The sequence below is a fragment of the Pinus tabuliformis genome, chromosome 3_2 (genome assembly GCF_031772625.1).
Source record: "Pinus tabuliformis cultivar Carrire ecotype Pingquan chromosome 3_2, CPIR1, whole genome shotgun sequence".
Classification (NCBI taxonomy): Eukaryota; Viridiplantae; Streptophyta; class Pinopsida; order Pinales; family Pinaceae; genus Pinus; species Pinus tabuliformis.
This window is the reverse complement of record NC_142302.1, coordinates 138,096,521-138,240,699: the sequence shown is the minus strand read 5'-3', so window position 1 is coordinate 138,240,699 and position 144,179 is coordinate 138,096,521. Positions and strand designations below refer to the sequence as shown.

General features: G+C 38.2%; 1 protein-coding gene and 3 pseudogenes across 7 annotated transcripts; 2 read left to right on the top strand and 2 right to left on the bottom strand.

The window, feature by feature from the left end:
- Positions 1 to 34,221: 34,221 nt before the first annotated feature.
- LOC149180208 (derlin-2.1-like) lies at positions 34,222 to 36,105 on the bottom strand (annotated as a pseudogene).
- LOC149180207 (small ubiquitin-related modifier 1 pseudogene) lies at positions 36,104 to 36,427 on the top strand (annotated as a pseudogene).
- A 29,717-nt stretch (positions 36,428 to 66,144) lies between these two features.
- On the bottom strand, positions 66,145 to 131,565 carry LOC149180205 (uncharacterized). 7 transcript variants are annotated; one of them, XM_089415953.1, is made up of 6 exons: positions 131,334 to 131,561; positions 130,417 to 130,475; positions 123,606 to 123,741; positions 122,972 to 123,341; positions 122,396 to 122,551; positions 66,145 to 66,618 (listed from the first exon to the last, which is right to left on the bottom strand). In XM_089415953.1, the coding sequence occupies exons 4-6, from the start codon at positions 123,321 to 123,323 to the stop codon at positions 66,383 to 66,385; spliced, it is 744 nt and encodes a 247-aa protein (XP_089272079.1). In that variant the 5' UTR covers positions 123,324 to 123,341; positions 123,606 to 123,741; positions 130,417 to 130,475; positions 131,334 to 131,561; the 3' UTR covers positions 66,145 to 66,382. The 7 variants fall into 7 exon arrangements, with proteins under 7 accessions (XP_089272079.1, XP_089272077.1, XP_089272078.1 ...); XM_089415951.1 differs by lacking the exon at positions 130,417 to 130,475; XM_089415952.1 differs by lacking the exon at positions 130,417 to 130,475 and having other exon boundaries at positions 123,606 to 123,737.
- Positions 101,448 to 103,759, top strand: LOC149180206 (histone-lysine N-methyltransferase CLF-like; annotated as a pseudogene).
- Positions 131,566 to 144,179: the final 12,614 nt, after the last annotated feature.

The following is a 144,179-nucleotide window of genomic DNA, read 5'->3' as shown; positions in this document are numbered from 1 at the left end:
GAAGGCTTTGTGTTGAAGGGTAAGAAAGAACTAGTATGTAAGTTAAAGAAGTCTTTGTATGGGTTAAAACAGTCACCAAGGATGTGGTATCAGAAATTTGATACATTTATACGGGGACTTGGCTTCACGAGAAGCAAAGTAGATCACTGTGTGTATTTTAAATTAATTGGTGACTATGTTATTTATTTGCTCTTGTATGTGCATGATATGTTGTTGGTTGGAAATGACAAAGAAGTTATCCAAGATTTGAAGACCCAATTGTCCTCCAAATTTGACATGAAAGATCGTGGTGCTACAAACTATATTTTGGGCATGGAAATCAAAAGAGATCGGGAAAAGAGGAAGCTCTGGTTAAATCAGAGGAAGTATGTCGAGACAATATTGCAGAGGTTTAATATGAAGGATAGTAAACTGGTGAAGGTTCCTATTCCTGTAGGTGTGAGGTTATCTGCTGAACAGTGTCCCAAGACATAAGAAGAGGAAGAGGACATGTTCCATGTTCCATATGCAAGTGCAGTCGGTAGCCTGATGTATGCAATCGTTTGTACTAGAACAGACATTGCACATGTAGTGGGAGTATTGAGCAGGTTTATGTCAAAACCAGGGAAGGAGCACTGGACAAGAGTGAAGCGGGTTTTCAGGTATTTTCATGGCACTAGTGATTATGGTTTGTGCTACCAAGGAAGACCAGGATTGGACAGAGTGTTGGATATTCATGGCTTTGTTAATGCAGACTGGGCTGGAGATCTGGATCAGAGAAGATCCACAAGTGGGTATGTGTTTAACTTATTTGGAGGTGTAGTCAATTGGATGAGTAAGAAACAATTTGTAGTGGCACTATCAACTACAGAGGCAGAATACATGGCAGCCACTCATGCAAGTAAGGAAGCAGTTTGGTTGCAGAGATTGTGTTCAAGTATGGGGTTAGTATAGGAAGCTATAAGGATAGACTGTGATAGCCAAAGTGAAATTTTCTTGGAAAAGAACCTCGCATATCATTCAAAGACAAAGCACATTGATGTTCAGTATCACTTTGTGAGGGATATGATAGAAGACAAAAAGGTGTTGCTGGTAAAGGTGGTCACTTTGAAGAATATTGCGGATGCATTGACAAAATCTGTGAGCTCTGAGAAGTTCCCTTGGTGTATATAGACAATGGGCATTTTAGGGCTAGAAAAATGACTAAGCTCTCTTATGGCCCCCTGTGGAAAGAAAACAACAAGTGGGAGAATGTTGGGTTGTGTTATATTCTTTCCACGACTAGCCCACGTAGTTAACCGGGGAGTTAGAGTCCGCCCCCCTTTGTTGCGCCGATTGTGTAGCGGGCGGGGGGGGGTCACAGGGGGTTTGAGGTGTTCCCGTAACCCCACTTTATGGGGTCTGGGGCAGCGCCCCGGAAAATTTTGGTTTTGGACCCTATGTTAGGTTGGGCGGACCCTCCTATGGTTTTGTGCATGATTTTCGCACATGTTTTTGGACGCGATGGTTTTCGGTCCATGGTATTGGACGCGATGGTTTTCGGTCCATGGTATTGGATGCTTCGGCATGTATAAATATGTATTATAACATTGAAAGGAACATAATGAAAAATCAAGCTGGTAGCCCCAGTTTTGGGATCCAGGGGAAAATCTTTGTGTATATGTGTTTTATGTGTTATGCTCTCGCATTGTTTATTTTCTGTGTTTTAGAATTCGTATGCAGGTAATTTCTGTATGGGGTTAAAACCTACATGCCTTATATTTTTTTAATTGAATGTAGAAGTGGTCATCAATCATGATGACATGGGGCCCTTCATGCCAACATGTTAGTCTCCTCCATTTTCCATAGCCTCAAACATTGCAAGTGTTGATCATCGTATAACATATGCCACAACCAATTGTATAAATTACAAATCAATTTTTTTTTGTTGAATATTAAAGGTTATATATTCCTTTTATTTTTTTGAAAAATACTTCTCTATAAAAATATATATATTTACATAAAAAATTAGAAAAAGGGAAAGGAATGGTACATATAGAGGATATTAAATATAGAGGTACATATAAATAATAGTTAATTTTGTTAATAGGGTTGAGATGTGTTTAATTTGATTTGAATTATTAATGGAAATAAATTGTTAATTGAAGGATTCCATGAAGGAAGATTAGGATAAGAGAGTTAACACTATTCTTGTTGTTAAATCTCATCATAAACGCTAGTCTTTAATTCCACTTCAATCTTGTGTTGGTGTTTTTTATTATGAAAATGGAGAAATTTAGGATTCGAGGCAACCATGTGATGATGATTGGTATGTTGTTTCTAGTAGTTGTTAGGATTTTTGCTTCTATGATCTCATCTTGCTACCTACATAATGTCATATCCTTGACATTTATGTTATAATTTTGTCAAATTCTTTGTGTGAGTCATATTTGAGTCTTGAAACCCTCCCATATTGTCAACACATGCATCTATTATAACCATGTCAAATTTCAATGCATACAAGAACAAACTGAAATAATTTCAACTTTTGCCTCATTCACAACGCCCTCTATGCAAGGTCAAATAATTAAAGCATAATTTCAAATAATTGTTAAATATTAAGTGAATTGAACATTTACCTGACCTCGAGAGCATTGAGAGAGTTGAATCCATGACCTCTCAATAGAAATTTAAGGTGCTTTGATGATGGGTACTCGACTAATTGAGCTAACCCTCGATAGGGCTAGTAAATACATACCAGGACAAAAACAGTAAAAAATAATAAATAATTTCATCTCCTCGACATTTATGTTATAATTTTTTTGAATTATTTGTGTGAGTCATATTTGAGTCTTAAAACCCTCTCATACCATCAACGCATAAATGTACTATAACCATGTCAAATTTTAGTGCATACAAACTAAAAATAAAATAAAGTTGGCCCCATTCACAACCCCCTTTGTGTGAGGTCAATTAATTAAAGCATAATTTTGACTAATTGCTAAATGTTAAGTGAATTAAATATTTACCTGACCCTAAGAGCATTGAGAGAATTGAACCTATGACCTATCAATACAAATTAAGGTGCTTCGATGATGGGTACTCGACTAATTGAGCTAACCCTCAATGGGGCTAGTAAATATATACCATGATAAGGATAGTAAAAAATAATAAATAATTCCATCCCTTTGACATTTATGCTATAATTTTGTCGAATTCTTTGTGTCAGTCATATTTGAGTCTCAGAACCTTCCCATACCATTAATGCATGCATGTGTTATAACCATGTCAAATTTTAGTGCATACAAGCACAAAATAAAATAATTTCAACGTTGGCCCCATTGTGACAACCCCCTCTGTGCGGGGTCAATTAATTAAAGCATAGTTTTGACTTATTTCTAAATGTGAAGTGAATTGAACATTTACCTCATCCCGAGAGCGTTGAAAGAATTGAACTCGTGACCTCTCCATAACAAATTAAGGTGCTTTAGTGATGGGTACTCGACCAATTGAGCTAACCCTCGATAGGGATAGTAAATACATACCATAATAGGGATAGTAAAAAATAATAAATAATTTCATCACCTTGACATTTATGTTATAATTTTGCTAAATTCTTTGTGTGAATCACATTTGAGTCTCAGAACCCTCCCATACCGTAAACACATGAATGTACAATAACCATGCCAAATTTTAGTGCATATAAGCACAAATTGAAAAATTTCAACATTGGCCCCATTCACAACCCCCTCTGTGCAGGGTCAATTAATTAAACCATAATTTCCATTGATTGCTAAATGTTAAGTGAATTGAATATTTATTGACCCCGAAAGTGTTGAGAGAATTGAACCCATGACCTCTTAATAGAAAATTAAGGTGCTTTGACGATGGGTACTCAACCAATTGAGCTAACCCTCAACGGGGCTAGTAAATGCATATCATGATAAGGATGAAAAAAAAAAAAAAATTCATATCCTCAAAATTTATTTATAATTTTTCCGAGTTATTTGTGTGAGTCATATTTGAGTCCCACAACCCTCCCATACCATCAATGCATGCATGTACTATAATCATGTCAAATTTCAGCGCGTACAAGCACAAACTAAAAAAAATTCAACGTTGGCCCTATTCACAACCCCCTCTATGCGGGGTCAATTAATTAAAGCACAATTTGGTTTGATTTCTAAATGTTAAGTGAATTGAACATTTAACTAACCTCGAGAGCATAAAGAGAATTGAAAAAGTGACCTCTCAATAGAAAATTAAGGTGCTTTGGAAATGGATACTCAATCGATTAAGCTAACCCTCAATGTGACTAGTAAATACATATCATGATTAGGATAGTAAAAAATAATAAATAATTTCATCTCCTCAACATTTATGTTATAATTTTGTCAAATTATTTGTGTGATTCATATTTTAGTCTTGGAACCCTCTCATACTGTCAATGCATGCATGTACTATAACCATGTCAAATTTTAGTGCATACAAACAAAAAATGAAAAAATTTCAATCTTGGCCCCATTCAAAACCCCCTATGTGCGGAGTCAATTAATTAAAGCATAATTTCGACTAATTACTAAATGTTAAGTGAATTGAACATTTACCTAACCATGAAAGCCTCGAGAGAATTGAGTCTGCGACCTCTCAACAATAAATTAAGGTGCTTTGACAATTGGTACTCGACCAATTGAGCACCTAACCCTCGATAGGGCTAAATACATACCTTAATGAGATTCTCTTGGTTTGAAGAATAATATATTCTCTACTGAACAAGGCCAACCACGTGAACGTGGAAGACCATATGCACCCCCTCCCTCCCCAGCACATCACTCTCAATTCCCCAATACCCAAATTATCTACTATAAAATATTTGAAAGCAACATAGCAAGAATCAAGCATAACTACAAATTACTAAGAAAACGCAAATTTAAGGAAAATGAAAGAGGAAAAATCAACTGAAAACATATAAACACATACCTCATACATTTCAACATTTTGGTATCATTAATCTTATTCTTCATCCAAGTCAAGATCAGTATCATCTGATTCAAGAATTGATATTGATCAAATGATTGGCCATATCAACATCATCATCAATGTCATTTCTAATCATATAATCATCATTATCATCATCAGGAACATTGTCTCCTATGTTTAATTCGACTTCTTCGACGTCTTCATCTAACACATTAAGTAAATGCACCTCTACATATTCTTCTTCTACCATATCATCTTACTCTGCTAAATTATACTCTACCGTCCTTCCTCTTAGATCATATATAGCATATGACCAACCCCCTCTACCTAGAACATTTGAGTAAAAGACTTATTTGCATTTGCTTGGAAGAACATAGTGATTTGGTCCTAGCTCAAATGACCTTGTATTAACCATGGTAAATATGTTATCATGTTGAATAACATTTCTATCAAGACCAAGTTCATTCATTTGTAGCATGTACCATTTGATGCCGAACAAAACCAATTTGAAGGAATTAAAGTCACACTTAAGTATGTCATCCAAATACGCATAATATCGATTTTCAGAGACTTGTGTATGTGTGTCACTTCTAGAGGAAAAATTAGTGACCTGGAAGACTATAGTTATCCCACCATCACATTTTTTCCTCTTTTCATCCAACTTTTTGATGCGAAATATATGGCCATTATACCACATAGCCTTATGGTGTTGCAACTGTAATATGATAAACACATAACAAAAGGAATTTAAATTAACAAACATATTTATATAAGTTGGAAAATATCTGGAAAAAAAAAAAAAAAAAAAACACACCTGCATTCACATAAAATAACTTAATAAACTGTTGCAGGCTGAAAATGCATGTTTCCCTGTTTATCTTTCAAACCATTTACTAAATCATTTTCCCTCTACTTGAGATTAGTATCCCCTTTACGATGAGCTTCTATAAACAATGTAGACATCCCTTCCCATGATAACCTACCATCACGTTGTATACATCTTTCAATCCATACCTTCATCCAGTCAAGATTGTTTGCAAGTACATATGTAATGCATGTTGTCCATATAATATAATATAATCATTAGGACATGCATCTATAACTTGATATTCCATTCCAATTTATTTCATAATCACATATAAATATTGGTATGTGCGAGGTAAAATATTTGACGATGGTAAAAAAATTTCACCTAACAATCTATAACATAAAAAATCACTAGTTAGTGTAAATAATATTAATCATAAATATTCCATTCTTATTTTACACATTAATTAACACAAAAAAGGGAAAAATAAACAACCTTTATGTATAATATGTAATGAAACATAATACATTAGGATATGTGTCATACAAGTGTTTGACAAACCATTCAAAACCTTTACGTTCACCAACAATAATATAGTAGAGAGAAGATTTGCTTTTGAGCCTTCATAAAGTGGCACTGTTTCCTTTTCTAACAAAGGTTCATCTCAAGAATATTATAATCATTGTCTTCATCCTTATCATTGACTGGTTGAGCGAACAAGTCTTGGATCAATTCATTTGTCCCATCATCTTGAACTATGTTATTATTGTCATCTTCTTCCATAGGATCATTAACTTGATCTTCAATATTTTCTCCATGTTCCTCAGCTTGTACAACATTTATACTACTACTTGGGACATTCAAACACCGACTAGGGGGTCAACTTGACTTTATAATTAGAAACAATCATGCAAATTAAAATTAGTCTGCATAAAAAATATTATAACAATATAAAATTTTACAAATACAATTAATATAAACACAATAGATAATGAATATATAGCTTACCAAGGGATGATATTCCTTCGGTCCCCCTTCAATGTGCCCATGTTTCCTACAATGTCTTTTAGTTGTTTCTCTTAAAACTCTTACAATATGTAAGCCCCCACATTCAGCGCAAGGGAAATAACATCTCCCATCATCCCCTTGATTTTTTCCCTACTAATGTTTGTTGACATTCTTCCCCCAAAAAAAATTATGCAATGATTATGTTATAAAATTAAGTAGCATAGTAGATCTATTATATTTTGTAATGCAATTGATATATATATATTTGTTTTTCACTTGAGAAGAAGACCTTATAACCTTTTAGAACCATTGTAGTTATAGTGAAAATGTTGCAACATCTCTTAAAAGAAACATATTTATAAATTTACTTACCATCAAAATTCTGACGATAGTTGACCAAGTCAAAGTTGACTAGTCAAAAAGTAACCCACCATTCCATTAATAGCGAAAAAAAATAGAGAAAAAATCTTTTCGTTGGTATTGCGACAGTCATCAAATATCGTCGTTCTTACCACAATATGGAGAATATTGTTGGAATTATGATGATTTCAAAACATGTCATCGAAAGACCATTGAATTCAAGCAGATTAAAAAATATTAAAAAAAATTATTGACATTAATTCTTATAATTTTCGACAATAAAACCAATTTTAGTCGTATTGTTATACTTTTTCGTTGAAATTTATTACTATATATAGTAATGAAGCCTTGAAGAAATTACAAAGTTAAAAGTTATTGCAACACACATCTATCAAAACTATGTGAAAGCTAAAGGAAAGATAAAATCAAGACAATCAAAGCAACCAAATCCCTAGTCAATGGCATCACTCAATCTATTACCATCCATGCCCATATATTAACTAGTTAGTGACTACCCCAAGATGAGTAGAAACAAGTGGAATCCAACTAGACCATTGAAAATGGAGAGATTTCCAACATGTTAACATAACTAAGAATAAAAGCATATTAAGAAACCAATTCCTACCACTAATTTCGATTAGGTAAACAAAGAGACTAAACTAAGGGCTTGGATAGGTAATTTCACATTTCTTTTGACTAAATCATAAGGATGATTACGAGAAAATCTAATTTATCTTCCTACACCAAGAAGGACCCGCGTTTGATTGGTGACCAATGAAAGAATGTGAATAGGATGAAGATAATCAATTGGAAATAAATACTTGGCATGAGTTTGTGGTTGCTTTTTATCACAATGTTGAGGCTTATACTCAATAAGATAACATCTTGGCCCTCAAAAACATGAAGTAGCAAGGAGATTTGATCTATTCCAAAAAGATTTTCCAATCAATTATGTGGTTTGCTTCTTATTTGCATCTTGGAAACTTTGTCAACCTTACTCTCCTAATCCCTATTTCCTATCCATTGTCACAATCAATGCACATGGTGCTTGATTCATTTGTTCCATGGTGCCTCTTTTCACCATCCAAGAGATTATTTATGATTTCTTGCATTAATTATGCATTTTCTAATTTCCAATTATCTTCCCCATGAGCCACTAAGAATTAAGCCATTGTGGAGTATGCTCACAAGGCCAAGAAAGTGGATCCATTACCATTGTTATAAGCCTTAATTTGATTTTTTTTTTCTTTTCTTTTCTTTTTTCTAATTCATAGAATCCAATGGAAAACTTAAAACTTGGAAACTATGAAATATAAAATTAATATAATACTAACAATAGCAAAAAAACAAAAAATTCAACAGTAATAGTGGTATATTCAAGATTAACAATAAGTACAATAATTCCTACAATAATTAGAGCTACATATGATAGTACAAATTAGAGTGCAAACAATAGAAAGCTTCAATGGTGATCACAACTCTTGAATCCTTGAAAACTACAAAACATAAGATCAAATATTTTCTTGAAAAGACATGGAGGCCAACTTGAACCGAAATCCTAGTATGAACACTCCATTTTATCAGGAATAGTCTCTCAGAGAGTCCACACAATAAGACATTTCCCAAAATCCATACTCAATACTTTAATAACATATTTATGGCTAAATTTCTCACTTTAACCTCAATCTTTTACATCTGGATAATTAGACTGTACATAAAACTTCATTGAAACTAACAAAAATGTAAAATTAACTAATATAAACTTTATCTTAACATAACATTCATTAACTAATAGAAGTTAAAAATGACTATAATTTTTTTTAACAACACACTAGATACCAATACCTAACATGGAGTGGTTATCTTAAAATATCATAACTCCATAGAAGATCAAAAACTTTCTTGAAAAGTATGGAGAGAAATTTAGGATCAAATTTAAAAGAAATATAAACATTGCAATGACAAAAGAACAACCTCTTAACATAACATTTATTAACTTCCCCAATGGGGGTGATCATTTAGGGGGCCAGTTGGCGGTGCCTTGGATTGTGGAGCTAGAGGGGCCTCCACGCGCCACACATACGCAATGAATAGCCTTTGGAACCCGTACCCCGCTCCCCACGAGCTGTGTTTAATACCGCACAGGGACATGCAGGAGGTCATTCGCAGGCGTTGGGTGATGAGGAGAGAGTGCCAAGAGAGAACGAGGTGTGGTTTGTTTGCGTCCTGGCTCAGGCTGTGGCTTGGGGCAGCAGAATAGGATGAGACCGTTAAATGCGGCTGGGAGGGGAATTGGCACCTGCATCAAGTATGGCCATGGGATCCGGGGGAAGATTTCTTTGTCCGGTGTGACGAGTTATTTGGTTTCAGGCCTGGATTGCGTGGGTCGGGAGCAGACACAGAGTTTTCCTTAGTCCGACTCTATCTTTGGTTCGAGGAAGCTTCACTGGATCGTCAATTTGCTGGGGAGAGCGACTTCAGGTGCCATCTCTGGGGTTGTATGAGCTCTGCGGACTCCGGGACCTGTGGCGTGCCTTCCTACTTCTTTGCTGCCCGTGGTTACGATGCTGGTGCTCGGGACTTCGGGCTCTTTCCTAATTAGATAATATTGTCCAACGACTTTGGTATAGTAAGTGGATTTTTACTTAAGTATTGTCATTTTGATATTTCGTGGTGTGTTTCTCTGGTCAGGTAGTACACATACCGTGGTGGTGCGACCAGTGGTGGTGGTGTTGGTAGCATGCCTCGACAGCGAGGGTGTGCCCACAGGGGGGTGCCCACCCACGTATGGATGAACGCCAACAACATGGAGAGCTTAGCTCAGACTCTGAGTCGACTGAGAGTTGCCACTCTGCTGCAAATATGGTCCTGTCTCCAGCCCGCTCCCCAGGCCACGTAGAAGTTCCAGTCACCTTGGAGTCCATCGCGGCCTAGCTGAATAACATACAACTCAACATTGATACACTAAGGGAGCAGAGGTATGAGGACATGAACGAATTGGTTGCTTATATCAATGACCTCCAACATATGCAGAATGAGACCCTGGACTTTGTGGAAGGTCTCTGGCGTCAGCTCTGATGCACAAATGACCATCTTCGCACCCTGGAGATTCAGGTGGAACACATTGATTACCATATGCATGAATGTGTTGCTCTCTTTGCTGCACCTCCCGCATTTCCTCCCAATCCCCCTCCTTAATGTGTAATTCTGAGACATGTAATTTTGCTCTTTTTGTGTCGGCAATAACCAAAGACACCAACTGTCTTGGCTTCTCTTCAGGTTTCCTACTGTTTAGAGCAAGGCTTGTGCCAACTCTTAAGCCTGTGACGTTATATTTTGTTGCAGTGATGATGTATTTTGTTGACACTTATGCTATGATAATATAATGAGTGTTTTTGACCAAAAAAAAAAAAAACATTTATTAACTAATAACAAGTTAAAATGACTATAAAAAAATTTAGCAACACTGAATAAGTTATCTTAAAACATCATACTCCATATAAAATCAAAAACTTCCTTAAGAAGTATGGAGGGAAATCCAGGACCAAATTTAAAAGCAATATGGACATTACAACGAGCCAAAAAAAACCTCTTACAAACACCTATTTTAACGCCTAGAGTCCAATTATAGTTAATGTTATCACTTTGTCTTTTTTATCCTTTGCATGCTATCTTTAGCCTCGTGGACATCAAAATAATTTCTTTCTTTCTTTCTTTTTATGTTAAGTAACAAGAAGTAGCGTTGATTGACATAAACATTATCCTAACAGAAATTTCAATAACTAATCACATGCATAAAATAATTTATAATATTTAAGTGAATTATCTTAAAGCCTTATAAAACTTTCTCTACGGTTAAGCTCTAGTGACTGGTCCTTGTTTCTCAAGATAATGCGAAACCAATCTAGCTAGGGAAGAATTGGTAGAGAATGTTTCCAAAAAATCCTTGTGTTAATTTTATATGTTTGAATGATCCTTCTCATGCTTCGAAATTCTTATTAGCCTCTAATTATAGGCACAATTATTTCTACAAAGGTATGCCTTGCTCTATTATATTTATCCTATTTACCCAAATATAATACAATGCATTTATATAGCTTTAATTGATGAAGTTGTTCATGCATACCCTTATGGGTCAACACTCTCTTTTGAATAAATAAATTCTATCATTTCTCGGGGACAATGGGACTACTTATTCCTTCGAGTTTTTTTTTGAGGTCATATCAAATCATGATTTTCATGTGTATTTTCAAAAGTGGTGATGCAACATCATTATTTTTTCATTTCAAGGCTAAAATTCCAACAATTTTCAATAATGGTAGTACAAATCAAATATCATGATTCCAAAAAACATGAAAAACTACACTGAAATGCAAAAGTTGTGATGAAGCATCGTCCCTTTTTTTAGGGTGAAAACTCCAACATTTTTCAACCATCTCATTAAAGACCAAATATCATGACTACAAAAAACCCTAAAATTCAACACTTAAAGCTTGTCTACCTTATTTTTAAAAATACTTTTTTTAAGTGCTTATCAAATTTGTTTAACTTTTAGCCCACCAGGCATAGAATAAACAATGATGGGGTGTACTGCTAAGTCACTCTATGTTGTGAAGGTTGTTGGTTTGAAACTTTGTGGGCAAAAATTCAGTCATGTTAAGGGTTGGTGTGGCTAGGACAGGTGCGATCCCTGGGTGATTTTGACAGCCTAGATGCCCCTGCGTTGCGGTTTCTCAAGCCAAAGATTAAACATGTTGTCATTTCTAGAGGACACAGAGAACTTGACAAACAAAAAACAAAAAAAAATATTTAACTTTTAGTTTATTTGTCGGGGCTAAAATTACCAATTCATTGGCATTATGGCCTTGACCATTAGTACCATCAAAAATATGAAAAAATAAAAAATATAATAACGCTGAGTATAAATCTAAAAGTGACAATACAATTTTTTGTTTAATTATTATTTTATTTTATTTTGTAAAACTACATCTTCATCATGTCTAATATATCACCCCGAACAGGGTGGGGAATTGAACCAATGACTTCACATCAAGGAGTGCCTCAACAAAGCCCTCAATCACCGTTTATATAAGACCCCGTGGGATTAATTATTAATTATTTATTTTTTAATAATCTATATTAAAAAAAATTGTAAATATTTTTTTAGGGGAAAAATCAATTTAACAAAAAGTCACATTTTTTTCAAAAAAATATTGAAAAGCACTAATATTTTTTTTTAAATAAGGGGAAAGCATTTTTAAAGTTGAACAAAACATTAAAATATAAGTATAAATATAAGTAAATAAATAAATAACATTTAAAAATTCAAAAAATACCAAAAAAAAATCAAATTAAAAATAATAACAAAAAATTGGGAATAAAAAACTAATAAAACATTTAAAAAATCAGTGATACATTTTAAAGAAAAGTTCCCATGGGAGATCACTTTGCAAGCCCTTGAAAATGTAAAATGTGAGTTCAAAATTCCATGTTCAAATCCCTTAGATGTTAACATGTGGCCTCGTGTTATGGGGACAAGGACCCACCTAGGAATTGGAATCGACCCCATGTCAACGTGAGTACGAGACCTTGACTCAATTGTCGATTCCCCAAAACCTCTACACATACACACATATATTTAGAAAGTTATAAAATAACACTAGAATTTAAATTTTAAAAGGTTATAATAGAATGAAGATTTCCATAGTTATTCATATTCATAAAAAAAAATTGGATGGAACTATGTATAGGATTTTTTAATCTTATTCAAAGTTTTAGGTGGACACTCCACCCATCATCGAGAACCAGAGAGTAAAGAATGATGGCACACGAGTGCTAATGAGCCTTAAATAGATGAGAAAGAAATTCACCATTAAGGAGAAAAATAATAATTTAATCAATTAGTTGTTAAAGGTCAATAAATAATAATTTAATCAAAGTAGTTGTTAAAGATTAAGTCAGAAGGTCAAGAAATAATTAAATAAAAAAATTGATTTAAATAAATAATTAAATAGATAAGGAATAGAACAAAAGGAGTGAGAAAGGGGTAACAAGGAATAAAAATTGTGTTTTTGTTAGAGGCTATCAAGGATCAAGGAGGCAAAAACGAATCAAACAAAAAAAATCAAGTAATGGAAAAATGAATAAGGATAAAAACCCAAATTGGTTGGGAGTAGATTAAATAAATTAAATAAAAAGAAGAAAGTGAGATAGAAATAAATTTGAACAAATAAGGAAATAAAAAAGGAGGAAAATGGGGGGAGAATCAATTAATGAGAAAGATGATGTATAACAGGCTTCTAGGATTGGTTCAATTTAAAATTACCAAAAATTAATATATTTTTAATGACCTTTAACTCGTTGAGATGTAGGGAAATTACCACTATTAGAAACATATGAGTGACTTTGGGTTCTTAGGTCAAATCACAAGCATCCATCTACAAGGGAAGAGGGCTCTATTCCTATATATATATATATATATATATATATATATATATATATATATCGGAAGAGGGGATGACAGAACATGACTTCTACAGATATTATCATCAACCATATGAAGACCATCAGCAGAATGGGGTTGACAAACCCTGATTATATGATTTATCATGACTTATGATTGTACTTATAATTTTGCACTATTATTTATGTTCATATTTATGCTTGAGAGACATATCATATGTAAATTTAATAGTCTCCCAACTTGGGATAATATTTTTTTCCTGATAGCTTAACACAGATAGTGGCATGATCACACTTACAACATATGCTTACAAGCATCTACACCATGCAATTTTCAACTCATTAATGAAAATTATGATTTTTCCTTAGGGAAAAAATATGGGAAGAGGACTCTACTCCTATATCTATATCTATATATATATATATATATATATATATATATATATATATGGAGTTGTCTTTAGTGCGACTTTTTGGACTTTCTGGTGCTGGAATCCGACCGAAAAAATTGAGGTAAAATCTTGATTTGTGTTATTTAAACTGGTTTTTAGACTGCATATATGGATTCAACACCTTGAAAAACTCCTTGGGCACTTTGAATGTGCAGGGGTTATCCATCAAGCTTGTATTTCAATAAATCCCTGCCAGATTTTAGAGAAATTAGACCGGAAAAACCACCGAAAAAGCTTCCAAAAAATCGCACTAAAAACAACTCGTATATATATGAAACATAATTTGCATGTTCAAACTTTAATTAGAAAGTTTAGTGGACCAATACTTCTTATTAAATGTTTATATATATGACATAATTTACATGTTCAAACTTTAGTTAGGAAATTTATCAAATGTTTTATATATATATATATATATATAAACTATTTTTTCACCCATGCCATATCACCTAAATAATCTTGCAAGGATGTCATTTAATAATGTATGGTGTAGACTTATTATTCTTTGCAAATGTCCCAAAGGTGAAGAATTAATGTAACAATAGAAAAAAACGTTGGTTGTACCTTCATCCATCCGAACTCCAATTGTTTTTCACTTTATTTATCTTAAGTTCCCTCGTTATAGATGTCAAATTTGTGCTAATGTTCTTTGGTAGTGTTTTCGCTATTCTAGCTAAGGCTCTAGCAGTCTACTTAATGGCCTTAGCATGCATTAAATTTCTATCAATTTATTCCAACCTATTCAGTCTAGAGACTAATAATTTTAAAGTAATTGTTATATTATATTTGCATATCTTTCTTGTTTTTTCCAAACATTATGATGTTGAATTACATGTTTCTAGTTTCAACCATCCGAAGAAAGACGGAGGTATGCCACATGTCAATCATCTCATGTAAATAAAGAAACAAAAATCAAATACCCATGTATGTTGTAAGCTCCACAAATGAGTGATATTCCATCTCGTACTAAACTTAATGTTTGCCTAGTGTTGCAAACCTCAGCCTAAGGAAAAAATTCACTAAGGAAAAAAATGAGCAACAAAATTAATGTAAATGGGCAATTTTTTGTATTCATTTTTAGATTGCAATCATTTCAATGTCAACCATTTTTCAATTAACATTTATAATATAACAATGAACATTAACATTCTTTCTATATCTGAAAATGACAACAAAAATCTGAAAATTCACAACTTGCTAAAATTAATGTGTGAAGACTTGGAAGTGAAGTATGTCAATAATTAAGAAGAATGCAGATTTTTGTGGGGTTGATTTTATAAATGGCTTGTCAGAGATTGTTCCACAGTAAACATGGTTGAATGTTGACGTTTCAAGTCTACAACAAGACCCATCGTCAAAATAAAGGTCGATAAAAACAGGAGAGAAAAAAAGCTACAAATAGAAAAACATTAAAATAGAGAAAGAAATGGCTAACAAGAAGGAAATTTTATGATGAAAAATATTTTAATTCTAATTTATTACTTATTTTAATATATAAATATATTAAAAGTATAATTTTAAAAATATTAATATATTTAAATTTCTTCTCAATTAATATATTAATAATTTTAAATATGACGAGTTATATTAATATGTTTAAAGTGTGTATATGATATGTTATATAATTAATTAATTTAAATTTGATTAAAATAAACTCTTTATTGTTTAGATAAATTTTTAATTACTATTCTTAGATTACTATCATTAATGGTTAATGATACTAATGGAGGAATGAGAGGGTTAGCTAGAAGCAGTAAAGGCATTGAAAGTAGTTATTTAGGGTTGTATTTTTGTGTAAAAGAGGTATCTAGCTTCTACTAACCTCAATCTCACCATCTCTTTTGAGATTGTTGGGATGCTATATGATCTCGAGTGAACTTTTGAGATTTTTGGGATGCTTTATGATCTCTAGTGCTTCACACATATTCCTCTTATAGTAATGGTTCTCTTTAGAGATTAATTCCACGTCCTCAAGGCATATATGATGACTAGTGTTTTTTGAATGCTCTGCAAGAGTTGAGGATTTAATTCTTCCATTGTTGATGTCAACATTGTCCTCTTTGACTCAAGTTTTGAAGGCTCTTCCAATTTCCCCAATGTAACATTTACCACATGAGCATTTGATCTTGTAAACTCCTTTTTGTTGAAGGTGATCCAAATCATCTTTCACCAATCTCATGTTTTGCTTGATAGTGTCCAAGGGTTTGAACAAGGTTGATATGCCCTTTGTTGGCAACATTGTCATTGATGGAAAATGTACAGCAAGCAAAGGAGCAACTCAAGGAGTAGCAAGGGATGCAGGAGCAACAACAGGCAAGGAGCAACAACAAGCATGCATGGTTGTGATTAATGCTAAATAAGCATAGGTAGACAAATATTGTTATAGCTGCAAATTAGCAAACAAAGGAGTAGCAAGCACAAAGAACAACAACACAAGAAGAAACAAGCAGTAAGAGAAGGCAAAGGAGCAGAAAAAGGAGGAAGAGTTGTGATACATTAAAATGTTTTAATAATGTTGCAGAGGTTACTATATTAAAGAATTTGTTGTGATATAAAATTGTTCATTAAGCTTAATTGTTGTGATGCAAAGGCAAGACTCCAAGGCAAAGGCAAAGATTTTTGTGATGCATTAATGAGAAAGATTGGTATTTGATGTTGGCATGAGGTTGATTCATTTAATGATTACATGTGGCTGAAACAACCATAAATCTATCTTTATAAAATATATGATTTTGGAAGGCATAAGGGAGGTTAGAGAATGGATGAATGCATGGGAGCCAGTTGAACTATTATGCATTAGTTACCTAGCACTTATGAAGCTGATGTGAAGCAGATTTGAAGGGAAGAAGATGCATAAATGAAGATGGAGATATGCAAAGTTTATGACCAGGTAAACCAGTACATTGTTATTTCATGTTTGCATAAGGAGATGGTAGTCTCCTTTCAAGTTGAAGCTTAATGAATATCCAGTTGGAGCTGGTTGAGGTTGGAGCCTCCTGTGGGTTGTAGCCTACAAAAAACATATGGGAGTTGGAGCTTCTTTGCATGTTGCAACTTGCAGAAAATGGAGGTAGTAGCCTCCTGTAGGTTGGGGCCTACAAAAAATCAGATGTAATAAGGAGTAGGAGCTTGCCTTTGCATCACAACAATAATAAAACCATGGCTTTCTCCCTTTACGGGTTTCCACATATATCTGGTGTCAATGTGTGTTGTTATTATGAGTTCATGTATTTGGCTTCGTTGCTTATTACTTGCAAATCACATATTCATATGTTGATTATTATTTGTTAAGTTGCTCATGTTAGGTATCAGATAATGAGATTAATGAAAATAATTTTAATGTCCATGAATATACTAAACTGATTCACCCCCCTCCCCCCCTCTCCGTTTAGTCAAGTTTTCAACAATTGGTATCAAAGCCAGTTCCTTCTGTATAAGCCTAACAACTTGAACGTAGATCTGGTTGAGTCATGGACTGTCAAAGTGTACCTATGTTGAATGCAACAAAATTTCATGAGTGTAGAGATCAGGTGAAAACTGAATTGATAGCTTATGGACCCATTGTATGAAGCTTGTATGTGAAGGTTACTGTAAAAACTCTCTCTCTATGCAAGAAAAACAATGGGATGCTAAGGCAAAATGTGTTATATATAACAATCTTCATAATAAGGATCTTGATATAATAATAGATTTAACTTCTGCAAAAGAAATCTAGGATAGATTGCAGCTCATGTATGAAGAGGCTAACAACAACAATGTAGAGAAAGGAAATAGAGAGAGGAAGGAAGAAAAAAATTGTCAAATGGAAAGTGTCCAGTTAAATCATACCTCTACCTGTGTGAATGTACCTGACTCTCCTGAAGAAAAGGAAAACAAAAATCTAGCTAGGGTTAACTTATCATTGGCTAATATAGAAAGATTGAAGAATGAAAACAACAATTTGAAGAAACTCATGCAGATATGTGATGAGAGAGAGCATGAGTACAAGGAGGAAATTGTCATCCTAAAGACATTGTTATCACCCCAAGAAACTCACCTAGGTTGTATATCAGTGATGTTTGGGAACATTACAAACTCAACAAAGCGTTGGATAAATGGTGGATGAATGAAAGAGATGTTGCATATTCAAGCCAGATAACCACTTCTACTATGATTGACCCCAGACATGGGTAAACACCCCCAGACTACAAGGCTTTTAACCACCAATTACTCACAATTTAAACAAAATGTGATGATGGAGAAGACTGAGTACACCAGCAGATACACAGGACCATGTGATGGCTAGCTGCAACCAGTAAGGAGGTCTGTAACTCTGTTATCTAACACACAGACAGGATGACAGCTCTCTAGTATTTAAAACAATAGAAACTTGCAAGCAATTTCAATGAAACAACTAAATTCTAACACAAAGGTGGGATGACAGCCCCTCTAATGTTAAACATTCACAGCACATGAATTAATGCAAAACAGGGACAACCTGGAACATAGAAGAAGTGAAAAGTGAGCAAAAGACAGCGAAAGAAGCTTGTATTAGTTGGAAATGAAGACCAAATGCTGCAGGTCTCACGGTAGTTACAGTCTCCAGAAATTGAAGCTTACAACAAAGTCACCATCATCTAACATTCATCAACCTATTACATCGTTTTTCTGGCTATATATAGAATATGTTTACAAAATATCTCTGCTAGGTTATGCGTGGAGGTGTCTTAATGGACCACCAACCACATTTACAATTTGATATGGCTCTTCTGACCCATTCTGACTGTTTTAAATTAATAAATTCGACATTCTCTGGTACTTTGGTGTACTTCTTGAACAGGTGGAATGTTTCCTTCATTAATATTCATAACTGCTAAATGAATTCAACTGCTCGAGACAGTATCTTCTTGTCCTTGACCATGTTGTTCTTGAATGCAGGTAGCTGAAGGTTAAATGCACTGAAAACCTGAACATCTCTTACTTCTTCATGCGGGCAAAACAGGGCTCAAAACACAGCAACACACATTAAAAATGGACGAGGAGCTGCGGAAGAACGAGGGTCGTTAGATGTTTGAGATGGATGGCCGAGATCGGGTCGCACAGGCCATCGAAAGACAAATACAGATGAAAAAGTTTGGGCCGTTGGATCAAGAGAATTAACGGTGGAGATTTTATTTGTGAAGGCTATCGGGAAGTATGTGAACAGATTAACGATGGCCGCTGGATCATGGCGGGAATGATCCAATCGCTGACGAGAGGAGGAGTTGACAACTGGTTAATGGGCGGGGGGATGGGTACGATGACAGGCAGTGGTTTTCCCACACCACCTTTGGGCAGAGGGCAATTTACGTACAAGGGCATGCGATCCAACAACTTGAAGACACGTGGCTGGTGGAATACCACTTCCTCCCGAGTTATATAATGTGCAGGTTGACGGAGCGGGGTTTGCGTATAACGTTGGATCAATGGGTGGAGGATCGGATGGTGGAGAAATAAAGCACGGGTTCATCATTGACATGATAGGTAAGGGGAGGGCTATAATATTTATATATGCGCGGTGTTGTAAATATTAAAATTTAAGCGCCCGGGAAAACAGAACATAGGTTAATATAGTTTACAAAGGGTTATTGGGATTTAATAAAGCTATAACACAAAAAGAAGCCCGGGAGCCCTGAAATAAGGATAGAGGGGCTTAAAGGTGAATGAGAAAGATTTCAGGGGAAGGAGGCAATGGAATTGCGGGAGCTATAAAGAGGAAAGGGAGAACGAAGGGAAAACATGAAAAACTGTTGCTAGCCTTGTACAACCCAAACCAGCGCTACTCAACACCTAATTTAATCCATCAAAAATTGTAAACTATAGCAGAGCTAACGCTAGCTCCTTCTGGGGATGAGATCCTCTCTGTGAGGTCTCAAGAACCTGCAAACCAATGCCTTCCTAATGAAAACCAATTAGCAAAATTCCTAGTGTTCCATTGGGCATGGAGTCTACTTTGTCTGCACAAAACTGATAAAAACAAACTATTTACAACCTTTAAGGCTAAAAGACCTTGAACCACATAAATCTTCAAAAACCGCCCATTAATTGGGCCATCAAAAACTGACTCTCTTCCCATACTTTCCAGTATGAAGGTGTTGTTCCCTTGAACTTGTGAAATGATGAAAGGCCCTGTCCAGAAAGCATCGAATTTCCCATGATTGCCTTTCTTTTCCTTCGGTGCATCCCATTTCAAAGCCAAGTCACCAACCTGAAAATTATTTATTTTTGCCTTCTTGTCAAAGGCTTCCTTGACCTTCTGTTGATGCGCTGCAGCTTTTTCAACCATCTGGTCTCTAATCTGATGTAACTCTGTCAAATCAGTGATTCTGTTTGCCATGTATTCTTCTTCATCCTACTCTGTTTGAATGAATTTTGCCACCGGGAGAGTGAGCTGGATTGGAAATACAGCCTCAGTGTCATACACCAGTTTGAATGGAGAACTTCTTGTGGATTTCTTGATGGTCACTCTGTCAGCCCACAATGCATACTTGAGATTTGAATCCTAATTCTTTTTATTGTCCTCTAACAGCTTTTTTTATCCTGATCAGACTTTTATTAGAGAATTTTGCTAGACCATTTCCTTGAGGATAATATGAGGTGGAATGAACAAGTTTAATCCCCATTGAATCACACATTTCCACCAATTCCTTAGCTCTGAAGGTTGCTGCATTATCTGTTACTAGTTTATGTGGACAACCAAATATGCTGAAAATATTTTTTGTTAAAAACTTTATAACCACATTATGATCAGCCTTCCTTGTAAGGACTGCTTCAATCCATTTTGTAAAATAATCAATGGCAACTAGTATCCACCTGTGCTGGCCACTGGAATGCGGATTGATCTCTCCAATAAAATCCAAACCCCATTGCTGAAAAGGTCCTTTTGCCTAAATTGGTTTTATGGGCAGGGATTTCAACTGCTACTTTCCTTCAAATCTTTGGCACCTGTCACAAGATTTAACATAAACAAATACATCAGAAAATAAAGTGGGCCAATAATACTCAGTTTTGAGAATTTTATGGGCTGTAGTTTTCCAATAATGGTGCCCTCCACACATGCTGTTATGAAACTGTTGCATCACTTCTTTTGACTGTTTTTTGTCCAGACACCTTAAAAATATTCTAGATGGATCCCTCCAGTAGAGCAGGTTATTATTGATGCAATATTTTGTTGCCCTGAGTTTTAAAGTTCTCGCTTGACTTTGAGTAAATTCTGAAGGGATCTCTAGCTTCTGCAAGAAATTAATTATTGCAGCATACCAATTACATGAAGCTAGATTCTCGGCCACTGACTGTTCTTTCTGTGTTTTAGCTGCGTTTTCCTCTTCTTTTGTCTGACTGTTTGCTGCAATTGTGTGTAGGAAATCAATGTCTAAAGACCTGCAATTTTCCTCAGCTAATAATTTGGCAAGCCCCTAACCTCTGACCAGCTTGGTGGGTTTTAGCTCTATATTAAACTCTATCATTTTTGCAATCCATTTTGCTCTTCTTCCATCAGCATCAGGTTGCGTTAGAACATATTTTATTGCAGCAGAGGGCACATATGTAATTATTTTTGAATGAAGGATATAAACTCTAAACGCTTTCAAGCACTTAATAAGTGCATATGCCTGTTTTTCTATAATATCATACCTGAGTTCAGCATCCCTCAAATTCTTACTGAAAAAAAGCCACTGGATGCTTTGAACCTTCTTCATCCTGCTGCAATAAAACAGTTGCAATAGTATCGTCAGAGGCAAAAGAAAATATGTGGAACTCCTTGCTATAGTCAGGACTCATTAAAGAGGGAGCCTCCATAATAGCCTTCTTAATGAACTCAAAGAATTTCCTTGTTGTATCGGTCCATCTTAGCTCTGCTCCTTTCTTCAACATGGAGGTCACATGCTTTACCAGCTCTGCAAAATTTGGAATAAGCCTCCTGACAAAATTTATTTTGCCCAGAAAGGACTGAATATCCTTCTTTGATCTGGGGACAGTCAAAGCCTGAATTGCTTTGACTCTTTCTGGGTCAATCTGGACACCTGCAGCAGACACAATATGTCCCAACAGCTTACCTTCATGTAAAGCACATTGTGATTTTTTGGGATTAACTGATATTCCAAACCTCCTGCACTTCAGAAATACTATTTTCAATTGCTGCAAATGATTTTGATGACTGCTGGAATAAACTGTTATATCATCAAGGTAGATAAGCACAAATTTGTCCTTCTCTCCCACAAATGCTATGCCCATAGCTCTTTGAAAGGTGGCCCCGGCATTCATCAATCCAAATGGCATTTTGGCATACATAAACGTGCCCCAAGGAGTGGTAAATGCAGTCTTTTCTCGATCATCTGGGTGAACAGCAATCTGATTGATGTTGAAAAGTGTGCAACAAGAAATGCTTGTTGAGAGTGCAACAAGATGATGGAGCTTAGTGAAAAGAGTCGCCTTCACTAAGTGGGCCCGCAGGCTATTTTTGGCGCAAGTCTATTTTTAGACTATGTCTATTTTTAGACATATGGATCATGTCTATGGATTGCAGGTTGCTGTTTATGGATGATTGGTCAAGTTGGGAAAAATAGATGGACTTCTATTTTTGATCAAAATGTGAATGATCACAGTGTGAGTGATCAAAGTCTATTTTTAGACTGGCTGTCAAAAATAGAAAAGTCAAATATTATTGTCTCATAATAATATTTGGACTATAAACTTGATCTTATTCTCTTGGAGCACTTCAGAATGAGCTACGGATGTGGTACATGCAGATCCCACAAGGAAATACGTGGTTACCTATGGGATGACTAATATTTGCATGCAGGACTTCAGTTAGAACTCAAGTGAGTTGAGTTTAGTGGACTGGAGGTGCAGTTGATGGAGTTGTGTTCAGTTTAGCTTTGTTAAACTGGTTGTATTTAGTCTAACTGATCAATAGACTAGAGATGAGTTGGGTGAATTAGTTATTAATTAATTCACAAGTTATTAACTCATAATACAACTAAAGAATACATCAGTTAACTCAGTTGCATGTCAGTGCATGTTCAGTTCAACAGGGACAAGTGGTAGAGAATCGGATTGCTATCAGTTGTGACTATAGTTATGCATCAGATCTTGCACAATCAAGGGATTGAGTATGCCAATGAGTTTGCTCACGTATTTGGCCCACATTTTAGCCTTTTCTCACGTCCACAAAGAGTGAGTGACTATTTTGCAGGTGAAAAACGAGTTTGGGAAGCTATTCTCATCAGTTCTCGAGCAGGTATTGAGCAGTGGAGGCAGGCAAGCAGTGGAAGAGATTTGAAGATCAGGTCTGAGCTGTATTATGTGTAACAGAGGTGGAGATACTTGTGAGAAGTATTATGCTTTGTAATGTTATATGATTCAATCAATATAATATACAGATAGTGTGGGGTTTTTAGCGAGATGCTTTCCCCGGGATACATACTGTGTTTATGAGTTTGATTGATGCTTCTATGTGCGCCTGTGAATGTTTCTGGTTCTGTAAATTGATGATCAACGTAGAGGAGATTATGTATTATACATGTTCCGCTTATAATTGTATGATCAGGATAATCTCTGTGAATATGTGTTAAATTATTCAAAATTTCTACATGGTATCAGAGCTGCTTGATTTGTAGAAGAGATTTTTACAGGACATCAAGCGAGGATTGATCATCGGGTCTATTATTCAGGAAGTGTTTACATTTTATTTCTTCAGGCAGAGTCTGTAATCGGGCCAGGTAGCCTCTGGATTCATCCTTCTTTTGGAAGGTGAGATATCCGGTGAATGCCCATACAGTCAATCTCTGTACAAGAAATACTTTGTTCTCACGAATTCTAGATCGGAAGCGGTTGAGTTTTGAGCTGGTGGAATTCGAATTTAATTCCAAAGTAAGAGATAAAACTTAGAAACATTCAGTGCGAGAATGGAGATAGTATGCCCTAGTATCTCATGAAGTTCACCCAATGCCGAGATGAGCTGGGAAGTGTGGGGGTGACTGTCGGATGAGGATGGTGAGTCTAGGACTCCTTGACCTTCCTAAGAGTTGGCATAGCTACCAGGACTCGTGAATGGAAGGGAGAAACTGCCAAATTGGGAACGACTATGGTCGGATTTGATGCAGGAGGAGATTAGACGGAGCACCAGAGACGGTTCTTCATCCATGCAGGATGAGGAGAACTGTGCCTTAGCGAGTAAGGCGAAGAAGGGGAAGGAGAAGGTTTCTCTTTTCGAATCTTGTTCTTCCAGTGATGGGAAGAAAGTTGACAAGTCGAAGGTGTGATGCTTTCATTGTCATGAGATTGGTTCACAGGTCAGGAACCTGTATGCTCTTGAGGTTCAAGATGCATGCAAAGCCTTGAGCAGCGAGGCAACTGATGGAGACTTGGTGGTTGAGAGGGAGCGTATATTACCTCTCAACATGCAGAGCCAGAAGAAGTCTCAGACGATTGTGGAGGAGCCACGATTGGTGCAGCAGCTTCAGGAGGTTGTGGAGGAGCCACAACAGGGGAAGCTGAGAGGAGATAGAGTAGATACATCTACTCATCCAGAGACCTCCAGTAGGGGGAAACTTCGAGCCAGATGGGCTGAAGGATCGCATGCAGCCATACCTCCAGGTAGGAGGTGGGGTGATGTGGATTGATTGTCCCAAGGAGGAGGGGCAAGATCCTTGAGGTACCCAACCTCTTGGATGAGACCTTGCTACGGGAGCCCCGATGTGTAGTAGCAGGAACTGACTGATTGGGTAGAGACAGATGCGGATGGAGCGGCAGAGAGAGCGACAGTGCAGGGAATCCCAGGACAGCGCATAGCTAGCAGGCTGTAGCAATGCGAGAGGCACAAGTGTTTTGCACAGTGCTAGGTGGCACAGAGAGGTGTGCAATGGTGCGAGATGCATGGAGATGTTGCAGTAGCGCAGATGTCAGAGAGGGAGCACTTGTCAACAGCAGGTAGAGCTTCAGCATCAGAGGGTGTTTCTATCCCAACAGGGAGGTCAGTTGGGAGGTGCAGTGCGGATGCAATGCTGGGAGATAGAACCAGCAGCAGCACGGATGCAGTCAGAGATCAAAGTGACAGAGGCTAGAGTAGTCAGATACTGAAGAGCACAGAGATGCAGAGTTTCAGTCGACAGAGGCAATAGCAGTCAGAGACTTTGATGACAGAGTAAGTGGACCAGCCAGATGTGTTGCATGGAGAACATTCCAGAGTTACAGGATCGGGTTTGAGAGGAAGCCTTTCTTGTTGAGAGGGAGTGTTGAAAAGTGTGCAACAAGAAATGCTTGTTGAGAGTGCAACAAGATGATGGAGCTTAGTGAAAAGAGTCGCCTTCACTAAGTGGGCCCGCAGGCTATTTTTGGCGCAAGTCTATTTTTAGACTATGTCTATTTTTAGACATATGGATCATGTCTATGGATTGCAGGTTGTTGTTTATGGATGATTGGTCAAGTTGGGAAAAATAGATGGACTTCTATTTTTGATCAAAATGTGAATGATCACAGTGTGAGTGATCAAAGTCTATTTTTAGACTAGCTGTCAAAAATAGAAAAGTCAAATATTATTGTCTCATAATAATATTTGGACTATAAACTTGATCTTATTCTCTTGGAGCACTTCAGAATGAGCTACGGATGTGGTACATGCAGATCCCACAAGGAAATACGTGGTTACCTATGGAATGACTAATATTTGCATGCAGGACTTCAGTTAGAACTCAAGTGAGTTGAGTTTAGTGGACTGAAGGTGCAGTTGATGGAGTTGTGTTCAGTTTAGCTTTGTTAAACTGGTTGTATTTAGTCTAACTGATCAATAAACTAGAGATGAGTTGGGTGAATTAGTTATTAATTAATTCACAAGTTATTAACTCATAATACAACTAAAGAATACATCAGTTAACTCAGTTGCATGTCAGTGCATGTTCAGTTCAACAGGGACAAGTGGTAGAGAATCAGATTGCTATCAGTTGTGACTATAGTTGTGCATCAGATCTTGCACAATCAAGGGATTGAGTATGCCAATGAGTTTGCTCACGTATTTGGCCCACATTTTAGCCTTTTCTCACGTCCACAAAGAGTGAGTGACTATTTTGCAGGTGAAAAACGAGTTTGGGAAGCTATTCTCATCAGTTCTCGAGCAGGTATTGAGCAGTGGAGGCAGGCAAGCAGTGGAAGAGATTTGAAGATCAGGTCTGAGCTGTATTATGTGTAACAGAGGTGGAGATACTTGTGAGAAGTATTATGCTTTGTAATGTTACATGATTCAATCAATATAATATACAGATAGTGTGGGGTTTTTAGCGAGATGCTTTCCCCGGGATACATACTGTGTTTATGAGTTTGATTGATGCTTCTATGTGCGCCTGTGAATGTTTCTGCTTCTGTAAATTGATGATCAACGTAGAGGAGATTATGTATTATACATGTTCCACTTATAATTGTATGATCAGGATAATCTCTGTGAATATGTGTTAAATTATTCAAAATTTCTACAATTGAAGCCTGAACATCCATCTAAAAATGACATGACTTTAGCTCCTGAGATCCTCTGCAACAAATGCTCCATTTTTGGTAGAGGATAGTTGTCTTTCTTCGAGCATTTGTTCAAATTTCTGAAATCTACACAAAGTCTGATTTCTCCACTCTTCTTCCTCACCACCACTAGGTTGGCCACCCATTTTGAATATCTGAGAGGTACTATGATCTTCGCAGCCAACAACTTTTTAATTTCTTTTTCAATCAATGGAAGAAGCATTGGATTTATTGGTCTCAACTTCTGCTTGAAAGGAACCGTGTCTTTTTCCAGAGGGATTTTATGTTGAATTATATTCTTATCATAAGTTTTCAGATCACTATACTCCCAAGCAAACACATCAGCAAATTGCCTCATTAAATTGTAGTATTCAACACTCTGATCAGCAGTCAAATGAGTGGACAAATTTATGAATTTGGGCTAACCTAGACTTCCTATATCATGCTTACAAACCGCAGATTGGTCTTCTTTCTGGGCAGCCTTGTAAGGCACATCATTCTGGTCAAACAGCCTTTCAAGAGGAATCAGGCCCTTAGGAATGTGATTACTAGGAAGCTGGACTATGTTGTCTTTATCAATTTTATTTCTAAGCTGGGACTGGGGGTTTTCTAACAAGGAATCATTTTCTTGGTCAATTTTCATTTCTAAAAATTCATCAATGACTTGCAAGAACCTATTCAACTCATCATCATCATTAAAAACTTTCCAATGGTGGACATTATCAGGCAAGGAAGGTCTGTACTTCATTTGAACTTTATAAACTAATCTGGGAGGCATGGGAGGTATAAATAAACTAGCAGAAACAACAAGGGAATCAGCAAGCTGATTTTGGGCTCTAGGAATATATGAAATACAGAAATAATCAAAGGAATCTTTGATTCTCCATACCTCATCTTTGTATGCTTTCAGCCTTGGGTGCTTTGCTTGAAAAGTTTTATTTACTTGTTGAATTATCAGATCAACATCTTCAAACACTTTCAGATTTTTGATCCCTCTGTCTTTTGTTGCATTAAGCCCCAACAGCAAAGCCTCATACTCTGTTATATTGTTTGTCACATGAAAAGCCAGCTTAAAAGACAATTGAATGCTTTGTTGTTGTGGAGATACTAGCACTACCCCTGCTCCTGCAGTCTCTCTGGAACATGCTCCAACAAAAAACATCTCCCAAACCTGACTTCCTTGCACTTTCTCGGCCAGAGCAATTGGTTTCCTGATCTGCATTTCGGCCTTTTGAGATTCTTCTATTTGGAGAATGCATGCTCCAAAATCAGTGTCCATTGCATAAATGGGATGATTTGTAGGATTCTTCTCATCACTAATGATGTATGCCAATTGTGCCTCTCTGTACAATCTCCTGCTATCTCCTCCAAAAACTGGGACAATGGCATAAGATAGATCATTTTGCAGTGTCCCACCTAGTCTCTTCATCCACCCTCTAGACAACAGCATACCAAACTTGGGAGGTACATCTGCTACCACAATATCCATCATCATGCTCTTCATGGGCAGCTAAGTTAAGGTAATGGCCAGATCTTTAATCAATCCAAGACATTTCACCTTCCTTGAATCTAAAGAAAATAAATCATGATAGGGTCTAGTGATATCAAGGCCTAACTCTTCCATGACAGCTTAGGCGTTAGATTGTGGCTGGCCCCTGTGTCTACCAGGCAATTGTGGAGGATTTTGTCATGAATGTTCAATGAGACATAAAAAGATGGAGAATTATTATCAGCAGGTTCAATCATGGGATTGAGCACAATGGCAGGCTTGTCATCTTGCAAATTAACAGAGTTAGTAGAGGTTTGTTTGGTTTCTAGCTCAAGGGCTTCAAGAATAGGCTTCCTAAATAATTCACTCTTCGCCAACTCAACCAGAGGCATAGATATTTTCAATTTTTGGACCTCTGATTCAAATCTGAAAGAATAGGATGACTTATCAGAACTTTTTACCTCTTGAACTGGAGCTTTGAGGATGACTGGATCAGCTGCTAGTCTTCTCTTCTTAATATTCTATGGTTCTGTTTGGACAGCAGCTCCTTGGGCTGGATTTTCTTTGACATTTTTTGCATTAGACCTCAAATTGTATCTCTACTGGTCACCAGTTTGTAGAATAGCTCCTCTGTCCCACCTTTGACTATTTTGTTCTTGCAGCAATGATTCTTCATATTCAGCCAATGTCAAAAATGCAGCACAGCCTTTATCCTCCATGCAGTGGATTTCATCCTCATCCTCTTCAAATTGTTCCTCCTCCATGACTACATTTTGGAAAGGGGCTCTTACTTTCTGATCTTCTTTTGATTCTTCACCCCTTTGCACTATTTGTAACTGTTCATTTGCTCTTATAAATGGGTTCTGATTTCTTGGAGCAAATGTGTTTTGCTGCCTTGTTTTCCCTGAGTTTTGTTCCACTTTTAGCTTAGAAATTCCAGCAGCCAATGACTCAATCATCCTAGTCATTTTATCTAATTTTGGCTCTAAAGATGATGCAGAAGAAGTAGATGCCTGATTTCTCTGTCTTCTTCTGTCAGCTTGGCTTTTTAGCTTTTCTGCAGCCATTATATTAGACTCTAGTTCTAGGGCTGCATCCTGCATGTCTACTAGTGTAGCACATCTTCTTTCTATCAATAACAGGCAGAAATCAGAGTCAAAAGCATTGGCATAAGTGAGTTTGGTAGAGGTAGGAGTGGGTTTTATCTCAGCTGGTATATTGCTATACATTCTATTGAATCTCTTATTAAAATCAGGTATAGAATCTTGATTTTCCTTCTTCAGATTACCAAACTCAGTATGATAATACAACAAGTCCTTTTTATCTCCCCATTGTTTCAAAAATGCATCATCTAATGCTTCAATATATGTTATTGATCTCTGAGGCAATTCTATAAACCACTTCCTAGCCTCTCCATCAAGACTCTGGACAAAAACTCTCATCCACACATCATTCTCACTTGTATCTAAATTATCAACATAACTATAAAAAGCTTCAAGGTGTTCATCTGCTATTACTCCCTCTGTACCAGTAAATTTAGGCATATATTTTTGATATTCTCCCACAGGCATAGGATTTAAAGGCAAAAGCAACACCAATGGTCCATATCTAGCAACAACAATTCTTTCTATCCTCGTAGGTGCTTGTTGTCCTTCCATGATTGGAATACTTAGAAGAATAGTAGCAGTTGGAAGAATAGTTTCGGAGCATGAGAACTGTAATGGATGGCAAAGATAAAGGGATGTTTTGGATTGAATGGGAAACTTTCTTTAGACTGAGATTCAAAGGGGAACTAACTGCACAAGGGGCTGAACTAATCTCTGAAGGTTTTTCCTTATTAACAGTTCTATGCTCTAAATCTTCAAACTGTGAATCTTCGGCAACAACTTTATGTTTCAGAGATGAATTAGATTTCTTAGGCTTACTTGATCCTGATGCCCCTTTCTGTGAAGATTTCTTCGATTTAACAGTCCTCTCAGGTTCAGGCACTGGTTCAGCTGAATATTTCTGAGGATTTATTCAAGTGTGTCTCATAAACTGAGCCAGAACTTCAATGTGGAGTCGCCAAAGGACAGTCTTCCTCCAATGGAGTCACCAGATAGATTATTACAACCAATTAATGTGTTCAAACCTTGTCTATCATCAAATCTTGAAACTGTGTCGTTCTCCTAGGGAAGTTAAACTTCGATTCTCCTCTACCCGGCAACGGCACCAAATAATGTTATCACCCCAAGAAACTCACCTAAGTTGTATATCAGTGATGCTCGGGAACATTACAAACTCAACAAAGTGTTAGATAAATGGTGGATGAATGAAAGAAATGCTGCATATTCAAGCCAGATAACCACTTCTACTATGATTGACCCTAGACATGGGTGAACACCCCCAGACTACAAGGCTTTTAACCACCAATTACTCACAATTTAAACAAAATGTGATGATGGAGAAGACTAACTACACCAGCAGATACACAGAACCCTGTGATGGCCAGCTGTAACCAGTAAGGAGGTCTGTAACTCTGTTATCTAACACACAGACAGGATGACAACTCTCTGGTATTTAAAACAACAGAAACCTGCAAGCAATTTCAATGAAACATCTAAATTCTAACACAAAGGTGGGATGACAGCCCCTCTAATGTTAAACATTCACAACACATGAATTAATGCAAAACAGGCACAGCCTGGAACATAGAAGAAGTGAAAAGTGAGCAAAAGATAGCGAAAGAAGCTTGTATTAGTTGGAAATGAAGACCAGACGTTGCAGGTCTCACGGTAGTTACAGTCTCCAAAAATTGAATCTTACAACAAAGTCACCCTCATCTAACATTCATCAACCTATTACATCGTTTTTTTGGCTATATATAGAATCTGTTTACAAAATATCTCTGCTAGGTTATGTGTGGAGTTGTCTTAATGGACCACCAACCACATTTACAATTTGATATGGCTCTTCTGACCCATTCTAACTGTTTTAAATTAATAAATTTGGCATTCTTTGGTACTTTGGTGTACTTCTTGAATAGGTGGAATGTTTCCTTCATAAATATTCATAACTGCTGAATGAATTCAACTACTCGAGACAGTACCTTCTTGTCCTTGACCATGTTGTTCTTGAATGCAGGTAGCTGAGGGTTAAATGCACTGAAAACCTGAACATCTCTTACTTCTTCATGCGGGCAAAACAGGGCTTAAAACATAGCAACACACATTAAAAATGGACGAGGAGCCGCGGAAGAACAAGGGCCGTTAGATGTTTCAGATGGACGGCCAAGATCGGGTCGCACAGGCCATCGGAAGACAAATACAGATGAAAAAGTTTGGGCCATCGGATCAAGAGAATTAACGGTGGAGATTTGATTTGCGAAGGCTATCGGGAAGTATGTGAACATATGAATGATGGCTGCTGGATCATGGCGGGAATGATCCAATGGCTGACGGGAGAAGGAGTTGGCAACCGATTAACAGGCGGGGGGACGGGTACAATGACGGGCATTAGTTTTCCCACACCGCCTTTGGGCAGAGGGCGGTTTATGTACAAGGGCATGCGATCCAACAGCTTGAAGACACGTGGCTGGCGGAATACCACTTCCCCGCGGGTTATATAACGTGTAGGTTGACGCAGTGGGGTTTGCGTATAACGTTGGATCAACGGGCGGAGGATCGGATGGTGGAGAAATAAAGCACGGGTTCATCGTTGACATGACAGGTAAGGGGAGGGCTGTAATATTTATATATGCGCGGTGTTGTAAATATTAAAATTTAAGCGCCCCGGAAAACATAACATAGGTTAATATAGTTTACAAAGGGTTATTGGGATTTAATAAAGCTATAACACAAAAAGAAGCCCGAGAGCCCTGAAATAAGGATAGAGGGGCTTAAAGGTGAATGAGAAAGATTTTAGGGTAAGGAGGCAATGGAATTGCGGGAGCTATAAGGAGGAAAGGGAGAACGAAGGGAAAACATGAAAAACTACTGCTAGCCTTGTACAACCCAAACCAGCACTGCTCAACACCTAATTTAATCCATCAAAAACTGTAAACTGTAGCAGAGCTAACAGACACAACTTGAAGAAGCAAGGAAACTAGAAGAGGTGATGTGTAGTAAACTCAAGGAGAGAGACCCACAATGTAAAAGATTAAAAGATAAGGTTGATTCAACTAGAAGAGAGTTAGATGAAAAGAACAAGCTTTGTAAGCAGCTAGGAGAGGAGATAACATTCATGAAGGACTCAGAAGAAAAGAGCAGTAGCTCAAAGACATTCATAGAGGATAATGAAGCAGCGCTGAAAAAACCACTAGAGGAAGGTACAAGCAAAGTAAATAACAAACAAGAAAACAATGAGTCACAACAAGAGCCAAAGAGTGATTCATAGAAAATGATTTTTGCAAAAAGGTCATTTCCTTCTAGAGATGAGTTGAACAAATTCAGAAGATCTCAAAGGAGATTATTTTCACCTGGAAAAGATATGAAGTGTTTTTCTTGCCATGAACCTGGACACATTGCAGCAGAATGTAAGACAAAGAAAATCAAGTTTAATCAGGAAAAGATGCAGAAAATGAGACAACTCTCTCAAGCAAGCAAGCAGAGAAGACAAACATTCATCAGGTACACAAAAAATTTCCACGGTTACTATTATTTGTGGAATGAATTTGGACATAAACTTGTTGAATGTAAACTATATGTAAAAAGGGGCACAAAAAGCCGCACACCAACTCAACCATACCTTAGTCAAATAAGATGTTATTTATGTCATAACCTTGGACACAAAGCCAATAACTGTAGGCTGCCATATATCCTAAAGAATCCTAAACAGATGATGGAGGCAAATCAAACCAGACCAAACTTTGAATCAAAAAGAAATGCAGATATTAGAAAACAACCTGCCAAAGTATGGAAGAGGAAGAAAAATGAACATCCTATGATTTCAATAACATAATGAATCCGTCATGATCTTAGGGGGAGTTTCTCATGAAGCAATGAACAATCTTGTCAAACTCCATGTTAGAGCAGTGGTACCTCATGGTAAGATAATGCCCTTAAAGACATGATTGGCCAATAAATGTGATCCATTGGCTCTATGGGTTATGTGTAGGATGTCATGAGATTGTTATGCAAAGGAAAAGAAAATCTACATAATGAATGAGGTTCAACAGTACTCTCAGCATGCAGAAATTGAGGACATAGTCAAGGTGTCTACACTCAATGGTTGTGAAAGAATATATATATATATATATATATATATATATATATATATATTGCATAATGTGTGGATCATGCAAGTCATTATATGTGAAATGGGCAAACAAAAAGGACCTACAATTCACTGTAAACTTAGTTCATAAATATCTCCTCATCAAATAAGAGAAGTTTGTTGGACCAAACTCTCATCGAGTGTGCCCCCCCTACTATAGTTTGGACTATGACTATATGACAAAGAATAGGATTTGTGTAGACGGTCAGTCATTGTGATGGATTAATAGTGGTGCAACCCATAACTACAGAAAGTATTCGAGAGTATTCAATGATAACAGATTGAGTAGCAATCTGAGATCCATATGCATAAGGGCACCAAAGGGAGATCATGAAGTAAACATATATATATATATATATCCAGAGGCCACCACCTTTGTGTACCAATATTGAAATCTCTCTACATCAATTACTGATGGAATTATGGCCAGTGAGGAAAGCTTAAAGCGAAGGCAAAAGCTCTGTGGTTTTAACAGATACGTGGAGAAGCCACCTCAAAGATTTTGGATGTTTGTGTGGGAAGCAATGTAGGACAAGACTCTCATGATCCTTGCAGTTTGTGCAATTATCTCTCTAGTTGTTGAAATTTATAAAGAAGGGTGGCCCAAAGGTGGTTATGATGGTCTTAGCATTATTTTTAGCATTTTATTAGTTCTCTTTGTAACAACAACTTGTGATTATCATCAAATGTTGTAGCTTAAGGCTTTAGATAGAGAGAAGAAGAGGAAGATATTTATTCAAGTAGTTCGAAATGGTTGTAGACAAAAAAAATTCAATAAATGACCCAGTTGATGAGGATCTTGTGCATTTATCGATTGGGGATCAAGTGCCTGCAGATGGGCTATTTGTATCTGGATTTTCTTTGCTTATAGACGATTCGAGCCTAACAAGTGAGAGTGAACCTATGAATGTGAACAAAGAGAAACCCTCTCACTTGTCAACAACAATAACTAGAAAAGTTGGATTATTCTTTTCCATTATTACATTTGCAGTGTTAACAAGAGGACTGATTGACAGGAAGATAAGCAGTGAAACAATAACATTTTTGTTAGGGAACATTGACTTGATGAACGAAGGAGGTTTTAGAAGCCAACGACCAGTCATAATAGGATAATCATCTTCTAGAAAATAGTACGCATGACCAACAACCATTCCTAATAGATCAACCCAGGGGATGCTCCCAACAAGTACAAAGAATCCAAGAAGCACCCATGGTAAGTACGGTGCAGTAAATGTGAAAAGACCAAGGAAACTCATATGGACAAAAGGATTGCGTTTACTCCAGACATAAACCATCATAAACGTCAAAGAGTTGCTAAGAAATAAGATTTTGGAAAAAGACTCGGAAAGATATGGGATCATGCTGCTCGTTATAACGACTGTAGTTAGCACAGTTCCTCCAAATAACAACATATAGAAGAATTCTACATTCCTTCCCCTGAAGGAGTTTACTTCAAGGAGTTTGCAATATCGAGCCAGGAAAAACATGTGGAACAGAAAGTACAAATCCATTTTCCCGAAGAAGAAATTTGTGATCAAACGCTAGAACTCATACTGCTTGACCACCAGAGTGGGATTCAAATAGAAGTCGTAAGCAGATATTATCTCGAGGGAGCATCCAATAATGGTGAGGATAAAAAACTGTGATAAAGGAAATGAGTCCCCAGTACCCTGCTCAAACGCAAAATTCACAACGCCCAGCTAGGCTTTTCAAAAATCATCAAGTTCTCGTCCTAGAGAGCTCCACCATCGATCCCCGCGGTTACTAGGGATTACGGTGGCTGAGAGAACTGAGAACAAATCAATTCTTCGGACGAAAACTCCACCACAGCCTAATTCTCTATTGGCAAAGATATTTGTGCGTGATCTTCCACCACTAACCAATACATGGCATGCACGACATTCCGAAGATATGGAGAAGATATGGAGGTTGCGTTATTATTCTGGAGCATCCAAATTTGTATTATTTTGGAGCATTCAAAGCGTTATTATCATTGACACATGGACCGTTCTTATTCTGAAGCAGGCAACGTTATATTTATGAGCTATGTTACAGTATGATACCTCTGAGCAGCGTCAAGCAAAGCGATGCCTCTGAGTAATGTCAAGTAGACCGTTACCTTTGAGCTGCATTGATTACACACTTGGCATTGTTGAAAAATGTTGCAAAGAACGCTGAAGCATATTGCAGCGTCAGATCAAAGGTCCGACCTCTAGAACACTGAGAACGTTGCCACTGCATTGCAATCCATGTTGAACGATTCATCAATTCTGAAAAGTTCTCTCTAGAATGCTACAAACGGTCTCTACAGAACGTTGCAAATGAAGACTCTGGTGACGACATCATGAAGATTATTCCAATTTGTTAAGACCAGATTTTATCTCAAAGGATTGTTTCTACTTACATTGCCAGAGGAAACTGTAGACATAATAGACATGCACGTTATGAATGCATTATGCGCTCAACACGTTAATACCAACATAACTGGTTATTGGAGGGTTTGGCACGTTAATCATTTCAAGTTAATACTGGAAAATTTAGCGTGTTCAGAACGGTTACATAGTCAGTGCCACCTACAGAGCTAGTGCGTTATTTCCCAGGGGAATCCATTATAATTACAGGCCAGGGGAATCCGTTGTAATTGCAGGCCAAGGGAATTTGTCACTGTGGTATCCATTATAATTGGTGGCATTATATATCATAGGTAAATGGAGATACGAACCTGAATCTCGGCCGCTGGTTTTAGCAACTCTGAGTGAGTTTTTCAATTCTTTTTTTTTTGCAAAAAATGTTGTAGCAAAAGAACCAACCATGTCTGGCGTTGACAATGGCAGAAACCAGGGTGTTGGTGCGGTGAGCGTGGAGGAAGAGAAGAAGCTCACAGACCAGGGTGCATGCATTATTCTCAAGGTCAAGGGCCAGGATGGAAATGAAGTATTCTGCAAAATCAAATGTAGTACTCAACTGAGGAAGTTAATGAATGTTTACTGTGATAGGCAATCCGTTGATTTTAACTCCATAGTTTTTTTGTTTGATGGGAGGAGTTTACGAGGGGAACAAACTCTTGAAGAACTTGAAATGGAATATGGGGATGAGATTGATGCCATGCTTCATCAAATAGGAGGAAGGCGTTAAAGTGGGTTGTCAACTGGATGAAAACCTCTTGTCACGACGGTTTGAATTTGGAAATATGTCAGAACTTATTTTGAACTTAGTTTCGGCATGTAATATTAATTTTCATAGGCTTAAATAATGTGCTCAGAGATATATATATATATATATATATATGTCTTTGTATGCAAAACCTTGCAGTTTGATGGTCCTCTAGCAATAATATGAATCCTTGGCACAACTATAATGAGAATTATCTCTGTGATTCAGATCTCCTTGACTCTATAGTAACTACAATACAAGCTATAATAATAATGCAAGTAACCGATCTAAAGCTAATAATAATATAATAGAGATTAGAAATACTTTTGCTTCCGAGTACATTCAACAAAAATATGAATTCTCATGTGCAATGTGAGTTACTTTGATCCAAAAGACAACTACACAATTATCCGAAGCTTATCCTTGATGGCTCAATGATGTGAATTATGATTTATCTCCCAAGCTCGCAAGCACTTTAGCAATGCAAGCTGAAATTACGATGACTTGGACCTATGCTTAATTCAAGTTTAAATCAATACATGTTGAGCAATAGAACCCTCGCAACATCCAATATTCATTTATATATACCTGGAAAGAATTCTGGATTTCAAATTTTAGTTCCTTAAATGTAAGGTATCATTGTAGCTATTTTGGATTCCAATGTAATTGAATGGATCTTCTCTGTCTTGAATTTTTGATTAGTTTTTCTGCGCACTGCAACATGCCTTCCTTGCTTATATTCTTTTTCCAGCGACTAGTTCTGGTATATTTTACTCTTGCATATTATTTGTACACCCACGGAACAAATTACAGCAGCATCGACGAAGAACTGTGATTAAATTATGAGGGCATCAAACATCGAGGCACTCATCCCATTACTACTTCTGACAGTTGCCTTGCTTGATTGGAGTTTGATCTCACTATTATTTCTGATTACCTTCTTGATTGTGCAGTATAATGTTTCTCGACAAGGTCAGAATTCAAGGAGAGAGGAAAGACTGTTCTTTGTCATCTTACTGGCAACTTTGGTTCTTCTTGCTAAAAATGGATTTTATGTTGCATTCTATGTCAAAACATAGGAATGGAGCACTTCAAGGCTCTGGTGGGTAAAGCTCATTGGAGTTGAAAGGTTCAACCCATGGAAAGGAACTTACTTCATTTATGTTATTTTAGCCACACAACAAACTATTGTGTTAGTTGTTGCTATTGCAGTACGGGTCCATGATAGAAACCATTTACCACTTCAAGAATCTTCTTGGAGAAATATAATTTTATCAATTTTTATGTTTTGAAAATGTTTCTCAACTCCGGAATATTTCCTTCTTCTTTCCTTCCCTTCAGTGGTTGGTGGGTGCCAGTCGCCCATATTGGGTCTCTTTCTTGCTGTTTATGCGTACTTGCATTGGTCTACTTCATTGGTGTTTGAAAAGCAATATGTTTGATCTATCTCTGTGTTGGAGACTGATCCTGTCATACACTGCATTAAACGTTCTTCTGCTATATGCTTACCAGCTTCCAATTTATTTTCCAGCACCAATTTCAACAAAAGTTGAGTACATTGGTCTCTATAAAGCGTCAAGAGACATGGGATGGCCAGAAATTATATCTGGAGTTTCCCTTCTAACGTTCTATATTTTGCTTTGTAGTTCCCTACATGATTTGGAAGAAATGGATTATGTAAGGTTTTCTATTGTAAGGACTTCAAGAGTAACTTGCAATGTGTACCTGTTGTCACTGTCAGGCAATAATGTGACACAACATCTTATGCCTTCTCAGCAATCAATTTCACCTCCTGAATCAATATCCATTCCTATGTGAAGTGAAGAGGTGGAAAAAGGTGTCATTTTCCAGTATGTTGTCATCAATTTCTTCACATATGGTTTTCCAGTGTCTCTTCTTGCTATTGCATTATGGAGCTTCAATTATTCAAGCTTTTGCGCTTTTTTCTTGATCATCTACATCGGATATGTTCTTTGCACTTTTCTATCTATTTCCTCTTTTCATCGATTGAATGTTATTCTTCTCAGCTTCATTCTTCTTTGGGCTCAATGCACATATGCATTCAATGCAAATTTTAATGTGTTAAGGAAGGAGATTAAAAAGGATACTAAAATTTGGGACGCAATTGGGCTTTTCCATTACTCTATTCCAGGGCTATTCATCTTGGCCCAATTTTTTCTTGGTACTCTTATGGCAGTGGTTATCTATGTGAGTAATTGCATTTGGAGCTTGAAAAATGACAACTTGCGATCATGCAAAGATGAACATAAGATGGAAGGGCAACAAAAAAAAGGTTTTGATTTTTGTTGTAGTTGCATGGTGTTTCCGCAAGAGCTCACGTTCAATTTCTTTGTTTCTTATATTCCTTTTGGGAGTGAAACCTGGGCTACTCCTTCCTTTTATAGTTAATTTAGCAAAATTCGAAGACGTATATTCACATCCCTTGAGAGCTAGCATTGGTGATCAACAATGCCATGCAATGCAAAATTTTTATGCTACAACTAAGAGCACAAAGACCTAAATATTCACTTTGCAAGTTTTGTGAGCTCAATGCAAGAATCAAACATGACCATAACAGATGGCATACCAGCAATGCAATACCAACATTCCTTAATATCAAGCATTATGTCCTTTGCATTATGGAGAGCAATCATGATACCATACTTTAACCTTATGGGTGTTGAATGTGCATTGGGTTTCTGAGCATTGAATGTGTCTTTGGCAGCATTAAATCATTCTGGAGTAGCATTATTATATGAAGCAACATATAATTGGCATGTCTGCAATTAATTGGAAGCAACATTTATTGTCATTTCATACATTGCCTTGGAGCAACATTCATTTGGTCTACACTGCAGTGTTGAAACATTGAAGAATCTTCTGTTATATATGTGCTCAAAACTTAATCTGAAGGAATATTAACAAATATACAGTCATAAATTGGAACCATACCATGTTTTCCTTACAAAGTGTTCTCTCAACAGTATTCTTGCTTTCAAAGTGTTCTCACAACAATATTTTGCACTGCTCTTACAATGTTTCCATGTCATATAGAGCAGGGTTAACTTTAGAACAACATTCATCTGATATGAAGGAGCCCTAATAAGCCATCTGGAGTAGCATTTATTCAATCATGCAAAACAATACATTGAAGGTTATAAAACATGATGACAACTACACTACACTAAGTTTTTTTTCTTTTTTCTTTCCGGCTAGAAGACATTTGTAACCCCTCTGCCATTGATGTCAAAGGGGGATGTAATCAGAGGAAGGAAGACACTTCTGAGAATGAAAGGGGGAGGAAAAATGTGTTGCCATCAATGCCATAGGGGGAGATTGTTGGCAATATTATCATTGATGGAAAATGTGCAACGAGAAAAGGAGCAACACAAAGAGTAGCAAGGGATACAGGGGCAGCAACATGCAAGGAGCAACAACAAGCATGCATGGTTGCGATCAATGCTAAATAAGCATAGGAAGACATATGTTGTTCTAGCTACAAATCAAAAAACAAAGGAGCAACAAGCACAAAGAACAACAACACAAGGAGCAGCAAGCAGTAAGAGAAGGCAAAGGAGCAAAAGGAGGAAGAGTTGTGATACATTAAAATGTTTTGATAATGTTGCAAAGGTTACTATATTAAAGAATTTGTTGTGATGTAAAACTGTTCATTAAGCTTAATTGTTGTGATGCAAAGGCAAGACTCCAAGGAAAAGGCAAAGATTGTTGTGATGCATTAATGAGAAAGACTGGTATTTGATGTTGGCATGAGGTTGATTCATTTAATGGTTACATGTGGCTGAAATTAATATTGGATGAATTATTTATTTTGTTCTAATATTCAAGATCTTATGGTTTTGGAAACGAATGAGTGGAAGGCAAAGAGTCAAGCCTATTCACTTCATATTCCTACATGGGATACAAACAACCATAAATCTATCTCTATAAAAGATGTGATTTTGGAAGGCATAAGGGAGGTTAGAGGATGGATGAATGTGTGGGAGCTAATTGAACTATTATGCATTAGTTACTTGGCACTTATGAAGCTGATGTGAAGCAGATTTGAAGGGAAGAAGATGCAGAAATGAAGATGGAGATATGCAAAGTTTATGACCAGGTAAACCAGTACATTGTTATTTCGTGTTTGCATAAGGGGATGGTAGTCTCCTTTCAAGTTGAAGCTTGATAAATATCCAATTGGAGCTAGTTGAAGTAGGAGCCTCATGTGGGTTGTAGCCTACAGAAAACATATGGGAGTTGGAGCTTCCTTGCATGTTGCAACTTGCAAAAAATGGAGGTAGCAACCTCTTGTAGATTGGGGCCTACAAAAAATCAGATGTAATAAGGAGTAGGAGCTTACCTTTGCATCACAACAATAATAAAACCGTGGTTTTCTCCCTTTATGGGTTTCCACATATATCTGGTGTCAATGTGTGTTGTTATTATGAGTTGATGTATCTGGCTTGGTTTGCTTATTACTTGTTGATCACATATTCATATGTTGGTTACTATTTGTTAAGATGCTCATGTTATGTATCAGTTAATGAGATTAATGAAAAGAATTTTAATGTCCATGAATATACTAAATTGATTCACCCCCCCCCCCCCAGTTTAGTCAAGTTTTCAACACCCTTCTTTCTAATATTTTTGGCTATTTTGTCAGTGACACCCTGGATGTACGGAAGATATGTCCTTCCCATAGTTGGGATTTGAAAGGAGAAAGAGGTGGGATTAGTGGTTGATTTTGATTGGGCTTTTTGATTGCTTTATTGATGTCTCTAAGTTTGTAGCCAGTGTTCAAGAAAACATTCTTTAGATACTCTATTTCTTCATTTATATGTTCCTTGTCAAAAATTCTTAATGCTCTTGTGAAGAGTGTGTTAAGAACCCCATCTTCTGGGCTGGATGGTGATGTGAATTAGCATGGAAGTAGTTATTTGTATGTGCCTTCTTTCTGTATACTTTGTGACCCAATGATCCATCACTTTTTCTTAGAAAAAAGATGTCAAGGAATGGAATGCAATTGTTCTCTTCAGTCTCCGTTGCGAATTTAAGAAGAATGCTTATTTTTGAATAATTGGACACTGATTTCTTGCAATAAAACAACAGGCAATGCCCTACTTCTCTTTTGGCCTCTTTCAAGGTCACATATCTAAACTAAAGATGACAAAATGAGCATAAAATTAGAATTAAAGGTATAAAAAGAAGGAAACACACGATTGTTTTTTGGTTTCCTTGAGGGCTCACCTTTAATGCAACTTTAATAGTGCGTTTTTAATATTATTAGATTTTTTATGTCAAAATCAGCACTGGCATCAGTGAAATCAATATGCATCCCCAAAGTCTCATGGGGCATTGTTGAGTATGTGATCGTGGTAGAAGATACAACATGGTACAAGGTTGCATATATTTCCAGTTTGTGTGTGCATCATACATGGTCGGGTATAAGTATGGGTACGGAAAATCCGATCCCTAAGAACATGTATCCATGCTACTTAGACGTCACATAATTGCATTACCACATAAATATGAAAAAAAAACTGATATATATATATATATATATATAGATAAAGCCACATGATCTTATATACATATATAAAGCCAAATGATCTTGTATGGTTGTCTGCAGGGGATTGTAGGGGAAAACATTCTGTAATGTACATTAATTAGATTCCTAGAATTGTCATCACAAAGAGCATATCATGTCTTCAAATTTCATAACTATATATACTCAATTACTCGTCCCCAGTAGTATACTCAAATATACATATTTTCCATATAATGAAAAAAGTATAATTTTCCCAAGCAAGTTAATCTGGTAGTTTTACACTTTTATCACATACCATGCTTGCTGATATACATAGATCCTTATTTGAAATATGCTCCATTTCTTTCCAAAGATTCTTGAGATCTGAGTTTCCTAAAATGCCATGCAATTAAATCATCCTCATTGATCCTTAGATCAGATATACGATGATCTTTATGGACCTCAACTTTCTTCTCTTCCATTGAACATTTGGCAGTGTACGTACTAGGGGTTTATCGATTGAATTGCAGATAGAGAAGGTTTTGGAATTGAAGGCCTCAGTTTTTAGAAATCCCATGACCTCTCATGAGGGGGAGCCCTCCACCCATCCATTTTATTGTGAAATGTTGGCAGGCTCCTTGCGTTCATGTGAAGTCAGTGGCACTGCAATAAATAAGGAACCAAACGTAACCAATATGAAATTTGTTTCATATCTTTCCAAAGATTCTTGACAACCAAGGATGGCTTGAATTTCAATGACTCTTTAAACTATAAGATTAGACATCAATCCCCTTGCTTCTTTGCTCTCAACCCCTAAATACCACAAATGACAAAGGCCGAAAAACCCAATGTCCATCTTTTAAAGGAAAAAAGATCACAGGGTTGCTGATGTTTATGAGTCATGGTGCCATTTTTCATACACATCACAATGTGGCAATTTTTTAATAGAAAATACAATATTTGTTGGTGATTTATCATTTAGGATTGTTCATCAGAAAAAATCATTACATTGCCAGCATTGGCAAGACTAGTTTATACCAATCGGAAAATGAACAGGTGATTGAAAAAAGATATGAAACATGGTTGAAGGAGAGCTCTCTCTTTACCCTTCTCTAGCATAGGAATCCTTTTAGTCTCCTTATTCCAATGAAAGTTTAAAATCCAACAAAACATGTACAATAAATTAAGGGAAGATAAGGGCTATACATAATTTAGTGTAAGGACTGTACAAAATTTAACAACCATTGTAAAGACAGTGAAGGATTTCTTAAAATCATCATGAACCTGTGATGAAATTACATAAAATTGAACAAATCTAACTGATAGAATTGATAGAGTACCTATTTGTATTCCTACGGTTGAAGATGCCTCAAGTTGCTCCTGCTTTGGTTACCAAAAGACCGAAACCACCCAGCCAAACTGAGCAGAACCTCGCTACTCAGTCCAATAAGCTTCCCAATTGAATCAGATTATTCCCCCGTGCCCAGAAACCTCAGAACAACAAGGCTCTCCTTCTGTTGGTAACTCCCGTTTATCAATTTTGTCTCTCTTCCGTACGTCTCTTCCCTTCGTTCTCTCTTTTTTTTTCTTCCCCCTGAACATTCTGTTTCTTGGCGGTGGTCGCTCCCTCCACCTGCAACCCACCGCTTCTCCTTATGGTGACACCCTTCCCATGTCACGTGATATATTTTTCTTTTAAAGGTATATTGATTTTTGGTTTAATATCCTTTTTGTTTGTTTTTAATATAAAGGTTTAGGTTCATATTAAATACTTTAACTTTAATTTATTTTTATCATTTTATTAATTTATTAATATAATTTATTAATATTCTAAGATATATGATTATATAACCATCTTTTAAGATTAGCTTAATTTTTAACATCTATCTTTTATAACCCTTTTACTTTATACTTTTTAACTTAATATCATTGGTAATTGCTCATTAATCATGATGCATTAAGTAATATATGTGCTGATGGGTGAATGCGACTACAAAATTTGAAGGAGTGTCAGGATATTTAATATTTTTAGTTAATTTAGAATATAGTTACTAGTGCGGTGCATGTGATACATGCATATGTAGCTATCATATACATGTTAATATTTTTGTGCTCTCTATATTAATGATGGGTCATTACATACACCCCTCCTTCAGAAAACTTCGTCCTGAAGTTAGAGTTTTTATCGTATATCAATACTTATAATAGTGATTAGTACATTCTTGTTTGGATTGTGTATCGAGGTTAAATTCTTACTTAATGTGAGGGCACTATAAAATTGGTGTTTTGAATACTTTTAGGTTTATAACTTTGGGCGGACACCAAACTCACGAAGTCCACAGCCTTCCATCCTCAAACTGATGGCCAGACAGAGGTTGTCAACAGGATGATTGTGCACATTCTGCGCATGTATAACTCAAAGCATCCACGCACATGGGACGAGAGCCTCCCCTATGTTCAGCACAGCTACAACCGAGCTCTTCACAACTCCACTGGCCATAGCCCTTTTCAGGTGGGTTTAGGATTCCAGCCACTATGCCCCATTGATGTGGCCATGCCACTTGCAGCTACTCACATGAATTCAGCTCATGTCCAGTCCGAAACAGATAAGGCCACTAGCTTCATTGAGCGCATCCAACATATTCGCCAGCAGGTCCATGACATTCTTGAGAAATCAAATGCCAAGTAAAAGCAGCGACATGATCAACACCGGGTGCCACACAAGTTTCAGGTGGGCGACAAAGTCTGGTTGCATTTGCAAAAGGAACGTCTTACTGGAGCCTATCGGAAATTGAGACCACTTCGATATGGTCCTTACACCATTACTAAGGCAATGGGAGACAATGCATTTGAGCTCAGCATTCCCCCATTCCTTGGCCTGCACCCAGTGTTCAATGTGGATCGCCTTCGGCCATACTTTCCACCATTGCTAGACACATCCGACATTGCAGAACAGCTCAAACCCACAGAATTAAATCCAGATTGCATGGAACAAGCTGCAACTGATCGGATCATGGACACACAGATCAAGAACACTCGCCAACAGCATATCCAACTGTATCGAGTTGTCAAAGCAGGCCAACTCCTTCAGCAGGGCAAGTGGCTCACCAGGGAACAAGTTCAGCAGAGGTTTCCTCATCTCATAGAGGAGCTCAACGCAATGGGGACCATTGCTTCCTAAGGGGGGAGGAATGATCCAGGTGGATATTGGTGGCCACTTGCCAGGTCCACCTGGACCCCCACCATTGTCTTTCTCAGCATTTTCAGTTTCCTTAATTGTAGCACAGTTTACTATTTTTAGCAGTTTTTCGGGTCCTGAACTTCCGGAGCCGTTTTGAGGCCCTAAACGACGTTTTTTTTGGAATTCAGGGGCGACCGAGCCCTATTGTTGCCCCCAAAGTGGTAGTACTCGGATAGATCTTTCTAACGAGCTATCGTACGCGTCAAACGGAGATCGTATGCCAAAGTTACGACCCCGGGAAATTGATGTACCAATTTACCCAAACGGGGCCACAATTTGGCGTTTCATCTTCTAGGGTTAGGTTTCGGTATGTGAAGGGTTTTCCATTGTTTCTCAACAATAAATAGGCCTTCGAGCCTCATTGTAATAGAGTTCAGAACAGTTCAGAGGCATGTAGCCATCACATCTCTTCTCAAAGATAAGCTACCATCGCCCTAGCTAGTTTATTGCCATTTCTGTTTGTAAGCATATGTCAGTATTTTCCATTAATGAAATGAAGTATTATTTCCGCTGCATCTTTGTGTATATGGTTATCTCTGTAATTTGTTGCATTCCTGCTTAAATCCGGATCTTGGGGGTTGGCCCCCAAGATCTAAAATATTGAAATGGATCTTGGGGGGAGAGACCCCCAAGAACTGAAAACTTGAATTGCCAGAAGAAAAATAAGGAGAATGCCCAATAAACAAAACCACAAAAAAACTTTTTATTAAAACCGATAATAACTGTAAAGGCTACATTGTGGCGAACAATCTGTCCTTTTACAAAATGTGACTTGTTACTTATAGTATTTTTCAGTTACAATACCACGGGTCAATTCCATGGGTGAATGAATACCATGGGTGGATTTTACAATACCACAGGCAGATGCCATTTACAATACCATGGGTAAATTCCATGGGTGAATGAATACCATGGGTGGATTTTACAATACCACGGGCGGATGCCATTTACAATACCATGGGTAATGAATAATATGGGTGGATGAGTACCATGGGTTGATGCCATTTTCCATTCGGATCATTCCTCCCTCCTTAAGAAGCAATGGTCCCCATTGCGTAAAGTTCCCTCCTGCAAAGCCTTTGTTGAATATGAAGATCCAGTGAAGATAAGGGTTTTACGTGGTTAACCCAAAACCCTGATAAATGAAGAGCCGAGGATAGAGATACCCTGTAATGCTTGTGACCAACTGTGATTCTGACAGTGTGTAGCCTAGCAAATGGACTTCGATGAACTGTGGGTTTGTGGATGACCCATAACCATGAAGAACGAAGATCCGAGGATAGAGATACCCTGTAATGCTTGTGACCAACTGTGATACTAACAGTGTACGACCTAGCAAATGGACTTCGATGAAGTGTGGGTTTGTGGATGACCCACAACCGTGATGTTGGTTGCTGATGAAGTAGCAGGTGCCTACATAGCCTGGGGTGGGAGGGCACATCTCCAAATAACCCAAGCCGATTGCTGCTATGTTGAAACTGATGAATGTGAAGCAGATGCCTACTAAAGTGGGGTGGGAGGGCACGTCTCCAATGGAAACCCACTCCGAATGCTGCTCCAGAATTAAAATGGACATAACTCGGCCAATATAACTCAGAATATTTATTATAACCTGTTTTTGGAAGCAGAAGGACCATTTTGCATCTGCCCATGTGATAGAAATCCTGATCCAGGCACTAGAATTCCAGATCTGCGCTGCAACTCTCCCGCCGTCACCAAAATTTCTGCAAAAAAGAGCTGATTTTAAATCAGCGATATCTCCCTCATCCGGACTCCGATTCGACTGATTTTTTTTTTGAAGTTGGGTAGTTTTTCCCAAAGAATCCAGATCTGCAATTAGATTTTGCAGATCTTGTACCAGGACGTCTAGATCTGCGCCGCAAAATCGCTGCCCTGAAAATTGTCTGCAACCCCACTGATTTTTAAATCAGCGATATCTTCTTCATCCGGACTCCGATTCAACCGATTTTTTTTTTGAAATCGGCTATTTTTTCACCAGGAATACAGATCTGCAATTAGATTTTGCAGATCTTGCACCAAAATGTACAGATCTGATCTGCAATTTCGCCACCCAAAAATAAATCCTGCAAAAAAATGAAAAAAGAAAAAATTCTTCCTGCTTGACCCAAGAAAGTGCTCTGTGGAGGTTGTAGCACATGCCTGAAGTTTGTTGAATATTGCTGCAAAATTTGAAATTGAAACATGCATCAAACCCTCGTTCCCATGGAATCATAACCTGCTCCGATACCACTGATCCGGATCTTGAGAGGAGGCCCCCAAGATCTAAAAGATTGAATTGGATCTTGGGGGGAAAGGACCCCAAGATCTGAAAACTTGAAATGGATCTTGGGGGAAAGGCCCCAGGATCCAGATTTAAGCAGGAACGCAACAAATTACAGAGATAACCATATACACAAAGATGCAGCGGAAATAATACTTCATTTCATTAATGGAAAATACTGACATATGCTTACAAACAGAAATGGCAATAAACTAGCTAGGGCGATGGTAGCTTATCTCTGAGAAGAGATGTGATGGCTACATGCCTCTGAACTGTTCTGAACTCTATTACAATGAGGCTCGAAGGCCTATTTATTGTTGAGAAACAATGGAAAACCCTTCACATACCGAAACCTAACCCTAGAAGATGAAACGCCAAATTGTGGGCCCCGTTTGGGTAAATTGGTACATCAATTTCCCGGGGTCGTAACTTTGGCATACGATCTCCGTTTGACGCGTACGATAGCTCGTTAGAAAGATCTATCCGAGTACTACCACTTTGGGGGGCAACAACTATGGCTCGGTCGCCCCTGAATTCCAAAAAAACGTCGTTTAGGGCCTCAAAACGGCTCCGGAAGTTCAGGACCCGAAAAACTGCTAAAAATAGTAAACTGTGCTACAATTAAGGAAACTGAAAATGCTGAGAAAGACAATGGTGGGGGTCCAGGTGGACCTGGCAAGTGGCCACCAATATCCACCTGGATCATTCCTCCCCCCTTAGGAAGCAATGGTCCCCATTGCGTTGAGCTCCTCCATGAGATGAGGAAACCTCTGCTGAACTTGTTCCCTGGTGAGCCACTTGCCCTGCTGAAGGAGTTGGCCTGCTTTGACAACTCGATACAGTTGGATATGCTGTTGGCGAGTGTTCTTGATCTGTGTGTCCATGATCCGATCAGTTGCAGCTTGTTCCATGCAATCTGGATTTAATTCTGTGGGTTTGAGCTGTTCTGCAATGTCGGATGTGTCTAGCAATGGTGGAAAGTATGGCCGAAGGCGGTCCACATTGAACACTGGGTGCAGGCCAAGGAATGGGGGAATGCTGAGCTCAAATGCATTGTCTCCCATTGCCTTAGTAATGGTGTAAGGACCATATCGAAGTGGTCTCAATTTCCGATAGGCTCCAGTAAGGCGTTCCTTTTGCAAATGCAACCAGACTTTGTCGCCCACCTGAAACTTGTGTGGCACCCGGTGTTGATCATGTCGCTGCTTGTACTTGGCATTTGATTTCTCAAGAATGTCATGGACCTGCTGGCGAATATGTTGGATGCGCTCAATGAAGCTGGTGGCCTTATCTGTTTCGGACTGGACATGAGCTGAATTCATGTGAGTAGCTGCAAGTGGCATGGCCACATCAATGGGGCATAGTGGCTGGAATCCTAAACCCACCTGAAAAGGGCTATGGCCAGTGGAGCTGTGAAGAGCTCGGTTGTAGCTGTGCTGAACATAGGGGAGGCTCTCGTCCCATGTGCGTGGATGCTTTGAGTTATACATGCGCAGAATGTGCACAATCATCCTGTTGACAACCTCTGTCTGGCCATCAGTTTGAGGATGGAAGGTTGTGGACTTCGTGAGTTTGGTGTCCAGCATTGACCAGAGACTGGACCAAAATGTGCTGAGAAACCGACTGTCCCGATCTGAGATGATAGACTGTGGGATCCCAAAGTGCACCCACACTCGTTCAAAGAAGAGTTTAGCAGTGGCTTCTGCTGTGATATTCTTCTTGCAGGCCATCATAATGGCCATCTTTGAGAACCTGTCGACGACCACAAAAACACAGTCATTTCCATGCTTAGTGGAAGGAAGGCCTGACATGTAATCCATGGAGATGGATTCCCAAGGTCGACTAGGGGTAGGCAACGGGGTATAGAGGCCTTGCTTCTTAATGGTCGGTTTGGCAATGGCACAGGCAGTACATGATCGGATGTACTTCCCAACATCCTGTCGAAGATTCGGCCAATAGAAATAGTTTTGCAGTACTGCCACCGTTTTCTCGACCCCGAAATGCCCAGCAGCCCGACTGTAGTGTGCTTCCCAAATCATCTTGGCACGCTCGCTTGAAGGAACACAAAGGTGACCGAGGTGGCATAATAGGGCATCCTGGAGGTGAAAATCTGCAACCTGCCGACCCTCCAAGAGTGTCTGGTATGTGTGGCCGAATTCTGGGTCGCTTTTGTAGAGAAGTGGCCAATCAGAAGTCTCGTGCCCGCAAGAGTTGAGCACGGTGGTTAGCGCCATGATCGGTGGTCGACTGAGGCAATCTGCAACATTATTGGTGCTGCCCTTTTTATACTTGATATTCAAGTGAAACTGTTGCAGGTATGTAGACCACTTCTGATGGCGATCATTCTGCAATTTCCCTTGGGTCTGTATGAATTGCAGAGGTCGGTGGTCTGTGTGGATGACCGTTTCCTTCCCCAAAATGTAATGCTTCCATTGTCGGCAGGCCTGTACAATGGAATACATCTCTTTATCATAAGTGGGGTACTTCCGGACTGTGTCTGAAAGTGTTTCACTGTGATATGCCACTGGATGTCCATGTTGAGTAAGGACTGCCCCAATAGCATAGTCAGAGGCATCTGTCTCGACCTCAAATGGTTGTTGCAAATCTGGTAACGCGAGCACTGGTGCCGTGCAGAGGCGATCCTTCAACTCCCTGAATGCCTTCTGTTGAGATTCAGACCAAAAGAATTTTGCTTTCGCCCCGCCCTTGGTGACTTGACTCAAGGGCCAAGAAATATGAGAAAATCCCAACACAAACCTGCGGTAGAAGTTGGCAAGACCTAGAAAGCTGCGGAGCTCTGTTAGAGTGGTTGGAGAGGGCCAATCCCGAATGACTTGGACCTTGGCTGGATCGACATGCACCCCCTGTTCATCAATGATGTATCCCAGATACTGGACCTCGGTCATGCCAAAAGTGCATTTCTCCAAATTGGCACATAGCTTGTGTTGCCGCAGTGTTTGGAGAACCTGTCGGATGTGGTGGAGGTGCTCTTCCCAACTCTGGCTGAAGATCAGAATGTCATCCAAGTATACTACTACAAAGGAGTTGGTGAATGGCCGCAAGATGTCATCCATTAGCCTCATAAAGGTTGCAGGAGCATTCGTCAATCCGAAAGGCATGACCAACCATTCGAAGAGGCCCTCCTTGGATTTGAAGGCAGTCTTCCACACATCTGAGGGTTCAATTGGTACCTGGTGATATCCTGACTTCAGATCGATCTTGCTGAAATATTTCGCCCCCTTTAGTTGGTCTAGGAGGTCATCAATCCGCGGGATCGGGTACCTATTACGGACAGTGATCTTGTTCAGCGCCCGATAGTCAATACAGAGTCTCCACGTCCCATCCTTCTTCTGTACCAACACTATCGGGCTCCCACAGGGCGAAGAACTCGGACGGATGTGACCTTTCTGTAGGAGCTCCTGAATCTGCCTCTTGATTTCATTGTTCTCCAGAACGGAGCGCCGATAAATTGGTCCATTGGGTAGCGGTGCACCTGGGGTCAGATCAATGGAGTGCTTGACTTGACAGTGCAGAGGAACCCCTACCGGGGAGGTGAAGATGTCTTTGTACTCCTCCACAATCTTGTCCATTTGTAGCTGCCGTGCAGAGGGACCTCGTTTGGAGGCCGCGGCCACTGTCTTCTTCTTCCCTTGAGGGCGTATCATCAGGAAAACAAATTTCCTGGTTTTGGAAATGATCTTACTGCATTGTTTTGCAGTAATCAAAGAGATGGCGGCAGGTGGTGGTACCTCTGGTATCCTGAACAACTTATTTCCCAATGTAATAATAACAGCACGGGGCCTTGATTCATACACAGCATGTCGCTTCCACAAGTATGGTTGTCCTAGTAATACATCACAAACTTCAAGGGGAGCAATGTCACACAATACCTCATCCGTGAAGGGCTTGATGTTGTATGGAAGGCGACACTGCTGGCTCACGCGAAGATCTCGCCCTTGGTAAAGCCACCCAATGGTGTATGGTTGTGGATGTGCTGTGGTCGGTAAGCCCAACCGCTTCACGACCTCTGCCGAAATGAGGTTCTTTTGACTCCCGCTATCAACAATGAACTGTATCGGGGAGCCCTTGACCCACATCTGGGAGTGGAAGAGACGCTCCTCCTCCTCTGGATCTTCGGGTTCATTTTTCTGGATCTTTGCGGTAGCAACAGTGGCGCTGGGATCCGCATCAATGATCTGCTTCCCTTTTTCATACCCCTTATCGGGTTCTGACTCAGAGTCGGAACATGCATCTGATTCTGAAACCTTTAGCTCAGCCACCAGTGACTGTTTGGCCCGACACTCACTTGTGTTGTGAGTGGAGCTCTTATGGAACTCGCACCATTTTCCAGTGTCCTTTCTCGGCTTCGCGGCGTTGCTCTTTGCTTGCAGCTTCAGCTGGTTGTCTTGGGCTGTCCCGCCTTGGCTTTGTCCTTTGTTCTGTGGTTTAGGGGCACCTTTCCCCTGCTTTGGATTCGCAGATCCAAAGTCTCGCTTCTTTTGTTTAAACTTCTGCTCGACTTTGACGGCATACCGGTATGCTACGCCGAGCGAGGGGATGTTTAGGAACTGTATTTCTTCCTGGATGTACTTGTGCAGGCAGCCACGGTATTTGAGTATCAAATGTTGCTCCGAATCCTTGATACCCAACTTTGTGCGAAGGGTATGGAAAAGATTGGTGAACTCCGGCACATCTTGGCCCCTTCCCTGCCGCAGCGTGGTCCACTTTATGTATTCATCCTCATAGCTTCCGACAGGGTAGTACTGCTCCTTGATGGCATCCCGGAACGAATCCCAGGTGGGTGCGGCTGAAAATAGTGAGCCAGTACTTTCATCCTTCTGCTCGCAGTAGGTTTCCCACCAGTCCTTGACGTGGGGGGCTGCTTTGAGAAGAGCAAAAACAATCTTTTCCCGACTCGAAAATTCATGAACAGAAAAATAACCCTCTAGCAGATTTAACCATTTATCTACGGCATCGGCGTCTATCTGACCCTCGAATATGGGGATTTCAAAATTAACTTGTACCTTAAAGGGTGTGGCGTTTCCAGAGGAGCTGCTGGAAGCCGATGCGCCGCTTCTGGGTAGCCGCTGAAGGATCTGCGCAAAGCTGTCCATCATCGCGTTCCGTTGTCGCTCGAGCGCTTCTTCGAGCAAGATTTTGATGGGATCTCCTGCCCCCTCGTCTTTCTTCTCGTCCGCCATGGGAGGCCGTCGGGATTTGCGAGGCTGGTCTTGCAAAGGTTCAACCAGTTCAAGCCCTAACTCCTTATATCCCGACCTTGTTGGGGACATGCAAAGAAAAACAGAGAAAAAGCAGACCGCTCCGATACCACTGATCCAGATTTAAGCAGGAACGCAACAAATTACAGAGATAACCATATACACAAAGATGCAGCGGAAATAATACTTCATTTCATTAATGGAAAATACTGACATATGCTTACAAACAGAAATGGCAATAAACTAGCTAGGGCGATGGTAGCTTATCTCTGAGAAGAGATGTGATGGCTACATGCCTCTGAACTGTTCTGAACTCTATTACAATGAGGCTCGAAGGCCTATTTATTGTTGAGAAACAATGGAAAACCCTTCACATACCGAAACCTAACCCTAGAAGATGAAACGCCAAATTGTGGGCCCCGTTTGGGTAAATTGGTACATCAATTTCCCGGGGTCGTAACTTTGGCATACGATCTCCGTTTGACGCGTACGATAGCTCGTTAGAAAGATCTATCCGAGTACTACCACTTTGGGGGGCAACAATAGGGCTCGGTCGCCCCTGAATTCCAAAAAAACGTCGTTTAGGGCCTCAAAACGGCTCCGGAAGTTCAGGACCCGAAAAACTGCTAAAAATAGTAAACTGTGCTACAATTAAGGAAACTGAAAATGCTGAGAAAGACAATGGTGGGGGTCCAGGTGGACCTGGCAAGTGGCCACCAATATCCACCTGGATCAGATACATGCATATGTAGCTATCATATACATGTTAATATTTTTGTGCTCTCTATATTAATGATGAGTCATTACATACACCCCTCCTTCAGAAAACTTCGTCCTGAAGTTAGAGTTTTTATCGTATATCAATACTTATAATAGTGATTAGTACATTCTTGTTTGGATTGTGTATCGAGGTTAAATTCTTACTTAATGTGAGGGCACTATAAAATTGGTGTTTTGAATACTTTTAGGTTTATAACTTTAATGATCATGTTTTACTTCATTAGGTTCCCCAGCTATTACAAAATCATCCTATGCTTCCTAATTTTTTCCGCCCCCATCCTATCTATCCTCTACTGGAGTATGCCATGGCGTCAGTTATACTAACCTATCCATTCATAAACTCTAAGGATGACAGCGTCAGCGATACCAACCTGATTCCCAGTAGGCATCCTGCAGTGATCATCACACGTCTAGGGGAGCGTGATTCGCACAATCCTCCCATGACTCCAGGTTTCGGAGGATAAACGGTGAGCAACACCTCCACCCCTCCCAGTAGAATTAGGGTTAATACCCTATCATGGAATCTCTTTGAGCCTTAATTGTTCTGAAGTTTCTGTCATCATCTGGTCATTTTGGTAACGGATATTATCTGCAATCATAAACACTTGTCCATGCATTTATAAAATGTGCATTAACATATTCAAAAAACAAATAGCTTATGTATAATTCATACATGTCAACTACAGTATAACATACTTTGCCATATTCTATCCATGTCATTAGCTTTCATATTAAAATGTAATCATTAGTTGATTTCTATCTCATCAATCATATTGATATGCATAAATAAAACAAAATTATAATAGCTTAATTCCCATCAAAAGTAAAATTACTCAAATATTTAAACTTTATTTTGATAACTATAATTTAGTAAGATCAATAACATATTCCGTCTTGGTATCCATGTACTAGAGGAATTAAACATATATCATGTCATAAAAGTTCATATTTATATATGGTCATTCTACAATGGTTATGAGTCTCTGATTTACAGTAAAGTAAATATATACAAAACATGGTTTAAAGTTCTTCAAAATTGACACAGGTTGGGGTATTTTTGACATATGATCTTCGTATCTTCCCAAGTAGTTGATCCAGGACTATACTTATCCCACTGGACCTTAACTTGGTCTACCAGACGATTCCTGAGTTGTCGAACCCTACGTTCCAGTATACGTAATGGTTCGACCGATATGGTTCCTTCGTCCGATACCTGCAGTTCCTTCCATTGAAGGTTATGAGATTGGTCAGGTATGTAATGCATTAATACATATACATGAAATACATTATGAACTTTATGCAAGTGAGGTGGCAGTGCAAGACGATAGGCGACAGGTCCAACTCTTTCCATGACTTTAAATGGTCCAATAAATCGGGGTGATAACTTTGTCCCTTTTCCGAATCGAATAGTACTTTTATTCGGTTTGATGCGGATGAAAACCTGATCCCTTACTTCATATTTCCTATCAAGTTTTGTGAGCATCAACATAACTCTTTTGTCTATCATGTGCTTCTTTTAACTGTTGTCTAATTTGTTTTACCTGCTCCTCCATTTCTTGGATCAATTCTGGCCCTACTATCACTCGATCTTCTAACTTGTCCCAACTTAACGGTGTTCTACAAGGTCTGTCGTATAATGCTTCAAATGGAGGCATTTCGATTGAACTATGATAACTGTTATTGTATGCAAATTCGAATAAGGATAAATATTTTTCCCAGTGCGATTGTTGATCCATAACATACATCCTCAACATATCTTCAAGTACTTGATTTACCCCTTCTGTTTGCCCATCAGTTTCAAGATGATAAGCTGCACTCAAATTTAGTTGGGTTCCTAAGGCTCACTACATGCAAGTCCAAAATCTTGAAGTGAATCAAGAATCTCTATCTGATATGATTTTCTTAGGTACTCCATGAAATCTGATAATTTCATTTATGAATACTCGAGCTACATCAACAACTTCATAAGTATCTCTTACGAGAATGAAATGGGCGCTTTTTGTTAATTTATCCACTACTACCAAAATGGCATTGTGTCTGTGAGAAGTAAGAGGTAGCCCAGTGATAAAATCCATAGAAATGATCTCCCATTTGGTCATAGGAATGTTGTGAGGTTGTAAGAAACCTGCTGGATGACAATGATCTACTTTTACTTGTTGACATTCCAAACATCTTGCAACAAATTGAACGATATCACGTTTCATGCCCGACGAGAAGAAGAGTTTCTTGGTATCCGTATACATTTTCTTTATTCCAAGATGTGCACAATATACTGCTCTGTGGGCTTCCTTAAGGATGGTGTCTCGAAGATCCCTATTATCAGAGATATACATTCTTCCATGAAATCGTAAGATTCCATCATCTTCTAGTTCATATCCTTCAAACTTAGATTCTTTTGGCTTTTTACTTTCAAGACTAGATCTTACCTTTAAATACTAGCTATCTTTTATGGGATGTTCTAGTACTCGCTGCCTTAAGTCTACTTTTATAGGTATGAGGAAGAATATTCGTGGTCTTCTGCTTAAAGCATCCGCTACTACATTTTCTTTTCCTTTAATATATGATATTCCAAAGTCATATTCACATAGGAATTCACTCCATCATCTTTGTCTAGCATTCAAGCCTCTTTAGGTAAACAAATATTGTAGACTTTGATGGTCACTTTTAAGTGTAAAACTTCGCCCCACTAGATAATGTCTCCAAATCTTTAAAAATAGTACTACAACGGCTAACTCTAAATCGTGAGTAGGATAGAGTTCTTCATGAGGCTTTAACTTTCTGGAGACATATGCTATTACTCCTCTATCCTGCATTAATACTAAACCTAACCCATGTTTGGATGCATCAGTACATACCGTAAAATCTTTGTCCATATCAAGGACTCTTAAGATTGGTGCACTGGTCAGTAGTCTTTTGAGTTCAGAGAATTCTTTATTACATTCCTCAGTCCATTCATACTTAACACCTTTACGTTGAACGGTTGTAATCGACCTTGCAATTTTGGAGAATCCTTCCACAAATCTTCGGTAGTAACCGGCTAAACCCATAAAGCTTCGTACTTGATGTGTGTTTTTCAGTATTGGCCATTCCATGATTGATTTTACCTTCTCAGGGTCTACTGAGATCCCTTCACCTGATATGATATGACTTAAGTAATGAATCTTTTCCTGAAAGAACGAACACTTGGATAATTTTCCATACAACTGGTGTTTTCTGAGGCGGGATAACACTATCCGTAAATGGTCTTCATGCTCTTTCTCATTCTTGGAGTAGATGAAAATATTATCTAAAATGACTTGTATAAATTGATCAAGATATTTGCGGAAAACATTGTTCATAAGATTCATGAATACTGCTGGTGCATTAGTTAATCCAAATGGTACCATAGTAAATTCATAATGTCCAAAGCGTGTTCGGAATGCAGTCTTAGAAATATCGCTTTCAGAAATCCTTAGCTGATGATAGCCTGATCGAAGATCAATTTTTGAAAAGACAACAGCTCCTTTCATTTGATCGAAGAGATCATCAATTCGAGGCATAGGATATCGATTCTTTACTGTAGCTCGATTCAAGTCTCGATAATCTATGCATAATCTTAAGGATCCATCTTTCTTCTTGACAAAAATTACAGGAGCACCCCAAGGTGATATACTGGGTCGAATATGTCCTATATCCAATAGTTCCTTCAATTGAATTTGTAATTCTTGAAGTTCCGGAGCTGTCATTCTATAAGGTGTTTTAGAGATTGGTTGAGTACCAGGTTTCAATTCTATTGTGAGATCTAGCTCTCTTTCAGGGGGTAATCCTGGTAGTTCCTTTGGGAATACGTTCGAAAAATCGGCTAACACCGGATATTGTTCTAAGGATGATCCTTTTTCTTTACTTACTTCTTGAATTACATATGCCTGACAACCTTTTCTTAAGAAACGCTTCATTTTCATTGTTGATATGTAGCGTAAAGATACTTTTTTCTTGATACCTTGAATTTGGATTGCTTCTCCTTCATCATTTATACCTAAAGTTATTTTCCCATAACAGTTTACCCAAGCTTGATGAGCTTCTAGCCAATCCATACCTATGACAACATCACAAGTCCCTAAGGTTGTGACATAAACTTTCAATTTAGTTGAACAGACCTTTAAGTCAATTTTGCATTGATCCACACTTAAGTCTACGGATTGGAGTTCTCTTTAGGCCATTTCTACTTTTCTGAAATCATTTTGTCTGCGAGCTGCCAACCCACATTTTTTTAATGCATAAGACGAAATGAAACTATCTATGGCACCAATATCAAATAAGATTTTGATTTTTATGATTCCACTATAGTGGATTGATGTGCTGCTTGATTGTTGTTGACTAATGCATGAATTCTATGATTGCCTTGCGTATTTGGTATTGGTTCCTTTCTAGTCCTATGCAATATACTTAATGAAGTTTCTAGACAATCACATTGAAAATGTGGTCCTCCACATCCCCAACAGTTAACTGAATTCGATCCTCTTGAATCATATTGCGAATTTCTAGATAAAGAGCTTCGTCCTCTCATGCTGCTTCCTCTCGAGTTTCTTCCGCTATTAGCAGTTCCACGGGATTTCCATGGACTTGTGTTTGATGATTCAGCGGCTATAGTATTAACTACCATGGGAGCTCTTGTTCCTACATTTTTTGGGGTAAATCTATTACCATAAGGTGGTCTTGAGCTACCCCCCTGAAGAAATTTCGGGGAGTCTTTCCTGAAAACCCTTATTGTAAAGGTTCTGCTGGCCCGGCATCCTTTTTTATTCCTAGATGTTCTTCTGCATAACGGCCACATTCTACCGCCTCAGCTACTGATGATGGTTTCCACATTCTCACAAAGGCCCTGATGCGAGGATTTAACCCAAATATGAAGCGTTCAGCCTGACGCTCATCAAAATCTAAGTAGTGAATGTATTTCACAAGCTCCATAAACCTTATCTCATATTCCTCCACTGTTTTATTACCTTGAACTAATGTATGAAAGGCTCCGGCTTGTTGTTCTTGAAAATATGGAGGTAAATAATTTGCACAGAATCTTTCCTCAAACAGTTCCCAAGGGACATTATCCGTTGTGAGGTGTAGTTGTTTTTCTAGATTTCCCCACCAAATCAAGGCACTTTCCTTTAATTGAAATACAACAATTTTTGTTTTTGCAAAAGAAGAATATTCTCTTAATTTAAAACATCTGTTCATTCCTTCTAACCATGCCTCAGCACGTTCTCCAGCTCGACCTCTTGAAAATTCTGGGAGTTTAATTTTCTGAAGCTCCCTAGAAATATCTTCCTTTGATCATTTATACTCAAAATTCTTTGGTTCTGTTGAATTGGTTGCTAAGAGTTGAGGTTCTTCTTTGGTTTTAGCCATTGTTGACCCTTTTAATGTTTCCAATAAGGCTTCTAATGAATGCATTATCACAGTCAACTCTGGTGCTGGAGCGATTGGTGTTGATGCTGGTAATGAGGGAGATGATGATGATGGTGGCGATGGAGATGGTGATGACGACAGTGGTGGTATTATTGACAGTGATGCTTCCCGATCACGTTGTCGTCGCTCATATGTCCTTACCATTGTAATGCTTCCTATATACATAATAAAATTTTGTAAAAAATTCGAGGTATACATTTAGATTTAACATATAGTTTTTTTTTTTTTTTTTGCAATTTCATATTTATAAACGAGTATAAATTTTTTTGCTATTTTTATCTGCTAGACAGATTTTACTGGTACCGAGGTCAAGGAGGGTGGTCTTGCGACCTCCTTGTCCTAATGCAAGGAATTCTATCCTAATGCGTAATAATACTTATTCTAATGCATGGGTCTTGATAAACCTTTTTTTTTTAACAAAGCATAAATAATATAGTCTAAAATATTTATGCCCAAAATAATAAAAATATAATATAAACCTTTAAAATTTTTATTATTATTTTTTTTAAATTTCGATAACACTGATATAAATTTATGGAAAGTTATTATAACCCGGAAGCCTATTCAATACTGCGGCTCTCCATATTTTGATTTAAGAATAAAATAATATCTATTTTATTGACTTTGTGGTAACTAAGATAGTAACCATCGATACTGTTATATTATATATATATATATATAAACATTTATGCAATTTAGTGGTCAATATTGAGTTTGATTGGATATAATTCTGAAAACATCAAAATATATATAAAATGGCTTAGGAGATAGTTTAATATATATTAAATGATATTCATATCAATTATTAATGATTATTAATGATTTAGTTCAAATATAATTGCTTGCTAAATAATATAATTAAGCCTTTTCAGGATTCCACGCGCGTCCCCATAATAACACGCTGGCATACAGAGGTGATTGGCATCTGGTTGTTTTATGATATTTACCAGTGGCTCAACGCTTAGCATGTTAATTGGATACTTGACACCGTACGCAGAACATTTATAAATTTTCGGTGGCACGTGTTGCTGTAGAGACATAACGCATCCACCTTCATTATTAAGCCTCGTTGCTTGGAAAATGGTGCGAGTAATTGAAGCTAACGTGTGATCTTGCAATCTCGCGGTGCAGCGGAACTCTCCGGCACCCAAGACTGTTATATTCCATAAATTGTGTGAGAAAGTTGTAATATCCCAATTTTTCTCCTTGAAGTATTTATAATTAAACTTGGTAAAACTGTGAATGGATGTTTTATTTCTACTACACTAATCACCATGGGGTAGATATACGATTGTGTTGCGAATAATGTGTGTATCTTTACTTCTGCAATTTCCTTCATATCTTTGCAGGTTGGTCTTTAAAATTCCTTATTTCTTTGCAAGTTAGTGTAATGGCTCTTCTTAGTTTTCTTAATTTGTTTTATGATATATTGAGATATGTTTGGCATTTATATTTATATCTAAAAGTTCTCTTCCATGGAACTGTTTTGTTTGTTGAATAGATGCATATGCAGCTGGTTACTATAGCTACCAGGTAGTCCGTTTTCTTAGTTGTTGATATTTATTCTAAAGCTTTATGCATGTTGAGTTGTATTAGTAATAATTTTACATCTATCAATTGGAAAGAGCTAAAGATGCCCTAACAGTTGTATTCTCATTGAATTCCTCTTGAAAAACAAACTCATTGTTGTCATGAGCTTGATCTTTATTCTCAGGGCCTGGCTTCCCAAAAGGGCTTCCTACAGCAAGATTTGGAATTTATCGAATTGCAGTATGAAGCAGCTTGGCGAGCAGGAGATCATATGTCTCTTCCCTTCGTTCTCTCTTCTCTTTTTTTCTTCCCCCTTCAAAATTGTTCCCTGCTCCCTATATTCTGTTTTTTGGCAGTGGTCGCTCCCTCCACCTGCAACCCACCGCTTCTCCTTATGGTGACACCCTTCCCATGTCACGTGATATATTTTTCTTTTAAAGGTATATTGATTTTTGGTTTAATATCCTTTTTGTTTGTTTTTAATATAAAAGTTTAGGTTCATATTAAATAATTTAACTTTAATTTATTTTTATCATTTTATTAATTTATTAATATTCTAAGATATATGATTATATAACCATCTTTTAAGATTAGCTTAATTTTTAACATCTATCTTTTATAACCCTTTTACTTTATACTTTTTAACTTAATATCATTGGTAATGCTCATTAATCATGATGCATTAAGTAATATATGTGTTGATGGGTGAATGCGACTACAAAATTTGAAGGAGTGTCAGGATATTTAATATTTTTAGTTAATTTAGAATATAGTTATTAGTGCGGTGCATGAAATTCGATCATACAATGAGCAGAAATAATCTCATATTTTATGATCTTCGTATGATACCAAATGTAAGGGCTATACATAATTTAGTGTAAGGACTGTACAGAATTTAACAGCCATTGTAAAGACAGTAAAGGATTTCTTAAAATCATCATGAACCTGTGATGAAATTACATAAAATTTTACAAATCTAATTGACAGAATTGATGAGAATACCTACCTGTATTCCTGCGGTTGAAGATGCCTCACGCTGCTCCTGCTTCAGTTACCAAAAGACCGAAACCACCTAGCCAAAATAAGCAGAACCTCGCTACTCAGTCCAGTAAGCTTCCCAATTGAAGCAGACTGTTCCCCCGTGCCCAGAAACCTTAGAACAACAAGGCTCTCCTTCTGTTGGTAACTCCCGTTTATCAATTTCGTCTCTCTTCCGTATGTCTCTTCCCTTCGTTCTCTCCTCTCTTTTTTTCTTCCCCCTTCAAAATTGTTCCCTGCTCCCTATATTCTGTTTCTTGGTGGTGGTTGCTCCCTCCACCTGCAACCCACCGCTTCTCCTGGTGGTGACACCCTTCCCTTGTCACGTGATATATTTTTCTTTTAAAGGTATATTGATTTTTGGTTTAACATCCTTTTTGTTTGTTTTTAATATAAAGATTTAGGTTCATATTAAATACTTCAACTTTAATTTATTTTTATCAATTTATTAATTTATTAATATTCTAAGATATATGATTATATAACCATCTTTTAAGATTAGCTTAATTTTTGACATCTATCATTTATAACCCTTTTAATTTATACCTTTTAACTTAATATCATTGTTAATTGCTCATTAATCATGATACATTAAGTAATATATGTGCTGATGGGTGAATGGGACTACAAAATTTGAAGGTGTCAGGATATTTAATATTTTTAGTTAATTTAGAATATAGTTACTAGTGTGGTGCATGCGATACATGCATATGTAGCTATCATATGCATGCATCGTATGCATGCTAATATTCTTGTGCTCTCTATATTAATGATGGGTCATTACACAACGACTAACTCTAAATCGTGAGTAGCATAGAGTTCTTCATGAGACTTTAACTTTCTGAAGACATATGCTATTACTCCTCTATCCTGCATTAATACTGCACCTAACCCATATTTGGATGCATCACTACATACTGTAAAATCTTTGTCCATATCAGGGACTCTTAAGATTGGTGCACTGGTTAGTAGTCTTTTAAGTTCAGAGAATGCTTTATTACATTCCTCAGTCCATTCATACTTAACACCTTTATGCTGAAGGGTTGTAATCGGCTTTGCAATTTTGGAGAATCCTTCCACAAATCTTCAGCAGTAACCGGCTAAACCCATAAAGCTTCGTACTTCATGTGCGTTTTTCGGTGTTGGCCATTCCATCACTGCTTTTACCTTCTTAGGGTCTACAGAGATCCCTTCACCTGATATGATATGACCTTAGTAATGAATCTTTTCCTGAAAGAATGAACACTTGGATAATTTTCCATACAACTGGTGTTTTCTGTATAGTCTGAAAACTCTTCTAGGAACAAGGGTGTTTAAACTCATGGGTTAACACTGTTATCTGTGATCTTTTGATTAATGGGGCACTCTTTTTTTAGACAGAGTTCATTTTAAGGACTGTATATTTTTCAAGTGACTGATTTTCCTTAATAGATTGTCACAGACTTTTGGCTCTTTATTCTTTGTTTTTAAAGATTTTTAAATCAGGCACCCATATCTTTAACCGACTTAACAGATCCGAGAGTTTGAACGGGCTCTGATACCAAATGTAAGGGCTCTACAGAATTTAGTGTAAGGACTGTATAGAATTTAAAAGCCATTGTAAAGACAGTAAAGGATTTCTTAAAATCATCATGAACCTGTGATGAAATTACATAAAATTTTACAAATCTAACTGATAGAATTGATGAGAGTACCTACCTATATTCCTGCAGTTGAAGATGCCTCAAACTGCTCCTGCTTCGGTTATCAAAAGACCGAAACCACCCAACCAAACTGAGTAGAACCTCGCTACTCAGTCCAGTAAGCTTCCCAATTGAATCAGATTGTTCCCCTGTGCCTAAAAACCTCAGAACAACAAGGCTCTCCTTCTATTGGTAACTCTCGTTTATCAATTTCATCTCTCTTCCGTATGTCTCTTCCCTTCGTTCTCTCCTCTCTTTTTTCTTCCCCCTTCAAAATTGTTCCCTGCTCCCTATATTCTATTTCTTGGCGGTGGTCGCTCCCTCCACCTGCAACCCACTGCTTCTCCTTATGGTGACACCCTTCCCATGTCACATGATATATTTTTCTTTTAAAGGTATATTGATTTTTGGTTTAATATCCTTTTTGTTTGTTTTTAATGTAAAGGTTTAGGTTCATATTAAATACTTTAACTTTAATTTATTTTTATCAATTTATTAATTTATTAATATTCTAAGATATACGATTATATAACCATCTTTTAACATTAGCTTAATTTTTAACATCTATCTTTTATAACCCTTTTACTTCATAGTTTTTAACTTAATATCAATTGGTAATTGCTCATTAATCATGATGCATTAAGTAATATATGTGCTGATGGGTGAATGCGACTACAGAATTTGGAGTGTCAAGATATTTAATAATTTTTAGTTAATTTAGAATATAGTTACTACTGTGGTGCATGTGATACATGCATATGTAGCTATCATATGCATGCATCGTATACATGCTAATATTCTTGTGCTCTCTATATTAATGATGGGTCATTACAAGCTCTCTCTTTACCCTTCTCTAGCATAGGAATCCTTTTAGTCTCCTTATTCCAATGAAAGTTTAAAATCCGACAAAACATGTACAATAAATTCAAAAATCAGGAACCAAGATTCCAAACTACAAGGAGTGACTTTAAATTAACAGTCCATGGCTTCTTGTGAAACAAGAAATAGCAGGAGAGCCTAACAAAGCTTACTGTTCATAGTTTCCTGGAGAATTCCTGCCAAACATGTTTGGCAGTACCATCAAAGGGATAGGCAATGGAGGCAAAGTACCTTGTACTGGGAAGCTTGTATGTGTTTGAAGATGTGCAGCCTCCTTTTGAGTACCACATACATATCTGTCATCAACATCCTCATGGTATCCACACTCTAGAGGTAGTGCCACTGCTGGTTGTCTAGCTTGTTGCTAAAATCGCAAGGATTCCCGGTGATCATCGATCATTGTTTCCATTATGCCTTCTATGCTGCACTTTTTAATTCCTCGTCAATTTGACGGAAATTTTGCTGGTCCTCTGATAATTCTTCCCGAGTCACCTGCAACTGGGATTGGAATAGGATCCTGTACTGCCACAGTCCTAAATTCATCAATGGTGTTGTTTTCTTCACCTGTTCTCACCATTTGCATGTTGTATAACCTTCATAATGGGACTAACATATGCGCTACCTTCCTTAACTATCCCTTTGATTGTGCAATCTCCTTCCTTTTCCCCTTGAGACTCTACTGATTTGAGCCTAGACTCATAAAGGGCAAAGTGGGAAGAGTGTGAGATTACACTTCCTCCTCACTTGACATGTGGTCCCATGTTTTTGTCTCCTTTACAGCTGATAAAAACCAATTTCTGGATCAGTTGGCTTAGACAATGCATTAAAATCAAGTAATGAGAGTAAAGAAATATATCTCAGAGCTACATGTCTTGCTGCAGCAGCATGTTAGTTATGCAGGGTATTAATTGAGCATGGACGAAAGACAACCACAGGACCACAATAAAATGGAAATTGCTTGGGGAGAACTATATTTAAGGAAAATCTTGCCAATAGAATCAAACACCTTAACACCAAAATGTGAGTCAATATGCCTCCCGCTCCCATCTCAAAGTTCATAGCTATTCATTTGAGATCATCCTAGCAAACATCAATCAGTGAACATTTAGCAGCCTGATGAGAAAAGACTAGATTTATAAGGCTACTTGACAATTACACAAACATCATCTAGTAATGGAAGCCCAAGCGTAGCAGCTCCATTCTTCCAATAAGGCTAGCCATGGAAGAATCTCAAATCCAACTGCATAAGGGGTGAAAGATGATAAGACAATTAACTCTGTTGAGCAACAACTTGACAAGATTAGCAAGATAAGATTCACAAGTGCAATTAAAGCACATTATCATTCCTCAATTATATCTCTATTGTGCTATGTTGAGGCTTTTTGGTAAAATGTCTAAAATTTAAGGTATAAATGATTGTAGAACCTTGTTTTTTTGCTTAATTTTTCCATATCTTCATGAACTCAAACCAATATTGGGATCTATCATCAAGGCCTTGAACATAGCAAAGTGTACTTTGGCCTTGAATGAAAAGCATATTTGTAAAGCTATATAAACTTGTTTCATTAGTCCTAGAAGAATGAAACCAAAAAGATTGAGCCTTCACAATTGCCACTTGTGGTGACATCACAGTAAACATCTCTTGCCAACACAAAATGAGAATGAATGACATGAATATGTACAAAGGTGGATTTATTGATCCCATGAAGTGTAACGTATCCTTGTATTATTAAAATCCATGATTGCTCAATTTAACTGTGAAATTAGAATCTATGGGACTAAAAAAGAATATGATAGCTAAACTTTACAACCAAATTATGCATCTCCGGTTGCAAAGTTGGCTGCAAGTAAACACAGAAATGGAAAGATACACAATCACATCTCCATTCTAAACAGAAGCGAAAAAAATTAGTTAACAATATTAACCACAGCACCCACTTTCTAGTGATGCATACATAATCTAATCGATCTACAAAGTCGATGCTAACACCACAGCAAGAATATTATCATAGATCTAAGAACTGTGGCAGCCTGTCTCCAGCATGTCTGTCATCAATACAGGACCATACAAACACTCACATAAAAGAGATAATTTCAATTAACTTTCATTATCCACGAGAAGAGGATTCACAGTAAATTACTGAAAATTGCTATTTCTCACTGCAACACATCAGCATGTCAACTTAACCACTTGAATATCTGCTACAGTAAATATAGGAAAATATTCAATATGAAACAAAGTCAGTTTAATCCATGGAGGTTGAAACAGATATATTCTTTGTAATACAATCCTGTAAGACTGCATCTAATAAGAACAATTACTTCCACTTTTTGAATTTTCCAAACTTCCCAAACTTACCATGCTTCAAAAACTTTCCATGCTTCCCAAACTTCCCATGCTTTCCATGCTTCCCATGTTTTCCATGCCCAAACATACCCTGCATTCCATGTGGTCTGCTGAGACCATGTCCTAATTGGTGAGCACCATAAGCTGCAGCTGCCGCTGCTGCACCCCCAGCAAGAAGTGGCCCAATTCCATGCCCTGAGGACTGCCCTGAAAATTCCAAAATGACTATTTAGAAAGTTCCATTTTTCTAATCCTGAAGTGTTAACAGAAAGAAGAAAGCAAAGGGCATTTTAGCTCTTTAATATATCCGTCTTCCTTTTAAGTGATAGGTAGTAATAGCAGGAGCGCATACAAAACAGAATTAATCTAATTTTATGTAGTTGCATTCTTTCTAAGAACCACTGATATGAAGATCTCAATCCCAAAAATACACATCTAGGCTTCTAGCACAAGCACGGATTCCTTACTGAAACTTGCCATCCCCATAAGAGATCAAAAGAGTAACTGTAATATAGAGATCATCACTTACTCTAGAGTCTAAACCCATCCTATGGAGTAATTTTTCATATGCTATTTAGGGAAAACAAAAGTTCAATCAGATTACAAGATGACTGGCTTACGCTATTCCGTCTTGAACAATCTCACAAGGGCTTCTATGTACATCCACCATAGAAAAAAGCACTTACCCACTTGGGTCATTCAAAGTTAACTCAAAAGCTAAGAAAGACCACAAATTGGGGGTTCAGCTAATTGACCATTATGCCCTTCCCTCTTCTTGAACTCGTAGACAATTGTCATGTCCCTTCCTCAATCATTTTAGGACAAGATTTAATTTTGTATTATGGGGCCAATTTTGGAGTTAGTGGACCCCATTTGATGCTATTAGGAGATTAGACTAGGAGAAGATGTTTTGTTTTGTAGTTAAGTTACACATGCGGGCCACCCTCACTAGGGAATTACGCACTCCCTAGTTCGATAGGCATGAAGGGGAGATAACTTTTGCATGGTGTTGGTTAAGTGGGGCCCACGATGGAGGACGAAATGGAGGGAAAAGTCCCCCACAAAAACTATATAAGGAGGGCAGCTCTCCTCTTCTTATTCATTCATGAGTGTATATCGATTTCTCTTGGTTGCTCAAGTTGCTTAGCCGAGTCACTGGTTGTTTAGCATGAGTTCTTCAAGCAAAGAGCTCACCCTTTCTTCGGGGGACTTCAAGTGCCACCCTAGGAAGATTTCTTTCATTTCTTTAGCAAGAGATTCACATTGTGATTTCCAGCAGTAGCATTTCCTTCCAGGTGGTGCGTATTTCTGGAGGACGCAATGAGAGAGGAGGCCGAGTTGTTTGTGGAGCTGAGCAGTGGAGTTTAGCTGTGAGATTTTCAGAGGAGAGGCTAAGGAGGATTGTCAGCCTTTGGGGGATTTTGGGAGCTGATTGAGCTTCAGACTTGGCAATGTGGCTTTCGCACTACCTGGGCCAGCGCAGAGGTAGTGTTTGGGAGCTCATTTGGTGGGTAGAGTATCAGCCCTTGAGGCTGAGCTTTGCCATGGAGGTTGGAGGAGTTATTTGGGGTGAAGTTTGCTCCCTTTCCAGAGCTTGGAGGAAGACTTTGTGGCCATTTCTTGCAGGTCGTATTGCTGGAGTTGTTTGGAGGGTGTAGGCCATAGAGGAGGTCGAATTTGGGTGGTTGGTTTTAGGCCAAACCCTTTCTGGGTTTTGTGGGTTTTGGCCAAGGAGCTTGTGGCTGAAGTTTCATCATTTTCCTAGCACCAGAGGCGAGGTTTCTTGCAGCTCCTTTCCAGCCAGCAGTTGTCGTAACTAGGAGACAACACAGAGCTTTAGAGGAGCAATTGCTTTCTAGCATTTGGGATTACTGTTGACACCTGGGTTCTGTCTAGCTTGCCCTTGAGGCAAGCCAGGTGCTCTTTCTCATTTTTGTTGTGTATTGAGTATTTGTTGATCGTTTAATTTTTCTGTGCATAAATCGAATTGGCTTTTGCATATCAACATTTCTTTAAGTTTGGAACATTACAGTAGTATCAAAGCTTAGATTCTGGCTTAGCCGTGGGGAAACTTTTCTATGAGTGAAGAAGACTGGCAGAATATTACTTACAGAAGGCAGAGGTACCGGAGCAGGGAAAGGGAGTTGGAGATTACTCCAGACATGGAGGATCGTGGGAAGACTGTAGTAGCAGAAGATATGGGTGAGCCCAAGAGTAGGGAAGAGATGGCCTTCGATAGCCTCTTGAAGGCTTTGAGTGATTTGGCAAAGGGGCAGAAGGAGATGCTGGACGAGATCAAAATGCAGAACCAGGAGTGAAGCACTCACCGAGAGTTCGTAGTTGGAGAGACTTTTGGGGCCTCTCAACAATTCGATCATCTTTCGGCCATCCTCGAGTGAGCCAACTCGAGCTACTTTACCCTCTTTTATACCTTTGGCGCAGGGAGAGACTAGTGGAGGTGAGGATCCATCATTGATGGGGGAGCATTTCTGGGAACGACAATCTATGGGGCAGACTTCAGAAAGGCTCTGACCTTCAAAGACTTTTGCAAGCTCAAGCAAAATGAGAAGGGGAAGGCTATGGTACTTAGAGCTATGAGATACATCGTTCTATATGGAAAATGTATTTCCCTACATATGATGGTACTTCCAAGTGCACAACACGTGCTTGGGTGGAGAAGTTGGATACATCCTTCCAGCTGAATCGAATGACAGAAGTAGAAGCCATCAAGATGGCCACATTGCACTTGGAGGGGGAGGCACACGATTGGTTGTTTCATGGTTTGTCCACTCTAGAGCATGCTTGCGTGACCTCCTATGAGGATTTCACATGGAGAGTAGTGGAGCGCTTTGATCGGAAGGATCCAGAGGCTCACTTCAGAGAGTTGACCCAGCTCTGACAGACAGGGCATTCAGAGCATTATATCTCGGAGTTTTTGAGGGTCTCAGTCATGGTGCCTGATTTGTCAGATGCAAGGAGAGTATACACATTTGTGGAGGGATTGACAGAGCCATTGTGAGGACTGGTGAAGTCTCGCAAACCATCTACTCTTTTGGAGGCAGTATCTTGCACTCGGGATTTGCAGGGGGCCATCCCCAAGGCTCGAGCTCCATTTCCTGCACGTATTCCCTACCCTCAGAAGGGAAGTGACACTCGAGCACTCACAATGCAAAGAGTAGCCAAGGGCGTGGTCAGTTGGATGACGAGACCAAGAGAGACCTCAAGAGGAAGAAGTTATGCTTTACATGCCGTGAGCCTTGGGCACCTGGTCATCAGTGCACAGTAGGCAAGGCCCATTACATCGAGGTCTTCTCAGACAATGATCAAGAGGATGATGAGGAGTTGGAGTTTGGTGGCGAAGACAGCGAGGAGCCAACAAGGAAAGGACCACCACCACCACCTCAAGGAGGAGCATCCTTCGCACCAGCAGGGGGAGTCCTAGCTTCTTTGTGCGGGATTCCCAAATTTTTGACTTTGAGGATCAGAGGTACAGTGCAAGGGCAGTGTGTCTCAGTATTGGTAGATAGTGGGGCCACCCACAATTTTATTGATGCTCAGATGGTCTAGAGGAGGGGCATCACCACTACAGAGTTTGAGGGGTTTTCAGTCCTAATACCAGGGGACAAGACTATGCAGTGCACTCGATATGTTCCCGCTCTGACAGTGACTATGGGGAACTATTCGATGACAGACCACTTTTTTGTGGTGGATGTACCAAACACCAATGTGGTGCTAGGTGTCCAATGGTTGTATTCCCTTGGTCGGGTTATTACTAGGCCAGATGGCAAGCCAGTGGTTCTTAGGGGCATGCATTTGTACCCCCCTCAGACAGTTTTGTCTCATCGGATAGAGGCTGATTTGAGGCATGGAGACATAGCATGGGCAGTAGAGCTGAGGATTTCAGAGGCTGGGGGAAAGACCACACCACCACATCCGGACATACAGGCAATACTAGATAAATATTCGGTAGCTTTTGGAGATATACCACCTGGGCAACCACCTAACAGAGGATTTGAGCACAACTATAGAGTTGGAGCCTGGTGTGCAGGCGGTCATCACCACACCCTATAGGCATCCCAAGGCCTATAAGGATGAGATTGAGAGAGCCATTTGGGAGTTGTTGGCATTGGGTCACATCAGACCGAGTTCTAGTCCGTTTGCTTCTTCGGTTGTGCTGGTGAAGAAGAAGGACAAGACTCTTTGCATGTGTATTGACTACAGGGCCCTCAACAAGAAGACGTTGAAGAACAGGTATCCCATTCCGCACATTGATGAGTTGATGGACGAGCTTAGAGGGGCCAAGTACTTCTCTAAGATAGATCTGCGGTCAGGGTATCATCAAATTTGCGTGAGAGAGCAAGACATTTCGAAGACAGCCTTCGGGTGTCATTATGGGCATTCCGAGTTCCTGGTCATGCCTTTTGGGTTGACCAATGCACCGGCTACTTTTCAGTCATGCATGAACCATTTGTTCCGAGGCTAGCTAAGGAGGTTTGTACTAGTATTCTTTGACGACATCTTCATCTACAGCAGGAGATGGGAGGAGCACCTGTAGCACTTGGAGACAGTCTTGTGTATATTGGAGGAGTATCAGTTCTACGCAAATATGTCTAAGTGCGAGTTTGGATTGACAGCGATGCTTTACTTGGGACACATCATCGGTGCAGATGGGGTCAAGGTGCATAAGGAGAATATTATGGCCATTCGAGATTGGCTAGAGCCCCAAGATGTGTCAACATTGAGAGGATTTTTGTACATCTATACCTATTATCGGAAGTTCGTGAAGGGCTTCTCACAGTTGACAGCACCCCTTACTGATCTGACTAAGAAAGGGCCCTTTGTGTGGACAGAGAGAGCTCAGGCAATGTTTGATCGCCTTAAGGAGGTGGTGAGTTGTTGTCCGGTTTTAGCACTCCCAGATTTTTCTCAACCTTTCACATGTAGGGATGGGGGCAGTCTTGTCCCAAGATGGGCACCCCATTGCTTTTGAGAGTAGGAAGCTTCTACCTCATGAGATGTCGTATTCCATTTACGACAAGGAAATGTTGGCCATAATGCATGCATTGGCCAAATTTAGATAGTATTTGGTGGGGAATCGATTTCGGGTGAAGACGGATCCCAATAGTCTTCACCATTTCATAGGGCAGCAGGGCCTCAATGACAGACAACAGAGATGGGTCAGCAAAGTGCAAGCCTATGATTTTGATATTGAGTATGTGCAGGGAAAGCACAACGTAGTGGCGGATGCACTATCCAGGAGACCAGCCGAGCTTTCACTCATGAGCATTTGTCATGACTGGAAGGCTCAATTATTGGTAGAGTACTCCAAGGATCGTCGGGCGTGCAAGATCTTGGAGGGTAGCTATGCAGATGAGTGCTACAAGGTGATGGATGAGGTCATTTATTATAAGGGGCGCATATTTTTGGTTTTAGGATCACAGTTGAGGGAGCGCGTCCTTCGAGCAACTCATGATTCTCCTTTGTCCGGGCACCAGGGGTTTAGGAAGACATATATGGCAGTGAGAGAGCGCTTCACTTGGAAGGGCCTTAAGGGAGATGTGTTGAGGCATGTATAGGAGTGCGAAGCTTGCCAGAGGAATAAGGGAGAGTTGACCCATCCAGCAAGATTGTTGTAGCCTCTTCCCATCCCTGAGGGGAAATGGGAGAGCATCTCTATGGACTTCATTACTAGACTTCCCTCAGTGCAAGGGAAGGATTGTATTTTTGTAGTGGTCGACTGATTGACCAAGTTTGCACACTTCTTTGCCATACCGACACGATATTCAACTTCACAGGTGGCAGAGTTGTTCTTTAGGGAGGTCTTTTGTCTGCACGGACTCCCTAAGACCATAGTCAGTGATAGGGATAGCCGATTCATGGGAGGATTTTGGCAGGAGCTCTTCAGACTAGTCGACACTGAGCTCACCCAGAGCACCAGCTATCATCTGCGGATCGATGGTCAAACAGAGAGGGTGAACAAATGGTTAGAGGGTTATCTCAGGGATTATGTGAAAAGGTAGCAAAGGGCTTGGATTCGATGGTTGCACTTGGGAGAGCATTGTTACAACACCACCCATCATATGTCCATTGGTATGACTCCTTTCAGTGCTTTATATGGTTATGATGCTTTATCTTTTGTTAATATTGTTTTTGGAGGCAGCAGGGCCCCAAAGGCGAAGGATTGGATCCTAGAGAGCCAAGATATCCTCAAGGCTCTTAAGGATAACTTACAGGTAGCCCAGAACCAACAAAAGATGTATGCTGATCGGCATCGAGTAGAGAGACATTTTGAGGAGGGTGACTTGGTCTAACTTCGATTGTAGCTGTACCGACAATCCACACTCAAGCAGAAGGGGGCCGAAAAGCTGCAGCCGAGATTCTTTGGGCCGTACAGAATGAGTAGGAGAGTTGGAGAGGTGGCTTACGAGTTGGAGCTACCACCAGGAAGCAGGACTCATAACATCTTTCATGTGTCATGCCTTAAGAGGGTGTTGGGGCAGCAAGTTACAACAGTCATGGAGTTGCCTCCGCTTGATGATGAGGGGCATTTGTTCTTAGAGCCAAAATACATCTTGGAAACTAGAGAGAGGAAGCTCAAGAGCAGCATAATCAGAGAATATTTGGTGCGGTGGAAGAATCTACCGGATGAGAATCCCACTTGGGAGGGAGAGCACATTTTGGAGCATCTGGCATTGAAGTTGCTTGGGGACAAGCAACATTTGGGAGGGGAGGACTGTCATGTCCCTTCCTAAATCATTTTGGGACAAGATTTAACTTTGTATTATGGGGCCAATTTTGGAGTTAGTGGACCCCATTCGATGCTATTAGGAGATTAGACTAGGAGAAGATGTTTTGTCTTGTAGTTACACATGGTGGCCACCCTCACTAGGGAATTACGCACTCCCTAGTTCGATATGCATGGAGGGGAGATAACTTTTGCATGGTGTTGGTTAAGTGGGGCCCACGATGGAGGACAAAGTAGAGGGAAAAGTCCCCCACGAAACTATATAAGGAGGGAAGCTCTCCTCTTCTTATTCATTCATGAGTGTATATCGATTTCTCTTGGTTGCTTTAGCTGCTTAGCCGAGTCACTGGTTGTTTAGCGCGAGTTCTTCAGGCGAAGAGCTCACCCTTTCTTTGGGGGACTTTGAGTGCCACCCTAGGAAGGTTTCCTTAATTTCTTCAGAAGGAGATTCACATTGTGATTTCCAACAATAGCATTTCCTTCCAGGTGGTGCGTATTTCTAGAGGACGTAGTGAGAGAGGAGGTTGAGTTGTTTGTGGAGCTGAGCAGTGGAGTTTTGCTGCAACATTTTCCAGAGGAGAGGCTAAGGAGGATTGTCAGCCTTTGGGGGAGTTTGGGAGCTGATTGAGCTTCAGGCTTGGCAGTGTGACTTTCGCACTACCTGGGCCAGCGTAGAGGCAATGTTTGGGAGCTCATTTGGTGGGTAGAGTATCAACCCTTGAGGCTGAGCTTTGTCGTGGAGGTTGGAGGAGTTATTTGGGGTGAAGTTTGCTCCCTTTCCAGAGCTTGGAGGAAGAATTTGTGTCCATTTCTTGCTTTCCATATTGTTGGAGCTGTTTGGAGGGCATAGACCATAGAGGAAGTCGAATTTGGGTGTTTGGTTTATGTTGGAATTTCTAAGTTTAACCCATTAGAAATTCTTCCTGTACTATCTAGTTTATTTCTTCCTACTTATTCAATTACTTAACAAGTAATTTACCATGTAAATACTGAAAATAAACACAAGTACAGTATCAACATCTACAGATCATAAACTGAAAGAAAACAAGCACATAAGTGACACCGTTATTTTTGGACCAATGTCCCCAGAAAAACCCAATGCGGGAAAACCGGTGCAGCTATTAAGAGGGCTTTATTATTATGCAGTTTTCATAATACAACTAGGGTGTTAGAAATGGCTCACCCAACAGAGAATGGCCCTCGACAGTAGTACCTCTCCTCAGAGATAGATATTTCGGTTAATTAATCACCGGGTGAACGATCCCATAGCAACAATTGCAGCTTCCACCGCTTTGCGTCACTCTAATAGGGACTACGTCACCCTACCCAGCTCACCAGCTCCTAGTCTGTCCCATGAAATCCTCCCAGCACTGCCTCTTGGCCCTGTGCAGCTTCTGAAGCCTCTGCGTCAACCCTTAGACCCTCTGCGTCACACAGGCAGGCCTCTCCTGGCTCTACACAGCTCCTAGCTGCCTCTGCGTAGCACCCAGCTACCTCTGCGTTAACCTCTCCGGGCACTACGCTGTCTCTCTGGTACTAACTTTTCCTCTCTGCTATGTATTCACTGCCCTTCACTACTGATCACTGATTCGATTTCTCTTAGCAAACCCTGCTCTAGAAAATCGAATGACTGATCACTCTAGCGCATTCTCCAACTGACCCTCAAGCCTCCTCTTATACTTTTCTTGTTGGTCCATCAACGACCAAGATTAAATCTCTAATCAACGGCTAAGATTAGATTTGGCTTGATCCATGAGTTTTAGAACCTTCTAACCTAGTTTTATATTAATACCCATTAATATTTTTATTTTTCTTAAGTTTAGACTTAGGAACTCCATTAAAAATATTAATTATTTTAATATCTCCCAAACCGGGTATAATCTGTCCAAACCATTTCTAGGTCTTGGATATCTCATGTGCTTTAGCCTCTCCACCAATTTTCATGGCTAGAGCACATCCGATGCTATCCCAAATCAACACTCCCTCTTAGCGAGGATTGTGCTCTAGTAATACTCCACACTGAGCATTACCTTGCACCGGTCCCTGTGTTGATGCTAGGCCTCCCCGCCCAACATCCTCTGCACTACTGCATCTTATACTGTTGCCCATGGCCCTGCCACTGCCACTGCTGCATTTGTACGGCAACTCCCTCTGCATCCGTGTTGTTGTTGGTCCATCCTCCCAGCACTGCATCTGCACTGCATCCCCTTCTCCTCATGCTGCATCGTGCTACTGCAGTGCAACTCAGTTACTGAGAAGTAAGTAACTGATCCACCCAACATCCGACATCCCTTTCAGGCTAGATACACTCCTGATGTTGAAGCTCCCTCTACCGCTAACAAGTGCTCCCTCTACAAACCTCTGTGCTGCTGCAACAACTCCCTGCATCTCGCACCGTTGCACACCTCTCTATGTCATCCTGCACTGGTGCAACACTCTTGTGCCTCTCGCACTATTGCAGCCTGCTAGCCTCGCGCTGCCCCGGGACTCCTGCACTGTAGGACTCTCTGCTGCTTCATCCGCATCTGTCTCTAACAACATCAGCCAATCCTACTACTCCTCTTCGGGGCTCCCGTAGCAAGGTATAACCCAAGAGGTTGGGTACCTCATTGATCCTGCCCCTCATCGCCTGTAGTCCTCCTAACTACAACTCGATGCCTCCCCACTTCTTCTCAAGTGGCACATGAGCACTCATGGCACAATCATCATCCTCCTCAACTTCTTTCTCCGCCCTCGCTGGCGCTGCCTTGGTCTTAGAAGCCTCTCCCTTGTTTTTCTTCCTCAGAGACTGGTTCACAAAATGATCCAGTTCCCCACAATGGAAGCACTTGACCTTGGAGAGGTCCTTCTTCTTCCTCTTCTCCTGCTTTCCCGCAGATGCTAGAGCTGCATCCTCTTCTTCCTCCTTCTTGATCGTGACCCCTTTGGCGCTACTCCCCGCCTTAGTCAGCCGTCTGATCTCTTCTTGATAAAGAGCTGCCCACAGTTCTTCCCAATCTGGAAGCTTCGTCCTACCCAGTATGCTCTGGACAAATACCTCCCAATCCTCGGAAACTGTGTTCAGTGCAATCCTCACCATCAATTCCTCATCCGGCGTGGCCCCTATGGAAGTTAGCTGGTCACAGATCTCCTTCAACCGACCGAGGAAGACATCTATCTGCTCTCCCTTCAGCATTTGGTATGCCCTTAGCTGATTCTCCAAGAGCATCTTCCTCTACACGAAAGTATGCGGGTACAATGTCTTTAAAGTGTCCCACATCTCCTTTGTCGTTTCCTTCTCGGCAATATGTGGTACCACATGATCGTTGACCCCATCAAGGATGATGCACTTTGCCTTAGCCATTGCCTCCTCGTACCTGTCATTAGCTACCGTGTGAACTAGGATAGCCATTGTTCTCAAAGCGAAGCCCTTGATGCGATGTCTATCTAGAATGGACAAGATCCTGGCCTTTCAGACCACAGAGTTGGATGCTCCGTCCAGCCTGTCCTGATCTCTCAGTCCATTCACGACCATCTTGCTGCTCTTCTGTCGACTCCTCCGAGTCTCTCTACTTCCCTCCTAGAAGTTCTCTATTCGACTCCTGCTGAGTCTCTCAACTTCCCGTCTGGAATTTCTCGGTTCAACTCCCTCTGAGTCTCGATTTCCCTTCTGGAAATCCCTCTGCCAACGTCGAGTTGCCCCACTCTGATCCTCTGTGCAACTGCACCAATGATCCAGATTCCTTGGCTAGAAATCTACCACGACAGCAACTCCCTCCTCCTTGGTCTTGCCGTGTTAGGTATTGTTCTAACCACAGTACCCCACCAGCTTCGCTCCGCAAATTACCCGCAGCCTCCTATGCCCTAGCAACTGAAGGATTGAGCCACCTGGCTCTGCGCAATCCCGACACCGGCAAATCAGCTCCCTTAGCCAACTGCATCAGCCCTCCTGGCCTCTACATGGCTCTGCGTGAGCCCGATTCTGCATCCCTTAACCTTTGCGCTGCCTCTCATTGGCCCAGAATGATGACGCAGTCCTTCTAGGTCACTCCTTCCTCTATCGCCTTCTGCAATGATCAGCTCTGTCACTCGGGACAACTGAATCTGCTGCAAATGCTCTACTTGGTTGATGCCTTAAGTTACCTGTGATCTGCAACCACGCTCTGATACCATGTTGGAATTTCTAAGTTTAACCCATTAGAAATTCTTCCTGTATTATCTAGTTTATTTCTTCCTACTTGTTCAATTACTTAACAAGTTATTTACCATGTAAATACTGAAAATAAACACAAGTACAGTATCAACATCTACAGATCATCAATTGAAAGAAAACAAGCACACAAGTGACACCGTTATTTTTGGACCAATGTCCCGGGAAAAACCCCATGCGGGAAAACCATTGTAGTTATTCAAAGGCTTTTATTATTATGCAGTTTTCATAATACAACTAGGGTGCCAGAAATGGCTCACCTAACAGAGAATGCCCTCGACAGTAGTACCTCTCCTCGGAGACACATATTCTGGTTGATTAATCACCGGGTGAACGATCCCACAGCAACAATTGCAACTTCCACTGCTCTGCGTCACTCTAATAGGGAGTGCGTCACCCTACCCGGCTCATCAGCTCCTAGTCTGTCCCACAAAATACTCCCAGCACTGCCTCTTGGCCCTGTGTTAGCTTTGCTAGCCTCTAAGCAGCTTTTGAAGCCTTTGTGTCAGCCCTTAGACCCTCTATGTCACACATGCTGGCCTCTCCTGGCTCTGTGCAACTCCTAGCTACCTCTGCGTAGCACCCAGCTGCCTCTACGTCAACCTCTCCAGTCTCTACGTTGTCTCTCTGGTACTAACTCTACCTCTCTACTATGTATTCACTGCCCCTCGCTACTGATCACTGATTCGATTTCTCTTAGCAAACCCCGGTCTAGAAAATCAAATGACTGATCACTCTGGTGTATTCTCCAATTGACCCTCAAGCCTCCTCTTATACTTTTCTCGTTGGTCCATCAACGGCGAGATTAAATCTCTAATCAACAACTAAAATTAGATTTGGCTTGATCCATGCCTTTTGGAACCTTCTAAGTTCTAACCTAGTTTTATATTAATCCCCATTAATATTTTTATTTTTCCTAAGTTTAGACTTAGGAACTCATTAAAAATATTAATTATTTTAATATCTCCCAAACAGGGTACAATCTGTCCAAACCATTTCTAGGTCTTGGAGATCTCATGTGCTTTAGCCTCTCCACCAATTTTCATGGCTAGAGAAAATCCGATGCTGCCCCAAATCAACAGTTTCAGGCCAAACCCTTTTTGGGTTTTTGTGGGTTTAGGCCAAGGAGCTTGTGGCTGAAGTTTCATCATTTTCTGAGCACCAAAGGCGAGGTTTCTTAAACCTCCTTTCCAGCCAGTGGTTGTCGTAACTGGGAGATTGCGCAGAGCTTTAGAGGAGCAGTGGCTTTCTAGCATTTGGGATTAGTCACTAGTGTTGACACCTAGGTCCTATCTAGGTTGCCCTTGAGGCAAGCCAAGTGCACTTTCCACACTATTGTACATTGCTCCATTAATAAATAAAATGGCTCAGCTGGTTCTCATTTCTGTTGTGTATTGAGTATTTGCTGATCGTTTAATTTTTCTGTGCAAAAATCGAATTGTCTTTTTCATATCACTGTTTATTTAAGTTTGGAACATTACAACAATCCTCCCAACTGTGAAAATTCTTGAATTCAGTGAATATTTTTTAATGAAACATAAGAGATTCAATTTCCAATTTGGATGGGATCCTAATAGTTTTGCTACCCAGAATTCAGTTATCTCTCTAAGATCCATTTGGTATGCAGCAGTGGCTTTTCACTTGATGAAAGGAAAGAATCCAGTTTGCAATTGGTATGGCATCCTCTGTCTGATTGCACACTGCATGCATGTCCCATCACGTTTATCAACAAGGGACGGGCCATGCTTCAGACTCGCAGTGCAATAGTTGTAGTTAGCATGGAGCCTAGAGGCTATAAATTCTCATCAGTGACTGATTATTTCAGCTCATTTATAGCCTCATTTCACATTATCTATTAGTATTAAAATTATACTTTAGCCATGTACTTTTCATCACTGAGATGTTCAATCACCAAATCGAACTACTAAAAACTTGATTTTTACAATCAAAATTTGATCTAATTCCATTAAATTCAAGTTGAACTTCGTATTCTAAGAAAAGAGGTCCTACAGCCCAGGCAGGTCTCAAAGGACATTATAACAAAAACAAACAAAGAATGACCTGTTGGTAATGTAATCAAGATGCCAGGGTGTGCAGGTGCATCAAGGGTACACTATATATATATATATATATATGAAAAAAGTAAAAACAAATAAAAAATATAAAAGAAATTATGTAATGAGCAATGAATTAGATTTTTTTCAGATGACATTCAAATCGTTCATGCACTCATCAATTTACAATGGACATTCAACGTTGAACAATGATTAGAATAGTCTGATCACTCATTGGGAAGCTCTCAAGTCTTAAACCAAGAACATTTAAAATTTGTCTAATAGCTTTTCCAAACATAAAGCAGAAAAAACCAATAGCTGATTCCTCAAGGCAACTTGCATCCGTGTCAATGAAGTCACTAGACTTGACTCAACACAAGACTCGATTTGCCCAAAGATTCAAACATGACAGAAGACTTGGCAAAAACTTACAAGTCAACCCAACAATGAAAAAAATAAAATTTCTTGAAGATCTACATTTTTTGTAAGTCAACCCAACAATGACTCGGCCTATTGAACAATACAAAAATATAGATCTTCAATAATTTTATTTTATTTTTATCTTTTATTGCATTGAGTTTAAAATCTTAGACATGAGAGATTACGCTGAATACAATGTAAGAACACTGACTATAATTCAAAAATAACATTTGCAAACATACCTACTATATCATATGATTATGATCCATCATCTTATCATCACTCGTCAAAATTGAAAATCATAATGTGGCGTTCACTAGGGCATGAAATTGTGTTTCATGAACCAAAATGAACAAAGGCTTTCAAACTGTCCAATTTCAAGAATCAAGACTCAGCGAAAATTGGAAAAATAAAAACTGCATAAATATAACAGGATTCTTGTCAGGCTGTGCCTAGACATACTCGGAAGATCAAGGTACTCATGGGCATGTACCCAACCCCATACCAGAGACAGGGCATGCTTACTAGTATCCAATCTGTGTGCCCCAGGTCTGGGCACACGTACCTCTGCTAAGGAACATTGGTTACATTCTGTTTTTCATGGTGTGCTTATGATGTGATAGATTCTATTGGTAAGTACATTTTTAAATACATACTCTAACTGCAAGACAATAGCAATGCAATGGCATCAGAGTAATAGTACCAAGCCCATCAGACAGTAAGAAGAATGTCACCCAGGACATTCTTTAGTCTTTTGGCAATCAGATGACTAACTAAGTTAATTCATGCATAAAGCACCCAGGAATAGATGGGCCTCCCATAGAAACAGACGACCGCTATTATGATATCGAGTTCTCTTTTTGAATTTGATCTCATTTAAGGACACTTCTCTTTAAAATGCTTTGATCTTCTCAGTAAGTGACTTGAATCATCTAATTCCCTAAGCTCAGTTAACTGATTTATGTCATTTATGTTTGCTTCACATGGTTTTAGATCAAATAATAATCCTTTATAGCTCCCTCTTACAACACTTTTACATTGGAGGAGAACTGAAGTCTGAAACATACTTCTCATGATATTTTCATTAGAATAGATCAAATGCAGTTATTGTAATTTGAGAATCATAACACTTCTCCGGTATAATAGCTTATAACAGTCTCCTTGAACGTTGCCATGCCCTAGAGACATCTTTATTGAAATAAAGAAAACCGTAGACTTGGTAGTGCAAACATGGTAAAAAGAAAAAGTGAAAGGCATAAAAGCTTGCAAATTTCTTTTGGACTCATTATATACCAAATCCAACGCAATGATAGCAATATGCATGAAAAGATTGTAATGTCCTCTTCGAATTGATTACCTGAAATGGGAGACGTAGTAGCCTATTTAAACCCATAGGCTATAGTCATTAGTAAAAAGGGAAACCAATTATTTGATGCTATTTGGGTAACATTAGATAATTTGGGGTAAACAGAGAGAAAATTGCAATAGGAATCAAATTTGGGGCAAATGGAGGGAAACTTGTGAGTGACTCAAAATTTAAATTAGGAAGGAAAAACCTCCAAGGAAAACTATAAAGAGGAGAGAGGCGATTTACTCTAATGATCATGTTTTGGTGGATATTTCTGATTTGTGAGTAGAGGCTCTTGGATTGTTTTAAGACCCCTTACCTCTGATTGGTTTTGGTGGTGAAAGATTCCACCCTAGCCAATCCCTTCTCCTCATTTTGTTTGATATATTTTCTGATGCATCATTCTCTTGTTTGTGGTGATCAAGGGAGAAATTTTGTGGCACGATTTGTTTGGACAACAAAGGAGCAGATCTGTGACAACGAAGCCTGTCCAAGGCATTTCCAGGGACAGCGAAGGTCAAACCTGGGTAGCAAACAGCCCTGAAGAGCCTCCCTGAGGCATGCAGCACCTTTAAAGGAGTTCCTGGGGCAGCGAATCTATTCAAGGAAGAAAATATCGGTGGCAAAGTTCCCCTAGGGCCCTACCTGAGGCGGCAGACACCTTAAAGATGTTTTTCCAAGGCAGTGGCTCACTTGAGGGAGTGTTTTCTGTGACAGCAAGGTTGGTTTAAGGCCTACCAAGCTAAGGGTTTCCTGGGAGGCTCCTCACTGGTAACATCATATCTTGAGACAGATCAAAGATCAACGACCTGCCCCACCTGTGGTCTGGTTGGGACAGTGAGGCTACTTGAGGCAGCATTGGGTTGATTCAAAGCAGCGGCATCACCTCTGTGCAGATCTGTGGCAGCAGGGCAAGTCAGAGGTGTATTTCATGAACTGTGGCAACAAAAGTCTGGTTGGTTGGACCGAGGCAGCAAAGAGGCAGAAATTCTGACGCTGGTTGCAAGGTCAGGCTAAGAGAGTAGGCTAATAGGGTTTGCTGATAATTTAGCAATTGCTCTATATCTAATCTGTAGTGTGAAGTTGGAAGGATTGTGGGTTTAAAATTTAAACCCAGTATGTACTGTTGGATTGGTTTCATGTACATGAGTTGTTGATGCTGGTTACACTGTTTATTGCATTCAATATTGTTTATTTATTTGCAAAATTGAAGAAACGTTGTGATACTAGTTAAAATACTAACCTGTCATATGCTCTTTTCAACCATAAGGGCAATTTTTCACTAAGGGATACTATAGTGGTAACAGAGTTGTGCATCCTGCCAACCTGTGTGCATAAGAACCCTGGATGTTTCCGGAAGATAGAAAGAACGTTAGAGTCAGGAAGAAGAGGGGTGCCCACAACTCAGTCATGGAAGACAGGGAAGAACAAGAGAACCCTTTTGGCATCTTGAATGATCTATCAAGGGGGCAGCAGCAGATAATCCAAGGGCAGCAGAAAATAGCTCAACTGTTAGCACAAGGGCAGCAGCAGATGGCCCAAGGATAGCAGCAAATGACCCAGTTTTTTGCCCAAGTCAAGGAAAATCTAAACTTACAAGTAACAATGCTGCCTGTGGATCTAATGGTGGTAACAGGGGTTTGCAGAGGGAAGCAACAACCATAATCCTCACTCCTTCAATAACCTTGATCAAGCAAACACAAGGGTGACCAGTAGAAGGTACCATGGGCCTCTACTACCCCGGTTTCTAGATAGTTAGAGAGCAGCAACCCAAGGAGCAGCAGAACATAATGGAGATTTTACAGAATATTTCCAGGAGTATGCATCACTAGGAGAAGATGTTTGGGAAGCCATGACTTTCCAAGAGTTTGGTAGCATTAAATACAGAAATAGGCCCAAGGGCACACAACATAATCATGATCTAATGTGCAAGATAGGGAAACTGTCCATTCCCTCTTTGGATGGGTCATCCAAGTGTTTGGTAAGAGATTTTGGGTACAAAAGCTATACACATACGTACAACTTAACCCAATGATGGACGCAGATTCTATCAAATTTGCCACTTTGGAAGGAGAGGTGCATGAATAGTGCTACCATGGATTGGTCACCTTGGGACATTCCAACATCACTTCTTACGATGCCTTCATGCAAAGAGTGATAGACGAGTTCGACAAGAAGGATCCAGAGGTACACTTTAGAGAGCTAGCACAGTGCAAACAAACCAGCACACCACATACCTACATTGAAGAATTTCAGCAAGTGGTTGTTATGGTGACAGATATATTTGAGCAAATGACGGTCATGGTCTTCACGGAGGGTTTAGCTGAGCCATTGCGTGGGTGGGTCAACGCCTTCAAACCCACCACCTTACAAGATGCCATTACCATGGCACGAGATATGGGAGACACAGTACCAAAAGTTAAATTTCCATCCAAACCACTCATCCCTCTAAAGGACAAAGATAAGAAACCATTTCAGAGAGATGGGACTAGGAAGGACAGGTTGGATGAGGAGACTTGGAGCGAGTTGAGGAGGAAGAAACTCTGCTTCACTTGCAAGGAACCATGGGAACCAGGTCACAGATGCTTGGGAAAGGGGAAGGTCCACTATATTGAAGTAGTGTTTGACAATGACAATGAAGATGATACAATGCCAACACCAAGCAAGGAGCCTAGTAGTTTCAGAGAAGAGCAGTCCCTTGAGGAGGCCAAAGGAGATAAGAGACCTCATACAGGAATTAAGGGTGGTACTATAGCCTCTCTCTGGAGTCCCTAAATATTCTAAATATTACACCTTCACAATCAGTGGGGTCATATAGGGGCAACAACTCATAGCTTTAGTCAATGGTGGAGCTATGCACGATTTCCACGATGCAGCTTTGGTGGCAAGGAGAGGTATTCCCACAAAAGAATTTGAGGGCTTTAATGTGATGGTAGCTAATGGGTACATCATGACATGCACACAAGTAATTCCATGTGTGAGAGTGACTCTGGGTAATTACACATTCACTGATGATTTCTACATAGTAGATCTTGCAGATACCAATGTTGTGTTAGGGGTACAGTGGTTGTACTTGATAGGAAAATTCTCAATGAACTACTGGGTGATGGAAATGGAATTCAGAGCCTAGAATGGCAGTAAGGTAGTGTTGAGAGGTATGTCCAATGGTGGTCCTCGAACTATATCAACTAAGAAAATGGCAGCGATATACGGGCATGGAGTTATGGCTTGCATAATAGAATGTTGGATTACAAGACCAGGGTTGTCAGGTAGCAACCTACAGGCCTATGAGTTTGGTACTAAGTACAAGAAGAACGTTGTGATTGATGTGCTCTCTAGGAAATCAGTTGCACACACACTGATGGAAATCGCCAAAGATTGGAAAACCCACCTCCTGATAGAATATTACAAAAATATCTTTGCTTGCGAATTGATGAACATGTTGTCGCACAAAGTGCCTAGGCACCGCGAAAACGCTCAGAGTAAGGGTTGTCACTCTAGCCCTTACTCACTCTGTTTAGACTCTCTCCTAGACAAGTCAAGGGAGGTAGTCCCTAAGGTGAATGGATGAAAATAGTCTGTGGAACACAGGCTCTAGGATATTGAAGGATGAACAACTTGATGAATTTAGAACAAGTCTTGGTCAATTGAGATGGATAGATTAAAATAAGACACAACCACAAGATAAAAATGATTATAGACCAGTGCCTTTATGTTGAATTAACCATGGACTAAATAAAAACAAGTTATCCAGAGCAATTTATAAATGTGGCAAAGCGACAATCATGAATAATTAAATGTCAATGCCCAAAACCTTATCACGCAAAATATTCTAGCAATTAAATCCTGTGAAGAATTATAAAATTTAAATGCTAAGCAATGATTCCAGATTTAAAATGATTTTCATTAATAACCCAAATCTAGAATGATTTATCATTCTCCAATAGTCAATGATTTTAAAACATCAATCACACCTGACAATAGAGAAATCACTACCACGAAAGGACACCAAGGAACTTTAGATTAACAATTTAATTATTCCTTCGGCAATTAATTTAATGTGGTTAATGAAGAAATTAAATTTTTAATGTGACTAAAAATTAAAAGAACTTAGTCAAATTTAAATTTTATGGGTTGTAGGCCACGTAAAAAAAAAGATTCTTAAATGTAAAAGCTCAAATTCCTCTTTTGATTTAATTCCTTAGCCATTCTAAAGTCACATAAATGATTTTTTTTTAACTTTTTAGATTTTTAAAAGTTCTTTAAATTTTTAAATTTTTTAAAACAAAATCAAAATAATGTAAACTAGAAAAAATCAAAACATAAAAACCAAAGGCATAAAAAACAAATAAAAGGAAAAGGAGAACCACCAAAACAAAAAATCAAAGTTAAAATAAAAAATGAATCTAGAAGTTAACAAAAGGTAAAAAAATCAAATTAAAACAAAATAAAAAAGAAACTAACTAAACCCTAACGCATAGAAACAAAACAAATGAAACAAAAGAAAAAATTCGAATCTGTTTGAGTGTTGTGTATGCAGGTGTGGAGATGCTCGACGATGGAGTTGGGGAGCTCGACGGACAAGTGACGCAGGTGTTGACCACTACGTGTCAACTACCCATAGCAGTACCCCCCTTTTTTCAAAAAAGGGATAGCACCTGATCAACGTGTCCGTGCCATTCGACTGTCATCATCAGCTCGATCATGTTATGTTGTAAACCCAGTCTGCATGTGTAAATTGTAAATAAGCTTAGCAGATCTATGTCATGTATATATTTGCCTAGGTAAACCTAATTTTCTAGTGATAATTTACATTTCAGAAAGTTTTTTGTCTCATCAACCCATAGTCTGCAGAGTTTTCCTTCAGCCTAACCCCAAAGCCGGAATGGATTTTGTCATTAGAATCTTAGGGGAATCCTAGTGTGCTTCGAGTCTATGTAAAAGTAATTTGGAAATAATCCTAATTATTTGGTTAGGTTATTACAAATTGCTTGATCTGCTAGATTATATTTGTGTCGCAAGACTGGGTAGTCTATAAGGGTCTATATCAAATGGGTTTTCCCCCTTGAGATGTAAAATTGTAAAAGTCATGATGTAAAGTGTCTTGAGAGTTAGAAAATGTTTTATCCCCTCATAAGTCCTAGGTCCTAGGTGATTTTTCCAAAGGCTAAGTTCGAGGGTCCAATAAAAATAATAAAAAATTAAAAAATTAAAAAAATAAATAAAAATAAAATAAAATAATAATAAGTCAAAGTTTTGAGGAAATAAATGCAAAATTTTAATTTTTAATATATTAAAATGCATTTAAAATTTCGACGGACGAGATTAAAAGAGATTTTGATCCTTATCGACAGTCGAAATTACTTTGACATGGATCACTCGAACTAGCTGTTGGGAAATTTTTCTTTAACTAGGGTATTAGGGGTCATTTGAGATGATTTGTTCTATGAGTCTTGTGCTAAAGAAAGCTCTCTTGTAGTCATTTTTTTTTGTGCAACAAAGAAAGACTTTGGGGTTGAAATCTTGCTGGTGTTACTCTTCCGGAAATGCTATAAGATGTTTTATTTTTGTGCATGATTTTTAATTTCAGCCATTGATGATAGCTTTATGAAGAGTGATTTTAAACACAGGTATCTTGTTTAATCGCTAGGGTTTGAATGGTAGTTAAATTTCTTAATTAGATAGCAGGTATCTCCATTAGATCTGGATTTTAGTATCGTTTTCTCCCTCTTTGTTAATGGTTGAATTAAGCTGTACAGGAAATCCCTTTTTTGAGATTACTGGGCATTTGGGGAAGTTCTCGGCTGAACTAGCCAACTCCCAGATTGCATTTTCTGAAGAGCCCAGCCAATTTTGATCCCGGGCCTATCATTTGAATTTTTCTTGTGAATTCATGAAGCGTTTTCTGAAGCATCTCACGTTAAATTTAAATTCTGAAAATATTTCTATGACATACTGACAAATCTGGCTATTTAGAGCCTTTAAGCTGTGAATATTGTAATTATTTAACTGGTTCTAGGGTTTTAGTTTTGTTTCTTGCATATTTTATTTATGGGTGTTTGTTATTGTCATTACAGGTTGCAGATCTAAAGGTCAGCTTCAATCTCGAAGCTAGATCTAGGCCCTGGAGGGTAAGATCTAGCCTCAGAACTAGTTTTCTGCAGGGGTACAGTTTTGCTATTTGGGGTTTTACTTGCATTGCAGGAAAAAAGTTCGAAAAAATTATTGTTGTGAACTGGGTAAAACCCTTGCTGCTTTGCCATCTCCAAATCCGTTACCATCTGTATCGATCCATTTGCTGTTTGGTTCCAAAGCCTTATACGTTGTCCAACTGCTCCAAACTTCACACTGTCAAACACAGCTCTTACCTGCAAACAAAATCAGAAACCACACTGCCCACACCTCTACCTTCAGCCATCCTCACGCAGCTGCCATTCGATTTTCTTTTTTCCCTACGCTTCTCATCTATCAAGCTCCTTCTCTACGTGCTACCCTCGACGCCACCATTCTGCTATTCTCAATTCGTTGTCCCTGGCTACCATTTCCGTGTACCTGCAAGCAAAACCATCTACGCTGTCGGTTCCAAAACTGCAACCTCATTACGCTGCAGCTCCCTACGCACCTTCTGTCCGCTGTCGTTTCCCTCCACGCAGTACACTTGACTCCATCCGCCACTCCACTCTCACATTTTTCTCCTCATGTTGCCATCACCTATACACCCAAACGCAGACAAGATTTCGGATTTTTTTTTTTATGTGTGGGTGAAGCTTAGGGTTAATATGATTAAAACATATTTGAATTTTAAGTTACCCGTATTTTCTTTTTGTTTGTTTAGATTAGATTTTAATTTTATTTAAGTTAGGTTTTAGTTTTAGATACATTAGATTTTAGTTTTATTTTACTTTAATTTTAAATTTAGAATTTTACAATCTATAAAAAATTAAAAATTAAAAAAAAAAATTGTTGGGTGCTTGATGTTATTAGGTGTTAAGATTTTTATTTATTATTTACTTTTAGTTTGATTTAGCTTAGGTTTCTTTTTGGTCTTAGAATTAGGTATGTTTTGTTTTATTTTTTGATATTAAAATAAATCAAAAATCTCATAAAAAATAAAAATAAAAAAATCATTAAAAAATTATAAAAAATTGAAATTTTTTTGAAAAAGACTAATTAAAAATTGAAAATTCTTTTTGATGTCTTTTTTCTGTTGTGGGATTAATATTTGTCATTTTTATATAGTTAAACGCACTTAAATTTTATCTGAAGATTAGCTATCTGAAAGTGATGAATCGTTTTATGAGCTGGTTAGCATTAAAATTTTATGGTTATTTAAAGCATTTAATCTTTTGAAATTGATTTGCTAAAATATTATGCATCTTGTATCTGGTGAAATTTAACAGTGTTTGGATTTTCTGATGATAAATGATTGTTAGTCGTGGAATTACAAATTTCATATTTTTGCAGCAGTTGATAAACAATCATTTGATCATTAACTCCATAAGGCACTAGTCCAAAGTTATTTCCATCTTGTGGTCATGTCTTGTTTTGGTATTTACTCTATCTAACTTAATCATTTAAATCCATCAAATTATCCATCTTTAAAATCTCCAGGTACTTGTTTGCCTTGCTGTGTCTCCCAACCCAGCTGATTACCAGTTGGTCTTCTTTTATCCCATAGGGTCTACCCCCCTTAGCCTCGGGAGATGGCTTAAACGGAGAGATCGGGGATCAGGATGACAACCCCCGGTCTGAGCATTGTCGTGCTGCCTAGACAGTCTGTGTGACAACATTTTTTGGCGCCGCTGCCGGGGACATTTTATTCTCAGCGTTTCAATGACATTGATCTTTTCATTAGCCTATCAAACGGCCAACATTCTTTGGTGTCATTTGATCTTTTCATCACCTTATCTTTTGTCATATCGTTTAATCGTACCTTCAGCACCTACTCTTCAGTTCGTTTCTTGTTTGGGTGGCGACTCCATTTCTTTTCATTTTTTTTTCCCAGACAAGAAGCCTCCCTCATATCTGCTTGTTTGTTGCTTTTTGGATCCTGGAGTTAGATTCATGTTCAAGTGGTGACTCCACTTCTTTCATCTCTTGATTTTCTTGAGCAAAGATCTCTTTTTATCATCCATTTGGTCCCTCATTATTCATGATGGATTATTCGTTTACCCCATGTCATTTTACTGATTTTCTCCATGATATTCTAGAAGTGGCCATTTCTAAATTACCTTTGTTCTTAGGTGGTGATTCAGTCGCTGTTAGAAAGCATTTATGCAAGTTTACTCGTATAATGCTCATATATTGTAGTTCTCATGAAGATGTCAAAATGCATCTATTTGTCTTTTCTTTAGAGGGTGATGCTTTGAATTGGTTTAAGAGTTGTCCTGAAGACACTTTCACTTCTTTACAAGACATTGTCAATGCTTTTAAAGATAGATATGGTTATCAAGATAGCTTGCCTTGTGCCCCTAAAGTTGTGCAATAGAATGAAAATAATTTTATGAAGGGTCATGTCGATGAAAGATTTCAAGACAATTCTTCATGTCATAATGTGCCATCCACTTGTACCGTTGTAGATCAAATCCATGATAGTGGAAAAGCAGGGACAAATTGTAAAATCAGTGTCGACAATGAAAGGGAAAATCAAAAGCAAATTATAGAAGAACTAATGCCGTTGGTAAAAAATATGGAGATCAATCAAGAAAAATTTGTCACTGATTATGCCAATGATATGAGAACTTTATACACCAACCCGGAGAAGCGAGATAAGGAAACGGAAACCATGAAAGCTAATCATGATAGGGAAATTAATTCTATGCAAAACAAGTTATTAACTATGGATGAAGAAATGACTATCATGACATTCGATTATAATAATTAGTTGGCTACCATGCAAGCAAATCATAAGAAAGAGATAAACTCTATGCAGCATTGCTTGATGACCATAAAGGAAAAGAACGATGAAGTAATAAAAGATATGGAAGAAGACCATGCCAAGGAAATCAGTGCTATGAAGGTTGAACACTCTAGCCAGATGGATGCCATTACAATACAGGTACAGAAACTTCAACATCGATCAGAGGATGAAAGAAACAGGGAGATGTCAATAGATCAGAAGCCTCCTTATCTGCTACAGCAAGCTCCATCTTATTATGAGGAGGTCATTGGTTCGATTGAAAAGTGGTTAATTGAAGGTGATCTAGATAAAATTAAAAATGATAAAAATCAGATGCAAGATAAAGAAAGACATGTCACGCATATCTTACATACTTCATCTGAGAATTTTGAAGCAGAATGTTCCACAGAGAAAAAACGTAAGAGAAAGAGAACGAGAATGCGATTTGATACATCAAATATCCATAAGCAGCTTGATTTTCGGATAGGAAAAAGTCCTACCGTATGCAAAATTGGACATGGCACATCTCAAAAGCAGCCAACAAATTTTCCTGAAAGCAGGAAAATGCTCAATATACACCATATTGAATGCACTGATGCCATGGGGCATCCTCTGTATTTCTAACCCTACTCCTTGTCTTTTCAACGTTTCATTTCTGTTTTAGGATTAGATCTACCTTTTCATGTTACTAGATAGTTAATAAATGAAGAGCTTATATCTTTCTTGTGCTTAATGTTATATGATGATTTTTGGATGGACACTACTTAGGTTTTGTTGTGTGTTGCGTGGATGCAGATTCTGGATTCTCGCATTCCTACAGTGCAGCAACGTGTCCCCAAGTAGAGCCAGATGTTGACCACTACGTGTCAACTACCCATAGCAGTACCCCCCTTTTTTCAAAAAAGGGATAGCACCTGATCAACGTGTTCGTACCATTCGACTGTCATCATTAGCCCAATCATGTTATATTGTAAACCCAGTCTGCATGTGTAAATTGTAAATAATCTTAGCAGATATGTGTCATGTGTATATTTGCCTAGGTAAACCTAATCTTCTAGTGATAATTTACATTCCGGAAGGTTTTTTGTCTCACCAACCAATGGTCGACAGATTTTTCCTTCAGCCTAACCCCAAAGTTGGAATGGATTTTGTCATTAGAATCTTAGGGGAATCCTAGTGTGCTTCGAGTCTATGTAAAAGTAATTTGGAAATAATCCTAATTATTTGGTTAGGTTATTACAAATTGCTTGATCTGCTAGATTATATTTGTGTCGCAAGACTGGGTAGTCTATGAAGGTCTATGTCAAATGGGTTTTCCCCCTTGAGATGTAAAATTGTAAAAGTCATGATGTAAAGTGTCTTGAGAGTTAGAAAATGTTTTATCCCCTCATAAGTCCTAGGTCCTAGGTGATTTTTCCAAAGGCTAAGTTCGAGGGTCCAATAAAAATAATAAAATTAAAAAATAAATAAAAACAATAAAATAATAATAAGTCAAAGTTTTGAGGAAATAAATGCAAAATTTTAATTTTTAATATATTAAAATGCATTTAAAATTTCAATGGATGATATTAAAAGAGATTTTGATCCTCATCAACGGTTAAGATCACTTTGACATGGATCACTCGAACTAGCCGTTGGGAAATTTTTCTTTAAATAGGGTGTCAGGGGTCATTTGAGATGATTCGATCTGTGAGTCTTGTGCTAAAGAAAGCTCTCTTGCAGTCATTATTTGTTGTGCAATAAAGAAAGACTTTGGGGTTGAAATCTTGCTGGTGTTACTCTTCCGGAAATGCTGTAAGATGTTTTATTTTTGTGCATGATTTATAATTTCAGCCATTGATGATAGCTTTATGAAGAGTGATTTTAAACACAGGTATCTTGTTTAATCGCTAGGGTTTGAATGGTAGTTAAATTTCTGAATATGATAACAGGTATCTCCATTAGATCTGGATTTTAGTATCGTTTTCTCCCTCTTTGTTAATGGTTGAATTAAGCTGTGCAGGAAATCCTTTTTTTGAGATTAGCGGGCGTTCGGAGAAGTTCTCAGCTAAACCAGCGAACTCCCAAATTGCATTTTCTGAAGAGCCCAGCCAATTTTGATTCCAGGCTTATCATTTGAATTTTTCTTGTGAATAAATGAAGGGTTTTCTGAAGCATCTCACGTTAAATTTAAATTCTAAAAATATTTATGTGACATACTGACAAATCTGGCTACTTAGAGCCTTTAAGCTGTGAATATTGTAATTATTTAACTGGTTCTAGGGTTTTAGTTTTGTTTTTTGCATATTTTATTTATGGGTGTTTGTTATTGTCATTACAGGTTGTAGATCTGAAGGTCAACTTCAATCCCGAAGCCAGATCGAGGCCCTGGAGGGTAAGATCTAGCCTCAGAACCAGTTTTCTGCAAGGGTACAGTTCTGCTGTTTGGGGTTTCATTTGCGTTGTAGGAAAAAATTTTGAAAATTTTTATTGTTGTGAACTAGGTAAAACCCTTGCTGCTTCGCCATCTCCAGATCCGTTACCATCTGTATCGATCCATTTGCTGTCTGGTTCCAAAGCCTTATACACTGTCCAACTGCTCCAAACTTCACACTGTCCAAAGCAGCTCCTACTTGCAAACAAAATCAGAAACCACACTGCCCACACCTCTGCCTTCAGCCATCCTTACACAGCTGTCATTCGATTTTCTTTTTTCCCTACACTTCTCATCTATCAAGCTCCTTCTCTGCGTGCTACCCTCGATGCCGCCATTCTGTTATTCTCAATTCGTTGTCCCCGGCTACCATTTCTGTGTACTTGCAAGCAAAACCATCTACGCTGCCGGTTCCAAAACTACAACCTCATTACGCTGCAGCTCCCTACGCACCTTCTGTCCACTGTCGTTTCCCTCCACGTAGTATGCTTGACTCCATCCGCCACTCCACTCACATTTTTCTCCTCATGTTGTGTAATGACCTAAAAACTGAAATACAGAAACAGTAAAGAACTTAAAAGCAGATACCTACCTGAACTGCTGTAGTTGATAATGTCTGCAGCTACTCTGCTCCAATTACCGAGAGACCAACTCCACCCAGCCAGACTGAGCAGAACCTGGCTGCTCAATTCAGTAAGCTTCTCCACAGAAGCTAACTGTCCCTCGTGCCTAGAACCTCAGAACACTCTAAGCTCTTCCAATGGCGGGTTCTTCCTCCTGGTTTGTCCTCCAGGCTTTTCTCTTGGTTTTCTCCTGATTTTGCCCTCCCCCCCTTCTCAGCCCATTACCTGCGGTTTATAACTTTGGGTTTGGCGGTGGCCACCCTCACACTTGCAGCCACCACTCCCTCTCCTGCTCCCACGCCTCCCTCCACGTTTTTGAGACCAGAAGGTAATTATATAATCTTTTAAGATGACCCTGGGTACATTCACGAATCTTTAACTTTAATTACATGTTTGCCTTTTAATTTTAGTACATTGTTTATATATATACTTTTACTATATTACAAAGTTTGATTTATATTTATTTTAGTATAAGGTTTAATTTATATTTATTTTAATATAAAGTTTGATTTATTTTTATTTTAATATGAAGTTTATTCATATTCGTTTTAATATAAAGTTTAGAACTTTATATTAGTTAATTATTTATATTATTATTTAACCTTTATTCTATTCTATTAATATGATTTTTATCATTATTCTGGAGCATATAATATATATGTATATATGTATATATATATATATATATTCCTCTTGATCTAACCATACATTACGCGATGTTGATGAACGAGTAGAACTTCCTTCCCCAGAAGAGTCATGATATTTAGCACTTATAATTAATTTAGTATAAAATACTAGTACGGTGTATGCGACACATGCATGTGTAGCTATCATATGCATGTACCGTATACCTGCTATTATGTTTGCGTTCTTTGTATTTATAGATGGGTCGTTACATACACTCCCCCTTCAAAAAACTTCGTCCCGAAGTTAGAGTTTTCTTTTCTTTTCTTTTCTTTCTTTCTTTCTTTTTTTTTTTTATCTGATTACTTATGATGGTAATTAGTACCCCCTTCTTAGCTTTTAAAATTTTTATTTTAATATCAAGAGACTATAAAATTAGAGTTTTAGGTTTATGATTTTAATGGACATGTCTTGCCCTATCCAGGTTCCCAAGCTATTCTAAAATCATCCTATCCTTCCTAATCTCTTCCGCTCTCATCCTATCCGTCTTCTATTGGAGTATGCCACGGCATCAGTTTCACTAACCTAACCATTCATAAACTCTAAGGTGACAGCGTCGGTTATACCAGCCTGATTCCCAGTAGGCATTCGGCAGTCATCATCACACGTCTAGGGGAGCGTGATTCGCACAGTCCTCCCATGACTCCAAGGTTCGGAGGATAAACGGTGGGCAACACCTCCACCCCTCCAAGTAGAATTAGGGCTAATACCCTACCATACAATCACTTTGAGTTTTAATTGTTCTGAGGTTTTGTCATCACGTGGTCATCCCGGTAACTGTTTATTATCTGCAATCATACACTTATCCATGCATTCGTAAAATGTGCATCAGCATATTCAAAATAACTCATGTATTATTCACATATGTCACCACAGTATAACATATTTTGCCATATTCTATGCATGTTGTTTGACTTTCATTAAAAATGTATTTATCCCGTGATTTCTATTCCATGGATCGTATTGACATGTATAAATAAAACAGATTTATAATATCTTAATTTCTATCATAAGTAAAATCGTTTAACTGTTTTAAACTTTACTTTGACAACTATAATTTAGTAAGATCAACAACATAATCCTTTTGGTATCCATGTACCAGCAGAAGTTAAACATACATTATGTCACAAAATTTTCACGTTTATATCTAATCATTCAAAATGGTTCTAAGTCTCTGATTGCAGTGAAGTAAATATATACTAAACATAGTTTAAAGTTCTTCAAAATTGATATAGACTAGGGTATCTTTGACATATGTCCTCTGCATTTTCCCAAGTAGTTGATCCTGGACTATATTTGTCCCGTTGGACTTTAACTAGGTCCACCAGGAGATTCTTGAGCTATCGAACCCTACGTTCCAGTATACGAAATGGTTCGACCAATACGATTCTCTCGTTCGATACCCGAAGATTCCGCTATAGTGGGTTGATGCGCTGCTTGGTCATTGCTGAGTACTGTATGAATTCTATGATTACCTTGATTGATGGATATTGGTCCCTCTCCAGTCCTATGTAATATATTCGACGAAGCTTCTGGACAATCACGTTGAAAATGCGGTCCCCCACATCCCCAACAATTACGCTGCGTTGATCCTCCTGAATCAAGACGTGAATTTCTAGAGAACGAGCTTCGTCCTCTTATGTTGATTCCTCTCGAGTTTCTTCCTCTACTGCAGTCCCTCAAGAGGTCATGGATTGGTGTTTGATGATTCCGCGGCTATAGAGTTTACTACCATGGGAGCTCCTGTCCCTATATTTCTTGGGGTAAACCTATTACCGTAAAGTGGCCTCAAGCTACCTCCGCTGAAGAAGTTTCGGGGAGTCTTTCCTGGAAATCCTGATTGTAAAGGTTCTGCTGGCCCTATATCTTTTTTGATTCCAAGGTTCTCTTCTGCATAATGACCACATTCAACTGCCTCAGTGACTAATGATGGTTTCCACATGCTTAACAAGGCTCTGATGCGAGGATTTAACCCAAATATGAAGCATTCAGCTTGACGTTCATCAGAATCTAAGTAGTGAATGTATTTTACAAGCTCCATAAACCTTATTTCGTACTCTTCCACTGTTTTATTTCCTTGAATTAATGTATGAAAGGCTCTGGCTTGCTATTGTTGAAAGTATGGAGGTAAATACTTCGCGCGGAACCTTTCCTCAAATAGTTCCCAAGGGACATTATCCGATGTAAGGTGCCGTTGTCTTTCTAGATTTCCCCACCAAATCAAGGCACTTTCCTTTAATTGAAATACAACAATTTTTGTTTTTGCCGAAGAAGAATATTCTCTTAACCTAAAGCATATGTGCATCACACTGAAGACCTTCCAATGTTCAAGGTTATCATGTAATGATGGTCTAAAATTTACTTGCAAAATAAACTGTCCATTTAAAAGTCACATGTAGGTTGCAAGGTTGATGCGGAAACAGCAAGTGAATTCACCAAGGCTTTATGATCCCTAGGGACAGCTTATCTTTATAATCTTCAAGTATTGTTGAATCTGCAAAGCCATATAAATTCCCAAACTCTTCATCTTTATAGCCCAACTTATATCCAAGCATCTCTGATACCATGTGTAATGACCTAAAAACTGAAATACAGAAACAGTAAAGAACTTAAAGCAGGTACCTACCTGAACTACTACCTGAATTGTTGTAGTTGATGATGTCTGCAGCTACTCTGCTCCAATTACCGAGAGACCAATTCCACCCAGCCAAGGTGAGCAGAGCCTGGCTGCTCAATCCAGTAAGCTTCTCCACAGAAGCTAACTGTCCCCCGTGCCCAGAACCTCAGAACACTCGAAGCTCTTCCAATGGCGGGTTCTTCCTCCTGGTTTGTCCTCCTGGTTTGTCCTCCTGGCTTTTCTCCTAGTTTTCTCCTGATTTTGTTCCCCCCCTTCTCAGCCCATTACCTGCGGTTTATAACTTTGGGTTTGGCAGTGGCCGCCCTCCCACCTACAGCCATCGCTCCCTCTCATGTTGCCACGCCTCCCTCCACGTTTTTGAGACCAGAAGGTAATTATATAATTTTTTAAGATGACCCTGGGTACATTCACGAATCTTTAACTTTAATTACATTGTTTGCCTTTTAATTTTATTACATTGTTTATATATATACTTTTACTATATTATAAAGTTTGATTTATATTTATTTTAGTATAAGGTTTAATTTATATTTATTTTAATATAAAGTTTGATTTATATTTACTATAAAGTTTGATTTATTTTTATTTTAATATGAAGTTTATTCATATTTGTTTTAATATAAAGTTTAGAACTTTATATTAGTTAATTATTTATATTATTACTTAACCTTTATTCTATTCTATTAATATGATTTTTATCATTATTCTGGAGCATATAATATATATGTATATATATATATATATATATATATATATATATTCCTCTTGATCTAACCATACATTACGCGATGTTGATGAACGAGTAGAACTTCTTTCCCCAAAAGAGTCATGATATTTAGCACTTATAATTAATTTAGTATAAAATACTAGTGCGGTGCATGCGACACATGCATATGTAGCTATCATATGCATGTACCATATACCTGCTATTATGCTTGCGTTCTTTGTATTTATAGGTGGGTCGTTACACGTTGCCATCACCTGTACACCCAAACGCAGACAAGCTTTCGGATTATTTTTTTTTATGTGTGGGTGAAGCTTAGGGTTAATATGATTAAAACATATTTGAATTTTAAGTTAGCGTATTTTCTTTTTGTTTGTCTAAATTAGATTTTAATTTTATTTAAGTTAGGTTTTAGTTTTAGATACATTAGAATTTTAGTTTTATTCTATTTTAATTTTAAATTTAGAATTTTACAATCTATAAATAAATTAAAAAATAATAATAATAATAATAATAATTTGTTGTATGTTTGATGTTATTAGGTGTTAAGATTTTTATTTATTATTTACTTTTAGTTTCATTTAGCTTAGGTTTCTTTTTGGTCTTGGAATCAAATCTCATAAAAAATTATAAAAATTATAAAAAATTTAATTTTTTTTTTAAAAAGACTAATTAAAAATTGAAAATTCTTTTTGATGTCTTTTTTCTGTTGTGGGATTAATATTTGTCATTTTTATATAGTTAAACGCGCTTAAATTTTATCTGAAGATTAGCTATCTGAAAGTGATGAATCGTTTTATGAGCTGGTTAGCATTTAAATTTTATGGTTATTTAAAGCATTTAATCTTTTGAAATTTATTTGCTAGAATATTATGCATCTTGTATCTGGTGAAATTTAACAGTGTTGGATTTTTTGATGATAAATGATTATTAGTCGTGGAATTACAAATTTCATATTTTTGCAGCAGTTGATAAACAATTATTCGATCATTAACTCCATAAGGCACTGGTCCAGAATTATTTCCATCTTGTGGTCGTGTCTTGTTTTGGTATTTACTCTATCTGACTTAATCATTTAAATCCATCAAGTTATCCATCTTTAAAATCTCCAGGTACTTGTTTGCCTCGCTGTGTCTCTCAACCCAACTGATTACCAATTGGTCTTCTTTTATCCCATAGGGTCTACCCCCCTTAGCCTAAGGAGACAACTTAAACGGAGAGATCGGGGATCAGGGTGACAGCCCCCGATCTGAGCATTGTCGTGCTGCCTAGACAGTCTGTGCGACAACAGCAGGTAAGGAGGCAGTGAAGGGATAACGACTTGCAGGTTGTGGATGGATGACGGCGAGCAGCAGAAAGGAGGAGTCTACGTGGAAGTAGCGGCAGGTTAGGAAATGAAGGAAGCTCAAGGATGCGACTGCAGGTTGAAAGGGCCGAGGAAATAAGGCAGCGCATGGTTTGTAGGGATTTCAAGCAGCGAGGATAGGTCAAGCAGGCTTGAGATGCAGCCAACAAATAAAAACGCAGGCGAAGAGATGGTAGCGAGGGTTTGTAGGAGAATGGAGCCGTGGGTTAGGAGATGAGGGCAGGGGATGAAGACTGCGGGAATGCTGCAGGGAAGAAAGACGGAAAGAGCACGCAGAGGGGAGTTTCGAGGGGTTTTTAGGGTCGAATAGGTAGGCCACAGCAAAAGGGTTTTGTAGGCGGATAAGGCTGCATGAAACACAAAAAAGAGGGGTGAGGGAGTTGCATGGTTGTGAAGGATTTGCTATAGCGAATGGAAGAGGTCGAGAACTGAAGTAGGTGGGATAAGGCAGTGAGGAAAACCAACGCCAAGGGAAGGCAGGTAAGAAAAACGCAAAGGGAAATGAAGATTGGAGATTTGATAGAGGGGTTTTCATTAAAAGAATCGAAATTTTGCAGCAAATCGAAAACCCAATCAGCAGATCGAAAAAAATCAGTCTACAGATAAATGGTAATCAGAAAGCCCTTTAAAACATTTCCAGAAATTTTGATTAAAACGTTGAATCCTTTTGCTTCAGATTTATCCCTAAAACCCGCATGAAAATTTCCAGATCTAAAAATTTTACAACCCTTGGACTGCAAAAATTTGAATAATATCCCTGCAAAATTATGTTGATAAACTCCCAGAGATCCAGATCTTACCCTCCAGAACCTAGATCTGGACTCTACACAAATTTCTTCCTCAGATCTGTAGCTGCACAACAAGAAGAAAACACCCAAAACGATATATACAATGATAAAACTAAAACCCAGAAAAACCCATTTCGAACAATAATTACAAAATTTACAAATTGTAGGCTCTAATCAGCCAGATCTACCATTATGTTGCACATAAATTAAAATATTTTTAAATTTTAGAGGTGCTAACTCAAAACCCTTCGTGTATCACCAATAAAAATCTTATGATAAGCCTGGAGCTAATTTAGTTGGGCTCTTCAGGAAACACAAATCGGGAGTTGGCTGGTCCAACTAAAAACTTCCCCTAATGCCCGAGGATCTAAAATCAAGATTTCCCTGCAAAACTCAATCCAGCCATTAAAAATAGAGAGAAAATAATAATAAAATTCAGACAAATAGAGATACCTACTATTATGTTCAAAATTTAGATTAATATTTAAACCCCAACGACTAAGCAAGATACATGTACTCAAATCACTCTTTAGAAGCTATCATCAATGGCTTTAGAAAAAATTATGCATAAAAACAACACACCTTACAGTGTTCCCATGAAGAGTAACACCATCAGAACTTAACCCCAAAGTCTTTCTTTAAAATCCAGAAAAAGATTACACGAGCTTCTTGCTAAGCACACGACTCAAAGGTCGAATCAATCGACTGACAAATGACCTCCTATTTAAAGATAAATCCTCCAATGGCTAGTTCGAATGATCCTCGTTAAAGAAATCTCGACAGTTGATGAAGATTAAAATTTCTTTTAATCTCATCCGTCAAAATATTTAAATTTTTGGGGAAATTCAAAATTTTTAATTAAATACATTTTAATTAACTCAAAAAATAGAATTTTTTAGTTAATTTCCCCAAAAAATTGACTTTGACTTAACCCCCAAAGATCAAAGGTTTAAAATTTAGCAAAATAATTAATTTACCTTAGTCCCGGGACCTTTTAAAGTTTAATTTTTAAGGACCGAAGAATTTTGCCTTTGGAGAATTTAAATTTACGTAGGACCTAGAATTAATTAAATTTCTGGCTTAGGATTTTAATTAATTTTTTGCCATAAAATTAAATTAATTAACCTATGGCGCTATATATTATTTTTCCAACCCTCAAGACATTTACATCATGATTTTCATATTTTTTACATCATAAGGGGGAAAACCCATTTGTAAAAGAGCCTCACGGACCACCCATTTCTGCGACACAAATATAATCCAGCAGACCAAGCAATTTGTAATAAAATAATCTAACCAAATAGTTAGAATTATTCCCAAATCACTTTTACATAGACTCGATCTAGAACACTAGGACTCGCTTAAGATCCTGATGACAAAACCCATTCTAGCTTTGGGGTAAGACTGGAGGAAAACTCTGCCAACCATCTGAGAATGGATCGATGAGACAAAAAAACCTCCCATAATGGAGATCGTCACTAGAGGTTTACCTAGGTCGTTACATACATGACACGAATCTGCTGAGATTATTTACATTATACACACGCAAAAAGGGTTTACATAACATCTTGGAAGTCAAGCTGATGATGATAGTTGGACGGCACAAACACATCGATCAAGTGCTATCCCTTTTGTGAAAAAAGTGGGTGTACTACTATGGGTCGTTGACACGTAGTGGTCAACATGACGAACTCATACACGATGATAGGTACAGAGTAGAGAATGAGGTCATTTTCTGTAAAGACAAAATATGTTTGATCCCTGAATCTACACTAAAGAAGGAGATCTTGAAGGTTGCACGCAACCCACATCTAGCGAGACAAAGGGCTCTTCGAAGCATACAGGTAGATCAGACAAAGGTTTTCTTGGAAAGGCCTCAAGGATGATGCGTTGAGGCACTTAAGCGAGTGCAAGACTTGTCCGCAGAAAAATCCCAGGTGTACTCCTGTAGGACTAGTCCAGCGTAGGCCAATTCCAGTGCTTATAGATGGCAATGCCAAAAAGGTCAGGCAACATTTGGGAGAAATTCTTGCTAAACAGAAAGAATTAGGCATTCAAGTAGCTGAAGTACCAAATCATCATATGAAAGGAACATATGAAGTGGCCACAAAGGTACCACGGTTTGAGAACTTTACAACCCTAAGGATAATGATGCAGGAACATGGTTTAGCATACGCAGCATTAGATAGCCTTCGTCAATTCCTTAGGGTCAAGCCTTATGAAATTAAGGCAAGGTATGATTTTCTTATGGAACAAGATCATCAAAAAGAATTTGCTGAGATTGGAAGTAATGGATCTGGTGTTTAAAATTTAGCCTTAGGTGATACATTTCTTGGAAAGGATCTTGATGCAGCTATGGATCCCTTTGATAATATGTTTTGTCGTCGCTTGCATGGTTGTTCTTAGGCTCTTGTTTTTCCTTGTAAAAAACAATCACCACGGGTACCTCCAGAAGAAGAGTGTAACATGTTGTGTGGTATTCTCTGCTATCATCTACGAGTTGCAAAATTTGAAGAAACAAGTGGCATAAAACATGTTCTTTCAATCAACAATGATGTAGCTAAGGTATGCACCTAAAGGAAAGGTTCAACAGGTGGTGGTTTGAGAACAACAAAAGCTCCTCAAACTGAAAGTGGTTGTTCAAATGAAAAGCCAGTCACTGAAAGCAATTGTGATGAATATGTGAAATTTCCATGATTGCAATAAATTGGAATCTAATCTTCTATCTACTGGAGATTATTTGTGTTATGTAATTAACTTTACGACAAATATTGATTAACTCACTATTGCAATCTTCACAATAAAAAATGTTGTAGAATATAAAACTGGCACTAAGAAAACATACATGCACACATAAAAATATGACACTGCTATTTTTGGACAAATGTCCCTGGAAAAACCCGGAGGGTTTATTATTATTCAGCAATTTAGGAGAAATTACAATTGGTTACCTTTCACGGGCAAACCTTTGGAAAATACTAATCTCCAATGGAAAAATAATCTGGAGACTAACTATCTCCTCCTGCAACTCGATCTGGCCTCTTCTTCCTGGCAACTCGCACTCTCCCAGGCTATTCGCACTGCCCTCTGGTAAATGCACACTGCTGCGTTTTTGGAAATTCATTCAACGCCAGAATCTGCCTCTTGGACTACTTTAAGACCACTTACTCTGCCTACGAATAATAGATCTGTCCTCTGGCTCACTAAACGAGCTCCTCTGCCACTCGCGTTGTCTACTAGCTACTTGCACTGGCTAAATACGGCCTCCTCTGCAGATAATTCAGCCTCCTCTTCCTGTCTCCCTAACACTGGAAAATATTGAGGAAATCTCCTCCGGAACTCTACTCCCAAATCTCTGTTAAACCCCTGCTACCAATGCTTCCCTAACTTCAATTGTTCCCTTGTTGAATACCTGCAACTGGGTAGTCGAAATGCTCTCTCAATAAACTATGTCTCGATGTGTCTTCCCCAAATCCTTCGACCTGCTCTCATAATCTCTCGTTAAAGTCTCAACGGCCACGATCACATCTCAACCATTGGCTAAGATCATCTTGACTCCATCAATTAACTTTTTCAGAAGTCTCTAGAGAAAAATCAAAGTCCCTCAATTAATTCACTTTAATTAACCAATTTTCCTGAGTTAAACTTGGGAAATATTTTAATTATTGACAAATTAAATTAATTGAGGTGTCTCCAAGTCTTTTCTCGCAAAACTTTTTTATGGGTTTTGGATATCAGAATATCTCGTGTTCCTTATAGCCTCTTAGACACCATAGAGGCTAGAACATCTGTCTACTGCTACCATAATCTAATAGAATATAATGTGGGGAAGGACAACTTTGAATTTAAGCAGTCTGAATCGTCATAAGGGTAAACAAAAAGGAAAACTTGCAGGGAGTTCAAAGAAAAATAATAAAAGGACTGCTAAATGAGTTTTAGTCTATATGAAAAAAAGGCAAAAAAGGATGGCTCCAAGCATTGACAGCAATGCCATTGGAGTTGTTTCACCAGTTGATATTAACCTGAGATCAAACTCAAAAAAGGCTACTGCTAAAACATTGGGGGCACCACATAAGAAGAACAACAAGACATCCTCTATAAAGAAGTTTTTGAGAAAAAAGAATTCAACTGTCAAAGAGGATAACAATGCAAACAATATGGAGCTTTAGGATGACATTAAAGCTAACATCCAAGGTGCTCCAACTGAAAAGGAAGAAGATGGGGAATCTTGTAGAAAGGACTCAATGGTTGTAAAATGTGCCAAACAAGATGACTGTGGCAAGAGTGCAATTGAGAAAGGTTTATATGCAAAAGGTGTAGAGATTTTCGAAAAGAACAGTCGTTTTATAACATGCAACTTATTGAATGTTCTAAAGACATGTTTTGAGATAGCAGAATATATCCATCACAATGAATTCACAATGCAGTGGGCAACCGAAGATGAGCCAAATTGTTGAGAAATCGGAAGGCTTGCATATTAAATTAGATTTCTCTTTCTTTGATAATTGCGTGTGAAGTTTGTTGGCTTCTTATTAATTTAATTATGTTCTCTTCCATCAAACAATTATCAAATGTAAAAACATGAAGATCACAGTATACAAGAAACACAAGATATAGGTTCCAAGCCAAGGAAAAACCCCTCCAAGGAGAAAACCCTGAAAAATTCTCTATTTATAGAATCAAATCAAAGTGAGATATCCAAGACCCATAACCAACCTTCTAGATGCCAAGTCAAACCCTCCTTTCGCACAACAAATTCATCAACAACAAGAGATATGATGAGGCAAAATTTCCACAAACTCTTCTCCAACTTCAAACTTTGGCCCTCCTTCTGCAAAATTTCATAACCAATTGACCGAATTGTTTGTGTCCAAATCAGCTCAAATCATCCTCTATTTATATTGTCCCAAGAGGTACGAAATTGCAAATAGACATGTCCTTTGGGGTTGGGTTGACTTGACAGGTAGGCCGACTTGGCATCTAGAGGGGTTTTTGACCCAAATTACATATTTAAAATTCTTTTTCGTTTTTCTTTAAAATAGGCCCTGCTGCACTCATTTTGTCAAAGTTCTAAAGGAAGCAAATGTACCATATTTTTCTTCAAAGGTTCAAAATCATCAACCATCAGGACTATGTTATTGTAAACCCATTTTGCAAATTTTTAATGTAAATGATGCCAGCAAGACCATGAATGTATGTAACAACCTAGGTAAGCCTATTATTTTGGCGATAATCTCATCCTAGGAGGTTTTTCATCTCACTGACTCATTAATGTTTCTAAACAAAGATGGTTGACAAAGTTTTTCCCTCCAACCTCACCCCAAAGCTAGGGTGGAATTTGTCATCGAAGTCTTAGCTGAGTCCTAGTGTTCTAGTTGAGTCTTATGCAAAAGTGATTTGGGAATAATTTAAGCTAGTTGGCTAAATTATTTTATTACAAATCACTTGGTCTACTTGATCATATTGTGTTGCAAAATTGGATATGTAATTTGAGGGTCTAAGCTGAACAGGTATTCCACCTTTGTGGGTTGAATTGTAAAAATCTCATGTAAAAAATATTTTAGTGGATGATCCCTCATACTTGGACACCATAGCTAAAATATTAAAGGGTGGAAAAAAGATTTAATCCCTTCAAGTGTCAAATAATTAAAATTTCTGGCAAAATTAAATAAAAATCGTAAGCCAGAAATTTAATTAATTGGAGTCAAAATTAAATGTCTGGAGAAATTAAATTCTCCAAGTGGAAACATTCATGGTATCAAAAGAATTAATTTTTGGAGGTCCCCCACCAAGGGAATATTGGAAATTTCAAGAAAAATTGGACCCTTGGACCTTGGTGGTTAAGTCAAAGTCAATTTTTTAAGGAAATTAGCTCAAAATAATTAATTTTGAGCTAATAAAAAATGGATTTAATGAGAAATTCGAAAATTCCTTAAAATATTTATTTTCAACAACTAAGATTAAAAGATCACCAAGGATTTATCAACGGCCAAGATTATTTTGACGAGGATCAAACCAACTAGCGGTTATTTTTCCACTTGGAAGATTTATCTATATATCAGAGAGTCATTTGTGTCAAAAGCCATCTGATGTTTAGCTAAGAAATTGTTGCAAAATAATGGACACTGCAGTCCCACTAGGAACATTTATTTGAATCATAATAAAGACTTTGGGATGCAGTTCATGGTGTTCAGTGTTCATCTAAGTCACAGGACACGTCCCTCGGGGTCTTGTGTCTCGTATTTCACGTGTTGGACACGAAAAATGCCCTAAAACGTGTCAATTTTTTTTCCTTTGTGTCCTCCAATCGAGACACATGTTTTGGACATGTCGAAAATGTGCCCTAACGTTTTTGGTTCTTAGGACACGTGTCCCATGAGAAGTGACATTTAAAACCTGCAACATGGTTTATTTTTGGGTTTTTTTTGTCATTGTTCACCACCGAAGTTGAGTTTGCTCGTCGCTGGAATCCAATTTGTTGTGCAATGTGAAGAATTCCATCAGATTCGAGCGCAATGCTCACAACTTCACATCGACCTGGACCTAGAGATGTAGGAAACGAGCGTTCGCATGCTTTGCTGAGAGTTTGGAGCACTTAAATTTCTTATAAGTTGTGGTATAGCCTACGGAACTTAACTTAATTATACACGAGTGACCATAAAAATCCCAGCTCCCCGTCATGTGCTCATTGCTCACTACACCTTCGAGGTCTAAAGGGAGGGAAAGCTTGATTAACGCTCTGGTCAACAATGAAGTTTGAACACATATAAATTTATAGCTCATAAACTACCTTATGTGAAGTTTGAACATGATCAAACTTGTTTGAAGTTAATAACAAAAATTATAGCATGAACAATGAACACTGAACTGTGAACATCATTGATGTAGTAAATTAATAAACTAACTAGTAAATTACTAAATAGTAAATAGTGTATACTAAATACTAAATAGATATCATCATGATTCATATCTATATGGATCAAGCACTATATTTCAGTGTTTTTTATATATATATATATATATATATATAATGTGTCCCACGTGTCCTGTTTCTGGGGTCGTTGCGTTTCGTGGTAAATACTCGTATTTACATGTCCTTCGTGTCTCGTGTCCTCATGTCATGTGACTTAGGTGTTCATTGATTTGTGGTATGTGCTGGGTATGGGCTTTCCTATATTGCGCTTATTAATTTTAAAATTTGTTTTTCATTAGATGGGGATAAAGTCATTCTATTAATAGATTCTAGGTTTATCTTAGATTATTTGATTCGCCATATGTCTAACAAATTTTCTTTAGAAAAATATATAGTGTTTGCAGATTCCCCAGTCCTTGGTCCCCAGGTTCACAAACTATAGGTATGAACTGACCTTGTTTGGACTCCAGATATTTATATGGTTGATCTAACTTCGCTAAGGTTATAGTGTGCATTGATTTTCCAAAGTATTATTAGCCATTTATCAAAGAAAATTAAAAAAAAAATATTTTTCAAAATTTATCTTAAAACCTTTGTATATTTGTAAATTTTGTAAATTATTTTTACTAGTGGGGTTTTGAGATTTTGTATATATTTGGGGTTTTGGGTATTTGTAAATCTATTTGTGTAGGTGAGATCTAGTAGAGAAAGTTGGAATAGAACTAGATCTAGGCCATTGAAGGTACATTCTATTTGTGCAAGTGAGATCTAGGTCTCTAAAAAATTTTGCAATGCCAGCCATTGAAGAATTTGCAGAAAAATTCAAATTTGAAGCAAATAAATTTTTTTTGAAGCTGGGGCTTTAATTTTCAACCCTCCCAAGGCCAGCATTGGCCTCTATCCCACCTGCGTCAGCCCTTTTTCCCTCTATGTCATCATCCTTTTAGGGCTTTTAGGGTTGGTTCTACCCTCTTGGGGCCTCGGCTTGCCCTTCTAGTCCTTGCATTAGGGTTCCAAGGCCTTTCTAGGCCTAGTCGTGGGCCTAAAAGGCCTCGGCCTCCCTCAGAAGCCCTAGATGATTGCCTCAAAGGTTAGTTGTGGCCTCTTTGGGCCCAAATTTTTCCTATCCCCCCAGCGTCAAGCCTTTTAGGGCTTTCTCTTTCTCCTTTGCCCTTCGCTTTCCCTTCCTTGGCCCTTTTTTGACCCATTTTCAACTCTCTTTGGCCTCTAAACCTAGATGCTAGCCCTTTCTTGAGCAATTAGCCCTCTCATAGCCCTAATTTGACCCTTAGTCACTTCTGAAATTTTCAGAACTGAATGCTTGGTGGGTTTTGCAGGGAAAAGTTGCTCAAAGTTAGTGTTTTCAAGTGAAAAATCATTGGAGAAATTTTTGGCAACTTGGGAAAGTCCATCTACAAGGCCTTGGGCCTAGAGTTTGCTCTATAAACCCTAGATTTATCTTTGTTTTGTTATAGCTGTAAAATCATCTTCATAACAGTGATATAAGTGCCCTAATAACATATTTAATTGGTCAAAATACTCTAAAATTGCATAATAAAATTTTCCTAAATTTTTGGCCACTTATGTATTGCATATCTAGCCTAAATCTAAATTTTAGCTTGCTGGAATTTCTCTGCATAACAGAATAATCAAATTTGATATTTTCTGAATATCACACCTAAGAGTGCTCAAAATTTCAAATTTTTAGTTTTGGCAAAATTTTCCAAGTTTTGGGCTTGACTTGACAATTGTTATAGCATCAATAGCTCGCTGATTTCTGATTTACTCACAGTTGTAATAAGTTATTTCAAATCTGATATGTCACTAAATATTGCATCTTAAAGTGGACTAAACTCATAATTTACATTAATCAAAGTGTTGGGCATCTCACTGAGCATCTCTAGTTATCATAGACTTGTTGTTTCTTGGGTCTACATTGATTTGTTTGTTGCTGTCATAAGTCTCTTACTATTGTTATATCATTCACTTGTTGCTCATTGGAACATAACTTGCATAAGTGTTTTCATAGTTTTACATTCTATTATTCCTTGTTGCTAGCATTAACATTGTGCTTTCCTTGTGAGTTTATATGTTCATACTTAACATTAATAAGCTCATTCACTAAAGCAATCTAATTATAACTTCCGTTGGTATTGAGTATCATTTGAAATCTAATTGCAATTGTGGCATTGGCATAAGTTCATTGGTAATCTTCATTGGAATATCTTGAGTAATTGTGTTTGGCATCTTGAATCATTGGCTAATTGATAAGTGGATAATTTTCTCTAAGTTCTTGTTGATTTGGGGTAGCATCGGATGTGCTCTAAGCCTCAAATTTTGCAGGGAGGCTTGGGCACATATATTCCAAAGAACCCAGAAAGCGTTTTGGGAAATTCCACCCAGAGACAATTACATTAAAGTAATTAATATTTTTTAATTGGACCCTAAGTCTAAACTTAGGAAATTAGAAATATTAATGGGTATTAATCTAATTGAGGGTGTAACATCTAGAAGAAGACGGAGATCAAGCCAAAATGATCTGAACCTTTGATTAGGAGTTAATTTAGGTTGTTGGTTGTTCAACATAAAGATATAAGAAGGGGCTTGAGGGTCATTTGAAAAACACACTGAGAGATCAAGAGATCAAATTTCTAAAGTGAAAAGTTCTTAGGAGGAAATTTTGATCGAGGAGATTTCTTGCAGAGAGGGGCAGTGAGATCCAAAAGAATGAAGTTTTCCTAGGTCGGAGAGTACGAGGCAGAGAGAGGGCAGAATGACGTCTAAAGAGAGGCAGACATGGACCACGCAAAACTGACGCAGTGGCAATGCAAGCCTTAGAGGGAGATCGAATTCCTTTGAGGAAATCGAGTTTTAGTAGTTAGGAGTCGGGGTGTGAGATCAGGAGGCAGTGATTCGAATTTTCCAACCAGCAGAGAGTCCAGAGAAGGAGCACAATGATAGCCAATAGAGGTGACACAGGAACTGCACAGGAGTGACATAGTTCTGCGCAGAGGCTCCAGTTCATCGTGATCAGACTCAGATTCTCCCAGTGACAGGGTGAGATCATTTCACCATTCATTTTGTCCAGTTTCTCTCTGTATCGAATAGCTAGTTGAGCGTCCACGAATTGTACTCAGATTTACTCCTACATAATAATAAAACCCTCATATCTGCTTCTCCGATTTTCCTGCATTGGGTTTTTCCGGGGACATTTGTCCAAAAATAACAGTGTCAATTGTGTTGTATTTTCTTTCTTTCTCATCTTCTTGTTTCCGCATAATATTTAATTAAGTGAAGACTGTAGTGTATATGTTTCGATATTTTCCATAGGAAACTGCAAATAATTTGGTTGATTAATTTAACAAATAGAAGAAACATTATCAGTTGCTGCAGTAGGGTTTCCCGTTGTGGAATTTTCACATGGTATCAGAGCTACAGGTGAAGCAAGAAGAGAAGAGCAGGTAGATTCAGCGCTGAGCAGAAGAGGGAAATCGAAAAGTTGCAAGAGGCAGTAGTTCGAAACCCTAGAGGGTTTGCGCAGTTCTTAGCCGGAGGGCTGAAATTTCAAGGCAGTCTCTCTTCAAGAGAGTCGACGGAGAGAAGGGTTTCTAGATCGAATTTTTGTCAGGGCAGAGGGAGCAGCGCTGAAGCCTCAGCGTGAGGAGAGCTAGTGGGACGCAGATTTTTCTGCAAGCATTTTGCTGGGCAAAAAATCGTTAGAAGAAAGAGAAGCACTACTGAGGGAATTTCTTCCTCAGAGAATTCCTAGCCAAGGAATTCGAATTCTCTAGAGCTGAGCAGCAACAAGGGGCAGCAATTTTACTAGCTCCAACAGGCAGTGCATAGGCTAGCCCAACGGCAACACAGAAGAGAGGAGATTTTCGGCATTTGTGGCAGAAATGGCAACCAGTGGCTTGAGGGATCAGGACAGGATGGACAGAGCATCCAACTACGTCATATGGAAGGCTAGAATGTCATTCCTTCTAGATGAGCATGCCCTCAAGACATATGTCGACAACGTGGTGGTTGTGCCTGTAGATCCAGATCTGCTGAAGAAATACAAATCAGAAATGGCGAAGGCCAAGAGGACGATCCTTGATGGAGTAAAGGATCACGTAGTGTGTCATGTCGCTAGCAGAGGGACTACTAAGGAGATGTGGGATGCCTTGGCAACGCTATATCAGGGATCTTCCGAGCAACGAAAAATGTATTTGGAGCAAAAGTTGAGATCTGCTCAAATGTAGAAGGGAGAGCGTGTGGATCCATTCCTCAAGAATCTGAAGGAAACCCGTGCTGAGTTGTCTACTATGGGGCATACAGCTTAGGAGTCAGAGTTGGTTAGACTAGCCCTCAATTCTGTCTCAGATGAGTGGCAAATCTTTGTCCAGAGTATCCTGGGTAGAGCAACATTGCCGAATTGGGATGAGATGTGGGTAACTCTAAAACAAGAGGAACTGAGGTAAGACTTAGTCAACGTCAAACTTGACAGAAGTAGCTGCGACAGTGGGTTGAAGCCCAAGGAGGAGGAGGATAATGCAGCCCTTGCATCGAAGGGACAGCAAGAGCAGCGAAGACGTAAGAAGGACGTCTCGAAGATCAAGTGTTTCAAATGTGGTGAGATGTGTCACTACGTTACTTAGTGTCCTCTCAAGAAGAAGTACAAGGATGAGAAACACGATCTGAAGGTTGCGCCCGCGAAGATCAAAGAGGAGTTCACCATGACAACCGAGGTACCTCCAGGAAGGAGGTGGGCTAATTTGGAGCTATAGTTTGAAAGAGCTACAGATGGGAAAGATCCTTGAGGAGTCCACCTCTTGGATCAATACCTTGTTACGGGAGCCCAGATAAGAAGTAGCAGGATGGACTAGTGCCAGATGATACCGAGGAGTGTCAGGGAGACAATTGTAGTGGCTAGGAGCGTCAGAGACTGAACAACAAAGAGTAGAGTTGGCAGCAGTGCAAATGGCACAAAGCAGAGGTCAGCAACAGCACAGTATATTCAAAGGGTCAGTGCAGAGACTAGCAACAGTTAGGATCCAGCATTCACGTGGTATCATACTTAACTCAGTTAGTTCAGTAATTTTGGATGTTTTTTCGTTGCTGATAGAGTAGCAACAACAGTTTGCGATGCAATGGCAATTGGTAGTGGCAATGCTAGCAGCAGCACAAATGCAACACTTGAGAGGGAGTTGTAGTATGGATGCAGTGTTGACAGTGGTAGTGTCAGCAGTAGTACAGTTACAACAACAACAACGCAATAGTTGATGGACAACATGTCAGACATCAGTAGCGCAAAGGACGATGCTTCAGAGTCAGAGCAGTATGCAGCAACAGTATATTGCTAGAGCACATTCCTCGCTAAGAGGGAGTGTTGATTTGGGGTAGCATTGGATGTGCTCTAAGCCTCAAATTTTGCAAGGAGGCTTGGGCACATATATTCCAAAGAACCCAAAAAACGTTTTTGGAAATTCCACCCAGAGACAATTATATTAAAGTAATTAATATTTTTAATGGGACCCTAAGTCTAAACTTAGGAAATTAAAAATATTGATGGGTATTAATCTAATTGAGGGTGTAACTTCTAGAAGAAGACGAAGATCAAGCCAAAATGATTTGAGCCTTTGATTAGGAGTTAATCTAAGTTGTTGGTTGTCCAACATAAAGATATAAGAAGGGGCTTGAGGGTCATTTGGAAAACACACGGAGAGATCAAGAGATCAAATTTCTAAAATGAGAAGTTCTTAGGAGGAAATTCTGATCAAGGAGATTTCTTGCAGAGGGGAAGAAGGAAGTTTTCCTAGACCGGAGGGTACGAGGCAGTGAGAGGGCAAAACGACATCCAAAGATAGGCAGACGCTGGCCCACGCAGGGCTGACGCTGTGGCAACGCAGACCTTAGAGGCAGATCGAATTCCCGTTGAGGAAATCGAGTTTCAGTAGCCTGGAGTCGGGGTGTGAGACGGGAGGTAGAGATTCGGATTTTCCTGCCAGCAAAGGGTCCAGAGAAGGACCATCGTGATACCCAATAGACGTGACACAAGAACTGTGTAGGAGTGACGCAGTTCTACGTAGAGGCTCCAGTTCAGCGTCATCAGACTCACATTCTCCCAGTGACAAGGTGAGATCATTTCACCATTCATTTTGTCCAGTTTCTCTCTGTATCAGATTGCTAGTTGAGCATCCAAGAATTGTACTTAGATTTACTCCTGCATAATAATAAAACCCTCAGATCTATTGCACTAGTGGACATTTGTCCAAAAATAACAATGTCAATTGTGTTGTATTTTCTTTCTTACTCATCTTCTTGTTTCCGCAGAACATTTAATTAAGTGAAGACTACAGTGTATATGTTTCGATATTTACCGTAGGAAACTGCAAATAATTTGGTTGATTAATTTAACAAATAGAAGAAACATTATCAGTTGCTGCGGTAGGGATTCCCGTTGTGGAATTTTCACACTTGTTATCAATTGGTGTTGAACATTGGCACTTGTATTCTTAAGCACTTGTCTTGTTTTAAGATTGTTTTCCAATTATTGTTAAGTACTTTTATCATTAAAGGCTAATCACAAATATAAGTACTTAAAGACTTAACCAATCTTAACTCAAGTGACTTCACTCATAATCATTGCATAAGCATTTTAGGCTTAGCTTGCATTAAAAACTTACCTCCAAGCATAAGTTTGGTTAGTAGACTCTTAGGACAACCTTCTCTCATCTAGCTTGAAGGATCCAACCCTTCTTAGTGGTTAACACAGTGACCTTGCAGTTGTCAGAGCCACAGTCTCTGCAACGCCAAAGGCACTGGGTGGTTGGAACATAGGGGGAGGTATTGTTAATCAAGCCTTTGCTTGCTTCCCGTTGGCTTCCATTCCACAACCTACTCTGAAGATTGTTTCTCAAAACAGTTAAGGGAAAGGTTCCATTTAGATTACGCATATAATATGAAATTAACCAAGATTCTTGCATCACACTTAGGTCTTAGGGGTTGTATCTCATATAGGTTAGTCAATCATATAAACAGCGGTTTTCCATTTGGTTAGTTGGTCATAATTTATAATAAGAAAGAACTTTTGACTCCATAAGGCACTGGTCTCAATTCTAAATCTAATTGAATCCTTAATCTTGCTAAATTTTCAACAAGTAGCTAGGCCACTCAACTGTGTCTCTCGGGCAAGTTGGTTCCCAACTTGCTTTCCATCATCTCACTTCCATAGGGACTACCCCCCATAGCCTGTTGTTGGGAGACAACTAGAACGGAGTGGGTGAGGATCAGAGTGACAGCGCCCGCCCTGAGCCGTTGTCGCAATGCCTATACAATCCAGGTGATAACAAGTCCAAATAGAACTTTGACTCTTTGACTCAATAAAACCTAGAAGCATGAAGAACATGCTTATCTAATAAAATAATAATAAAGATTATTTTTCTTCTTTTTCTTTTATATAAAATATACAATGATACAAGTACAAATATATTTATGAACACTGAACCTAGTTACATTTTCTAACACTCCCTCTTAACTAGGGAGGTATTCATAATTCCATAATTGGTACAAGGATACTTCTCAAATTGAAATATTCTCATAAGAAGAGTTGGATTGATAAGCCATCTTTTAAGCATCAACATCATAACCAACATTGTCAAATTACAACATAGCAAGGCCTTAACTTGACAAGCTCTAACTCTCCACAAGACTAGAGCACAATGTTGGGAGGCATACATATGGACACCTCAGCCTCTCAAGGCACATACCCCATCTGAATGTTCACAAGGTATGTCCTTTTAGGACTATTCTTATCTTGGATTCCCAATCCTCAAAGAATATCAGTCCTCTTCGACCACTCTTATCTTGGATACCCTGTCAGATCCTCAAAGAGTGTTGGTCCACAAGACTACTTCCTATCTTGGATTCCCAATCCTCAAGGAGTACCAGTCCCAGATGCTTATCAATCCTCCATTCTCCCTCCCAGTGTGATACACTAGACATACAATGGTTAGTCCTGGCCTAGTGCATGACACATATGGAGAATATGGTGTCCACCATCACTCCCTCTTAGCCAGGGAGGAGGTCCTTACTCCTCAAATATGAAGGAGATTTCTTGCTCCCTCTCAATCAAGGAGACATCATCACAATCCTTAGTTGGTCTCATACTTCATCAATGCATCAACTACTTGTTCTTTCGTGGAGATCTTAGTGGTAGTTGCAAAGACTCCTATCTTGCAATACATCATGTCATCTTCATGACATGTTTTATCGACTCCTAGCAGCATCATGTCATATCATACTTCGAGCTTCTTGGATCTCTGTCAATCATTAAAAAACATTGTCATCAACTAGTTCATCTGTTTTCTACAAGGAGTCGATCTTCCTCACAGCTGCTAGCACATATCCTCTTCCTTCATAACATAGTTTTGCCTCATAGGTCATATTAAATTTGTTCTCATGCTTGTCTGAGCCATCAAAAGTGCTATCCATACAATTCATGTGTTCCATGATCGAACCACGCATCATAATCAAGAAAACTCTCCTTCCAACCTTTTCACATGCTTTTGCAAATTGTCCTACCAAGGAGCCAAGTTATATGCCAAGTAGATCATCAATATCAGAGTTGCCAAATTACATATCCTCTTAGAGTGTCATGTCAGATTCTACTACTTGCTCCTTTTGAAGTCAACATTCCTTTGCATATTCTATCTTCATGTTGCAACAAGTTTCTGCTTCAGCATTCAATCATCAATGTGTTCCTGGAATGAACTCATCAGTTGGAAGCTTCAATATCATGAGGGTCCCTACAACTCCCTCTTTCTATCATGCTCATCATTATCAAGAAGTCATCATCAAGCAGAAGTCTTGCTTTACATTTTTCTTCCATCCTCATCTTGCTTCCACAATTTTAACAACCTTCATTATGTGCCTGTAATTCTCATCAAGTACAACCAAGCAAAATATACAAAGACAAGAGCATGATGTCAATCTTGCCAATCTAGGGTTTTCATTATTTCAAAAGAGTACTTCTAGGGTTCTAATTACAAACCCTAAATATTCTTTGACCTAACCCTTATTAGGGTTTTTTCTTTTAGCAGAGACACCCAGTCCTAGGGTTTGTCTTTAAGCCCTAGGTTTTATCTTAATCCAACTTTCACTAGGGTTTAATACATACCCTAGAGCCTTTCTCTCAAAACTATTTTATGTTAGGGTTTCGAGATATTTTTAATATCAAAGAACACTCAGCGTGCAAACCCTAGATACCATTTCCCAAGAGCTAAGGATTCCTTAGAGGGAACAATTAGTTAGGGTTAGGGTTTTTCTAGGTTAATCCTTTGCTTCAAGGGTTAATTTAATCTAAGCTAGGGTTCAAAAACCCTAAATACCAAGAGTCTTCAAGACCCTAGCAACTTCATAGTCATTAAGACCGACAACAAAGAAATTGCAAAATTCTACAAAAACCCTAACCATACTTTTGACATACCTCGTATGCAAAAACTATGTACCTCTGATTTCCATGATTACGGGGAGTTGCTTCAAAGAGACATTTGTACTTCATTTAGTTCTCAAAGCATTATGTCTTGCACTTTGCAGAGATCTAGTCTCACATGTATCAACTTCATTCAAAAAGCAGACAACTTCATTTTCATAGCGCAAAGTTGAGCTTCATGGATATATTATTTTCACATCTAACACAGTCTTCGTCTATATAATTATTCTTTCACAAGCTTTATGCCATGATAGGGTAATCTTTATATAGATCCAAACTTCAGGTTGGCTTTTTATATTAAAATTTTGCTTCCTTACATCATATATAGATGAGAGATTTTCATGGCTTTTAAGTTTTGTCACTATCACTATTGTCCTTAAATTGTTGTCATATCGTCTCATTGTTCCTTCTACTTATAAAAACTTCACAATAGAGTTACTGTCGCACTTCATTAAATTAAGTTCTTCAGCTGCCATATTGATATCAAGGGTATTATTGTCTCTTTTAAATTGTTGTCATGTAAAACTCTGTCTCATCGACAAGTCTCCAGGTCACTATAGATATACGATCCATATAGTTTGTTGAGTAAAGTTCTTTGACATTTTGCAATTTCGCTTTAATCGCTTCTTTCAGATTTCAAGTCAGCTACACAAAATTTGCTTTTCTTTTAAATATAAGAAGGATGATGCTCATCACTTCACATACAAAGATGGGCCTAAGATCTGCATATAGCTTTGTGTCAAGAAATATCATTCCTACAGGTTGCCATCCAACTCGATTTATAAGCGGTTCAAGACCTTGGGATGTATTTGTCAAAATCCATCTATTACACTATTATCATAGTCTCACTGTCATGGTATTGTTTTACAATAATGGATGCGAGCCATGGTATGAGTGATGTCGCTATGTAAGTCTGAGCCAGTATATACAAGGAGAGCCACGTGCCACACGATTCAAGCTATTGTATAGAATATGTCAGTTAATATGAGTCAATGTTTATAGAGAATGAGACACACATAGAAATGATGTCACGACTCATGGGCTGCAAGTCACAGTTCTCATTAATTGTGTAAGCCACCAAAATAAAGTCAAGTGAACCACAGTGATTTCGATGCCACTGTAATTTCGATACCAATTTTGATGTCACAGTAATTTTGATGTACAAAGGAGCATAGCCACTTCAGAATATGATCCACAAAAATAATGAGCCATCATATGTGACTCATACAAATAGACCACTTATATAATAGAATTGTACGCAAGCCACATAGAAAATATAGTGATCCATTGTTATAATAATGTGATGCTACAGTGTGAGTGAGGGAACTACAACATTGTGTAAGCCATATATGAAATGTCAAGCAAGCCAGAGATTTAACAAGAACAAGTCATACATCTTTGTATTGATTTGATCCATATTGTAATGATCCATAAATCTGAGCCACAAATTAATATATACGTAATTGTAGATTTGAGCCACAAATATATATCTAGCCACAAGCTACAGGAACAGAAATGCGAGTCACGAGCATTGATCATGGTGCTCTGAGATGTGATGACATCGTGATGTAAAGTAATGCCACATGAATGCGATTCCATGAACCTTAGATCTTTAAGCCACAGACTAGGCCACTGTACCTCATAGATAACCATATGAGTCAACCAGACCTTAGGGCCAAATCAACGAACCATGTAGATACAGTGTCATTGTTATATATAGATGCGAGAATCACAGAGATGTGAATGTAAGCGAAATAAGAACCAATCACAGAAACATGCCATAGATGAATCATTGTGTATAAATGCAAACCACTGTATATTGTATATAGATTCGAGCCTCAATAATATGTGTCATTGAATATCAACAAGAATCAAGGAATGCGAGCCTAGGAACATAAACAAACCTTGATACAGAACATAATCAAGTCAAGCTTCAAGATGCATGATATTTTTATGTCAACAGAGTGATCTTCAAGCCTCCTTCAAACTTTAGCTCTGATTCCATGTTGAGAAATCAGGAGGCTTGCATATTAAATTAGATTTCTCTTTCTTTGATAATTGTTTGTGAAGTTTGTTGGCTTCTTATTAATTTAATTATGTTCTATTTCATCAAACAATTATCAAATGTAAAAGCATGAAAATCATTGTACACAAGAAACACAAGATATAGGATCCAAGTCAGGGCAAAACCCCTCCAATGGGAAAACCAAAAAAAATTCTCTTCTTATAGAATCAGATCAAAGTGAGATATCCAAGACCCATGACCAACCTTCTAGATGCCAAGCCAAACCCTCCTTCCACACAGCAAATTCATCAATAGCAAGATACCAACAACAAATCTTCAAAAAGAGATATGATGAGGTAGAGCTTCCACAAACCCTTCTCCAACTTCAGACTTCAACCCTCCTGCGAAATTTCAGAACCAATTGAGTGAATTGTGTGTCCAAATGAGCTCAAACCATCCTCTATTTATATTGTCAAGAGGGGTGCGAATAGACATGTCTTTTGGGGCTGGGCCAACTTGACAAGTAGGTCGGCTTGGCATCTAGAAGAATTTTTGACCCAAATTACATATTTAAATTTTTTTTCCTTTTTCTTTACAATAGGTCCAAATAGGACTTTGACTCTTTGACTCAACAAAACTTAGAAGCATGAAGAACATGCTTATCTAATAAAATAATAATAATTATTATTATTTTTCTTCTCTTTCTTCTTTTTCTTTTACATTAAATATACAATGATACAAGTACAAAGATCTTTATGAAAACTGAACCTAGTGATATTTTCTAACACAAATATGTGGTCTGATGGAAACGAAAAGGTTGATAACTATGAATGCAAAAATATGAAGCTACTCCTAAAGCAGCAACGAGTATTGCTTCGAAGGTCAGATGTTTCTGGATGGGAAGCATTTTTAAAGAACCTTGTTAACAAGCACGATCACCTTGGGGAGTATACTGGTGAATTGATTTCACATCAAGAACCTGATAAGCAAAGAAAGATTTATGATCGAGAAGACTCCTTCCTTTTCAACTTGAACAATTAGTACATTCTTGATGCATACCGAAAGGGAGATAAGTTGAAATTTGCAAATCATTCACCAAGTCCAAATTGCTATGCAAAGGTGATCATGATTGTTGGTGATCATACAGTGGGATTAGAGCAGATCGTGCAGCACCCGAAATTGCAATTGCTTGAGGACAAGCAATGTCGGGAAGGTGAGACTGTAATGTCCTCTTCGAATTGGTTACCCAAGGTGGGGGATGTAGTAGCCTATTTAACCCCATAGGCTATAGTCATTTGTAAAAGGAGAACCCCATTATTATTTGGGTAACATTAGATAATTTGGGGTAAATGGAGGGAAAATTGCAACAGAAGTCAAATTTTGGGCAAATGGAGGGAAACTTGTGAGTCACTCAAAATTTAAATTAGGAGGGTAAAACCCCCAAGGAAATCTATAAAAAGGAGAGAGGAGATTCATTTTGATGATCATGTTTTGGAGGATATTTCTGATTTGTGAGCTGAGGCTCTTGGAGGGTTTTAAGACCCTTTATCCCTGATTGGTTTCGATGGTGAAAGATTCCACCCTATCCAACCCCTTCCCCTCATTCTGCATGGTATATTTTTTGAGGCATAATTCTCTTGTTTGTGGTGATCAATGGAGAAATTTTGTGGCACGATTTGTTTGGACAACAAAGGAGCAGATGAAGCCTGTCCAAGGCATTTCCAGGGACAGCAAAGGTCAAACCTGGGCAGCAAACAGCCCTGAAAACCCTCCCTGAGGCATGCAGCACCTTTAAAGGAGTTCCTGGGGCAGCGAATTTATTCAAGGAAGAAAATCTTGGCAGCAGAGTTCCCCAAGGGCCCTACCTGAGTCAGGAGCCACCTTGAAGACATTTTTTGTAGCAGAAAAGTATTAACTAGGGCAGCAAAACCCTAATAAGGCAGCAGCTCACTTGAGGGTCTGTTTTCTGTGACAGCGAGGTTGGTTTAAGGCCTTACTGAGCTAAGGGTTTCCTGGGAGGCTCCTCACTCGCCGCGGCATATCTCGAGACAGATAAGAGATCAATGATCTGCCCCACCTGTGGTCTGGTTGGGACAGCGAGGCTACTTAAGGCAGAATAGGGCTGATTTGAAGTAGCAGCATCACCTTTGTGTGGATCTGTGGCAGAAGGATGAGTCGGAGGTGTATTTCATGAACTGTGGCAACAGAAATCTGGTTGGTTGGACCAAGGCAGCAAAGAGGAAGAAATTCTAAGGCTGATTGCATGGTCAGGCTAAGAGTAGTAGGTTAATAGGGTTTGCTGATAATTTAGCAATTGTTATGTATCTAATCTGTAGAGTGAAGTTGGAAGGACTGTGGGTTTAAACCCAGTATGTACTGTTGGATTGGTTTCTTGTATATGAGTTGTTGATGCTGGTTACACTGTTTATTGCATTCAATATTGTTTCTTTATTTGCAATATTGAAGGAACACTGTGGTACTAGTTAAAATACAAATCTGTCATACACTCTTTTCAACCCTAAGGGCAACTTTTCCCTAAGGGATACTACAGAGATTAGAGATGTAGCCTTGTATAAATGATAATGGAATATATGCTCATAAATATTAAAGAGGGTCTGTGGTTCACAATTTACCGCAATGTACAGTGACTTGAGTGGATGCTAGGATATCATGTACACAGATGCAGGAAAATGGTGGTTAGGTACATAACTCATATATAAAAAAATTTCCTATGTGACAAATTATATACAGCCCTAGTTGAAGAGTGCATGCTTGGAATGGAATGCTCTAATAGGATCTATACATTATCATATACCTTTGCTGGAAATGTCAAAACATATATATGTGTATTCCCAAAACATGACACTAAACTCTCACTGCCCAGATGTAATGTCAAAGGATACAGAAATTAGAATGTATTATGGGCTCTTGTCCTTGTAGAGGATTATCCCTTCTAACTGTTGTTGCTGCTCAGAAGAAATTCCGAGTGAGCTGATCACAACATTAAAGACTGTCATGTCCCCACTTTTATTTTTCTTCATAGTACAGCTAGGGTGGATTTCCAGGGCAAGGGATGGCCAAGTTAGTGGAGCAGGTTTATGTCATCAGGGGTTCCAATGGAGTTTTGAGGAGTTTTCATGGGGTCCGATGGCATTCGCTTGGCATATTCATCATTATGAGCAGTTCCGCACATCTTGTTTTTGGTTCTGTGACTTTTTGATAATTCACGTAAAACATGGTTATTATCAGCATAAGTTAATTAATTATGTTTGAGATGGCATTCCGGGGAGATTAATGGACAAAACACCTCACTGTAATAGCTTGTTGGAACCGGAACAGGAAGATTTACAGGATGGAATGCTGAGAAGTGACTTCCAGCGGCCAAAGAAAGTATGGTGGGCAATTTATCATTTTCCTTAGTTAAAAATGAATTTAATTAGTCATTGAATTAAGGAAAATTAATTAATCAAAGGAAATGGCCCAAAAGTGACTTAAGTAAAATAAAATAAACTAAAAGAGGGCCACTTAAGATAAAGTCAAAGGAGGAGCTTCTAGAATAATAATAAAATAATAAAATAAGATGCTTATAGAGAGTTGGAGATCTATCCATCAGATCTATAAAAAGAAGAAGAGAAGATCATTTGGGACATCTTGGATTTGATATTGCTTCTTGTATGAGAGGTTGAGAACCTGGTTTTCTACTCCATTGGTAGCCCCAGGACAGAAACCCTCGGGTGATTTAGTGAGATTGGGCGAATACCCATCTCCCCTTGGTGGATTCATTCAGAATTCACAAGAGCTCTTATTGGTTGCATGTTTCATTTTGAGAGGCCAGATTTAGTGCCATAGCAGACACATTTTGAGGCCAAATCTAGTTTGCAGTTGTTGTTTTGAGCTTCTCAGCTATTTCATATTGTTATGTACTCCTGTTTTTGGTTGATATAATAAAGCTGAGATTTCCTTCTGCTCATCAGCGTTATTTGCATGTTCTATGTTGTAAAATTTTAAATGGAAATCTTCTGCTTCTGAATGGAATTTTATTTGAAGTGAATGATAATTACAAGGGAAGGGTTTGTTCCAAATTTTCTTCATTTGGGACATTACAAAGACAGATGAAATCATGACTGGGTTAGTGTATTCTATTATTCACATGAGTTGATAACCAGCATGTCATTCAATAATTTAGGGTTTATATTGCTCTTACATTGTAAAAGATCACTGGGGTGGCAATGGCACTGTAATTTCAAACCATGGTCATACATAAAAAAAAAAATTAGAAAAAGAATACGGTAAATGTCTTACTTTTGTATGTTATATACTATAAAGATAACATTAACTTATTTCCTTGTACATTAGATGGCACTTTTATTTGGAAAACAAGTTTATTGGATGTACTACAATTTTCATATGCACAAGTTAATCACAATCTCTCAAAGTATGTTCTAATAGTCATCACATGCTTGAACCAATTCAAATTTTAACAAATGGCTAAGATTATATTTTCCAATCAAATAGCTGTTGCAAAAAATATAAATATTAAATTTTTACTAGCATACTGTTAATAACTGTAGCCTGCTAATCCATTCACTGTATTTTCTTTCATTACCATTTCAAGCAGACTAATAACTATTGAAAACTGTCCTCCTGAGATATCAAATATGTATATTACAAAATATTCATCAAAGAGAGAACTAACATACCTTGATAAGGATACACTGAAGAGGGGCCCAGAGGCAGATAGTGACCATATGGTGCATTATGCCCCGGTGGAGGATAACCACCCTGTGGAGGGAATCCCAAAGGAGGGTATCCTGAAGGTGGGTATCCTGCAGGAGGGTATCCCGAAGGTGGATATCCTGAATATTGTAAATGTCTTACTTTTGCAGGATATATACTATAAAGGTAACAGTAGCTTATTGCCTTGTACATTAGATGGCACTTTTACTTGGAAAGCAAGTTTATTGGATGTACTACAATTTTCATATACAGAAATTAATCACAATCTTTCAAAATGTGTTCTAACAGTCATCACATGCTCGAAGCAATTCAAATTTTTAACAAATGACAAAGATTATGTTTTCCAATCAAATAGCTTTTGCCAAAAACTAAATATTAAATTCTTACTAGCATACTGTTAAGAACTGTAACCTGCTAACCCATTCACTGTATTTTCTTTCATTACCATTTCAAGCAGACTAATAACTATTAGAAACTGTCTTCACAAGAAACCAAAAATGTATATTATAAAATATGCATCAAAGAGATAACTAACATACCTTGGTGAGGATACTCTGAAGAAGGGCCCGGAGGCGGATAGCCACCATATGGAGAAGGATAGGCTCCTGGTGGAGGTCCATGTTGAGGGTGACCATATGGTGCATTATGCCCTGGTGGAGGATAAACACCCTGTGGAGGGTATCCTGCAGGAGGGTACCCTGAAGGTGGGTATCCTGCGGGAGGGTATCCTGCAGGAGGGTATCCCGACGGAGGATATCCAGAAGGTGGGTATCCTGAAGGAGGGTATCCAGAATGTGGGTATCCTGAAGACGAAAGGCCATATAAAATGTTTGAGAACAGCCCCTTGTCCCTTTCTTCGGCCTCTTGTCCCCGTTTATCACCTCCTCTCATTCTTTTGTTTCTTGTGAACTGAAAAATTAGTGGAAATGAATCAAATTGATGAAGTAACGTGTAATGGAGTTGAATTTAAGCATTTGACATTTCATATATACTTCAGCTGGCAAGTTGTGGTTATCAGTAGACAATTCTCCAAATACTCATTTAAAGTTAATTTCTTAAGGATGGAATAGATGATAAACTGTTTCTCTGACCCAGTTTAGTAGATCAATTTGAACAAACAGAAATTCTTGGATGTCAGGACCAATGTCCCAGCAACAAACAACAAGCAACAACCTTAGGAAATGTTGAAGATAGAATACACTGCAGCTATGCAAGGCACAATATATCCAGATGCAGCTCGTATAGGGAGAACACAGTTGGACAGCAGAATTATGCTCGATGCACTTCACAAATCTGAAATGTTGACTACCTGTCACAAACAGTCAGCAACTTAACCTCAATAGCAGACACCACCAATCCATTCTCAAAATACATTAAATGCTTTTTAATTCAACTAGGTTCTTTCCCTCGCATGTCATAAGCTTCAACAAAACAGATAAAATTACAAGTCTTTCTCTAATACCCACACATTTCTTCGAAGCAATTTAAACAATATATCACTTGATTTCCATTTGTTTGTGCTATGGTTTTGAAGTTTGAACATTAAGGTTGCTTAAATGCAAAATCTATATGTGGGTAGCTTCAGATGTGGGTCTCGACTCTCATCCAACCAGGAATACATCTAACCATGTTTCATGTAAGAAGACTTTGACTCACTCGATACTACACCAATATCTTGGCTTCTACCAGCTTTCCCCTAGGATTCTTCTAAGTGAGATAAGGCCAGTTTAAACAGTAATGTTTTGGTTTTGAATATTATTTCTCATGAAGTGGTAAATAATTGCCAAAATAATGGTCAAGTAGGTAGCAATAGAGCTTGCCTAATAACTAACTATTGCCACATACTTTTTAGGCAGTGAGAACAAAAGATAGTTTGACAGATACGTTAGATTGATTACTAATTCAAAATGATTCACTCCTTAAAGATATAAAAATTGCAAGAAAACGAGTTTACTGAGATGTTAGATTGATCCCCAATGAAATGTGAATGTCACATCACTTCTACAAAGTTTTTACCAATAGAATGAGATATCCCAAAGTGATGCCGATATGTTTTTGCCAAAGACAATTTCAATCCAAGTCACAAGGCAGTACTGAAGTTAAAAGATCACAGATCATCCATCCACAACAAGTTATCCATGAGTTTGTAAAATATGTTTGATAGTGCACACATGAATTTATGACTTCTATCCTTTAGAGAATACACTTGACAGAAATGATTAAAGTCTCAAGGTGTATATCACTGCTTAAGTTGCCAAAGTGTGTATTAACTCATTTATCATTTAACTTTCCACCATAACTCATTCACAAAGTGTGCATTAAAATCATGAATAATACCCAGCAGCACTTAAAAATTAGGGTGACATAACAGCCAGCACTGTAAAAAATAAACCATGAGAGTCAAAGAAAAATCCTCACATAGAGATAGTTATGACAAAGCAATCTTAAAAAAGGTGCATGTCTGTAAAATGATTGTAAGTTCCAGTGTTAATGTGAACCATGCATCATTTATCCAAATCAAACAGGTTTAACCATTGATTCACATATTTGTGTATTGCCTTGATCTATGCTTGCGTGTATTTTATGTATGACTGTCAAAGCAAAATGCTGTGTGAATTCCCAAGTGTGAGAGTTTTCAGAGAAGAAACTTAGGTGTTGTAAGCCTAGTTGAGACTTAGACTAGCAGACATGTTTGAGTTGTCATGAATCATGTCTTAGTTTAGCGGTCGTAATTAAGGGGGAGTTTTAAAATTAGCTAATTACTCTCGTATACAGAGAGTCTAGATTTAGAGTGTGAGTTGATTGAGTCAAGTGTGTGTCAGTTCGAGTTTAGTCTTATATTTGGAAAGATTAAAATTAGTATGTGTTTACATGTTAAAGTTAGCATCAGTTGAGTTGTTAGTTGAAAAAGCATAAATACCCCACAATGGGTTCATTGTAATCAATCAAGTTTGACTGATCAATAGAAGAGTAGCAGCTCCTTTGTTTTGTGTGTGAATTCTGGTGCGAAATGTGTCTTTCCTCCTCTACTTTTCCATCAGCACTCGCATTAAGTGCAGAGCATATTTAGCCAATCCTATTTTGGCTAGTGCGTGCTTAAGAGGACAAACCCAAAGCGTAAAGTTTGTGAATACATGTTATATATTGCCTTAAGAAAATTGAGAGCTTCTAATCATCCTATCCACTAATTATTGAAGGCGGCCAACAGCTCAGAAGAAAAAGTTAATTCCCAATAATAAAAAAATGCAAGGTGTGTGTCTTAATTCAGTTATATAACAAATCCAGAATTGCAAAGCATGACCCTGAAACACCAGCAGATTGTTGACAAAATAAATAAAGTCTTATATGTTGGAAGACATTAATTCCAACCACCTGCCATTAATACAGTTGCTAGACTATTCTGGAGGATTTGGCGGACGTCTTGAGAGATGGGTAGCTTCCTGGAGAAGCCACCAAACTCCAAAAGATTCCTTGTTGTGTATAAAAACCTGTTCAGCAATCAAATGAAGCAAGTTCTGAGTTTTGTGTGTTAAGTTCTGAGTTCTGCACTCTCTGAGATTTGGTATCAGAGCGTGGTGAGGTTGAGTTGTGAAGAGCATAAGGTTCTTTTGTGAGTGATCAGAGTGTGAGATCACTGTTGCAGAGTGATCGTGTGCAAGACATTAACTTGCAGAGTGATCGTGTGCAAGACATTAACTTGCAGAGTGTCCGTGTTGCAGAACAACTGTGTGAATCACATTAAGCTTTGGAGGAAGTAGTTGCAAGGAGAAGCAGAGTGTGATTGAAGTTTGAGAGAGTCGCGGAAGGAAGAGATTGTTGTGAGAGATTTTCGCTATTGTGCACTGGTAGAAGAGGACATGCTGGCTGGAGGGGGAGTTTTTTTTTTCCACTGAGTTTCGAAAAATCGAGATCTGAAGGAGGCCTGCGATCACAATATGCTTCGGGTTATATGCTTAAAGAAGCCTTCGCTGGTACAGGTTGTGTGTAAGGGTACCATATTCCCAAATTTTTTATTAATTTGCTGCGTATGAGTAAAGATTTTCTATACTTCCGCTATATATCGTGCTTTTGGTCAATCGCAGATCAGGGCTCCAGCTGTCCATCTCTTTTAGTACTCTCATATTCAGGTGTTTTCTTTGTTATCTAAATATAATTTTACTGACAAATCTATGTAACGGAACTGTTGCATTTGAGTAAATATTTTCTATACTATTGTTGTTAAAAAAAATAAATAAATTGGTTGACACTTAAGGATTTATAAGCTTATTGAAAATGGCTAATGTATTGGCAGAATCTTATTTATCTGAATCTAACAAGTTAGATGGTGAAAATTATGCAAATTGGAAGTTTAAGTTGCAGACTTTGATGGAAGGCAACAATACATGGGCGATTGTGTCTGGAGCTGAAGTTAAGCCAATGTCCTCTCAAGCCACAAATGTTGCAATTCAAGATTGGGAGCGACGAGAAAACAAAGCAAAGGTGCTTTTGCGGGTGACGGTTAAGGACAACATTATTCCACACATCAGAGAGTGCAAAACATCCAAGGAGACATGGACACTCTTAAAAATTTGTATGAGACGAGGACTATAAATCGAATATTGTATTTAAAGAGTAAGCTTCTTTCAATTAAGATGGAAGAAAATGAAATTGTTAGTGATTTTATTTCTAGAATTAAAGATCTAAAGGATAAATTAGGTGACATTGGTGAATCAATATCTAGTACAGACTTGGTTACTGTGACATTAAATGGAATGCTTGATGAATATCAAATGTTTATCACTAGTCTTTCAGCTATAGAGAAGGCTCCTACCTTTGATGAGTTGACAGGTATACTTATGCAGGAGGAAGAGCAAAGAAGAAGCCTTAAACAGAAATCTCCCAATTCAGATTTGGCATTGATGGCCAAAGGGAAGCAGTCCTTCAAAGGCAAACAGTGGGAGAAAAATAAAGGCAAAAAGCCACAGGTAAAATCATTTCAAGGTACCCCTTTACCAAGGACAAATGCCAAATCAAGTAGAGATGATGTGTGTTATTACTGTGGAAAACCTGGTCATTTTGCTAAGAATTGCATGAAAAGGAGGTCTGATCAATTTAAACAAAGAAGGCATTCAAGAAATTATGTTGATAGAGATGAAGCAATTAGTCAAGATGTTAGCAATCTTAAATTGTTTGTGTCCAATGCTGCTTTATCAGCAGAAACTGATGATGATAATGCTTGGTTTATAGATTCTGGTGCATCAATCCATATGTCATGCAAAAGAGATTGGTTTGATACTTATCATGAGATTAATAATGGTGGACACATCTATTTAGGAGATAATAGATCACATGAAATTAAAGTATATGGTAATATAAGTGTTATGATGCCTAATGGACAAGAAAAACAAATTCAAAATGTGGTGTATGTTCCAGGATTAAAGAAGAACTTAATTTCAGTCTCTACTATCACAGATCAACATTTAAAAGTTGAATTTGTGAAATCACATTGTTTGGTAAAGGATGTGTAGGACAACTACAAGGTTGTTGCAAAAGGAATGAGAGTTGGAAGCTTATACAAGTTGGATGTAATGAAGAATGGGCATCAAGCTTTGGCATCAACAGGCATGTCAACTATAGAGCTTTGGCATCAAAGGTATGGACACTTAAATCATAATGACCTAATGTTACTACAAAAGAAATTGATGGTAGAAGGTCTTCCAATTATTATGGGTGAACATTTTGAATGTGAAGCTTGTGCACTAGGAAAACAACATAAGGAAGAATTTCCCGTGCATGAAAATAGAAGAAAACGTGAAATACTTGAACTAGTGCATACTGATGTATGTGGTCCAATGTAAACTAAGTCACTTGGTGGAGAATATTACTTTCTTATATTTATTGATGATAGCACTAAATACACCTGGGTATACTTTATAAGAAACAAAAGTGACATGTTTGAATACTTTAAAGAATTCAAGAGTATGATTGAAAAGAAAACAGGAAAGAGCATTAAAATTCTTCAATCAGATAAAGGTGGTGAGTACACTTCAGGAGCTTTTATCAAATATTGCAAACAAAATGGAATTATGCAACAATTTATAGTACCACATACACCTCAACAAAATGGAGTAGCTGAGAGAAAGAATAGAACATTAGTTGAATGTGCTCGAAGTATGTTAAAAAGTAAAGGACTTTCTAATAGTTTTTGGGCTGAAGCCATTAATACAGCTGTATATCTTAAAAATAGAAGCCCTACTAAGTATCTTGAGCACAAAACACCATTTGAAGCATTTTATGGCTTTAAACCTAAAATTAGTCATTTAAGGATATCTGGATGCAAGGCCTTTACTCATATTCCTAAAGAGGATAGGAGAAAATTAGATGCCAAAGCCATCAAATGTATTTTTATTGGATATTGTACTGATCAAAAAGCATATAAAATGTATGATCCAAGTACTCACAAGGTCTTTGCAAGTAGAGATGTAATATTTCATGAGCATGTAGATAAACAAATAAAAGAAGATGAACATAATACATGGCAGTCTTCTTATGAAAGCTTTAAGGAAGAAGAAGAAGTTGTGGAATCAACTCAAGAACTAGAACACATGGACATTCCAAAAGACACATCAAGGAATCAAAGTCCACAAAGAAGTGATGAAGGCACTCCACAGAGAAGAAAAGGAGAAGGTACTCCACAAAGTAATGAACCTCTAAGAAGGTCAACACGACAGATTCAAGCCCCCATCAGGTATAAAGATTATGCTTTAATGTCTCGAGTAATAGCTGTTTTTGAGCCCTTAAATTATGAACAAGCCAAAAATCATAAAGAATGGATGGAAGCTATGAAAGAAGAATATGACTCTATAAAAAAAAATGAAACTTGGGAATTAACAGAATTACCTGAAAATAAAGTCCCTATAGGATCAAAAATGGTTGTACAAGACAAAATTTAATGCAGATGGTAGCATAGACAAGTATAAGGCAAGATTGGTTGCAAAGGTTATTCACAGAAAAAAAGGTATAGATTATGAAGATACCTTTGCTTCAGTTGCAAAAAAGAATACAATTAGAATAATGATAGCATTGGCAACTAAATATGATTGGAAGCTCCATCAATTAGATGTAAAGTCAGCTTTTCTAAATGGTGACTTAAAAGAAGAGATTTATCTTGTTCAACCAGAAGGATTTGTAAAGAAGGGTCAAGAACATCTTGTATGCAAGTTAAAAAAGGCCTTATATGGACTAAAACAGGCCCCCAGATATTGGTATGAGAAAATCGACAAATTCTTCTTTCAGCAAAAATTTAAAAAGAGTAAAAATGATCCTAATTTGTATGTCAAGACAGATAGAAATGGGGATATAGTATTACTTTCTATATATGTTGATGATCTAATAATAACAGGGAGTGCTGATAAATTAATTATAGATATAAAAATGAAGTTATCACAGGAATTTGAGATGAAGGATCTTGGTGAGATGCACTATTGTCTAGGTCTTGAAGTATGGAGAGATGATGGAAGAACCTTAATCACACAAAGCAAATATACAAATGAAGTACTAAAGAGATTTCATATGAATGGATGTAAAGCAGTGAGTACTCCATTGGAACAAAATATCAAATTAAGAAGTGATGATGGAACAAAAGAGGTGAATGGAACATTGTATCGACAATTAGTGGGAAGTCTGAATTATTTCACTACCACTAGACCAGACATTGCTTATGCAGTAAGCATACTTACTCAATTCATGGCTAAGCCTCATGAAAGCCATTGGATAGCTGCAAAAAGGGAACTATCAATTTTGGTATTGAATATACTAATGCTTGTAATGTTGAATTGACAGGTCATTCTGATTCTGACTGGGCTGGAAATCCAGATGACAGGAGATCCACCACTCGATACGTCTTCAATATAGGATCGGGAGCTATATCATGGAGCAGTAAGAAACAGACAACAATTTCCTTGTCATCAACTGAAGCAGAATATAAAGCATTATGTAGTGGCACCTGTGAAGCTATATGGCTCAGAAGAATACTTGAAGATGTTGGTGAAAGTCAACAAGAACCTACAATGATCAGATGTGACAATCAAAGCACCATCAAACTGGGGAACAATCCTGTATGTCATGCAAGGTCAAAACATAGACACACAATATCATTTTGTAAGAGAAAAAGTCCAATCAAAAAAAAATTTCTAATACACTGTAATACAAATGAGAATGTAGTTGACATATTCACTAAGCCTCCTGGGAAGGCAAAAATTGAGTTTTGTAGAAATAAGTTATGTGTTGTAGAAAATCAAGACTATAATGTAAACCTAGCTGAGACTTAGACAATTAAGAGTATGTTTACAGTGTCTTGTATATTGTGCTATGGTATATTTGTCATATGGTTGGAATTAAGGGGAAGTGTTGGAAGACATTAATTCCAACCACCCGCCATTAATACAGTTGCTAGACTATAGCAACTATTCTAGAGGATTCGGCGGACGTCTTGAGAGATGGGTAGCTTTCTGGAGAAGCCACCGAACTCCAGAAGCTTCGTTGCTGTGTATAAAAACCTGTTCAGCAATCAAATGAACAAGTTCTGAGTTTTGTGTGTTAAGTTCTGAGTTCTGCGCTCTCTGATTTTATAAATACCTTTTGCCTGCTTTATTATATTTTTTGAGCTTGAAAATTTGTATTCCCCCGAACCCAAAAAAAGTCAACAAAAGCCCATTCATAAGACAAAATACCAAAATCTTCCCATGGTGTATCGTACAAATTTCCCTGTGGTTAACACCTTGCGAACATAGAACACTGCAAAATTATTTAACAGAAGAATCGGTACATCGTAGAAAACAGATAAATCCATTGAATACAAAGAGAAAATTTCCCAACAATATTTTCCAACACGGAAATGAGAGATGATACCAGGCAAAATACCTAAAATAAAATTCGTTTCTGGGAGATCAGATAGACCAAAGAAGCTTATAAAACCGTTTCGCGTCCTATCGCCGAACGCTTCGCGTATAATGACAGTGGAATATTAATGAAATTAAGTAGATGTAGGAGGTGTTTTAATTTAAATTGCTTCCAATGACGTCACATGTGCATATCAAACTGCTTCAATTAGAAAAGATAAGCGTGAAAATTCCGTCCAGTGAAGGAAACTTATGCGCGTTTGTTTGTTCCAATTTGTCTCTTTATGCGTTTGGTTAGGCGTTCCACCACCAATGCCGACATTGACATTGACGGTCCTATGGACGCGTTATATGTCTTGCACGTTTACGCGTCAAATGCCTTTGTGATTTTGAGTTTTTATGTTTCTCATTGTAAATGGTTTTGTTAAAAAAAGGGAGTAATTTTTAACCATGGTTGTGTACGATTAAGGGGCCTGGGTAAATTGTAACTAGGGATAGTATTTTTTTGGGTTAAAAAAGTGTAATTTTAATCATAATTGTATATGATTAAGGAACTTAGGTAATGGGGTAAATTGTAATTCGGATAGTATTTAGTGTTTTGTATAGGATTAATATTAAATTATAATGAAATGTATATATTTTTATTGAGAACTGTTTAAATCAACGGGTTGTTTAGAATTAATTAGCTGAAAGTTGTTTTTTAATTATGAAATAAGATTTATATTGTTTTTAATGGATTAAGAGTTTATTTTTATTTTCATATAAGTTAGTAAGTCAAAACATATAGGCATTTGGTAAAGATTATATATTATTATAAGTCATTAACAAGTTATTTGAGTGACATAGTTTTCTTTGAATAATGTTCATAAATCAATATATTTTCACTAAAAACAATTAATAGTTATTTTCACTTGAATTGACAACTAATTTATAAGAAGTTTTTCTACCTTCAAAAAACAAGAAAAATAACTTTTAATATATAATGGGTAGTGAGAAATGTTTGCATATTCATATAATACATTTTGTCTTGTCATCAAATCTAGCCCGGAGTTTACCGAACATTTTAAAATTTATTATTCTTGTCAAGCATAATGAATCATACATGGCGTGGATATTTGTGAATTATTGTAGTGAGCATAGTGAGCAATACATTGAATTCATAATTTGCAGAGTGCATATTGGTATGTACCATTTCACAATGGATTTGTGATGTCATTTTTTGAAGGTTGAACATATTAATGTTAAGAATGTGAACTGACCCTCCTCTTATAGGAGTTAAAGATGATCTTTTTAATGCATATGAGAGAAAAACTATGAATATAATGGTATTTATTTATTTAAGCTTAAGAATATGATGGCATTTGTTGATTTAGGTTATTGTTGTAACACAACATTTTTTGTCAATAAAATCAATAACTTAAAGGTTGAAGATAAACTTAAAGGTTGAAGATAAAAGCATCTTTGTCATGGTTGATGTAATGTCTCTCTTTATAAGGATCCCAATTAATGAAGTTGTGTCCATGATTTGAATGAGTCATTGATCTTAAGATATTTGAATTGGTTGACATTTATTTAAGATCATTGTCTTTAGGTTTCATGGTGGATTTTATGAGTAGACTAAGGATTGTTATGGGGTTGCCATTATCGCCAATAGTAGTGAATCATTTCACAGAGCATTTTGGGGGCAAGACACTTTTTCCTCTTTGAAGTTGAATTTATGGGTTAGATATGTCAATCATATCAATGTAAAGTGTTCCATAATAAAGATGACCTCAACAAATTTATCGAACATTTTTATAATCAATCAAAACATAGTCAATTCACTTTGGAATTATAAGATAAAACCATTCCATTCCATTCATTGGTGTTCATGTCTCTAAAAAGGTTGATAGCTTCTTGGCCCATCAGGGGCTATCATAAGGAAACCAATATGAACCAATACCTCCACATCAACTACCACCATCACCCATCCCAAACATTGGGTTTCATCAATGAACTTGCTACTTGGGCCCTAAAAATCTCTAAAGGTGAGCAGCTAAGTCAAGAAAAATAATGCTTATTTTATATCTTCAAAAAGTAGGAGGTACAAGGAGTGGTAAGTAAAGAAGGCAATCTAAAAGGTTAATAAAACTCCTAAAGTTCATGAGCAAAGTATTGTAATTCACCATAAAATATTGCTCTTGTATATCCAAGGAGGTATAAATTGATCTTGTTCAAGCAATGAATGCATGTTAATCACCCTGCAAAAGAAATCAAAGTGCTACAACAAAAGTTGATTATGCATGGCAAATGAGATGGGGATATTCTAGATGGAATAGTATTGTGTTAGAGTCCATGTTGTACCCTCAATCTTTTGCATCCCTCTCCTTAACAAATTACACCTCTATATATTATCCTTAATGTTGTTGAAGATATGTGACACCTTCTACTATGACACAACATACCATGTAATGTTTAGTGCAAGATGCATTAAGTATAATTGGAGGATGCATAGTGAACAACCCTCAAGTATCAACTTCTTAATGTTTTATGTCTAAGGTCATTGTGTATATTTCTTTAGAAATAAGTGTATTACATCTTTTATCCTCTATGTTTTGTGTCCTCTTCATCCTTTGCATTCATGGATGTTATGGCTTATCTATCAGGATCCTACCTAAGGGTGTAATGTAGAGTTGAAGGCCCACAGCAGAGTAACAATAGTAGAGGTCATTCAATTTAAGGCGAACTAGGTCCACTATGATAGTTAGTATTGAATAAATGCAATGAGACCTCATTAAAGAAGGTCCACTAGGTGGTTAGGAGGTTGTTATGATTAGGGTCCTCTAATTAGCTATAAATATGAATAGAATCCCCTTATGAATTATATGTGGAAGAGTTTGTATTTGGAACTTAGAGCATTAGGAGGTTGCTCCCTCAAAGAGGCAAGTGAATAGGGGTGGATTCCTTCCATAATGTTGTCTTACCTTAGGGGTTTTGACATTAATAAAATAAAGGAGATTATCTAACTTATCCTTGGATATCTTATATATGACAACAATTTCATATCCAAGGTTCACAATAAGCGGTCTCGTAACTCTTTCTTGGGCCAAAAATAATAATTTCTCCCCTATTCCATACATATTAAAAAAAAAGAGGGTTAAAACACTTAGATCAATTCATGTAGTTTCCTGGTGGAATATGAAGAAACCAATTGTAGATTTGAGTTCCTCTAATAAAATCAACATATATATATATATATATATATATATATATATATATATATCGATCAAACGAGAACTTTACCGATTAACCGTTTTTTCTTGATTTTAGAAAGTGTTGATTCATAATACACCTTCTTTTAGCATATTTTTGACACTTCAAATTTTCTTATCTATCAAGTATGAACATTTTTTTAAAATGTTAGTGATTTTCATGTTGATTTTGAAAAGTGTTGATGCAATATCAACCCCCTTTTTTAGAGGTCTTATTGTTGACACTTAAAATTTTCTTATGTACCAAGTATGAACATTTTTTTTAAATATCAGTGATTTTCACACTGATTTTGAAAAGTGTTGATGCAACATCAACCCCTTTTTTTAGAAGACTTATTTTTGACACTTTAAATTTTCTAATGTATTAAGTGTGGATATATTTTTTTTAAATGTTGATGATTTTCATGCAAATTTTGAAAAGCATCAACATTTTTTTAAGACTTATTTTTTATTTAAATTTTCTGATGTGAGTATGCACAATTTTTTTTTAAATGTTGATTATTTAACCATTTTTCAAGTTGTCTTATTCATCTTCTTATTTTTAGTTCTAAGATATTTGCTTTTTAAGGGTTTTCCAAACATGTGTTTTTTGTTTTTCTTTGCGAAGTTTTTTTACAATGAAATTTTTTATTTGTTTCGCAAAGTTTAAAAAAAATAACATTAATATTTTGAGGTTAGGATTTTTTATAAATTTATATATCGTTGATTAATACTTCAATAAACATAAAATAATTGTCACTAAAAACATAACAATTTTAAACACTTGACAAAAAAGAAGTTGTCCTTAGTGCGACTTTTTGGACTTTCCGATGTTAGAATCCGACGGAAAAATTTGAGGTGAAACCTTGATTTGTGTTATTTAAACTGGGTTTTTGACTGTATATATGGATTCAACACCCTGAAAAACCCTTGGGTGATCAGGTGCTCATGTCCTAAGTGTCGTAAAATGCTCAAAATTCAAAGTGCTCAGAACTGGTTCAAAGTTGAATGACTGGAAAGTGCTCGTCTTCCCGATTCCGGCGCCGCAAACGGTTCGAAAAACGGTCGCCGTATGAGGAAGTTATGGCAAAAAGAAGAATTTGTCCATAACATTAGAAATTTTAATTTAAAATATATATATATATATATATATATATATATAATATATATATATATATATATATATATATATATATATATATATTAAAAAAGGAATATTCTACAGAATATTCCTTGGAATATTTCAGGGAATATTCCCTTTTCAACAGCCAATCAGAAGCTGCCACGTGGCAGGCCCAGAGGCCGCCACGTGGCCCCCAGATGACGTCAGCAAGGTGGTTGGGCGGATGTATTAAAATTTTTGGTCGGATGGGGGATTGAACAGCCAACCTATGGTCTATGAGCCAAGCGTTTTACCGCTGGACCACGTGGTCACATGTTGACTAAAATGCTGAATAAACAGTGTTTAAGCGATACAGTTGCATGGGTAGGAAACCAAAGGGGGCCAGCCCCCTCTCATATGACCGCGACCCAGGAACCGTGGGCCAAACCCAACCGCCAGCCAAACTGCCAGCACAAAATCCGAGGCAACCACCTAAACATTAAATGTAACTGCAGTTAAGTTGGCGGAATTTTGGCAGAAGCACCAAATTTGGCGGACCCGCCATAATTGGCGGAGCTAACTGGAGTTAACTAAAGTTAGCTGGAGTTTTTGTAGGGGCAGCTGGCAGTTGGGAGTAAATGGCCATAACTTTGGCTAGGAAAGTCCGTTTTGGACGATTTTTTTTTTGATTTTGGGTATTTTCGACCTTCTGAAGCCATTGGTGCAGGTCTTACAGCCATCTAAAGTCATTTGCAGAGGTTTTGGAGCCGTGAAAGTTCTAAGAGCCACTAGGGCCCAGTTTTGTGAAGACTGTATAGGGTTGCAGGTATCCATCGGAGGTGATCCAATAGTCAATCCTGAAGGATTCAAGTGTTCTGAATCCATTTTTTCCATCTATTTCACCTGTAGATGCTTCTATTCAGCTGTATTTTCAATTTGAGCATTTAATAAAAACAAGGACAAGCCCGATTGGGAGCTTTGGACCCAGCAGACGTAGCCCTGGAGGGGGTGAACTGCTTTATAAAATTCTTGTGCATTTGTGGTTGATTTCTTTTGCAGAACAAATTCGTTTTAATGTGTTAAACAATAAAAGGAAATAACTCGGCTATGCTTAAATGGGTCATGAACAGCTAAAAAATTCATGTGTTTTCTTTCTGCAAGACATGGAAATCTTTTAAACATGTTTAATTCTGAATTGAATACCTTGCAAACAAATTTCAAGTAGTTTCAAATTCAGATCAAGTTGGTATCAGAGCTCAGGGTTTTTGTGCAAAGATCTTCTAACTGTCTTGCAAAGTATTGATGCTTACCAGGTTGAAACTTAAAAGAGGGGAAGGACAGTTGACTAGAGAAAGAGAGAATCCTCAGTCAAGGAAGGCCAAAGAGCCATCACCTCCACCTTCAATTTTGCCCTCAAGAGTCTCAGCAGAAGCTTCAAGGATGTCTGAACATGAAGGAGAAATTCCTATAGAGACAGATCCAAGAGAAGAAGAAAGAGTCTTCAGAAAGGCTTTCTTGGACCTCACTGAAATGGTGAGGATATTGTACCAAGAAAGAAATGAGAAATTGGCTGGAGAAGGGTCCAAACATCCACATGAAGGAGAGGGCTCTTCAGGAGGTAAGAAGGATGACGATCATTCCAAGAAAGGACATGGAGGAAATGGTGATCCACCACCCCCATCTTCACCTTCTTCCTCTTCATCCTCGTCTTCTTTTGTTCATAAGCATAGATCCTCTGGAAAAAGTCCTTTTTTGAAGCTTGATGTTAAATTCGAATTACCTATGTTTAATAGTGAAGTGAATGCAGAAAAGCTTGACAACTGGATTAGGCAGTTGGAAGTTTACTTGAGGATCCAGAATATGCATGATGATGCCACAAAGATTCAGTTGGCTTCTTTGAGAATGGATGGAGCAGCATTGGTCTGGTGGGAGGCCAAGACTAAAGAGGAGATCAAGAAATTTGGTATGGTCACCTTAACATGGCCTGAATTTCTGTTAGCCATTAAAAAATAGTTTTATCCTCTTGCTCACATGCAGAAGGCCATTACGAATTGGCAAAATTTCAGACAACTTAAGGGTCAGAGTGTCCAAGACTACACCCAAGAATTCAAGAGAAGAGCTCTCTTGTTAGGGGTAGATTTACAGACCCAAGAAACCTTGCTGAAATACATCGGTGGCTTGCATAGCTACCTTAGACACACCATCTTGATGTTTAACCCTACTAGCCTGGACGAGGTTTGTGTCCAAGCTACCCATTTAGAGGCAAGGGGAAAAAACACATTTGAAGAGGGAAGAAAACCTCCAAGGGAAAGAGCAAAAAGAATGCATCTGTCAAACATGAGAGTGAGAAAGTGATCTGTAAACACTGTTCTAAACCAGGCCATGAGGAGAAAAACTGTTGGAAATTATATCCTGAAAAAAGACCTCAATTTAACAAATCCAAAGGGAAACAGAAAGCTGTTGCTACTACATCTACACCACAAGATTTAGGGGAAGATTCAGGTGATGAAACCAAAATTGCAGCCATGGGTTTGAAAAACTTGAAGGGAAAAGAAATTGAAACTCAAGCCAGCACTAGTACCTCAAACTGCCATGTACAAGCTCCTAAGGAGGAAGAAAGAATTGAACTGTTTCATGTGAGGGTGATTTCAAAACATACTAAAATTGACACACTTTTTGATAGTGGGTCACAAGCAAACCTTATATTAGAGAACTTGGTCAAGCAGCTTAAACTTGAGACCGTTCCACATCCGAAGCCATATCCACTTGGATGGATTTGCAAGGATGCAAATTTGCAAGTTTCAAGAAAGTGCACATTGCGCTTTGCAATTACTGCACATTTTATTGACACAGTTGAACTTGATGTGGTACCTTTTGATATAGCAGGAATTGTCTTGGGAAGTCCTTACTTGTTTGACAGGAAAGCTATCTTTCATCGCCATGAAAACAAATATCATCTGTTCAAAGATGGCAAGGAGTTCATTGTTAGAGCTCATCGCAAAAAGACAAATATAGCGATGGTGAATGCAGGACAGGTAAAAAGGCTGGTCAATTCAAGTAAGAATTTTGTTCTTCTTATGATTAAGCCCAAGGTTGATGTGAATCATGAGTCATTTGACAATTGTGATCCAAAACTTAAATCAGATCTGTATGATGTAGTTGATGCATTTCATGAGATGTTTCAGGAGCCAACAGGTTTGCCTCCTAAGAGGGAGATTCAACATGAAATCCATTTGCATCCAGATTGTCCTCTTCCAAACATAGGCATGTACCGCATGTCTATTATGGAGAATGTTGAAATAAAGAAGCAAATCAAGGACTTGTTGGACAAGGGTTTCATAAGGCCAAGTACTTCGCCATGTGGGTCACCGATTGTATTGATTCCAAAGAAAGATGGCACTTGGCGTATGTGTGTTGATTTCAGGGCCTTGAACAAGATAACAGTAAAGAATCGTTACCCACTCCCAAGGATAGATGATTTGCTAGATCAGCTGAAAGATGCTCGATATTTCACTAAGCTAGACTTGCACAATGGATATCATCAAGTAAGAATTGAAGAAAGTGACATTTGGAAGACAACCTTTAAAACCAAACAAGGACTCTTTGAGTGGCTTGTGATGCCGTTTGGTTTGTGCAATGCACCTACAACTTTCATGCGGGTAATGGATGATGTCTTTCGTCCTTTTCTTGATGATTTCGTTATTGTCTACTTAGATGACATCTTAATTTTCAGCAAGTCTAGAGAAGATCGTGTCATGCATGTTAGGAAAGTACTTGATGTTTTGAAGAAGAATCAGTTATTTCTTAAAATGTCAAAGTGTGAATTTGGAAAGACTTCTTTGGTTTATTTGGGACACATAGTAGGAGGAGGTGCTTTGAGAATTGATCCTGCTAAGATTGAGGCTATTGTGAAGTGGCCTACTCCCAAATCCATAACAGAGGTAAGAAGTTTTTTGGGTGCAGCTCAATATTGGAGGAAGTTTATCTCTAACTTCTTTTCGATAGCAACTCCTATGCATGCAGTGACAAGTGTGAAGCATGCTTTCCAATGGGGAGGCAAGCAGCAAAAAGCTTTCGAATCTTTGAAAGAGAAGATTAGTTCAGCTCCAGTCCTTGCATTACCAGATTTGAGACAGCCATTTGAGATACAAACTGATGTTAGTGATTATGCTATGGGTGTAGTTCTTCTACAACATGGTAAGCCTATTGCTTTTCATTCTGAAACTTTTAATGGTGCTGTTGTAAATTATCCTACATATGATAAGGAGTTGTATGCGTTGGTACAAAGCGTCAAAAAGTGGAAACACTACTTGATGGGCAAAGAAACTGTTATACATACCGACCATCAGCCCTTACAGTACTTGCAATCACAAAGCAAGTTACAACAGTCACGACACTTCAGATGGATGGGCTTCTTGCAACAGTTCCATTTGGTAATAAGGTATAAGAAAGGTACTTGAATAAGGTCGCTGATATGCTTTCAAGGCCTATTATTGGTGTTGTTACTTTACTTATGAATGATTCCATTGTACATGATAGTTACATAGAACAATATGCATCTGATGATGACTTTAAAGATGTGTATGCTAACTTGAGTAAAGGGAATCATGTAGAGGAAAATGACTATCACATGCATAACAATTTGTTGTTTCATTTGGGCAAGTTGTGTATACCACAGGGGGAGAGGATAAATGTCATAAGAGAAGCTCATTCTTCTCTTATTGCTAGCCATTTTGGTGTGAGCAAAACAGTTGCACATCTACAGAGGTATTGCTATTGGCCTCGCATGGTAGATTCTGTTTCAAGGTTCATAAGAGGTTGTTCATTATGTGCTACAAGCAAGCCTAGCAACAGGAAGCTTGGTTTGTATACTCCTTTGCTGATACCTTCTAGACCATGGGAGAGCATCTCTATGGATTTTGTAGGAGGTTTGCCAAAATCTCGAAAGCAGCATGATTATTTATATGTAGTAGTTGATCATTTCAGCAAAATGTGTATACTTATGCCTTGTAAGAAAACTATGACTGCTGAACAAACTGCTGAATTATTTTTTCATCATGTATGGATTCACTTTGGTTTGCCTACTTCCATTATTAGTGACAGGGATTCCAGATTTGTGGGGAATTTTTGGTCCAACCTATGGGAGATGATGGACACAAAGTTGAAGAAAAGTACTGCTTTCCATCCGCAAACAGATGGACAAACCGAAGTTGTGAACAGAACCATTGTGCACCTTTTGAGAGGTTATTGCAGCAAGCATCCCAAGCTTTGGGATGAACATTTGCACTACATACAGCATGCTTACAATCGTGCCAAGCACTCTTCCACAAACACCTCACCGTTTGAAACTTGTTTTGGTTACTTGCCAAAATCACCTCTTGATTTCATTCTTGAGAAAGATGTCGCCATTGAGGGACATAGTGATATTGACAAAGCTCGTTCATTCATTGAAAGAATTCAGCAAATACATCAACAAATTCAAGAACAGCTTGAGAAGAGTCAAGGCAAGTACAAGGAAAGACATGACAAGCATAGAGTCGATCACAAGTTTCAAGAAGGAGATGAGGTATGGCTGTACATTAGTAAGGAAAGGATGCAAGGAGAAGGTAAAAAGCTGAAGCCTGTTCATTATGGTCCATTCAAAATCCTCAAGAAGGTTGGAAATAATGCTTTTCAATTAGATTTGCCTTCCTACATGCAAATGTATTCTGTTGTCAATGTGGAGAACTTACGTTTGTATGAACCTCCTTTGATTGTTGATCATGAAAATGCTGTTCAGCTGCCATCTATAGAAGATTTCTCACCAGAATTCTTAGATGAGCTGAAAGAAGATACAATCCTTGACAGAAGGACACGCACTTCAAGAAGGGGCAGTGTAGATTATGTTCGGGTTGGTTTCAAAGGCAGCAAACCGAACAAGGCAAAGTGGATGGAGGTGGACAGAGTGAGGGAGTTGTACCCTCACCTCTTTAACAGGTAGTCGAAGGCTTTTGGGGTCCAAAAGCTTCCCAATGGGGAGGCGTGATCAGGTGCTCATGTCCTAAGTGTCGTAAAATGCTCAAAATTCAAAGTGCTCAGAACTAGTTCAAAGTTGAACGACTGGAAAGTGCTCGTCTTCCCGATTCTGGTGCCGCAAACAGTTCGAAAAATGACCGTCGTATGAGGAAGTTATGGCAAAAAGAAGAATTTGTCCATAACATTAGAAATTTTAATTAAAAAAAAAGGAATATTCTGCAGAATATTCCTTGGAATATTCCCTTTTCAGCATCCAATCAGAAGCTGCCACGTGGCAGGCCCAGAGGTCGCCACGTGGCCCCCAGATGACGTTAGCAAGGTGGTTGGGCAGATGTATTAAAATTTTTGGTCGGATGGGGGATTGAACCCCCGACCTATGGTCTATGAGCCAAGCGTTTTACCGCTGGACCACGTGGTCACATGTTGACTAAAGTGCTGAATAAACAGTGTTTAAGCGATACAGTTGCATGGGGCGGAAACCAAAGGGGGCCAGCCCCCTCTCATATGACCGCGACCCAGGAACCGTGGGCCAAACCCAACCGCCAGCCAAACTGCCAGCACGAAATCCGAGGCAACCACCCAAACATTAAATGTAACTGCAGTTAAGTTGGCAGAATTTTGGCAGGAGCGCCAAATTTGGCGGACCCGCCATAATTGGCGGAGCTAACTGGAGTTAACTAAAGTTAGCTGGAGTTTTTGTAGGGGCAGCTGGAAGTTGGGAGTAAATGGCCATAACTTTGGCTAGGAAAGTCCGTTTTGGACGATTTTTTTTTTTTTTTGGGTCCTTTTGAAGCCATTGGTGCAGGTCTTACAACCATCTGAGGTCATTTGCAAAGGTTTTGGAGCCGTGAAAGTTCTAAGAGCCACTAGGGCCCAGTTTTGTGAAGACTGTATAGGGTTGCAGGTATCCATTGGAGGTGATCCAATAGTCAATCCTAAAGGATTCAAGTGTTCTGAATCCATTTTTGCCATCTATTTCACCTGTAGATGCTTCTATTCAGTTGTATTTTCAATTTGAGCATTTAATAAAAACAAGGACAAGCCCGGTTGGGAGCTTTGGACCCAGCAAACGTAGCCCTGGAGGGGGTGAACTGCTTTATCAACTTCTTGTGCATTTGTGGTTGATTTCTTTTGCAGAACAAATTCGTTTTAATGTGTTAAACAGTAAAAGGAAATAACTCTGCTATGCTTAAATGGGTCATGAACAGCTGAAAATTTCATGTGTTTTCTTTCTGCAAGACATGGAAATCTTTTAAACATGTTTAATTCTGAATTGAATACCTTGCAAACAAATTTCAAGTAGTTTCAAATTCATATCATTGGGGCACTTCGATTGTGCAGGGGTTACCCATCAAGCTTGTGATTTCAACAAATTCCTGTTGGATTTTAGAGAAATTAGACCAGAAAAGCTTCCAAAAAGTCTCACTAAAGACAACTTGGACAAAAAATACACACTTTGGATATAAATATAATTAAAAAAATATGCATTTCAGGACCTTTTCACTAAAATAGACATGTTAAATAAAATAATTTATGAAAAAAATGAATAAAAAACGTTTGAAAATAACAAATTTTATGAAATTTTTATGAATTATATATCAAAAAATGATGAAAAAAAATGATTCCATAAAATTTTAACTAAAAATAAGAAACAAAAAAATATTAAAAGAAGAATAATTGAGCCCTTCAAAAAAGCACTCAAACAAGTCTCCTCCACAAGCATGTGGCAACAAGAAGTCCAAAGGAAAAGTCATTGATGATTCTGCCTTATATAGTCCCACATCCACACCTCTCACCTGGTCAATTGATCTTTACGTGAAAGAATTGTTAAATGTAAAACAAAGGTTGGAGGTTTTAGAAGCTAAAGGACAGGAAAGAGATCATAAAATTCATATAATAATGGCTGAGAACAAGGCATTAGCAGAAAACAATAAAATTTTAAAAGAACAAGTGACATTGCTACAGGAAGCTCTCCTGATAGGGAAGACAGAATGGTAACGCATGAAGGCAGATGTGCAAAACATAAAGAAATTTGTAGTGGAAAGTACAGAGGTGGTGAATGTGAAATCATCCCAGGATAAAGGGAAAATGATTGCCCAAATAAACAACCATGAAGAGAACGCAAGAGAAGAAACGAAAGGAGATTCCACCAAAGTTTCCAAAACTTGGGCTCAAGTTATTAGCAATTCTGCTAATAAGGAAGGAGAAACAAATATTCAGGTTGACAACATGCAAGATAGTGAAGGCAAGGAAAGACAAAATAGGGCAGCAAACATAATTATTAAAGGGGTGAAAGACTATGGGAAAAATGAATGTACTCTTGACCTTGCAAGAGACTTCTTGAAAGACAAGTTGCTATGGCAAGGACAAATATGCCAAGCATGGAGGGTGGGTAAGTTTAACGGGGAGAGAGCCAGGCCCATAAAAGTCATTATGCCTAGCTTGCATGATAAATATATTATTCTAAGCAAGAAACATCTCTTGAGGGGTTCTCGTTTTTTCCTAGAAGAAGATTTAACTG

Excerpts from the sequence above, each read along its gene's own strand:
- LOC149180205 (XM_089415956.1), bottom strand. The coding sequence starts at position 123,323 with ATGAGAGGAGGTGATAAACGGGGACAAGAGGCCGAAGAAAGGGACAAG. Across the intron at positions 122,552-122,971 it reads TTCAGAGTATCCTCACCAAG|GATATCCACCTTCGGGATAC; the intron begins GTATGTTAGTTA and ends TACAATATTCAG. Across the intron at positions 66,619-122,395 it reads TTCAGTGTATCCTTATCAAG|GGCAGTCCTCAGGGCATGGA; the intron begins GTATGTTAGTTC and ends TGGAATTTTCAG.